Source organism: Grampus griseus, assembly GCF_964374135.1.
Source record: "Grampus griseus genome assembly, chromosome: 1".
NCBI classification, from domain to species: Eukaryota; Metazoa; Chordata; class Mammalia; order Artiodactyla; family Delphinidae; genus Grampus; species Grampus griseus.
In genome coordinates this window covers 152,021,631-152,165,809 of record NC_139017.1, presented here as the reverse complement: position 1 = coordinate 152,165,809, position 144,179 = coordinate 152,021,631, and the positions used below count along the sequence as shown (strand labels likewise).

Genomic DNA, 144,179 nt, shown 5'->3' with positions numbered 1-144,179 from the left:
ACAACAAGGATTTACTGTATAGCACAAGGAATTATATTCGACATCTTGCAATAAACTATAATGCAAAAGAAATCAACTATAGTTCAATGTTTTACAAAAAGGATTGTGCAGAATCCCTAAGCAATTGTTGTTTGCACATTCATCTGGTTGCCTAATCATGTCCCTAATGAAGTCTTTAAAGTTATTTAAATTTGTCACCTTTAAGCCTTAGAGTAGATTTGGGGAGACAAGATGTCTTTCAATTTGTTTATACTCTGCCTTGGGACCAGGCTTTAGTGTCACAGAGCCTGGGCCAGCTCCCAGGCCTGCCACTTTCTAAGTGCAGGGCCCTAGGAAGGTCACTCACCTCTCCTGGCCTGTCTTCCTCAGCTGTGACATGAGACTGAGGCCATGGACCCTGTGAAGATTCCAGAGGGGAGGAATGGTTCAGAGGAGGGCAGAGGAGTCAAGCCAGTCTGTGCCAAGCATGTCTCTGGGCTCTGGCCAGCAAGGTGGGAGAAGACACCCACTCTGTTTTGCTGGATTTGCACCCGGCTGTTTGTGGCGCCGTCTCTGACCATCCATGAGAGTGGGCTCCTCCTACTAATAGCACAGAGGAAGCAGAGAAAGAAACCAGAGCAGAGGACAACGCTCAGCCCCAGTGCCCATCCACGGCGCTTCCTATGACGTGGGGCAAAATGCCATCTTCTTGTTTAAAAATAAAAATTAAGAGAGATTTTCTTTTTTTCCCAAAGCAGTTATCACATTCCACTACACTATGTAAGGTATCCGTTTATTATGTTGACTGTTTGCTGTCTGTCTCTCCTCACTAGAATAAGCTCCACGAGGTAGGGGTTTTGTCTCTTTTGCCTGCTGATACATCCCTAGCACCCAGCACAGTGCCTGGCACACAGTAGGTGCTCAATAAATAGTTGTTGAATGAATGAATGGATGAACAGCCTTTGAAATCTGGAGAATGCTGCCATGTCTATAATAATAACTATCAATGGTTGCTCATAATTTTTTTTTCCATTTGCTGACTGGATTTGCCATTTGGCTGGTAACCTGAGACACGGCCAGATGCTCCTCAGACCTCAGACAATGGTTAGCCTTCAGTGCTTCATCTCAAAGGCAAAAAGCAGCAACAGGCAACAGGGTCTTAGCGTTTGGAGGTTCTTCCCCCGAGAGCCTGTCCCTAAAGTGCCGTGTGTCTCGGGGTCCTCACCTTGACTCTCTTCTCGTCTCAGTCTTCATGGTCTCCCTCAGGAGCCCACCCTCTCCAGGGCTGAAATACCCGTCTCTGTGCTGACACCTCCCAGACCAGTCCTCCAGCCCTGACTTCCGGAACCAGATAACAAGCTGCTTACCTGACTTTTCCACTCGGATAAACTGTACACAGGACCTGTGCGAAGTGAAACTATGAGGGGCCCCTCACAGAAACTCTATGATGAATATCAAGACAGGGACAGCAGATCGTTAAACTAAGCATGGAACCCTTCTGAGCGCAGGGCAACCCCCGAAGCCAGCCTTGACTGCAGACATTTCTAACTCAGCATGTCCAAGATTCAGCCCATCATCTTTCTCTCACCTCAACAGGCTCCTCCTCCAGCCCTCCACCCACCCAGTCACTCAAGTAGAGTGCAGCCCTTCACCCTATCCCATCACCCAAGCCTATCGAATCTACTTCCAAGAGGCCTCTGCCATCTCTCTCTGCCTCTCCTTTCTCTCCTTTGCTCCCCTAACCGAGGCCAAGGTCATCCCTACAACAGCCTCCTAGTCACCCCCTGCCTCCCATCTCCCCCCTCTCCAAATCATTCAGCAGATCACTGCAGGGTCTCCTTAAAGTACCAAACCTTGACATCAAGTCCAGACTCTTCGACATGAAGCTAAGGCCTGAGTGATGTGACTGCCGCTTCCTTCCCCAGTTTACAAGGCCACGCCCCTGAACTTTGTTTAGATCCTCCCCATGAGCCATTCTTGTGGGTTGAAACACCCTCCCTCTCACCCAGCACCCTCTCTCCTTCATTAGGGTTCTTCCAGAATGGCTTCCTTGACCACTGGAGACCCAGGGGCCACCTCTCCTCCAGGCTCCCCGAGACTTCCTCTTCCCCATCACAGCATTAGCCATGAAATAGCATGATTCCTGTTTGCTGGTCCAATCCCTCAATAAGTGGTAAGCTACTGAGGGTGTCTCTCCGCTCCCCACTGCCGTCCTTGGACTGGCAGATACCTGGTTCTTTAAGGCCATGGTAGCTCTAACTGGGGCAGGTTCTAGGTAGCAAAATGGAGGACGGTGACCTTCCAAGTGATGGACCAAAAATAAATAGATAAACAAGTTCCATCAACCCACCTGCTTCAAAGTCTCTCTAGAATACATACAAGAGACATCGACCGCACAAACTCTGATTTATTATAGGACACGCAGGTACGTATTTAACTCCAGGACGGGGAGGCAGGGGTGGCACGTACAATCACACTCACATATTTTCCCTCCAATATCCAGCCCCACCCCCACCCCAGTCCCACTCCGAACCTTTGGGGCAGGACAATTGGGGCTGTCTGGGGCAGCACTCATTCGCCCTAGGGACAGGCTAAGATGCCGCTACCATCCTGTGTCCTAATAAATTTCCTTCTTATAGAAACAGAGAGGAAAACATATCCCTGGATGAGAGGCAGACATTTGTACTCCCTATGACTTCATTTTCTGGTATCCTGATCATTTAAAAACTTGAACAAGAACAGGATGTCTTCTCTTTACCCGCATACCTAATTATCAAGACTACTGAAACTGTTTATATCATTTTAGGGAAATAAGATAAGAAAACATCTTAAGAGGAAACATGACCTATCCTTTAAAAGATGGACATCATATGCGGGAAAACATTCTGAATGAGATCAATATAAACAGGGTTCACTGTATTTTAAATAGCAGGATTTAAGTAGGCTTTTATTCATAACGGGATGGACAGTCCTTTAAATTATGCTGAAGCATCAGGGGGATAAAAGGAGAGTGAGAAGTAAGCGATGGCCCGGAAAGCCTGTCTGTGGGTCCTATATGAAGCAAAATTAAAATGCATTTTTCCAGAAAACCAAACAAATTATAAGTAGGAACAATTAGGTGATGACAATTCTTCTAATAGAAAGTATATATATTTCTGTTTTCCTATTTATAATAGAGCTAGAAGGTGTCAGAGCCCTCCAGTTACATGTGGGCTGGTTTGAAGTTAGGCTTTAATTTAGGATAAAAATACTCAGAAAAGAAATGAGGGCAGGGACTTTGGTCTAGATAGATCTGTAACGCACCAGCTAGTTAGTTCCAGATTTTGACCGTGAAACCACAAGGGAATAAACAGCTCATCCTGAGAAATCTGGGGTTCTGAATTGTGAAGGCATTCTTCTCACCTCTAAAAATGCAAATATCATTTAAGGAGCAATCGTTACAAGTTATGTCATCAAAAGGCATGCTCAGAGACATGTTTATTTCTTAGGGAAAAAAATAGGGAGTTCTGCTCTAGTTTGGACTTCGGAGCCCAAGTTTACCAATTAATGCTCAGCACCATCTTGCAGGGCTTCTGGTTAAAGGTGCCATTTTGATTTTAATGGGAAGATCAGTTAAATCTACAACCCAGGCAAGCTCCTACCTCCTCTCCTCCATCTATCCAGCGAACAAGCCCGTAGTAAGACCAGCATCCGGAAGTAGTCAACAGACGTGGGTATTTCTAATCTACCCATAGAAAACTCTTCAGTTAAACAAACAACAACAAGAACAAAAAAAAACAGGCTGGCTAGTCATCTATTTAAAACAGCGGCTGACATGATAAATGAAACAGAATAAATGTATACAGCGAGCGAGCCTCCTCGGGAACACGGGGGGACCGGAGTGCTTCTGCTGACAGCGACTTTCCCGTCAGTGGCCTGTCTCTCGTGGAGGCAGCTGTCAATCACGGGCCAGCCCGCGCTCCCGGGGGAGTTCATTGTGCCCGCAGACAGTTGTGGAATAACTGCTCCTAGGCGTCGGAGCAGCAGATGGAGTGTATCTGTCAATCATTGTCACTAATTATTAACTTCTGTCACTCAGAGCAAGGCAACATCTCGGCGCCTGATCCGCTGTGATTTGATCTGCTACGCCACCTCGGAGACAGACAGAGCAACCCTTCATTCCGGTCACACTCCCAGCACTTTGCTGGGTCAGCCGCGGTGACTCAGTGTTCGCGCCCCGCAACCGGCTGGCACTCGTGGATGCGCACGCGCACGCGCACTTGGGGGCTTCGGGAGGTGCTGCCACGGTGAGGGGCCTCCTCCAGCTCATTAATTACTGAGGCAGGACGGTTTTATCTTGGCCGCTGGCAGAACCGGGGCCAAAGTGTAGGAGAAGACCAATTTGGAGGGTTTTCTTCTCTTCACAGCACCCTGGGAGCAGCGATTATCAGCCAGGTTCACACTGATTATAGTCCTATGATCTTTTCTCAACCCTCTGATTTTGGAGCTGGAGATGTCAGACTGAATAATTAATTAAGGCATCTGTAGCAAGCTTTGCAAACGGGAGCTGCAACCTAAGGGGATATTTGCTACCTTGGGTTCAGAGAGCATCTTCGTGACAAGACTGGGAAGGAGGCTTCGAGATCTTCAAGGCCAACATGACTTGCCCAAGGTCACACAGCCCACTGCACTGGCACCCCCAAGGTGACCTCTCACCTGAGCATATATCTGGCGCTCAGACGTTCCTGGCTGCTGGGCCAGCTGCCCTCCACCAGTTTGGGAAGATGGGCAAGGCTCCCTTGGAGAGGCTGAATCAGCATGGTGGTCACCCACTCATGCTCTGGAGTCAGACCACTGGATGACCTTGGGTAAGTTGGATAAGTTGCTTTACCTCTCTGAGCCATGACTTCCTCATCTGCAAAACAAGGATAACTCTAGAACCTTCCTCAAAGGCAGGCTGCAAGAGTTAAAATGAGAAGATTCCAGCTTAAAGTACCCAGCACAGTGCCTGCCTGGCACATTAAGCTCTCAATAAATAATAGCAATGATTAGACCAGTGCGGGGGCTGGTCTAATCTCAAAAAGTAAAAATTGGATTTTAAGAACCATTGGGAAATGCTCATCAATTATTTTTTGTTTAAGTGCAAGTGACTAGATTGACATTAGCTCTAAGTCTAACGAACCTAGTTGTAGCTCCCATAACTAGGTCCTTAAGGGCCTGCTTTTGTGGACTGACAAGGCATGTGGTAAGCATACCAAGCGTTTATGTGTAAATAGTAATGCACACCTGGCTGGTTCTCTTCAAAATCAGTTGTCCGGGCTTCCCTGGTGGCGCAGTGGTTGAGAGTCTGCCTGCCAATGCAGGGGACGCGGGTTCGTGCCCCGGTCCGGGAAGATCCCACATGCCGTGGAGCCGCTGGGCCCGTGGGCCATGGCTGCTGGGCCTGCACGTCTGGAGCCTGTGCTCCGTGACGGGAGAGGCCACAACAGTGAGAGGCCCGCGTACCGTCCTCTTAGGTAACTAAAGCACTCCCCCTCACTTGGTTGCCATTCCTATTTGCTTTTGCAAACCTTTCTCAATGGAAGCTGCTCTGGGGAGTTCTAGCCCAACCTTGATTAGAAACCAAACCAAATTCCAAACCCTCAAATCGCAAGGTCTGACTGCATTTGCAAAAGCACCCTACCGCTTCCAGCACCTGCTAGGATGCTCTAGGCCATCCAAGATGCAAAGCTGGTACCTCTCCCAACCTCCAGGGGTCCCACCAGACCCACTGTTCCAGTTACAATGGCTGTGTAACAAATTATCCTAAAACACACATTTATTACCCTTGTGGGTCCTGCCAGTCAGGAATTCAGACAGGGCACAGCAAGGATGGTTTGTCTCTGATCCCTGGGGCCCCACTAGATGCTGAACAAGTCGGGGCTCCTCAAGCATCTTTCTCTTTCTCCATGTAGCCTCTGCACATGATCTCTCCAGCACATGAGCTTGAAGGTAGTCAGATGGCTTACATGGCAGCCCAGGGCTCTCAAGGGGCATGGAGAGAACAGGGAGAGGAGGGGGGGGGGGGGAAGGGAGGCTACCTATCACCTTCTATGACATAACCTCCCAAGTCATGAAGCCTCACTTGCTCCACGCTCTCTTGGTCAAGGCAGTTACAAAGATCCACCCAGGTTCAAGGAGAGGACCAACCTCACGTCGTAAGACGAGTGAGAGTGGGATGCTTTTTAGTGGGGCCATCTTTGGAAATGACAATCTGCCACACCCTCCGTGAACACTCTCCTGGAGGCTGGAAGTCAGACTGACACCATCTCCAGGGAAGGAAGGCTCATGGCTCCAGCTGTGGGCGAGGGTGTGAAACCTGGGGCCTCAATCGAAGGTCATCCATAGACCCTCTGAAACTCTGAGTGGGAAGAAGTCTTGAGGGTGCTACCTTGACATCATGCTCAGCCCCTGCACACAGTGGGTTCAATCACAGCCAATGCCTTTGCCTGGCATTTACCCTGCCAGTTCCTTAGAATGAGTGATGTCTCCGATGCCTAGAATGTGCCATTCTCCTCCTGCCTCGGGGCCTTGGCACATCCTCTGCTGGGAACCCTCAGGTCACCTGGCAGAGTCACATGGGCAGGGTCCCACTTCACCCCAGCCTGTGGCTGCCAGCAGCCTTGCTCAAAAAGAGCCCAAGTTCATTTGTTCTTTCCTGCACGGGCTCTATATGGGCTCCTTCCTGCTCTCTGCCAATAAACAGTAAGCCTTCTATGCATGGTGAGGGATGTTAACTAGATTTACTACAGTGATCCAGTGATCATTTCACAATATATACAAATATCGGATCATTATGTTGTACAACACCTGAAACTAATATAATGTTTTATGTCAATTATACCTCATTAAAAAATTTTTAAAAAAAAAAAACAGTAAGCCTTGCTATCTAAGCAACATCAAATTCTGTGGGCTTTCCAGTTTTATGCCCCGAGTATAATCAAGCCCTCCAGCCTGGGTAACCAGACCCAGGTCTCATGCAGACACTGTCCAAGAGAACTTTCTGTAATGATGGAAATGTTGTGCTCTATCCAGTTCAGTAGCCGTCAGCCACAGATGTCTACTGAGCACTTAAAATGTGACTAGTGCAGCTGAGGGACCAAATCTTCATTTTATTTTTGTTTCATGAATCTGAACTTACTTATATTTAAATAGCCACATGTGACTAGTTGTTACCGTATTGGACAGCACAGATTCCATTCCTGCCTCGGGGCAGGCCTAAATTCTAAGAGAGAGAAGAGATTCAAGGCTCAAGGACAGCCCTACAGGAGACAGGCTCACCTCTATGCCTTTGAATCCCCTGAGTCCTGACTAGCTTGGAGCATCATTTAAAGAAGAGGAAAGGTCTACCCTGGTGGCAGAGTGGTTAAGAATCCGCCTGCCAGTGCAGGGGACATGGGTTCAAGCCCTGGTCCAGGAAGATCCCACGTGCCATGCGCCACAACTACTGAGCCTGTGCTCTAGAGCCCGCGTGCCACAACTACTGAGCCCGGGTGCTGCAACTACTGAAGCCCGCGTGCCCAGAGCCCGTGCTCTGCAACAAGAGGAACCACCACAATGAGAAGTCTGCGCACCTCAACAAAGAGTAGCTCCCGCTCGCCCCAACTAGAGAAAGCCCACGAGCAGCAACGAAGACCCGATGCAGCCAAAAATAAATAAATAAAAATAAATAAATTTATACAAAAAAAAAGAAGAGGAAAGAAGAAATTACAAAAGGTGATCTCGAAACCCTTCTTTACTGATTGCTCCATTCAATCCAGTCTTTTCTGAAAATTATATTCAGACTGCTTTTCTCGCTAAATATTAGAAGGCCGAGGAGCTGGAATTTAGCAGCAGAAAACCAACAGGCTTCTGCCTTGGGCATGCTCTCCATCATCCCGGCACCTGCCCAGAAAGCAGAAAACATCTCAGGCCAATTTTTTGTCTTTTAATTCTGAAAGACCAGAATGCAGGTGGTGAAAGGGTATGCAGAGTGTGCTACCAAAGGTATCTGAGAACACCAGGACCTGCCATCAACCTAATCTGGGGCAGACAGCGGCTTCAAGCAGAACTAATGGCTCAGTTACAGACCTCAGTAGTGGGTGGGACTTTACTCTTTTCCTTACTCTGATAGCGGAGGTTTTTTCCCACTCTGCTATTGAGCGGAAGGAATTTTGTAACAATGTTAAATTATTTGCCATTTCTGAGAGGGGGGAAAAATCAATTTAAAGGGAATCAGGGGGGCTTCCCTGGTGGCGCAGTGGTTGGGAGTCCACCTGCCGATGCAGGGGACGCGGGTTCGTGCCCCGGTCCGGGGGGATCCTGCATACCGTGGAGCGGCTGGGCCCGTGGGCCATGGCTGCTGAGCCTGCGCATCCAGAGCCTGTGCTCCGCAACGGGAGAGGCCACAGCAGTGAGAGGCCCGCGTACCGCCAAAAAAAAAAAAAAAAAAAGGAATCAGGGAGAGGGTAAAAAGGACTTTCCTTATCATTGGTGCTGATCATTGAAGATGGGATTTTCGCCTGCAGAGCGACTGCAGAGAATAACAGTCCTAGGGCATTTGATAGAGAAAAAGTTCTCTCTCGGTGACGATTAATGTTGCCATCTCCCACCCCTTTCCTGCAAAAGGGGCTTGGAATTCTTCAGTTCAACCTCCAGCCTGGTGGAGCCCCCGCAATGTCCCACGTTGTGGTGCTCGGCAAAGGAGATTTTATGTGGAACCAGGTGCCGTGCTCACCACGGACAAATGCATACCGCTTACGAAATACAAATGCATTTTGTGCTCCCTGCAGACCTTTCTGGGGAAAGCCTGGCTGCCCTTCCTTGCGATAGGTCTCTTTCTAGAAAATGGGGAAACGAACTCCCGGACACCAAGCCTCCTTCTCCGCATCCCCACCCAGTATTTAGCCAGGAGCCTCCTGCACCGCAAACAGGTCTCCATCTCTGCTCTTATATCCTCTGACAACTCGAATTGCTAACAATATTTCCGTTTGGAGAAACTTTTATAAAATATTACAATCAATTCAATTTCATTAACACACTTGAACCTCTAAGTTCACCACAGTGGAAAACACAATACTTCTCTATTACATCAAATGTCTGGTCAGATATATATCACAGGAAACTGAAACCAGAGGCACTGGGGGACCCTGTACATCCCAACTTAGCAAAAGGAATTATCTGACAGTTGGAAATGAAAAACTACTAATAAACATTGCGGTTTATTGAAAAGTTTAAACAATAAGATTAAGGAAACTTCTGCAATATTAAGAAATGTATATTATCCTACTTTACCTTGCTTGGGGAATTCCTCAAGGATTTATTATTCTGTTACACCACCAAAAAGCCTGTGTTATGTTAAGGGATTCTGCCTTCTTCCCTGCATTCCACATGAATCTAAAATTAAGAGGCAATCTTTCTTCAGCACGTTGTACTTCCCTAAATTAGGTTTGGTTTCCAGTGCAGAATTTGGAAGTCGGTGTTTTTCCTCCAGGTACCATTGGCCCCTAATAATAAATGCTCTAGAGAAAAGAGTCCCCTTTTCTCTGTGTTTTTGTTGTTCACACTGAAATGTATGCCCGTGAAGCTGGTGAGAATGCTGGGATGGGAAGCTGACCTCCAGGGCTCAGGGCCCAGGGTACAGAGCGGTGGGGAGGAAGCCGGGGCTGCTGCAGGAAGCGGTCGGGCCTTTGACCAGCCAGGAACAAAGAGGTCCTTGGGTGTTTCAGGCTTCTAGAAAGCAGCCTCCAAAATCCTCAGAGATCATAGGTTGAGCGGCCTGACCCATAGCAGGTCCCGCTTCCTAGACTACCTTGTTCCCTGCTTTCCCAGCTCATCTCTCAGTGGGTCTCCATTTGACCCCCAGCAGCAGACCAGTTCTCCCTCCAGGTGTGAGGATTCTGTCAGGATCTAAAGCTCCAGATGGGAAAAGAACTGAGCCCTTGACCAGCCAGCCAACAGACTCTCAAGGTTCAGATGCCTCCACTATAAATAGGGGGTATTAATAATGTCCGCCAGATGTAACCCCTGCCTGGGGGACCTACAGAGGGGCTTTTCAAACCTTCCCAGGATGTGGGTTGAGTCCCCAGACTCACACACCTATGGTCTGGATTCTGCTCCTCCACAGCGTCTCTGTTCTGTCCCACATCACCCCAGGTGCAAAGCTCAGCCCCTTGACTAGTGTCCACTAGAAATCCATTCACTCCCTGCATTTAGTGAGTTTCAGTAGAATCTATGAGGAAGGGAGTGGCAAGGGGAGTGGGGAGAGAGGAGAGAGAGGGGCCTCATCAGACAGTACAAAGCATGCCACCTCCCCACGCCACCCGCATCCTGCACTGCCAGTTCACTGATAATCCCACGGCTTATAAGTAGCAATGATCATTCCACCACCTGAATGACACTCCCTCTAGCAGGCACTCTTGTCTCTGAACTGTCTGTGCAACGGGGTGGGGGATAAGGCACCCAGAGTCATTCACACCCTTAGCCTCCTGGGAGGACCAGCTGCAGGGCTTGGGGAGACGGATACAGCCTTTGGCTAGGATTTGAAGGTTTCACTGCTCCACATTGCTAATTAGCACCTGCAGAAGCTGAATCTATAATCCTGGTGCGGATCATGCCAGCCCAGTCTAACCAACAGGGTATTTAGATCCAGCTGGAGAGGATCCATGTGGAAGACCAGGATAAGGAGATGTGCATTATTGTCTCAAGTATGCCTCACTCCTCAGGTAGCCTCTAGAAATCTGTGTGCCTCTGAACCTCAGTTTACCCCAACGGCAAATGGGCATCATTCTGTATCCATACTGGCAATGAGTGGTTCTTCACCGGTTTGGCGTCTTTTATCATCTGAAACTCCAAACCAAAACTACTTTCCAGTTCCAGAATCACTTTATCTCACCAACCTGCTGCTGCAGCCGTTTAGTCCTTACCCTTCCCCTTACAACTGAATTAGGTAAAGACCTCTCTGTCTCTTGAATGCCCCCCTCAGTTTGAGGTGTGAGGGCAGAGCTTGGCTCACGCAGGTTAGCTCCTTTAGGACTTGCTTTCATCCACTCTGTTCATGTTAAAAATGTCCCCAGATGCATTTTAATCTCCATCTGCCATTATAGGGAAATTATCCCCCAATTTTTTTCATTATTACATCTTGTAGTTCTAGAACGTAATGTTTAACCATCAAACTCAAGACAGGTTTGTCCTTCAAAATTCCAAATCTCTCCTCTCTTGGAAATTTCTGCATATGAATTGTTAGCTGAACACCCAAAAATCTAATGGTTTGCACTGGTATTCAACTGTATTTTTTTTTCAGCACAATAGAATTAACACTCAAATCTGACTTTCCTCGGGACCACAGGAAGTGACCAGGCAGCTGCATTTCTTATCCAAGGAAGGTCATTTTGCCAAATTGGACATCCCAATGTTGCCCTGATATTCCCACAAAATTTGGGAAAAGTTGCCAGTGAAGCCAAATATAACAGAAAACACTCAAACACACTACAGTACCCACTCATTGTGACATTTGGACCTGGTCTAGCCACAGCTTCCACATAATCTAAACCCTCTAATGCAGAAACCTCTAAACCCAAGCACACCCTCCCTGTGCTGTGTGGAAAAGATGGGGGTGAGCTGCAAAGACATGCAGGTGCTAAAAACAATAGAGTTCATCTTCCTGAACATTAGAATCCTCCTCCTTTTTTCACAAAACCTCTGGGTGAAAAGAAAGAGCATTTTCTCCCCATTATCCCATTGCTCTTCACAGCCTTCTGTGAGGTCAGTATTATTGTCCCCATTTCATAGATGGGGAAACTGAGGCTCTGAAAAGCAGTAACTTGCCAGAAATCACACAATGAGGGAGTTGCAGAGGTGGGAACTTGTACTCAGGTGTATCCAGATTTAAAGCTCTTCTCAATGGTTATTCGTAGTCCAATCCACCCCCACCCACTCCCCATACCCACAACCATCATCCAGTGCCTGAATCCCTTCGGTGGCTTCCACATCTAGTGACCATCCTGCCTCTGCTTGAACACCTGCAGAGATAGGGGGCTCACGCCTTTCTGAAGCAGCCTCCGTCCCCCATCAGCACCCTTACTCTTTCTTGCCTCTCCACTGCGGAGAGCCAGGAAGACTTCCACTCCCACTGAGGTAGGATGATAAGAGGGAAGCCTTAGAGCTAGCTTCTAAAACATTAAAATTAGAAACAGTCTTTCAAAACAAAGGGAAACAGACAATACAGCAACAGCCAGGAACCTAGCCTGCTCCAAAGAACTTGTCAATTTCCCTTTTCTGAGGAAAACAGGAGTAAGTGAAGAGAGTAGGTGATGGAGAAGACATCACTCCTGGCACCCAATCTCCATGGGTCTGAGTGAGGCCAGCTGGCCCCATCTGGGAGATAGCTCCTATCATCCACCCAAGTGAATGTCCAGGGAAATGTGGATTGGCTTTTCTCACATCCCTACACTGTGTCTAGGGGGACAAAAAACACTGCCGCAAATTTTGTGGATCAGCAGAGAAATGCAACAGTTTGATGGATTCAACTCAACTAAGGGGCTGGAACCAGCTTTGCCGTAACGTCTCTCACATGCTTATGGTGTACCAGGGTCTCTGCTAGTATCTTTACCTGTCACTGCATCTCTTAACCACCCTGGGAGTCAGATACCATTATTGTCCTTGTTTTATAGACAAGGATTTGAAAGCATTCTTTATCTCTGTGCTCTGACCCAGTCATTTGCAACTGAGCCTCAGTTGTCCCATGCCGCTAGCAAGTGGCAGAGCTGGAATCTGACCCCACTGGGTTTCAGAGCCTATGCTCTTAATCACTAGCTACACTGCCTCAGTATATTGCAGCTACAGTGATGGTGCTTACACAACAGGCAGTAAGTGTCTCCCAGTAATTTTTGTGAGGCCAAAATCAACCAATCAACAAGCTGAAAACATCATACAGAAACCACAAGTCCAAAATCACTGGGTGAGGGCAGAGGTTGCTAAAAAGCTTCAGAATCTATTTTCACAGTTTGTATAATATCAAAACCAAAACCTTACAAAGAAAGAACCCAAAATGAAAATGTCTTATTTATGCATAGTGAATAGTAATCTATATAGATTATTAGCAACCAGAACCCTACCATGTATTAAAAGACTAACATACCAGGACAAAATGGAGTTCACCCCAGGAATGCAAGGCTGGTTCGATTTTAGAAAATCTATTACTATAATTCACTATAATTAACAAATTAAAGAATAGGGACTATATGATCATTTTACAGGTGCTGAAAAAGATTTTATAAATTTCATCATTCATTACAGATTTTAAAAACAGAAAAACTCAATAAAATAGGAATAGGTAGATACTTCATTAACATGATTTATACATCTTAAGCATCAAAACAAAATTTAGGCAACACTGAGTGTTGGCAAGGATACAGAGCAACCAGAACTCTCATACATTGTTGGTGGACATGTAAAACTCTTTGAGAAAGGTCTGGTACTTTTTTATAAAATTAAATACAACCCAGCCATTCTCCTACGTATTTTCCCTAGAGTAATTAATGAAAGAAAAAGTCCCCAAAAAGACTTTTACATAAATGTTCATAACACCTTTATTCATATTAGCCTAAAACTGTAAAGGGTCTAAGGATCAACAGGATAATAGTTAAGCAAACTGTAATATATTCAGATAATGAATGTCTTTCTTAGTCTGCTCGGGCTGCTATAACAAGATACCATAGACTGGGTGGTTTAAACAATCAAAAAGTCTATTTTCTCACAGTACTGGAGGCTGGAACATCCAAGATGAAGGTGCCAGCATGGTCTAGTTCTGGTGAAGTTGCTCTCGTTGGGTTGCAGATGGCTGCCTTTACACTGTGCCTGCACATGGAGGAGAGAGACAGAGAAAGAGAGGGAGAGAGAGAGAGGGCTCTCCAGTGTTTCTTCTTATAAGGGCACTAATCCCATTAGACCAGGGCTCCACCCTAACGGCCTCATCTAACCCTGTCTCCCAAAGGCCCCATCTCCAAATACCACCACATTGGGGGTTCAGGCTTCAACATATGAATTTTGGGAGGAGCACAACATTTAGTTCATAACAATGAAGTAAGACTCAGCAATAAGAAGGATTGCTGATACCTGTAGCAAACGTACATGAATCTCAAAAACATTATGCTTTGTGAAAGAAAACTTACACAAGATATGATTTCTTTTATATGAAATTCTAGAATAGGTCAAACTAATCTATGGTAGGAATAAATCACAACTGTGGTTGCCTGAGGTAGAGGGATGGGAACTGAGCTAAGAATGAATACAATAGAACTTTCTGGAATTATGGTAATATCCTATATCTTGATAGGATTTGGGGTTATGCAAGTGTACGAATTCATCTAACCTCATGGAATGGTATAATTAGGGCCTGTGCATTGAATTGTATTAAATTTTACCCCTCTAAAAAAAGGAACCATATCAAATATTGAACTCTGGTTAATGAGATGTACGCTGACATTTTTAGAAGTAAAGTGTACTGATGTCTTCAACTCACTTTGAAATGCATCCAAAAAAATCAGACAGATTGATGAATGGATGAAGGGAAGGGTAGATGGATAGCTATGTAATAAAACAAGTATAATAAAATGTTAATTGTAGCAACTAGGTTCTGGGTATGTGAGTGTTCGCTATATACAATTCTTTCCACTTTTCTGTATGTTTGAAATTTTTCATAATAAAATGTTAGAGGAAAAAGCCAGCTTCATACTTAACAGTAAAATACTAGAAGCATTTCCATTAAAGTCAGAAATAAGTCAGGGATACCTACTCTCATCAATATTAACTTAATTTCTTTCTGAAAGTACCAGCAAGGTTGCAAACTCAAATGCCTTTAGGGGCCATGCAGGTAATGTAAAAAGGTAAAGAGAGTTAGGTTTAAAAGAATAGGGACTGGCTAAATTCTGGAGTCATGACCCACCTTAGAGCAGCAGCACATGCATTCCAGTGCATTTTCTCCTGCAGGAATACCAGCCCAGTGTGGTCTAATCACCTAAAATTTCATGTGAGGCTAGAATTCCAGCTTTGGTATATGTGCGAAACTCATTTTTTTAAAGATGATTTCATTGTTTTGCAAATACAGAAAATACACCTTGCCCTAGAGCACTTAGTTATTTATCAACCTCCAGACCAGCAACAAATAAGAAAAATGTAAAAAGGAAAGGTCATTTATATGTGGAATCTAAAAAACAATACAAACGAACACATAAGCAAAACAGAAATAGACTCACAGATACAGAAATCAAACTAGTGGTTACTGAAAGGGAGAGAGGGACAAAATAGGGGTATGGGATTAAAAGATACAAACTACTAAAAAAAAAAAAAAGATACAAACTACTATGTATAAAATAGATAAGCAATAAGGACATATTGTATAGCACAGGGAATTATAGCCATTAACCCGTAAAAACTTTTAATAGAGTATAGTCTGTAAAAATACTGAATCACTGTGCTGTACATCTGAAGCTAATATAATATTGTAAATCAACTGTACCCCAATAAAAAAATTAAAAATTAAAAATTTTAAAGGAAAGGTAAATCCAAGATATAAACTGAAAATCTATTAGGAAATCTAGGAGTTTCAGTAAGAGGACTGATTACAGATTTAATATATAAACATTGATAGCTTTCTTATATATAAATCACAAGCCATTAGAAAATATACAGGAAGGAAAAAACTCTCCTTTATGATAGCAACAACAAAAGAAAGAGACCTAGCAAGAAATGCACAGGATCTAAGAGAGTAAAGCTTTAAAACGCTGCTGAAGGTGTATCAGGCAGTATAAGCTAAATGATGTTGCAGAAACAACCGGCACCAAAATCTCAGTGGCTTAATGCAATACAAGCCTATTTTTCTCACCTGAATTCAGTCGTGTATCTGAGCAAGTGTTCGAAGCAGCTGCCCTCCTGTGTGGTTCGGCAATAGGCTTACTTTGATCCTGCAATACCTCATGCTTCCATGATCACCAAAGCAAAGGAAAAAGAGAGAGTCACACATGTGTTTGTCATTGTCTCAGCCCTAAAGTGTCACAGGTCACCTTTACTCATATTTCACTGGCCAGAAACAGTTAGTTGCCCTGCCATGTCTGAGAAGCTGCAAAATGTAGGAGAACAAATTAATACTTGTTGAGCATTTTCTGCCCCAGAGTAAATGAAAGTCATATTATGATCTTGATGTAAAAGACTAAAAAGATATCAATTCTCCCTAAATTATGTCATAAATGTAATATAATCCCAAAGTACCAAAAGAGTATTTCTTGGAACAAGACAAGAAAATCTTAAGTTTATATGTAAAAATAAACATATATGTATAACCAGAAAAATTCTGGGGAAAAAAAGAGTAATGGCATGGTGGCTGATCTTACTAACACATTAAAACAAATTACAAAGCATCAGTAATTAAAACAATTTGGTACTGAAATATGAATAGACCAATCAATGGAGAGAATAAAAGGTCTAGAAATAGACATAAACATATATTGGGATTTGGTATATAAAGATGACATTTAAAAACAATGAGGAAATGTTTGATTATTTAATAAATAGTATTGGAACAACTGGCTAGCCATATGGGGAAGAAAAGCTAAATTCTTACCTCACTTCTTATACTAAAACATATTCTGGGTAGATGAAAGATTTAAACACTAAAAAATAAAATTATAAAAATATGAAAGAAAACATGAAAAATATTTTTGAAAATGTGAAAAATATTTTTAAGATCTTTCTAAGTAAGACACATATCCAATGAATTATTTTAAAATTAACAAATTTAACTACACCAAAATGTGAAAATTTCTGCCAGACAAAACAAAAACCAAATCAAGACAATGGCAAACTGGGAAAAAGATAATTTCCATAATATTATGTAAGAACTCTCAGAAACCAAGAAGAACAAGTCCAACAACCCAATAGAAAAAAAGACCAAAAAAAGAACACAAATGACTTTTAAACATTTAAAAAGATGTTCATCCTCAGTCATTAAAACAATGAATTATTATTTTTTATCTAGCAGATTGGCAAAGATTAAAAATGTAATAGTACCTAGTGTAAGCGAAGATATGAAGATACCAGCATGCTCATGAACTATCAATAGGGTTATAAACGGGCACAACTGCTTTAAAGGGTAAGTTGGCAATAAGTTTCAAATTTTCAATCTACCTGATCTTTGAGCCAGCAATTTTACCTCTAAAATTACCGATATACTCACACACATGTACAAAGAGTATGTTTGCTGCAGCTTTTTTATGTGATCACAAAAAAAAAAAAACCCTAAAACATCTAAACATTCATCAATAGGATAGCTAAACACATAAAAAATATAGTGAATGTTGTATAAAGAGACCTTGGAAAGAGACACTAATAAAAGTAGATGCCCAAGGTGGGAGGGGAACACCCACAAGAGAGACAGGGATAGGAGTAAGACTTCTTAATGTATTCCTGTTTCTATGATTCTGATTTTTGAATCTTTTGAATGTATTACCTATTCCAAAAACAAAATTGAATTGAAAAACAACAACAACGAGAAAAAGAATGAGATCGATCTGTATATGCCAATACAAAATGATCTCCAAATACATTAGTGGGAAAAGAAGCAAGGTTCAGAAGTCTGTCGAGTATGCTACCATTTATGTGGCAAAGTATATGCACTGAAAATGTCTAGAAAGATACATAAGAAACTGCTAACAGCAGTTTCCTCTGATAAGAAAACTAGAAATCTGGAGTGGAAGAATTACCTTTCATTTCATACCCACTAATACTTGTTTTTTAACAGGTAAATACAATACTATTTCAATTATTCGATCCCCACAGCAACATCACTGGGCTAGAATCACCACGATGAAATCAGCTGAATCTCACAGAAACAGATGTAGCGCTTGTGTGTGGGATTAAAAAAAAACTAGCAGGGAAGGGAAAGGGTCCCCCCTACCAATATTCAGTGACCTAAAGGATACATCTGGAGGGGCACTGAGCTTTGGGAGAAGAGCAAGACTTCAGAGTCAAGTCCACCGGTGCTTGAATCATGACTTTGTCACTTACTAGCTGTGTGACCTCATGCAAGTTCCTTCACCTCTCTGTGCCTGTTTCTTTATTCCTTAAAAAAGGAATTGTTACACTTGTCTTCTGTTATGATGATTAAATGACACAATACAGGTAAGGTGCTTAAAGCCCTGTCATGTAGCAAGCATTTAATTAGTAGTAGCAGGAGAAAGGTTAAATTATCGTACCCTGGTGCTCTGGAATATTATTATATGGCTTTTGAAAAGAATTACATAGGGCTACGCCTGATAACGTGGAAAGATCTCCAGGCACATTCTTACGCGAGGAAAGCAGTGAGAGACCAGAATGTATAACAGGACTGCAACTTGCGGGGGGGGCGGGGGGGGTACCTATACTGTTTATGTTTCGATTTTGAATTTTTTTTAAATTCAAATTGCTACGAGTATTCAAAAATCTGGAAGGCTCCATACCAATCCGTAATCGGTGGTTATCTCTGGAGAGGAAGTTTGGGGAAGGAAGATTTGGCGGGACTTTCGCTTTTTACTTTATGTATCGCTATATTGTTTGAGCTTTTCACGACTAGCGTTGATCACTTTTTTGATTTTAAAAGAAGTCTTTTCATTAGAAAATTAATGGGAATTAGGAAACTGGCGCACGCTTCCTCAGCAGCCGGGCCAGGGAAGTGGGGTGGCAAGGCACCCACTCCCAGCTCTCCGCCCCGACCTCCCTAGCCTCCCACCCCAGCGGCCCGGGCCAGCCCGCTCTAGCAGTGGAGGGCCGCGGGGTGCACACGGGGGCACGGGCGCCGCAGGGACGGAGAGGGGGGAATGGATCGAGGGGGGAGGGGCCAACGGGGGTATCGGGGGTGGCGGGGGCGCAGGGCGCGGGCGCCCTGGGCGCGCGGGGGTCGGGGGGACACGGAGCCACGGGGGCCACGGGGGACGCGGGGCCCCGGAGCGCGCAGCCCGGGCAGGCCAGACACACGCTGAGCCCGGGGGCCTCGCTGCCGTGCCATCAGCGCCGCCATCAGCTGCGCCGCGTGCGGCCCCGCGTCCCCCGCTGCTCGCGGCCGCGGGCCCCCGGCAGCAATAATGAGGCAGAGCGCCGTGACCGCGGCCCCGGGCTGCGCCGCCGCCAGCCGCGCGGGCCCCGTATTAGCATTTTCGAGGCCTTCCTGTTTGTTCTTTTGTGCTCATTTTCCATCCCGAATGCTCGGCACATCCCGGGCCGTGTCCTTAGCAGCGGGGCCACCGAGGCAGAACGCGGCTGCCCAGGTTTTGGGAAGCCAAGCCGGCCGCGGGCCCGGCAGTCTCCGGAGCACCCGTGCCTCCTGCCCTGCCCGGCCAGACCACCTTGGGGAGGCCCGCCAGGGAAGGAGAGGCTGGGAAGGGAACCGGGAAGGGGCGCAGGCTTTGCCCCAGAATATGCCCTGAGCTGGGTCTTCTCCCTGGAAATCTCCTTTCCATCGTCTCTGCAACTCCGGCCGGGGTGCACAGGCTCCGGAGCCCGACTGGAGTGGGCTTGGGTCCTGACTCTGCCATGGAATGATATGGAGCCCTGGTCTACAATCTCATCTCTGTGTGCCTCGATTTCCCCACCTTTAAAAATGAAGCTGGGTACCTATCTCATCGGAGTAAATGCTTGTAAAGCACTTATCTTCGTGCTTGACACGTTATCTAATTTATTCTTCCACAATCCTGAGAGGTGGGTATTAATACTGTCAAAGTAAATGGGGCTCAGAGGGGTGAAGTGGCAGAGGTCTTGACAGCTAGGGAGCTACCGCACTGCTGGAGGAAGCAGCCAAGAGCAGAAGTAGTTGTCTCTGAGGTAGACCGAGGCGTGCACTTTGCCACTAAAGTTTTCTGGCCTAGGAAGCAGATCAGGAACAAATGAGTTCAAAGGAGGAGGCTGGAGAAGAAGGCTGTGCTTGGGGTGGCATTTTTTAAGAAGGGGCTAAGAAGCCCTGTGGTTCAGATGTAAATGTGCATGCACCTGCTGCCCCAGCATCAGTCAAAAAGCACTGCTGCCTCTTTCCACCATTCATGCACCAAGTATATGCTGAGCACCCGCAATTAGCCTGGGGAAAGGGATTGGGAGTTGGGGGGGTGCAAAACCTACTACAAAGCTACAGTAATCAAGACAGCATGGCACTGGCATAAGGCTAGACATAGATCAATGGAATAGAATGAGAGTTCAGAAACACATCTTTACATTTATGGTCCATTGATTTTTGACAAAGGTGTCAAGATAATTCAATGGGGAAAGACTAGTCCTTTCAACAAATGGTGCTGGTACAACTGGATAGCCACATCATCATACACAAAAATGAACTGAAAATAGATCATAGGCCTAAATGTAAGAGCTGAAACTATAGTATTCTTAGAAGAAAAATTGGAGTAAATCTTTGTAGCCTCATGTTAAGCCATGGTTTCTTAGATATGACACCAAAAGTGTGTGTGCATGCACACACAAAGAAAAATTGAGCTACATCAAAATTTAAAACATTTGACCTAAAAAAATAAAAAGAAAAGACGATCCCCAAAACAGGAGAAAATATTTGCAAATCATATATCTAGTAAGGGACTTATATCTAGAATATATAAAGAACTCTTACAACTCAATAATAAAAAGACACATACCTGATATTTTTTAATGGGGAAAGATTTGACTAGACATTTCTCCAAAAGAGATATACAAATGGCAAATAAGCACATGAAAAGACGCTCGGCATCATTCGTTAGGGACATGCAAATCAAAAACACAATAAGCGACCACCTCACACCCACTAGAATGGTTATAGCCAAAAAGGCAGGATGTGGAGAAATTGGAGCCCTCATACACTACTGGTGGGAATGCAAAATGGTGCAGGGATTGGAAAAGAGTTCAACATGGAATGACTCAGCAATTCTACTCCTAGGTATATACCCAAGAGAACTGAAAACATATGTCCACACAAAAACTTGTATATGAATGTTCACAGCAGCATTATTCGTAATAGCTAAAATGTATTAAAAGCCAAATGTTCATCAACTGATGAACGGAAAAATAAAATGTGGGTTATCAGTACAATGAAATATTCAGCCAGCACTGTCCCTAGGTGTAGGAAGTGCTCTGTATCTGTATTGAACGAGTGAACAAATGGAAGGTGAAAGAATGACTTCAGCTGAAAGCCGTCCGTCTACATTCCCCTGGGTCCCTGGAAAACATCTCTAGGCACAAGCAAAGCCCTACACTGAAGCATCATAGTCACTGTAGAAGGAACCCCGGTTCCCCCACCTCCTGGCTGCGTGAGCTTGTGCTGCCCTCTTAGAGCACGCTTACTCACCTGTCACAGGGTCGTCAGTGCCTGCCCACTTCCCTCCCAGGGCTGTGCAACTCAGATGAAGTGTGACAGGTGTTAAGTGCAATCTTCAAACTTCAAAAATCCAAAAATCAGGCTCTTGACACCCAACATCAGCCTTTGGGCTCTCTTTGGTTTCTCTGTTGTTCTAGATCAGGGGCAGGATCTTCAGCCCGAGAGCCAGTGCTGACTGCCCCAAATGGGCTGCCACTCAGGAGAAAACATCTTGCTGAGCCATCCTGGGAACACCCACAACCATCCTAACATTGAACTAATGCTTCCAAATGCCAGGCACCCTCCTCCCTTCGAGACGATATTTCACTTAATCTGCAAGAGAGTCCTACTGCACTCCTCTGTTGGCACTGAGAAAGCTAGAGCACAAAGAGGTGGGTTCAACCTGCAACTGTCTGACTCCAGAGGCTGTGTTCCTAACCTCCCTCACACATACTACCTCCAGTTGTTTTTTAAAAGTCTGGAAATGTACCCATGATGGGAGAAGCAAATTCAGCAGCTTCTAGCAGGAGTCTGGGGAGAGGGTCACTCAGCACTGACCCACAGAGCACTGGCCCACAGAGAACCAGTAGGGGCTGAGTCACCACAGCCCCTATGTGTGCGATACTGGTCCTCACGTCTCGACTGCCCTGTGGTTCTGGGGCTCAGAATACAAGACCAAATGCCCAGGTAGTCCAAAGCATGTCATACTTCTGCTCAAACATCTTCAAGGCTTTCCCATCACCCCCGCAACCAGACCCCTCGGCCTTTTCCAATCTGCTGTGGAACAAGCACTGGTCTGGAGTCTGGCGATATGAGCTTTGTTTTCTTCCTGGGATCCTGGCTTCCTCCTCTGTGAAATGAGCATCCGCATCCCTCGGCCCTTCCAGCTCAAACGGCTTGACTCCATGTGTATCTCAGCAGCCTCATCTCCCAGAAAGTCCCTTTGCATTTTAACCAAAGCACTTCCCTTGCCCTGGAATCCTCATGCCTTCTCTCCCCTGGGTCTTTGTCTGTGATGACCCTTCCTGTAAAATCTTCTTCCTTCCCATCTCTGCCCACCCAAACCCTCCTTGTACTCCTAGCTCCAGCCCTAACGTCTCTTCCCCCAAGAAGCCTGCTCCAATCCCCAGGGGAAGCATCCCCTCTGAACTCTCCCAGCACAATGTCTGTGGCTCTCCCTTCTTTTTATGGAGTTTTATGCCATCGCGAGAGGTACACTATTGTTTGGGTCAAGGATGCAGGTTTCGGGACTTCCCTGGCAGTCAGTGGTTAGGACTCCGTGCTTCCGCTGCAGGGGGCCCTGGTTCAGTCCCTGGTGGAGGAACTAAGATCCCAAAAGCTGTGTGGGGCAGCCAAGAAAAAAAAAAAAAAGATGCAGGTCTTGAGTCTAACAGACCTAGGTTCAAATGCCAGTTCCCCAGAGTGTTATAATCTTGGGCAAGTGACTTGATGGTGCTGAATTTTACTTTCCTCGCAAGTAAAATAGCAATAACGCAGCATCTCCCTCAGAGGGTCATGGTGAGGGTTAAATAAAGTGATGCACGTACGAGCTCAATAAATAGCTGGTATTGCTATTGTCTTGTCTTTCTCTTGATGCAAGCTCCTTGAGGGCAGACATAGCATCTTTCTCTTCTCCTTAGAGCTCAGCACAGGGTCCTTCCTGAACGTGGTTAAACATTTTTAGAATAAGTGAAACAATCAGAAGTAGTTTCAGGCTGTACACCTATGTTCATAGTAGCATTATTCACAACAGCCAAAAGGTGGAAGCAACCCAAGTGTCCATCAATAGATAAATGGATAAACAAAATGTGGTATTTACATAAAATAGAATATTATTCAGCCTTAAAATGGTAGGAAATTCTGACATATGGATGGATGAACCTTGAGGCCATCATGCTAAGTGAAATAAGACAGTCACAAAAAAAAATAACTATACGATTCCACTTATACAAGGTACCTAGAGTAGTCAAATTCATAAAAATGAAAGATGGAATGGTGGTATCCAGGGAGGAGGGGAGGGAGGAATGGGAAGTTATTGTTTAATGGATACAGAGTTTCCATTTTGCAAGACAGAGAGCATTCCAGAAACTGGTGGCAAAACATTGTGAATGTACTTAACATTATTGAACTGTACACTTAAAAATGGTTAAGATGCTAAATTTTATGTTATGTGTATTTTATCACAATTAAAACTAAATAAGATAAAATCAATAACTTGTTCAGACCTTTAAAAAATAGTAGGGGCTTCCCTGGTGGCGCAGTGGTTGAGAGTCCGCCTGCCGATGCAGGGGACACGGGTTCCGGTCCGGGAAGATCCCACATGCCGCGGAGCGGCTGGGCCCGTGAGCCATGGCCACTGAGCCCGCGCGTCCGGAGCCTGTACTCCGCAATGGGAGAGGCCACAACAGCGAGAGGCCTGCGTACAGCAAAAAAAAAAAAAAAAAAGTAGATTTAGGCTGAATCCCTCAAGAGTCTCCGTAGGAACAGAGCAGCTGAAAAGATGCGCTTAAAGTTTAAAATGTTTGGGTATAAAATCTGTTTTAATGTCTGTGAGCCACTCATATATACATATGCTCCAAACGAGCTCATTTTTCTTCTCCTTCCTGCTCTGAAGGGTGACATAGAGATCATCAGCACAGGAAGGCTCTGAACGACCTGCTGATTACAGGATAATATTCACGCAATGGGGTTAAAAGCACTGGCTGAAAAGTTCTTTCATAAAACCTGCTACATGAGAAGAGAAAATAATTTATGAGAACATGAACAATTAGCACTTTGTAAAAAAGAAATAATGCACTTAACTTGATCCCTATATTTAACATCTATTAAAGATTATCCTCATGAATGAAACTCGACCTGGAAATTAACAAGGGATTTAAATTGCATTATGCAAGCGAAAGATAGAAACCAAGAAGCCAGTGCACCAGCTCAGGACTTCCAATATGCGGCTAGGATGGCATCTGTACAATGAAGCCTGACCATTTCTTCACATTTCTCTGAGCTGCAAGATGTTGCTGCAACATATAAGAGCATTCGTTTCAGCCCCAAAATCCCATGATAAAAATCCCTAGGTAGCTGCAAACACAAGGTTGGCACCCTTCATTTTAAAAAATAACTTCTAGGTCATTTTTTTACTGATAAAACTAACCAAGAGATTCCCTTTAGAAGGATGTCTGCACTGCTTCTAGATCTGACTCTGGATCATTTCCACAGAACCATTCAAGTGAATCTATAGGGCAAGGCTAGATCAGAAATTGTATTCTGGGTCACCTAGTTTCCTCCAAGTTACAGAGCATTTTATTCCCCAAAATGAGCAGCTCAAAAGGTGTGCAATGGGTCTTAGAAAACAAGTGTGGACTGTAGATATTTATGTGCGCTTTTTTAAAAATAGTTACCATGTACTGAGCCATACTCTGTGCTAAGCAACCCACAACCCACCAGGTCAGTTTTATTATCCCCATTTTACAAATGAGAAGACTGAGGCTCAGAGAGTTCACTTACATTCACATGGGCATATCTGGGATTGGGACCCAGGTTCCTCTGTTTCCAGAGCTCACTGGCAGTCACTACCCTTTACCGTGGGGGGTAGAGATGATGGCAGAAGCATAGAAACCCTCAAAGAAGACAAGCACAAGTCCCCCACCCCCACCCCACCCCCGCCGTCAACCCCTGGAATGCCGCAGAGCCTGTATCTAGAACCAGAGGCTGAGCTCTCTGTCTCCTGATACAAAGCATCCTGCTGCTTCCCAGGGGACATGTCAGGACCATGGGCTCTGACGCTGATTGCTAAGAATTGCCCCACTGGGAGGAAGCAGAGAGCTTCTTGCCATCGTTCAAACCCCCTGCAAGATAGGGTCTTGTTCACAGCCTCATGGGAGATTTGGCTTTGTTTTGTTGTTGTTGTTGTTGTTGTTGTTTTCTATCACTGTCACTCTTGCTACATCCAAGTTTTCTGGTTACCATTCCTAGTGCTGGATCTGGGCGCAATTTACCTCTTTGCTGAGAGAAAAAAAACTCGGCTCTTACAGTCCTGGCTTGGTGTGTGTGCATGCAGAGCCCAGCCTTCCCCATTGTTATCTTGGGAAAGAAAAAGCAGATGTTAACCGTTACCCCTTGAGAATTCACCTTGCTGTGCTGTAAAAGTCTGCATTATTAACATTCCAAAATCCTTCCACTCTTGTACGCATCTTAGACGGGAGTGAATTTTTGAGAATTCAAAAATGTGGAGAGGATGGAGGTGGCAGAATTTGATTAAATTGGCCCAGGGCAGTTTTGAAATTTGTAAGTTTCTCACTCTCCCTGGCTCTGGCCAACTCACAGCCAACTCAGTTGAGCAGCTTGTACGAAGGTTTCTCATTGGGTGGCCCTCTCCATCCTCACAGAGGGTGAAGGGCAAGTACAGTGGGTACCCAGGGAGGACAGATTTGTCCAGCTCCATTTGGGCACACTGGAAAGAGGGCACAGTGGCAAAAGGAAGACACTCCATAAGACTTCACAGCAAGTGCATTAAATATGAGTTAAATTAATGGATCCTTTTTTAAGACAAATAATTCTAAGGCAACTTCTCTTTTATATAAGCCAGCAATGAAACTCAGTGGTTTCTTCCTCCTCTGATCTGGCTGACCCATTGGAAAGTAGGAGATGGGGTTTTTTTGTTTTTGTTTTTCACTCTATTTTGAACAAAAGAGAAACAGCAAAACCAAACAGCCACTCATTGCAAAACTATAAAATAATTTCAAAGGGTATTTCCCAACATACAAATGTGCTTTGCAGCAAAATAACTGCAAGTTTCTGTAACAATAGAGCAGAGTGATTAAGTCCAGGGCTTTAAAATCGGGAGGACCTAGGCTGAGTTCTGTCTCTGTTCCTCTCCAGCTGTGTCACCATAAGCAAGTTAATTAACCTCTCTGAGCCTCAGTTTCCTCCCCTGCCAAGCGGGGAATGACAATAGCACCAACTTTATAGGTCTGCTCTGAAGATTAAATAAGATAAGGGAGATAGAGTACACAGCACCTGGCACATACTAGGTGCCCAAGAAATGTTAGCTGCCTCATATTATTATTTTCACCATCATTATTGTTGGTGAGGTCGGTTTTGAAGTACATTGGCCCCCAGAGGCAGTAGCATCCATACATCCTGCCCTGAAGCCAACAGCTGGGATTTGGTTTTGCATCATGAACTAGACCCAAGCAACTGCAAAATAAAGACCCCTTCCAACAGGAAGAGTTTCTCCTCCTCAGCCCTCACCCCCACCCCCCTGGTTTTGATCTCAGAATTCCCAGCTACTGAAGATTTACTAAGGACATTTGGGGGTAGGGAGCAAAGAAAGACAAAACAGAATCTATTCCTGTAATTAACTGCTTAACTAGAGCTTTCAACAATTAATGGAATATTTTAAAGAAGAGAGGAATGGATACCCACCATCTCTGATCTGTCTTCCCAGAGGTAAGTTGTTCCCTAGCCCAAGCGCAAAGTGCCGCATCAAGGAAACTCAGGTGAGTCCTGGAAGGAAGACCCACGTGGGTTAGTTGTAAATGGCGGGGTTGGGGGGTGTCAGCGGAGCCCGGAGGGGGAGATGGAAGTTTGCGCAAGGCTGCCACAGATCGGGACGAAACCGAAAAGGATGGTCTCATTAACGCGAAGTAATCGGCCAAATTAACTGACCCAGAGTCCATATTCCCCGAGCATTTGGGGAAAGAGTTTGCCAAAAGCCGCAGCGCCCGGTGTGGGAGGCTGAGAGCAGCTCCCTGCAGAGGGAGCTGTGCTGGCGCTCCCCCGCCCGAGTAGACAGCCATCCATCACTCCGGGAGAGGCAGCGTTGGGGACGTGAACTCGGTCACCTCCTCCCCCTCTCTCCTCCCCAGCAGCCTCCGAGGAGCCGAGGCGGTGCCGGCAGCGCGAGGAACAGAACGCGCTGCAAACTGCTTGGCTACCCCTTTGCAAGACTGACGCCGCCGACACAAGTTTTTCCATTTCCTCAAACAGCCTCTCCGGCTGCCAGTAAAGACGGCGGCTCTAAACCCAGGCACGCGGTCAAAGGGGGTCTTATCCAGCGGGTTCGGAGAGGCCCTCTCCGCCCTGGGCGTGCGCTGGGGCCTCCGGGGATACTCACCTTCCCCCTCTGTCTGCTGGCGGCCACGCCGGGGACCCGGGCCGATTGGGCGGCTGTGCGGAATAATTACCGAGTAATTCGATGGCGGGTCTGATAGGTGCCAGGTCCAAGTCCCCTTCGAAATCGAATTCCGCCGCCTTCTGCGTCCGGCGTGGGCAAGGCACGGTTAACGCCCAGGATCCCACTTTCACAAGGGTTCTGGGGCAGGTGTGCTCTGAGCCATTGTGGCCTAAGCCGAGTTGACAGGCTCCATTAGAGAGCGGCTCTGTCATGGAAACTGTGGTCTTAACAGAGGGGTATGTGGTGGATACCAATTATTCGCACCAATCTACATTGCCTGGCAGGCCCCTTTCCCTGCCTGACTGATGCGATCAGGGGATGTTCTCATTACCATTCTCTAACTCCACATCAGACCTGACCTGCAGGGGCTGGATTGGGGAAGGCATGGCCTGGAGACCCACAGCAAGGAAAAACAATGCGCCTTCAATGCCTGACCCAACTCCTAGGACCTAATGACCCATGCATTCTACCCAGAAGCCTCAGATGCCTCTCAAAATCAATGCAAACTGCAGAACTTTGCAAGGACTGTCGGATCTAAAGTAGAAAAACATTTGAACAGGTCTTACGGCAGCAAGAGTCCTGGTGTGGGACACCTGGATGCCTGGGAGTGACCTTGACAAAGACCTTCCCCCTGGATCCTCAGTGTCCCCACCTCAAGTGCCATGATAAGGCCCAATTTCCCGGAATCTGAAGCAGATCACGTCTGTCCCTGACCAGGGCGTAAAGATGGCCGCTAAGTCAAGACAAATTCAGGTGGAGCCCCCTTCCTCCTAGAAAGCAGAGAAGCCACCTGGAGAGAAGGAACTTGACTGCAGAAGGGAGGGGAGAGGGTGTTTGTAAACCTCACCTACCCAGGAGGCAGCTCCCAAAAGAGTAACACAGGACCCTGAGAGGGCAGAGCCCCTAGGACTAGGACTTGGATCCCCAAAGAAAGAGGCCAATGAAACAAATCCATGAATTCGTACCATACACTCCAGAGACACCAGGACTGACCCCAGCCCCCTGGGTCCCACCTCCCCCCTACTCTGGGAAGGACAGTGTTTGTCCCATCACCATCACCACGGCCACCTCCTCTACACAAACAAACCTCTCTATCCAGTGGCTGGGCCCAGGTCCCGAGGTGTGCCAGCCAATCGCTTCTCCCCAGAGGTGCGGCCGTGGGGATGGGGAAAGGAGGGGTGACTCAGCCAGCCACTGTGCGTCTTGGGTGGGGGAGCGTCGCCGTGGCTAAGAGGCCGTCAGTGACTGACCCAGGGTCACTAGTGCGAGGCTCAGAACGCCCGTCTGGGGCCCAGAGAAGGGACAAGGCTTAACCGTGGGCAACTTCTTAAGAGACCGGATTGGGATAGGTCCGGTGGCCCCCGCTGCGGGCCCTGCACGCGCATCCCCGGCTGCCAGAGCTGAAAGCGCCGCCACCCCGCGGAGGTCCTGGAGCCCGGGCCGCCGCGCCCTCGGACCCCGCGCCGGGAGAGCCCGGAACAAGCCCCCGCTCATTCCAGGCAAGGGAGCCTGGACTGCTTCCAGCAACCCTCTTCCTTTGGTCACTTGGACTCTGTCACCCCGGGCTTGCGTGCCCACAGCAGCGCCTCCCACGGAGCAGCCCGCGGGGCCTCCGGCCGGACCCTCCTGAGCTTGGCGGCGGCCTCCGCTGAGCCCCCGCCGGCCGCGGGGCGCGGCGGAGACCAAGGCTGCCATCTAGCGGGCGCGGCGGGTGGGCGCCGTGAGGGACCCGAGCCGGGCCGGGGCGCGGAGGGCTCCCAGGGTCCACTGCAGCCCGGACGGGTTTGGAAGCCAAGCATTCGGAGCAAACTTAAGCACGAGTTGTGTGACCTTGGACAAGTCCCCGACCCTTCCTGAATCAAACCTGCTTTCCTGGTAAAACGGAGAGGGTACGACTTCTCCGCTCAGGGTCGTCGGGAAACACGGGACGGGGAGAGAGGCGCATCCCCCTTCCTCCAGGCCAGTCCTCCGCGCGGCCGCTTCACACCCCACTCCTGCCCAAATGAGTCTTGAGCAAACCCAGTCCCCCAAGACGGTAGAAGAAGGCGGCGCCACGGAAAGCCAGCAAAGCAGGAATCCACACTGAACAGCAGGATCCTTTTCTAGGAATTGTAAACCCAGAATTGTAAATAAAATGCTAATGATTTATTCGTGCTCAAACTCCGGGGGCTGCGTCGCAGCTTTTGAAGACAATTCCAAGGGAAACTTTCCAGGAAGGCGGGCCTCCCCGCGGCGCCTTCCAGGGCTCTCCGGGGGCTTAACCGGCAGTAATTCTCTGCGGAAAGCTCTGAACTGCCCTTGACTGAGAACTGGATGGGGTTAGAGGAGGACTGGTCTTTTTCCTTCAGTCTACAACTGAGTCAGTCCCCGTCAGCACACGCTCATCATTCATTCAACAAATATTCGCCCATCACCAAGTCCCTACCAAGCCCTTAGCTGAATCCTGGTGGTCAAAACAGACGTAGAATTCACATCTGGTTGGGGAAGTCTGACTTAATAAATGATCCCAGAAATAACTCCATGCAAATTACAGTAAGTGCCTCAAAAAAAAAAAAAAGAAAGAAAGAAAGAAAGAAAGAAAGAAAGAAAGAAAGAAAGAAAGGAAGAAAGAAAAAGAAAAGTATAGATTTTTAACTTCCAGGATGGATTCCATAAAAGTTCTGGAAGCTTCCAGGGGCTCTGGGGGGTGGGGCTGGGGGTTGATCCTATAATGCGCCTTGAGGGTCCTAAATATTTTAAGGTATTTCTTCAACGGATGGGCTTTAAAACAAATGAACAAACAAACAAAAATAATTCAGCAAGATGCATATACATCTGCTGCTGCCATGGTAGCCGTCGTGATGCCTGACCTGGCTGGGTAAGGTTGGGGTCACTGAGCCCATCAGACTGCTGTCCAGCCAGCCCAACCCACGAAGCAGCGCAGACAGCCTCACTTTCAGCTGCTTCTCCCACCAAAGCAGGAGGCTCAGAGCCAGCCGGAGAAGCTTCGGTGGCTACAAACCCTACAACTCAGAGCAGGAGACCTGGAGCAGCCCCACTCAGCTCTCCAGAGCTCTCTGCAAAAGCACATCGCAGGCTGTGTTTATTTTTAAGAAGACCTCTCTTCCCCACATTCCCTTTTATGTAATTTCTTGAGAAATGGTGAGTTTCCAGTTAACACTGACCTTTCTAAGGTCTTTTTGAATATAAGACACAAACGTTACTAAGGATGATCAAAATTCCTGCCTCCGTCACTAAGCTGGTTTTTGCATTTGGGAGACCTCCATCAGCCCACCAAGGAAACAGTTCCTTCATGACTGGTCACTGGAGAACATTTTGTAGAGGAGATTCAGGCATCCTGCAGAGGGCTGCTCTAAAGAACCTTTATTCTTCCCTTCAGTGGACAAATGTTATTGATATCCTGCTGTGGACTGACTCTATACTGGATCCTGGAAATGTAAGACAGATAAAACACCTCCTGCCCCTAGGGGGCTCGCAGTCTGTGTCAGGCTCTTCCTTTGCAAAGCAAGGAATTCTGGGATTCCCTTCCCTGGCCTGGCCGTGTGGAGATCGGGCCCCAGCACAAACCTGTGTCCTTTAAATTAGTGTATGTTCACTACCAAACTTAAGGTAGATAGCTAGTGGGAAGCAGCCGCATAGCACAGGGAGATCAGCTCGGTGCTTTGTGACGGCCTGGAGGGGTGGGATAGGGAGGGTGGGAGGGAGGGAGACACAAGAGGGAAGAGATATGGGAACATATGTATATGTATAACTGATTCACTTTGTTATAAAGCAGAAACTAACACACCATTGTAAAACAATTATACTCCAATAAAGATGTAAAAAAATAAATAAATAAAAATAAAACAATCAGGTCCCTAATGCTTTAAAAAAAAAAAATTATGGCATATAATCAGGAGAGCCAGAACCAAAGCCCAAAAGACAACCTCTCTGGGGCATCCTTGTTCCAACTCCCACCCTCTAGGCTGAGCTATATCATGCTTATTTCACAGGGCTGGGTTCTAATAGGTTTCTTTAAGACAATTTCCATGTAAAAAAAAAAGTACAAGCAACGAAAATGAACGAAATTCAAGTACAGGAAACAACATGGATGAATCTCATAATGTTGGAGCCAAGAAACAAGACACAAAAGAACACATACATACAAGATGATTCCATCTATCCAAAGTTTAAGAACAAACAGCAATAAGCTATTTGGGTGGGAACATTATGCAAAAAGGCAAGGAAATGGTCATGGTAGGATTAGTTCTAGGAGGGAGGGGGTTGGGATAAGGAAGGGACATACAGTGGGCTTTGAGGGAGTGGGTAATACTCTAGTTCTTAACCTGGATTGTGGCGGCAATAGTATTTGCTTTATAAATTATTTGTCAAATCGTGTCTGTGTTTTATTCACTTTTCTATATATGTGTGATAGCTCACAATAAAAAACACATTCAAGGAAAAGGAAGAAAAGGAATGTCCAGCCTATTTTTTAAATGTGTTATAATTTTTTCAAACTGAATTCTTCAGTTTGGGTGTCTCTACCCTGCCTGAATTCTCTATAACTGCTGTATCAACCTTCTGTTTGATTCCCTCATGTGACTGCAACAAGGTCTAATCCTGACTCAGCTTGGGGAAGAGCTCAGCCCAGGAGACTTGACTTCTAGTTCTGATGTGTTACTAATTCACCGTGTGACCCTGGGCAAGTCCCTTTCCTCTCTGGGCCTCAGTTTCCTCGAGTGCACAATGAGGGAGTTAGAGGAGATGATTTCCCCAGGCCTGTAGTTATGTGAGAGGTACCTAGTATGTTGGATGAGGTTTTCTTTGTTCTAGAAACCCCCTTCCATCTCCCATGGGACCCGTACCCTGGAGCCAAGCAAATCCCACAGTGACGTCACATTGCAGAGGAAGTGAGTGGTGAGTGTACATCCTAAAAGCAAGGCCATCGAACACCCAAAGTGGCTGTCTGAAACTGCCACAAAGGCTGTGCCTGCGGGGTGGGCACCCCATCTCTCACCACTTCCCTGAGTCCACACCTAGAGAATCACGGCACCGTCAGTTCTCAGATGCCTCCCCTTGGCGGAGGCAAGAGCTGCCTTTGGGCATGATGGCCCTTGGGGACACGAACACCGCTAAAATCCCATTGATTAATCGTGTCCCACCCTTGGATCAATGGCTGGCATTAGGCGAGCTTAGCACAGTTTTATTACTCTGACTGGCCTCTTGCAGATGTTATAGATGAAGAAATAAAACGAGAAGGAGAGGGAAAAAGGACAAAATCATTAGTCTGAAAGGAGCAAAAGAGCATCTTCTCTATTTTGTATTCAGATTTAGAGCGGCACTGGGAGCACACACAGCAATCCATTTTTATGCTGTTTCCAGAAGTTCAGTTCAGCCTCCTGACTTCCCGCTTTACCTGATAGCTAAAATCCCAGGACCATCTGGTCCATAGCAATGGCCAGCCTGGCCTCTGAAGTCATTCCAGGACCCCGCCAAACACTAAGGTCCCATTCATTCATTCGTTCATTCATTTCTCAAAAGGGCAGAAGGCTTTTGCCTGATGTAGGGAAACAGGCGTAACCCTCCACCAGATAATCCATCTTGAAAGGGTCCTATTCGCTCTGAAGGTACTGGTCCTTCCACAGGACTTGTAGAGAAACCTGCCACACACACAGTCTCCACCTTGCCAAAGCTTTGGTTCCGGCGGAGGAAACCCTCGGCCTCTGCTCACTGAAGCTCTACCGAGAGACGCTTTGAATTAAGACCAGAAATGCTTTTAAAAGACTTGGGTCCCTGGCTTCTAATGATGACCTCTTCCTTAATTTTGTGATGGCTTCATCTGCCTCCTTCCATCATCTAGGTAGCTATAAAAAGCTAAACACCTCCTACTAACCCCATTAGGATGAAAGCGGAGGATTTTATTATTCATTTTTAATAGGAAGAGGCTCAAACTCCCTCAGGAAGTGTAAAAGGTAGGGTTTTGATGTATCTGATGTGGAGAGGTTGCAACAAAGCAGAACCCCCGAGAATGGGAAAGCCTTGTTGGGGGACGAACAGGAAAGACTGGGATGACCGGCTCTGCACGGAAGGCAATGATCTCAGGCAGCCCCGACCGACTCCTCCAAGGTGCAGACTGATTTCAGAACCTGCCTGGGAATCCAGGAATAACCCGAATCCCCTAGAACACCGTCTCCTGATAATTGTCTGTTAAACATTTGCAATTCACACACAAAGGTAACTAATCGGAATGGTTCCCTCCAGGACCACGCTGTTCATAACAGTAATAAAGCCCCTGCCACAGACAGCATCAGTATCCAAACACCATTAATGTCAATATTCATATCAAATGCCATCTGGCAAAGGAGCCTGCAAACCTAAACCCCTCCTACTCTAGGACTTTGCAGCCTGGTGGGGTGAGGGCGACCCACAGCCCTCCTCCTCCACGGCCTGATGCTCAGGACGGGCCTGCCTGGGAATCCAGGGCCCGGACAACAAGCTGATCCCAGGAGGGGACTGAGGTATCCAAGGAAGAGCAGGACAGGAAGGGTAAAAACATCTAATTTATTCACTGCCATTGACTTTTCTTCAAGTCTTCATTATGAAGATGCCACCCATTTCTCCTTCACATTGTCATAATAGGAAGCTGACTGAGTATTTATACAAACCTTGAAGGAATCATTGTTTGGAAGACAAACAGAGCTTAACCGCCCGCCAGTCCTCGGGGTGTCCTTGCAAGAGCGTCACATCCAGAACCCCATACTGAAGTTGAAAGAGCTTTCTGCAGGGAGTAATGAGGTGACCCCAGAACACAAGTTCTTCCTGGAGAGGGAGGCTGGGTGCTTCGGGCACCGCTCAGCTCCTCCTCTGGGCTGGATCCTGTTTCCCCAGCCACTGCATCCGTGTCACTGGGTGGCCTTCTGAGAACCAGGGACCAGCGGGCCATGAGGCCATCATCCTTGAGTGTGGGCATGTGAAGGCAAGTGAGAAGGAGGGAGGCTTGTAGGTGTGGGCTTGTCAAAGTGGTGCTGAGCACAGGCAGAAAGAAATATAGGAGCAGGCTTCAAGGAGATCCTCGCAAACCGTGCTGAACCTCATTTTTCCCTCTGTCAACTGTATCTATTATGATTATAAATACCTATAAATGAATCAGTGCACACCTGCTGCACAGGGTTATGGTGAGATTTTGAGTGAAGCAGTAGTAGAAGCTGGTGATGATAGTGATGGTGTTGATGGCTACCATTTATTGAGTTTAGTACGTGCCAGGTACAAGGCTGAGGGCTTCATGTTTTATGTCATTTTATCCTCACCACAATCATGTGAGGTTAAAAAGAACTGATCTCCATTGTATACAAGATGAAACAGAGGTTCAGAGAAGTTAGGTAAGCTACCTAAACTTACTCTAGCTAAATAACCTAGTAAGTAAGAGAGCTGGAGTTTGAGACCAAATCTACCCAGCTCTAGTGTCCAAGCACTTGACCACTATTCTGCCCCCCTCCCAAAAGCATTTTGTAAGCTCTGATATACTGAGCACAGGATCTTGAGTGAGAAGGCCAGGGCTCCAGTCCTGGCTCCACCGATTCCTAGCCATGTGACCTTGGGTTTGTCACTTTGCCTCTCTAGGTCACAGTTTATCTGCCTGCCTCACTGAGTGGCTGTGATGCTCTTAGGAGATGAGGTCTGAGACTTTACCCTAATGGGTAAAGCACTGCACAGATGAAAAGAGCAGCCACGACAAGCCTCGCTCCTAGGACAGCAGCGTGGACCAGCAGGAAACAGCTGGGGAGCAGTGGAGCAGCTGCAAAGAGGAGTGCAAAGGGGAAGCACCAGGGAAGGACGCTCTGTTTGAGCCCAGTGTCTGAGGCAGCCAGAAAGCAGAATGACCGTTTCCAGCCACTGTGGGCTCTCTAAAGAGCAGACAAGGGCCAGGGAGATGTGAATTGGGCCACAGGCGAAGGACAGGCCTTTGGCCCCTCAAAAGCCTATCTGGGGACAATGCACTCCCAGAACCAGGGGCCTGGACAGCGGGAACAGGAACATAATTGCCCTTAGCAGCAGCCGTAGCACCTTCCATACTGAGACATGACTGGCTGGCAGCAGCATTTAGAACTGCTCTGACATGTACTGTCTCAGGGAAAGTGAAAAATGGATCACAAGACAGGAAGCTCTTCTCTAACCCCACTTGTAAATCCTTTTGCAAGAGATACAGGACTCAATAAAATCAAAAGACAAAACAAAAAGAAGTGAGCTTCCCAACATTGGAAGCATCCATGCACAGCCCACCAGGGCTGTCCCAGGGAGGAATTCCTTCATTGAGAGGGAGGTCTTCAGTCCCAGAAATGTAGTTCTATAGCCACCCTTTGTAATCACCCAGCACAAAGTCTTCATATGGGAGACAGGGACAGACTTGGAGAGGAGACACAGCTATTTTCTGGAAGAATCGAAGTCTTTGACACCAACACAGTACTGTTCCCACTCTATGTAGCTCCTGTGATAAAGTCGAATCATCCCATATCCCCTCTCATTCCCTGCATGCCTCTTGGGGCCAGCATGGTGGACTCGTGCCAAGGATGGTGTAAGTTTGGAGGCCAGGACAGGGCTGGGGTTCCCTGGCCTGGGAGAGCAGAAGACACCACTGCCAGAGGCGAGCAAAGTCAGAATGCAACTCAGACGCCGGAGCAAAGAGACACATCCAGCGCGGCAGGTCAGGATCTAATGGGAAATCTGCGTAATTGCACCAAATGCCAGCCAGCATTTAGAGCTCACCTTTACAGCCAATGAGGACGTGACTCGTGGCTTGGTCAGCGCTGTTCAAAAAAGACCTGGGTAGGATGGGTGCTTGGAGTGAATAGGAGCAGTTCCTGCCACCAAGTACCCAGGTGCCAACACCCTGATCTTGACCACTCACTGGACCCTCTGAAAGCCTTGGGCACATCTTCTTTGACTCCAACCTAATACTGCAACCCTGGCAGAGGGAACTTTTTCCTTTTCTACTTTTCCCTAATGCATTCAGGCAGAAAAGTCATTAATACTTCACAAAGAATGAAAAATCAGAGGAGGAAGACAATTTTTTACTGTATCTTTTAAACATTTGGGTAAGAAAAGTCAGATGTCAAAAAAAATCCCCATTTACATCTTTTAAAATACGAGCAATTAATATTTTCCACGGAGGTTCACGCTCCCTCTCTTCATTCTGTTTGCAGGGTATTGTTAAGCCATGCTTTGTAATTTGTTGCATGTTTAAATATTCAGTCTGTATTTCATTTGGGCTCCACATTTAATTCAGCCAACATGTTCATTTTAAGATCAATACTGTCATAACTATGTTGAAAAATTAAATTATTGTAACTTTATTTACATTTCTTAAAAGTACTGTGAAAATTATTCTTAACCAGGATCTAATCAATGTTAGAGTCTAAAAATATGCCACTCTGCATGAAGCTATAAAAAGATTAATGTACATTTTTTTACAAGAAATTAGTAGCTTAATGAAGTGGATAAAAACGCTGTCACAATTTTTATTGGATCTAAATTGCATAGTAGTGGAGGTACAGTAAGTGCCTTCTACATAATGACATAATGAGTCATGACTGGTGCTGGAAGGCTAATTTGCCCTTAACTGACACAAAACCAGGGAATTAACATCCCAGTCGCTCTACGCCAATAGCAGATGCATTATTTCATTGCACAGCAGGGTTTTTAACTAAACTCTTAACTGTAGAAATATTGATCTATTCTTCTGTGAAATGATGAAATTGGAATTTTTTAAAAGGACATCTTAAATTATGGCTGTTGCAGTGACATTTGTTTTCACAGTACCACGTCTGCCGACAGAGCAGATGCAACGAGAGAAGTTTGATGAGGCTCCTACCTGTGTTACAGAGTCTTTAGTCAGAGGAGAGAGGAAGGGGAAATTTTGTCTGAGAGCAAATGCTGGAGTTTGAGAACATGACAGGCCGTCTACAGGAGCCCCAGTTCTGGAGAAAATGTTCTTGGGCATTGTCCCAGCCCGTGAACTGGTTTACTTTGAAGAGTGTTTAGTGCTTGGAAGTTGTTTGGGGTAAAACAGATATTCAACTTAAGTCTGAAATAATAAGTTAGTGGTTCAAGGTAGTCTGGGGGGAGTTGAAGGAGCTAGAGACCCTTGTAAGAGACAAGTATAAAGTTAGAGACACTGTACTACCATGGTTTCAATTTTGTCCTACATTCATTCATTCTGCCTATATTTATTGGGCACCTACCAAGTGCTAGAGATGGAGAAATACAGTCACTTCCCTATGGGGGCTAATGATTGCTTCTGTCAAACAGTGCAATGCAACATATTTGTTTAACCAAGTGAATTAAAATTCATCTTGCTTTGAAAGTTTTGCAATAAACCTGGTACTAACGGCAGATACTTTGAGCTATCGCAACCCAGGAATTTAAAAGAAAAAAGAACAGTGTACCGACTAGCAGATATACATCTGACACCTCTCATGTGTCTCTATTGACACTTTTGGTTAGCATCAAAAAATAATAATAAAGATTGGCAAAATCAGATTCTTTGTGACGGAGGAGCTGGGAGACCAAACCTATTTAACTCGATTCAACAAGCTTATATTATGGTCATGACGTAAGCCTGGCCACCCAAGGTAACTACATGTGGTTGGATCCAGTGGGTCTCAACAACACTAACGGACAGTGAGTCACAAGGGGACAGCCTTACTTAATTGGTTTGGGATGGACCTGGTATCGCTATGTTTTTAAATCAGCCTCAAGTGATTCTAGCGTGCAGCTGGGGTTCAGAACCACTGCTTAAAAGGCATACAACATAACAACAACAGAGACTGCTCAGACCACACTAAGTTGGAGGACTTTATGATCAGGCTCTGACTAGGAGGGAAAAGGAAGAGAGCCACACGTGGGCCAGGTGAGGAAGCACAAAAGAGGAGCAATTTGATGCACTGGAAACTGCAGACAACCAATTTAGTCCCCCTACTCTGAGTCTAGGACCATGCTCTACTGCGTGTTAAAAACCACTAAACCTCTCTTCCTCATCTTCCCTTCAATAATTATAGGATATTTTTAAATGCGTATATTAATATATATGGTTAATTATAATACATATTCATTGTAGAAAAATTGGAAAACACTGTTAAAAAGGTAAAAAAAAGAAGAGACTTTTAAAATCTGTTATTTTAAAGATGTACAAGGATCAATCAATTAATTTTAAACCATCCTAAAATTGACTGCTAAAGCATGTATGGAAGATTCTGTCCTTACACTCTCATCCAGCATCACCCCTTGAAAAAAATGTCCATTTGATAAAGAGAAAGGGAAGCCCCTTGTTTTTTTTAATTTGCATTTCTTCTATTACTTGTGAGGTTTTGTGGTTTGTCATGTTTTGGGCCTCTTCTACTTTGTGTGTGCATGCCACACACTAATATTTTTTCCTTGTTTTATTTTGCAATGTGTTTCTTACTGATTTGTAAAATTATATGAAGAATATTAACTTTGTTGAGAGTTCCCTGGTGGCCTAGTGGTTAGGATTCGGTGCTTTCACTGCCGTGGCCTGGGTTCAATCCCTGGTCATGGAACTGAGATTCCACAAGTTGCTCAGCGAGGCCAAAATCTATATCTATATTATATCTATCTATATATATATATTATATCTATATATATATCTATATATATATATAAAGTTTGTCTATTACACATTGGCAAACATTTTTTCTGGTTTAATCCTGTTTTGTTTATAGTACATTTCGACATAAAGAAGCTTTCCATTCTTATGGGGGGGAAAAAAATAACAGAACTCCTTGTTAATGGAGTTCTCTAATATCTTTCTTTTATTTATTTATTTATTTATTTTTACATCTTTATTGGAGTATAATTGCTTTACAATGGTGTGTTAGTTTCTGTCTAATATCTTTCTTATTTCTCCTCCATACCCTCTTTGAGGTTGACAAGCCCCTGGGACTTGGAATTCGAAGATCAACATTCCCTTACCAGCTGTGCAATTTAGGGCACCTGACTTCACTTCTCTCTGAGGCTCTGTTTTCCTTCACCTGCATCCCAACTTTTGTCAGAATGAAATTCAGCCACCACTCTAATGGCAAGAACTCTGCTATCCCGTTCACTGATACATCCTCAGGACCTAGAACAGAGCCTTGTACTCAGTAGGCACTCAGTAAATATTTGTTAAATGAGCGGAAAGCATCTGGCCTGGACCCTGACCCAGGGCAGGTAGTGGTCACCCACAGCAAGCCCAGACATCACTGTCTTGAACGGGTCAGAATTTGTATCTCCTAGTCCTGCCGTTTACACTTTTTCCATTATTCCCCAGCCCAGTAATGTATGTATTGAGTACATAGTGTAAGGACGGGCCTGTTTTGAGCACCCCTGGTGGATACGAAAGAGGGCTACTGCACAGACTCTGCCCTTAACTTAGTGATGGCTCTTGTAGGATTTCGTTACACATATAGAATAATTAAAAGAGGAGATGAGATGGGCCAGAATGTGGGCCAGGAGTCTTACTGAGAAGTGAGATCAAGAAGGGAAAAGCAGGGCTTCCCTGGTGGCGCAGTGGTTGGGAGTCCACCTGCCGATGCAGGGGACACGGGTTCATGCCCCAGTCTGGGAGGATCCCACATGCCGCGGAGCGGCTGGCCCCGTGAGCCATGGCCGCTGAGCCTGCGCGTCTGGAGCCTGTGCTCCGCAACAGGAGAGGCCGCAACAGTGAGAGGCCCACGTACCGCCAAAAAAAAAAGGGAAAAGCAGGACCAGGGAAATCTTGTTAAAGGAGGAGGTCCCCAGCAAGGGATTTGAAGGATGAAGACACTTCTGACATACAGAGATGAGAAGGCTGGTAAGGCCAGGTGGTAAACCATGATCCAGGCTTGCTTTTTTCCCTAAGACTATTGGCCTAATGTGCTACTTGACCACAAGACAATTACATTTTATATTCATGATTTCACTCACCGGGACTATTTTACTCGCTCATTGGTACTCACACCATCTGCTCACGTACTGGTTTCAAGAAAAGCTCTCCTTTTCCACTTACAATTGGAAACCCAGGGGAAAAATGTGAAATCCAGAACATTCAGCCTAGTCAGGTTTTCATTTCTGTTCTAAATCAGCCTCCTAAGTGGTTTGTGTTCAGACTCACAACTGTTCTTCACCTTTTTGAAGGTGAATGAGAAGAAAAACCAGGTTCCTTCTGTCCCGTTGGTACATGTAATTTTGCACACAAATGCAGGAGCCCTTGAACCCCTGGTAGCCCATCCAATGACTCCTAGAGTCATACAGTGAACTCCTTGCATCAGAAGTTGCCCCTGAAGAGTATCCAGCAAACCCCAGGCTTCAAATTCTGTAATTATTATAATCTCCTTGGCCTGAAGAACATTGTTTTTGGTATATTGCAACTGGCTACAAAATCTGAATCTTTCTGGTTCACTCCTTTCCAGAGATGATTTCCTTTCTCACTCACTACCTGCCTGAGTTCCTAGCTAAGAATCACAACCCACATAGTGTGTAGGTGTATAAGTTAGGATAATATCAACTGCTATAACAAATCAAGTCCATAATCTCAAAGACTTCACATCAGAGACATTTATTCACAGTTTATGTAACATTCCAATGCAACTGTTTCTTGTTAGCAGATAAGCCTTGCACAATGTGTCCGGGGGATCCAGGCTCCTTCCACATCAAGGCTCTGCATTTTCAGCAGTGTTGCTGTGCTCATTGGCAGCCATCTGGTGGAAAGAAAGGATCTTGCATGGAGGATCGTGCATGAGAGGATTTTATGGGCTAGGCTTGGAGTGCTGTACACCACTTGACTCACATTCTTATGGCCAGAATTCAATCATAACAGCCCATAATTGCAAGGGAAGCTGGAAATGTTATTCCTGTGCCCAAGAAGAGAAAGCTTGTTTGGTGAACAGGTATCCTGCCTCTGCCACAATGGATGACTACATCTACTCTCAAATTGCTCTTGGGCAAGCTGTTCAGAGTCCCCATTAGCCATTTTCCTTCCTCCTTTTGTAGACTCAGCCTCTAAGGAGCTCTGTTACTACCAGGAAGGCAGGCCTTTGCTCAGGCATCAGATAGATGGGACTTCAAGTTCACGTTCTGCCAGTAACTAGCAATAGGTTCTTGGAAGTTCCTCTCTGGGCCTCAGTTTTCTTACCTGTAAAATGGACCACAACAACAGCTCCAACCTCACGACATTGGCAGATTGCATGAGAAGGCACAAGTAAAGCTCTAAGTACGATAGCTGGCGAGTTGTAAGCAGTCAAATAGTCTAATACCAATGCTACTGTTAATAATAATTATAACAAAAATAATGCTATTATTATCATAGGCTAGTCTAGATTTTGAAAAGGAAGAATCTAAGAGACAAGCCAAGGCTTCTGTAAGAATTGAGATAAAATGTGATACAGGTCTGGCCTGGGGTAAAATAAAAAAGAATACCAGTGTTCAACAAGTACTTTTATAACCATTATCTTGAATCTGAAAGAAATCAAGAATAAATAATTTCAGGATTTAATAATACATTGGGAGAAGAGAGTAAAGGACCTATAGAGTTGAAAATGGTCCTGCTGTCCAGTTCAGAGGTTTTTCCCAAGTCTCCAATACTCCTAGGCAAAATTAAGGTCTATTTGTTCTCACCCATCAGGTCTCTCACTGCATTTCACATTTCAGTCCACCTGGTTTTCCTCTCACTGCAAGGATCATTCTGACCTCTTCCCCAGCGATCCTCCTTCCACTGATCTACCGTGGCCTTTGCTTAGTCCTGCCCCCACCAGCTCAGTGTCCTCTCTCAACCGTCAGCTCAGCCCCCTTCCCCTCCTTCCAGCCTCATCACTTGAGTTGTCCAGAGAACATTTCCACTAAGATCCTATGACCCCTGACACTTAAATGAGTTCCTTTTTGCCAAATAGCCTGCCTTTCTCAATGATCCCATTTCCATCAATACCCTGCCACAGGGGTCATGTAGTGAGGAAACAGAGCCCAAGGAACCTTCAGTCCTAGAATCTTCTCTTCTAACCAGGAAGAACTACAATGCAGCAATAAAGCATCCTCCAAGCACAGAAACGGCAGGCAGCTCCAATTTCCAAACACAGCTATTGGGAAATGGTTAGGGCTCTAGGTCTACTTCTTAGCTCATCTTGAAAAACTGTAAAGCCAATGCCTTGCTGGGACAAGGCCCCAGTACAGAGAGTTCCACCATTGCTTTTCGGAATAAGATAGGCTCAAATAAATTAACATTCCCTTCTCAGCTGACTCATTACCTGGAACGGGAAGTTTGCATGCCTATTTGAATAGAGACAGGGGAGAGAACAAAGGAAAGAGTATATACAACTTATCAAAATGAGTGTACCAGCTCCTCTCTTAAAAAACAAAACCAAGGGACTTCCCCGGTGGTCCAGTGGTTAATACTTGTGCTCCCACTGCAGGGGGCACAGGTTTGATCCCTGGTTGGGGAACTAAGATCCTGCATGCCATGCAGGCAAAAAAAAAAGAAAAACAGCAAAAAGAACATTGTAGAAGATTAATATTCCATTTTTACAGACCAAGCTTCTGTCTGTTCTGCAGGCTATGTTGTATTAAACCAAATTAATTGTCACATGTCTCCTGATATTTCATCACTTTAGCTCAAAAGATGCTTTTCTTAATTGAAGTATAGTAGATTTACAATGTTGTATTTGTTTAAGGTACACGGTAAAGTGATTCAGTTATATATATATATATATATAACTATATATAACTATATAACTATATATATGTATATATATACACATACATGTATGTTTTTCAGATTCTTTTCCATTATAGGTTATTACAAGATATTGAATATAGTTCCCTGTGCTATACAGTACATCCTTGTTGTTTATTATATATATAGTAGTGTGTATCTGTTAATCCCAAACTCCTAATTTATCCCTCTCCCCCCTTCCCCTTTGTTAACCATAAGATTGTTTTCTATGCCTGTGAGTCTGTTTCTGTTTTGTAAATAAGTTCATTTGTATCATTTTTTCGATTCTACATATAAGTGATATCACACAATTATTTGTCTTTCTCTGACTTACTTCACTTAGTATGATAATATTTAGGTCCATTCATGTTTGCTGCAAATGGCATTATTTCATTCCTTTTTTATGGCTGAGTAATATTCCATTGTATATATGTACCATATCTTTATCCATTCCTCTGTCGAGGGACATTAGGTTGCTTCCATGTCTTGGCTACTGTAAGTAGTGCTGCTATGAACATTGGGGTGCATGCATCTTTTTGAATTAGAGTTTTCATCTTTTCTGAATATATGCCCTGGAGTGGGATTGCTGGATCATATGGTAGCTCTACTTTTAGTTTTTTGTTGTTTTGTGTGTGTGGTATGCGGGCCTCTCACTGTTGTGGCCTCTCCCGTTGCGGAGCACAGGCTCCGGATGCACAGGCTCAGCGGCCATGGCTCACGGGCCCAGCCGCCCCGCGGCATGTGGGATCTTCCCGGACCGGGGCACGAACCCGTGTCCCCTGTATCGGCAGGCGGACTCTCAACCACTGCGCCACCAGGGAAGCCCTGCTTTTAGTTTTTTAAGGAACCTCCTTAAAAAGGTTTTCCACAGTGGCTGCAACAGTGTAAGAGGGTTGCCTTTTCTCCACACCCTCTCCACCATTTAGTATTTGTATACATTTATTATTTGTACATTATTATTATTTGTAGACCATTCTAACCAGCATGAGGTGATACCTCATTGTAGTTTTGATTTGCATTTCTCTAATAATTAGCAATGTTGAACAAAAAGTTGCTTTTTAAAGTATAAGGATCTTACAGTGGAAGTTGCAGCACTTTTCCAGAGACACGTTGGTAGTAACGGGTACTTGGAGGGGTCAGGGGGTTACTAGTTTCCTTCCACTAAGTTCCTCATTATAACTGTCCTTTTGCAATTTTCTCAATTACATTTTAAACAGTTCTGAAGATGCATTGATGTATCTAGTTCTTTTTACATTAAAATTTGTCTTTGTAGAACGAAGTCACAGCTGGGGCTTGTGGAGAGATGATATGCCCGTGGAAGGATAATGTACTAAAGCCTTTCCTTTGCAGTGTTTTAGCTCTCAAGCGTGAAATAATTACAACAAACCTCATCTGAGGCAAAAGAAAGTGATGAAAGCAGATATTATCATTCAAATATGTGGCATTTCCTTCCATGGGAGTCTTTAAGAGCATACACATCTACAGCAGATGGCTTAGGGAACAAGTCGTTCTGCCTGCTATAGGCATGAGGATGGTGTGGTCTTCTTAAAGCCCCTTTGTAACCCGTAATCCATGAAACAAAGAATGTTATGACCTTCATCCTCTCCAACCCCTCGTTAAAAAGCTGATAATGAATAGAAAAAGTGAAAATCACAGACTGCTTCACTTCCAATACAGTGTCTCAGGTCATCACTGAATATGATTTCAGGAGAAATAACTTAAGCAATCCTTTGGATCTCTAAGTTAAGTGTACACTTGGGTGATACAGGTAATTTAAACTTTCAGAACAGAGCCAACGGGCAGGAGCCGGAAAGCTTGAGTTTAAATAATACAACACCGCCACCTAGAGATCAAGCACTAAGGAAATGGACACTGCAGCCAGACCGGGTAAAAAGCTAGACAAGCTACTGCCCACACCAGAAAAGCATCACTGCCTTCACATGAAAGCTGCAATGAGGGGGGGCTTCCCTGGTGGCGCAGTGGTTGAGAGTCCGCCTGCCGATGCAGGGGACACGAGTTCGTGCCCGGGTCCGGGAAGATCCCACATGCCGTGGAGCGGCTGGGCCCGTAAGCCATGGCCGCTGAGCCATGGCCGCTGAGCCTGGGCAGCCGGAGCCTGTGCTCCGCAACAGGAGAGGCCACAACAGTGAGAGGCCCGCGTACCGCAAAAAAAAAGAAAAAAAAAAGCTACAATGAGGGACATTTAAATGAGCACGGGTTTTCTTCAGCATACGGCATACTGGAGAAACTACAGAGTAGAAAATACACTTTCCCCGTCACTACCTATAAGGACAGGTGATGAGCAAGTCACCAAGGAAGCAGAGAACAGACCCACCCACGTCAAGGTGCTGGGGAGGGGGAGTGGTTAGAGGGCTTTTGTAGAAGATATGGCATTTAAGCTGACCCTGGTAGGATGAACAGAATTTCTATAAGCCAAGGGAGACAGATTCCAGGCTGAAGGAGCAGCTTGAGCTACTAATCTCAATTGTGAAAATGCACAAAATTTCCTCTTATTTTACCATCAGTCCACTAAAGGTTGTATTAAGACACTTGGGAAATGGAATAAAAATCCTATTTCCAATCCCACCGAAAATATTCCAGTAAAGTGTCCTTTGGTATATGTATTATATGCTGCTTGAATAGGCATTTCTTAAAACAGTCAAACTTAGGAACGTGGGATATAAACCAAGGTAAACAGATTTCTCTATTGCAGGTCTTTTCAGAGAATATTTGACTGTACATAGTACATCTCCAAGAGTCTACAGAAGGCTGTTTCCAAAGTTTAACTATAGAATTCATGTTCTGCAAAACACCCCATGAGTAAATCCTCCCTCCCTACTAGGGAAGCAAGGTCAAGTGGTGATTTAAGGATGCAGGTTCTAGAATCAAACTGCATGGATTCCAATTCTAGCTCCACCACTATTAGGCCTCTCCAGGCCTGTTTCCCCATCTGCAAATAGAATAGAGGACCTACCTCACCAGGTACTGTGACGATTACATGAGGTAATACCCATAGAAACCACCTGAAATAATCTGTAGTAGGTGCTGTCCCTTCATGTCCCTCCTGCGTGCTCTTTACACGTCCAGACTCCCAACTCTGTAGGAGCAGTTCAAGGAAGATGCTATTAACAGAAATACACTCCAGCTATGCCCAGCTGCCACCTATAGTCCCTTGGAAGACTGTGTTCCTTCAGGGTTTCTGGGGGAAAGAAGGGGAGTGTTTAAAGTTACTTTGCTAGCTTAGGTGAAAAACAATAATGATATCCACTAATTAACCTCTTCTGGATATAACTGGAAGAGCTTTCAGCATTTGCAAAACAAAACAGGACAGCTAGAGAATCTTAACAAAGCCCACGAATCACACACATTAAACTTGTGACAATCATAATTTTATCTTTAAAATTGCTTGTTTCTCTGTGTACACACAGAATTCTAAACGTAGGAGGTAAATTAATACAATTCCAAATACCTTGAGCATTCTGTATTGGGATATCATACGTGTCTGTGTACACACGTGCACGTGTGAATGTGTGTATGTATGAATGTGTGTGAACAGGAAAGGTAGTGGTATGTAGAACAGCTCAAACACCCTGCTGCAAAAGATTTAAAACGTTTTATTTCACCATCTCTCCCAGCTCTCTGAGGTAGCCAGTTGAAGATAAACACCATTGAGATGCAAAACATTTCAGGCAAACCCTCGATAGTTTTCTGATTTTTCCATTTCCTTTTCCTGAGTTGTCCCCTTTCTTCATTCACTTTATTTCTATTCCATCACTTTTCACCTGTTCTCCTTAATCACTCCCTGAATTTATAATTTTCCACAGTAGTACGAAAAAATATTTCTTGGGCACCTATATGCCATGGTACACTCATCTTGAGGCATCATCTCCATTGAGCCAATGGGAGCCTGAGGCTGGAGATGAAGGCAGGCAGCACTGGGCTGCCAGGTCTGCAGCACAGGCCCCCACTTCACTACTAACTAGATCTATGACTGGGTTGCCCCCTGGTTTACCCAGAACAGCGTAGTTTACACCCATTGCTCTGGCATAATTATTAATGGCATCCCTTCCACTCTCAACAGTATCCTGATTTGGAGTTTAACATGTTCATCCCGTCTATTACCCTAGACAATGTTCTTTACTCCTCTGGACCTCAGTTCCCATAATTTGAAAAAGGATACAGGATTAGATAGTATTTTAAGCTTTTTTTTAAATCTATTTTTGTGATTTCCAATTGTTTTAAAATTAAAGTAATCCAGTCATGAAATTAAAGATCTTTCAACCTCTACTTCCCTCCTTTCTATAAACTGATGTATACTTTACTCCAACCAGTTGAGACCCAACCTAACTATGTAAGCAGAACTTAACATTGAAGGGTCAATAATGAGTATCTCAGAAACTGATGAAAAATGAGCTGGAATCAGTGCAAATTTTGTATAGTGTATTCTATTCATCTCATCCCCTGAACCACTTCCTGGTTTGGATATCATACATTAATTATGCCAGGCCCTGGATACTCCCCACCATGAGTGAGATCTGTTGGTATGAAACACCATTTTTACCTAGACCTCCTACCCTAAACAGAAACGGGCCAGGAGGTGGTATCTGGACACAAGGCATGAAATTCCTGCAACAGGACAGAACTTGAAGTCTTGAAATATAAGGCATTTTAACCATATGAGGCAGCAAAAGAAGAAATGGATGACAGAGCGGGACAAGCCAATGTTCCATCACCCCAACCTTCTATTACCTTAGGCAAATAAAAAACTTATTCTGGAGTAAATACATTTATTGATACCCATTTTATATAGTTCAATGAAATAATCTATAAATATAAAAGCATTTTTTTTTTTTGGATATCACCATGGTCCATGTAAATACTCAACAGTCAGAATCGTCTGCAGGAAGCACTCCAAGTCACACTGTTAGGTTTACAGACCTGAATATACATATTTCATTAAACAGTGGCACTTATGTACTCAAGTGGTCCAGTGGCTTTGGAATACATGACTACTGGGCATGTGGAGTAAAAATAATGTGTAAGTTTAAGTCGATGGAAAAGGGTATCAACCTTCAACAAAAAGAAACAATTATGAATTAATATCCTAGGTGAAGAAAGTACCACAGTTGACACTTGGCGTCAGAATACTGAAGACGAAGTATGTTTAACGACACGTCGTGGTGCCAATGTGCTCTCCTCAGTCCCAGTGGACAGTCCACCAGCGCCTGAGGGTCATTCAGGGTCAACAAAACAGCAATTCTTAAAGGATCTCGATAGCTTAGAATAAAAGGAATGTGGGGGCTGGTATCAAGTTGAAAGAAAAGTGAGCTACATAATTCAGTGACATAATGCATTTCCCTCCTAAGAGGAGGAGATTGCGGGGAAAACAAAATTTTTTTTAATTCCCTTTGTTACAGTGATCAGAATCATTTATCTAACGTGGGAGCAAGAACCCAGATATCTGGTACCCAAAACACAGGTGCAAAAATTTTCTTCTGTTTTAAAGTTTGTTCTTCAACACTTCCGAGGGAACTAATGCAGCGGCCACTGTTGAGCCTTGCTCTTGACTTGATGCAGCATAAAATTTTCTCATTTCCTCAGAAACAAATACAGAAATGTCCTTTGCTGCAGTCAGACCATGTGTCTTCTGAGTTAGCAAGCAAATGCATTTAGAAGGTCTGAGGTGTGCAAGGTCCAAAATTGAAATCTGAGAGGCAGTGTTAGAACTTAAGCAAGGCAGGATTTTCAGAGACTACTCAAATGAAAATCTAAGCGAAGCATATAAAAACTCAGTTCTTTCTATTATTTTCAACTGGTAATTGACAGCAACATTCTCTGGTAAGGATGGGTAAGTGATGTTATCTCCAGGTCCAAAATATCCCAACTACTTAAAGTAGGACCCCCAAGAGGAGAAAGACACTTGAGGTCTGTGGTCTATAGAATTCTTTTTTGCCATTTTTTTAAAAAAAAGAAATAGTAGCTTCAGTTGCACACCACTGGTTGAAGGGGTTTTCATCCAAATGAGAAACTCTACCCCTTGTCTCTAGTGCAACAGGCACCAGACTCCCACAAGCGGCAACTTCCATGTCCTGTAGCACATAGCATCTGACCCTGGAGTGAGGAATAAGCTGGCACAGACCCCGACCACCGGCATTCAGGCTAGATGGCATTTCGCGGCGTGCCGTTGTGTGTCAACGCTTTCAGGCTGGGGGCACTGGTCTGGTGACCACAGCTCCTGTGAGAAGTCACACCCACCTCAAAAACCTCATGAATAGCTTTTCGGAAACAATGGAAGTTGTAGTCTATTAAACCTGCAGGAGAGAAAAAGGAGATTAGGCCTCCTGAATGTCAACTGTGAGACTATCTACTAGGAAACATTTGGTGACGGAAAAAAATAATTGATATGTATTTAAAAACATATATCCAATTGAGGAATTCTTCACACTGGAAACATGATGAAGCGTATGCCCAAGTGTTAACACTGGTTACCTCTGGGGCCTGGAAGTGAACAGGGTAAATAAAAAAGCAATCAGGAAGACAAATTTGCTAAGAAAATTTACAATGAAATCTAAAGTCAAAGTAAAATACTTTTTGATTTATCAAGCTTTTCCTTTTACAAGTCTCTGAGGCAGCCAAAGAAAAGATGAAGTGAACAGTTGGAACAGTTTTGCAAACTGCTTAGTAGAGCCATGGGGTTGGGAGGTGTCAGAGAGGCCCATCAGGCAGAGTCTCAGGAAGCCTGCTTCCCCTATACAGGAGGTAAGGCAGCTCCGTCCTCATCTGCTCTATGAACTGGCTTCCAAATAAGATTTCGGTCAAACAAAGGGCTCCCTACAGGTACGTATGGACATATGACCAATTCTGGCCACTGAGATAAATGCAAGTGTGTGAGACTTCTGTGAAGTCTCCTTAAAAGGAAGACTTCCCTATTCCTCCCCATTCCTCCTTAATGTCCAGAATATGGATAAGATTGCTGGAGCTCCAGGAGCCATTCCAGATCACGAGGAGAACTTGAGAATAGAAGCCAGTGCTGAGAAGGGCAGAGCAGAAAGAGAGGACTTACGTCCTCGAGGATACTGGGGCGTAAAGACAGCACACGAGAAAGAAATCACAACAATCTGATGTTAAAATGACTACTGTGAAAGAAGTCCAAAGGTGGGAGAGCCAAGTGCAGGGCAAAAGCAGCAATGAAAGCTCCAGGTGTGAGGCAGAGCTCTGAGGATACCGGCAGGATTTAATCAGGCAGGAAGGGAGAGCAGAATCACAAGACAACAGCAGGGAGCTGGCAATGAGGAAACACAGCACACAGGTGGAAAACAGGAAACAAACTGGTCTGGCTGGAGATAGGGGCAGAGAATTTTGGGGAAAAGTACTGAGAATGGAGTCTGAATAAGCAGGTTAGAGTCAAATTACGGAGGTCCTTCAGATTCAGGAAAAAAATAAAAGTTTTAATAAGTTCAACTACATTAAAACTGACTTCTATGCAAATGGTAAAATTAAACTGACAATCAAGGAAATGTGAACACTGGCTGGATATTTGATGATATTATGAAATCACTGTTTTTTGGGGTTCTTTTTACACAAATACTGATGGTAATACTGCTATGCTTTAAAAAGCGCACTACCTCTTACAGACACCTGCTTAAATCTGTATAGACAAAATGATTTGATGTTAGAGATTTGCTTCAAAATAACCCAGTAGGGGGCTTCCCTGGTGGCGCAGTGGTTGGGAGTCTGCCAGCCGATGCAGGGGACACGGGTTCGTGCCCCGGTCTGGGAGGATCCCACAAGCCGCGGAGCGGCTGGGCCCGTGAGCCATGGCCGCTGAGCCTGCACGTCCGGAGCCTGTGCTCCGCAACGGGAGGGGCCACAGCAGTGAGAGGCCCACGTACCGCAAAACAAAAAAAACAAAAACAAAATAACCCAGTAGGGAAAAAGGTATAGCAAGCAAATAAGAATGGCTATGATTTTGATAACTGTTGAATCTGGGTGATAGATAAAAAGGGGTTCCTCACATTATTTTCTCTACTTTTTTATGTTTGATAGTTTCCACAACAAAAGAGCAAAAGATAGGACTTCCGGGAAGATGGCGGAAGAGTAAGACGCGGAGATCACCTTCCTCCCCACAGATACACCAGAAATACATCTACGCGTGGAACAACTCCTACGGAGCACCTACTGAACGCTGGCAGAAGACCTCAGACCTCCCAAAAGGCAAGGAACCCCCCACGTACCTGGTTAGGGCAAAAGAAAAAACTAAACAGAGACAAAAGGATAGGGACGGGTCCTGCACCAGCGGGAGAGAGCTGTGAAGGAGGAAAAGTGTCCACACACTAGGAAGCCCCTTCGCGGGTGGAGACTTCGGGAGGCGGAGTGGGGGAGCTTGGGAGCCGCGGAGGAGAGCACAGCAACAGGGGTGCGGAGGCAAAGCGGACAGATTCCAGCGCAGAGGATCGGGCCGACCGGAACTCACCAGCCGAGAGGCTTGTCTGCTCGCCCGCCGGGGCGGGCGGGACTGGGAGCTGAGGCTCCGGCTTTTGTCGGAGCGCCGGGAGAGGACTGAGGTTGGCGGCGTGAACACAGCCTGCAGGGCGTTAGTGCACCGCGGCTGGCCGGGAGAGAGTCCGGGGAGAAGTCTGGAACTGCCGAAGAGGCAAGAGACTTTTACGTCCCTCTTTGTTTCCTGGTGCACGAGGAGAGGGGATTAAGAACGCTGCTTGAGAGAGCTCCAGGGACGGGCGCGAGCCGCGGCTAAAAGTGCGGAGCCCAGAGACAGACATGAGACGCTAAGGCCGCTGCTGCCGCCACCAGAAGGCCTGTGTGCGAACACAGGTCACTGGCCACACGCCCTTCCGGGGAGCCTGTGCAGCCCGCCACTGCCAGGGTCCCGGGATCCAGGGACAACTCCCCCGGGAGAACGCACGGCGCGCCTCAGGCTGCAACGTCACCCCGGCCTCTGCTGCTGCAGGCCCGCCCCACACTCCGTGACCCTCCCTACCCCCCGGCCTGAGTGAGCCAGAGCCTCCGAATCAGCGGCTCCTTTAACCCCGTCCTGTCTGAGCAAAGAACAGACGCCCTCCGGCGACCTACACGCACAGGCGGGGCCAAATCCAAAGCTGAGCCCCTGGGAGCTGTGAGAACAAAGAAGAGAAAGGGAAATCTCTCCCAGCAGCCTCAGAAGCAGCGGATTAAAGCTCCACAATCAACTTGATATACCCTGCATCTGTGGAATACCTGAATAGTCAACGAATCATCCCAAATTAAGGAGCCCTGTGGATGAAAGGCTCTTGGTGCTGCAGCCAGGAGTCAGTGCTGTGCCTCTGAGGTGGGAGAGCCAACTTCAGGACACTGGTCCACAAGAGGCCTCCCAGCTGCACATAATATCAAACAGCAAAAATCTCCGAGAGATCTCCATCTCAACGCCAGCACCCAGCTTCACTCAACGACCAGCAAGCTACAGTGCTGGACATCCTATGCCAAACAACTAGCAAGACAGGAACACAACCCCACCCATTAGCAGAGAGGCTGCCCAAAATCATAATAAGTCTACAGACACCCCAAAACACACCACCAGACGTGGACCTGCCCACCAGAAAGACAAGATCCAGCCTCATCCACCAGAACACAGGCACTAGTACCCTCCACCAGGAAGCCGACACAACCCACTGAACCAACCTTAGCCACTGGGGACAGACACAAAAAACAACAGGAACTACGAACCTTCAGCCTGCAAAAAAGGAGACCACAAACACAGTAAGATAAGCAAAATGAAAAGACAGAAAAACACACAGCAGATGAAGGAGCAAGATAAAAACCCACCAGACCTAACAAATGAAGAGGAAATAGGCAGTCTACCGGAAAAAGAATTCAGAATAATGATAGTAAGGTTGATCCGAAATCTTGGAGATAGAATGGACAACAGAATGGACAAAATGCAAGAATCAGTTAACAAGGACCTAGAAGAACTAAAGATGAAACAAGCAACGATGAACAACACAATAAATGAAATTAAAAGTACTCTAGATGGGATCAATAGCAGAATAACTGAGGCAGAAGAACGGATAAGTGACCTGGAAGATAAAATAGTGGAAATAACTACTGCAGAGCAGAATAAAGAAAAAAGAATGAAAAGAACTGAGGACAGTCTCAGAGACCTCTGGGACAACATTAAACGCACCAACATTCGAATTATAGGGGTTCCAGAAGAAGAAGAGAAAAAGAAAGGGACTGAGAAAATATTTGAAGAGATTATAGTTGAAAACTTCCCTAATATGGGAAAGGAAATAGTTAATCAAGTCCAGGAAGCACAGAGAGTCCCATACAGGATAAATCCAAGGAGAAATACGCCAAGACACATATTAATCAAACTGTCAAAAATTAAATACAAAGAAAACATATTAAAAGCAGCAAGGGAAAAACAACAAATAACACACAAGGGAATCCCCATAAGGTTAACAGCTGATCTTTCAGCAGAAACTCTGCAAGCCAGAAGGGAGTGGCAGGACATATTGAAAGTGTTGAAGGAGAAAAACCTGCAACCAAGATTACTCTACCCAGCAAGGATCTCATTCAGATTTGATGGAGAAATTAAAACCTTTACAGACAAGCAAAAGCTGAGAGAGTTCAGCACCACCAAACCAGCTCTACAACAACTGCTAAAGGAACTTCTCTAGGCAAGAAACACAAAAGAAGGAAAAGACCTACAATAACAAACCCAAAACAATTAAGAAAATGGGAATGGGAACACACATATCGATAATTACCTTAAATGTAAATGGACTAAATGCTCCCACCAAAAGACACAGATTGGCTGAATGGATACAAAAACAAGACCCATATATTTGCTGTCTACAAGAGACCCACTTCAGACCTAGAGACACATACAGACTGAAAGTCCTCAGCTTCCATGACTGAGGTTGGAGTGAGCTCTGCTCCCAGTCCTAAGATTCTACGGCTCTAAACATGTACACGCCTAAGTCTATAGAATACGAAGCACTGTCAATACGTTGGGTCGATTTCTCTGATTTGCCAAACTTTCGTTCCAGGAGACTGACAAAGCTTGTATTTGTGGTAACTTTCTTTAAAGCCTGTTTTTCTTGTGGATATCTCCAGAATTCACAGATCCCCTTAATAATTTAATGCTGTGGGTCTCTAGCTAGACAATTAAAGCAATATTCCCCAAACTAGAGAAAAGGTGTTAGGTGAATACGCTTCAATAATTAATAATTACGTATTTATTTTATGGTTACCTTTCACTTATGGCAAGTGATCCTGGCCTACCTTTTATGTCAATGACAGAAGTTTTAAGGCAACTTTAAGATAAAATAGTGACTTGATTAAAAGAATATTAAGTCAATAGTCGTACCAATGGCACATAAACATGGCTAAAATAGTGAAAATGGTAGATGAATGACCAAAGGCAAAGAGACAAAAATGCCACTGCAACATGCATCTGTTTCTCTTTTCCCTGATTATTCATAGCTGGCGCTGGCTGTTTTGGTTAATCACACAAGAGGACTATGCCGGGTGTACAAATCATTACTTGCCATGGCAGTTAACACTTATACTATTGAATCTGGTTCAAGACAAAATCCAGAGAAAGAAGAGGCAGCAAACAAGAACAGAGAGAGAAAAAAATACTGTGGGCTATTAGAAGCTCAACCTGGAAAGCAATGGATTTAGGTAGGAATGCTTTGTGTCATTTGGAAAGCCTGAGTGATCATCAGTGTGACCGGTCTCGCCTGTGACGGCTAGTGACGCCCACTAGCAGGTTCTGATGATGGGCAGGACTGGCTGGCAGGCACCACTGCAAAACCCTGCCTTTGTCACTACTCTTGGGCAGTCTTACCCTGGATACTACAACTGTTCATCTGGAACTGACTAGTGAGTCATCCTTTCAGATTTATAATAATGTACACATAGAAATAAATCTGCAGATATATATGCATCGAAACCTTCATAGCAGTTACTCCTATGGGTAGGAGTTGGCGGACATTCACTGCTTCGTGGTTCAGTTTTTACAATGATCGTGTATTACATGTCTAAACAGAAAAATTAAAAAGTGATGTAATAAAGAAAAATTAGAGTATTAAAAAAAAAAAAAAGAGCAAAAGATAATAATTTAGTTGTGAGGAGGATATACAGCAAATAAGACTGACCATGTCTTGATGACTGTGAAAGCAGGGAGATGGGTACATGGAATCTCTGTGCTAGTCTACTTTTGTGTATATCTGAAAACTTCCACAGCCAAAAGTTTTTTAAATTTTTAAAGATTAGAATGGAGAGGGCTTCCCTGGTGGCGCAGTGGTTGAGAGTCCGCCTGCCGATGCAGGGGACACTGGTTCGTGCCCCGGTCCGGGAAGATCCCACATGCCGCGGAGTGGCTGGGCCTGTGAACCATGGCTGCTGAGCCTGCGCGTCCGGAGCCTGTGCTCCGCAACGGGAGAGGCCGCAACGGTGAGAGGCCCGTGTACCGCAAAAAAAAAAAAAAGATTAGAATGGAGAAAAATAAAGAACTCCTAAGTACAAAAAAGACACAGTACAAAAACGATAAAAGTATATGAACAGATAAATTACCAGAGAAGACACCTGAACAGACATAAAAGGGTACCTGCAGTGAAAAAGATGCTTGCTCTAACCCGTAATTAAAGAAATAAAAACCAGAGCCAAATGAGATACCATTTCACACCTACCAGACGGACAATAACTAAACAGTCTAACAATATCAAACATTATCAAGGACATGAAGTGACAAGAACTCCCACAAAGCACTGTCTGGGGTGAAAATAAAGCCACTTTGGAGAACAATTCAATAATGCCTAATAAAGCTGAAGACATATGTCCTCTATAAATTCCACTCCTAAATACTTATTACTCTTGAGAAATTCTCCATATGTGCAAAGGCAAACTTGTTCATGAGCATTTCTTGCAAAACTATTTGTAATCTTAAAAATCATCTAGATGCCCAGCAAGAAGAATATAAATTGTGGTATATGCAATCCATAGACTACTGTGTGGCAGTGACAACTGAATGGACGAACTGGAGCTACACCTATCGATACGGATAATTCTCAAAAACAATCTTGAATGAAGAGAAACAAGCAACTTGCAGAAGACAACTTACATTTGGACATCATTAACACAAAGATACACAATACCCTATATTGTTTAAGGATAGATATGAAGTGAAAGACTAAATCATGCACAGGAAAAAGAAAACACTACATTCAACAGAGCACAAGAGGGGGTTTCAACTGAGAAACACACAGAAGACAAATATGTATTTGTCATGTTTCAGTTCTTAAGCTCAAAGGTGAATACTCACATTTTTCTTGTACCCAAAACACTTTGTATACCTAAAATATTTCATTAATATCAACATCAGTGAAATAATATTAATTCATTCAATATTAATTAATATCACAAAACCCAAGCAGAAAAGCAGGGACTTGTTACAGTGAATAAGAGTTACTATAGATCCTTGAGTAGTTAAATAACATGACAAAAGGAATTTTCTGAAACCTAGTCTGCCTTTAGAATAAAAGATGATACATGCTGAGCCATTAATATATATGTTGAATGCAGCACCACAGGCTGGAGGAATGAGGACCTGGATTGGAGTCACCAACAGTGTAAATGGAAAGGACACCCGAGAAACAGTTCCAAGAAACAAATGGTAAGACTTGGTGAAAACTGAATGTAAACACAGGAAAAGAATAGAAAAAGGAAAACACAGAATGCTCTCTGTGAGATGATCTGCAAGAGCCTCATGGGCAATTCCACCATACGATTACCTGACTGCACATAGCTAAGCTTGGACACCAGAAAAATGGCGTAACGACTAACAGAAGTAGAGTAGCCGGGATGGTCGTGAAACAAAGGGGAAAATATTCATCAGTTCTTGACACCATGGACAAGATAAAATATTTAAGTGAAGATGTCTTACTAATAGCTCCAAACACAGGATGGAAACACAGGCCCAAGCCAGAGTTGGAGAGGTGAATTTTTCAATCAACTACACAGAGAAGATTAACTGAAGGCATGGATGAGATGCACTGACCAGGAGAATTAAGTGAAGAAGTGAGCAGGAGACCTGGCTCTGAAGAACACTCAGAAAAAGAAAAACAGAAGAAACAGGACAGGTGGTCAGAGAAACACACACATAGAAGAACCCGGAGAGTTCTGCTTTAGGGAAGCAGAGAGAAGAAAGCTTGAGGGAGGAGGGATTGACAGCACATGCTTCAGAAGCCTGAAGAGGCCACAGAATGAGAAAAGGCCACTGAATGCAGCAAGAAAAAGACCTAGTAACCTCTCAAACAGCTTCAGCAGACTGGTTCAGGTGGAAGCCAAACCGTAGGCAGTTAAGACAGGTAATGGAAGGATGTAAAATGAGAGAGGCTGGAATAAAAAACTTGATTTAAAATAAAAGACCAAAAGAAGGCAGGAGAAAGTCTGCACTGTACGTGGACGGGAAGGCACAAAAGGAGTTTGAGCTGGTAAATCCTCTAACACTGCAATATTGTTTTTTCTTGCTTTCAAGAACCTAAGAAATTATGACAAAGAACTTAAAGAAATCTTTTTAAAATGCGTTACCTTTTCGTTCAAAACTTTCTTCCCTAAGGATGCAGACCAGTGCCAAAAATTTAGTCACCTCCTTTAAATACAGGACCGTTGTGTTATTCAGCTTGATGATGGCCATAGATTCTTTGTCGTAAGCACTTCCACTTCCATCTTCCTTTAACCTGTTTTAAAACAAAGTATCATCCATTAGAGGTTTCCCAACTCAGCATTTTGTCACATTTGCACAACAATAAGGGTTTCCACCCAGTTTCCTGAACGTCTTTTGAGAAAGGAGAATGCCCGCTCTCCCTTATTGGAACAGAAGCTGTGTTTAGCTATGGGTGCCCAGCCCATGCTGCAGTATTCATTCCATGCGCTCACATCACCTTCTTCACCTAGGATGCATGGAACACAGCAGGTTTCCAACATTCCCTCACACTAATTGGCGCTGACACCCTCTACAGATAAAGAAGGACCTGAAATATGAAAACTGCCATCAGTGAAAAAGGAGTAAATACAAAAACTAAAATCAATAAATACGGTCCTGTTCAAAAAACATAAATCAAGAGTCAAGTAAGCAGGACTTCCTGGTGGCACAGTGGTTAAGAAACTGCCTGCCAACGCAGGGGACACGGGTTCGATTCCTGGTCCAGAAAGATCCCACATGCCACAGAGCAACTAAGCCTGTGCACCACACTACTGAGCCTGCACTCTAGAGCCCACAAGCCACAACTACTGAGCCCGCGTGCCACAACTACTGAAGCCCGTGTACCTAGAGCCCGTGCTCCGCAATAAGAGAAGCCACTGCAATGAGAAGCCCGCGCACTGCAACAAACAGTAGCCCTGCTCGCCGCAACTAGAGAAAGCCCGTGCGCAATGAAAACCCAATGCAGCCAAAAATTTATATATATATATATATATCAAATAAGCAGCAAACTGAACTTCAATAAAGCATACCGAATTGCACACATGTATTGTGTTAAGAATACGAAGTGATGGCTATTTCTCTTTTTTATAATGCACTTTATCATACATAATGTAGTTTACAGTGTACCTTATACTGAAAATAAACTTTATAACTAAATTTGATTTATGAAAATTTGATTTATTTTAAAGAAAAAGCGAATGTTCTATTCATCCATTTTTAAAATTAGGAATAGGAACATGAAACTCTTCTGCATAACCTACGGACAAAATCTCATTTTCACTGTGGAAAGAATAAAAACAAAGGAGAGCATATAATCACAAAACTGAAAAAGAGACAGGAATGCAAGACAAGAATAGACAAGTAAAGAAGAGGTAACACAAATGCATTCTCCTACCCAGAGGCAGCTGGACAAAGACACTGACAAGGTTAGGCGGAGAGAGCAAGGTAAAGGGTAGGGACAGAGAGATGAAAGAGGAATTTAGACTAGGTGGAGCAGAGAGGAACAACAGATAAAGGACACAGGTATCAGAAAGCAAAGGTAATGTCAGAGCATCGAGAAAGTGCATTGTGAGGACTGACATTAATACATGAGACGAATCAGGCCTATTAGAGGCTGCAGAGGTTACTGGCTTTTGAAACACCAGTAAGTTCACCAAAGTTTTCACCTATCCTCTGGGTTATTCTACAAAATCACTTCTTTGCCAGCTTTTACAAATTTCTGTATAGAGTGTGGTAAATATGCATAAAACAAGAGTTTATATTTTAGAGACTTATTTTGGAAACTTAGATGTATAGGTCAAATGTTTATAAGTTCTTCTGACATCCAGAATTCTGATTTCCTTGTTTCTGAGCTCTCTGAAAGATTAAGGATCCCTCAGTTCCACAAAACCTGAGATTAAATTAGGAACCAGTACATACTTTGTTATTCAGAGTGTTTTAAATAAATTAATCTTATTTATTGATCTAGCTAAGTTGCAGTAGTGAGAAGACACAGTACAAAACCCCCCAAATAATAGCGGGTGAAACTTTCAGTGATAGTGAGTCTGGCACTAGTCACACCGGTCTTCTCCACCTATGCTGAAGGAGTAAGACCCAGCAGCCCACCTACACAGAAATCATGCTCCAAGTTGAAGCACTATGGTCAGAACAATTCTACTTCATACACTACTTGCTAGACGCCTCAGAAATTAATCCCCCTGACAAATCAAGCTGGTAGTCTTCCCCGTATCTGAGATCTTGAAGAAATATATATGTACGACTTACCCATATATACAAGACACATCAATTACAACATCAATCATGTCACAGCAAAGTTCATATGACTGCATATCCACAGGAGAACTGTCTGTTGCAATGTAGATTTTGCTGACAACATCGAAGAGAAAAGCTTTTTCAATACCTGAATTCTTGAAAAAACAAAATTGAGTGTTCATTTTTTAAGAATCACAATTTGTAAACTTATCAAAGATCTTGAATCACTGATTAACATCCAAGAGCATTTTTAATTATACAACCTAAAACCAAAAGAGCAAATAGTACTTGCTTAGGAGACACGTCTCTTATCCAAAGAATAAAAGTGGAATTATTTCTCTGCTCTGATTTACTGACATAATCGCACCAGTCAAATTTGTTTTTTCTTCATCCTCTTTACTTAAATGAATTATTTCCTAAGATGCCACACACACACCCAAAAAAATCTCCAAAAATCAAGCCATGCTACATTTTCAATAATCCTTTTTGGGGCAATAATCAATCTCTGATTCAAATGACCTTGCTACCAGAAAGGCTTGATGTGGCAAAGAATGTTTCACGTCAACATCTAGCATAACCCAAAAAGCCCAAAGAATTGGGGATCACTATACATTGAGTCCTTCAAAGAAATGTTTGGGAAATATAGTGGCTGAATGCTAAATTTATTGGAAGAATATCCTTTTTTATTAAGCTGAATCCTCAAAATAAGTAATGTGAAATATGACACAGATTACAGTTAGCAAGGAAAGGATCAATTTTTCAATGTGACCTCCAATAAGGCAGAGATTAAGTCCAATTCCCAAAACCCAATCTACCCTACTTTCTACTCTTCCTTCAGGAAACAGATACCATGAAGATATTAATTCAGAAAGCATGAGAAAATTTCTCATCAGGGCATTTTAAAACAAGAAAAAGTGAGTATTAAGGAAAAAAATTCAGAAAATAACTCAAGCCCTTTTTTTTTTTTTTTTTTTTTGCGGTATGCAGGCCTCTCACTGTTGTGGCCTCCCCTGCTGCGGAGCACAGGCTCCGGACGCGCAGGCTTAGCAGCCATGGCTCACGGGCCCAGCCGCTCCGCGGCACGTGGGATCTTCCGGGACTGGGGCACGAACCCGTGTCCCCTGCATCGGCAGGCGGACTCTTAACCACTGCGCCACCAGGGAAGCCCTCAAGCCATTTTTTAAATGTTTTTATTACTTACTTTACACTTAATTGTATTATTAGTCCTTAAGCTTGATTCAGACTAATTCCAGCAATTTTTTGGAGAACTTGATAACACAAATATATTCAACAAAAACGGAACCAGAAACTACAGTGAATTAAATAGCTCACTTACTGATATAAAGATATTTAATAGATTTTCCAAGGTCGGTAGTTGTGGGATAAGTTTCTGCACCACCTTACTAAAGGCTTCAAATATTGAATGGTCATAGATACTAGTCAAATAAAAGCTGAAAAACACAACATAGTTTGATTAATTTGAAAAATCTTAAGTCCAGTGACAATTATCATGATACATAGAATTTTAAGTTTCTTAACATTTGATTTCCGTAAGTTCAAATACAGCCTCTTTATCTTGTGTACCATACCCATCATGAAAGATGACAAATGCAGTTTCCCCACCTGGCTTGTAGCTCTCCATCCCTTTATTGCATTTACACAGAGGGCAATTGAGGCAGTACACAGGAAAGCATTTTCAGATGCAGAAACCTGAATATTCACCTAAGTCTTTGCAATCTGATCCAAAAACCTTGGTTTCTTAAGCCCATAACTGACAAAAACCAAGATAAAAACCAAGAGAAAGCTCATAGGAGATAGGTGACATTCATTAAATAAGAATACAATACAGGTCTCTACTAAATTACCGCTTCAGAAAGTTCCCTCCTGACCCCCCTACCTAAAATAGTACCCCTGTACCCATTACTTTCAACCCCTTTCCCCTAATTTGTTTTTCTTCACAGCACTGGTAAGCACTTAAAATTATACTATATACATTTATTTATAAATGCTTCTGAGCTGTCTCATTCATCAGAATATAAGCTCCATGAGGACAGAGACTCTGTCAGCCTTGCTCACAGCTGCAGGCCCACTACCCTGAAGAGTGCTCATGAACATTTGGTGAATAAATTAATGAATAAAACTGGAGCTTAGAATTTATGTAAATAACATGTTATGGAGGATGAGAGCAGGGGCTCTAGAGAGAATGGAACAGCTATCTGGAGGCCTAAGAGGATGCACAGTGAAGTAAATTTGTAGATTTAACAAAACACGTATTTGCGAGAGAGAGACCTTTAACAATAACAGTGTGGTCAATTGTACCTACTTTTTCACTCAGGGAATATACTCTTCGTTATAAAGTTGTATCCATTATATAATTATAAACACAAATTACAAAGTCAGAGACACATAACTGTTTATATCACACTTTGTACCTAATTTAAAGATACTTTCAAAGAGCTCACCTAAGAAGCTAACCTAGATGGGGCTCTAATCTAGATGTCAGAACAATGGCACAGGTGAGACCAAGATGATCCCCCCACAGGCACTAGGGTCAAAGGAATATTTTGGCAACGTGAGAAGGTCCTGCAGGAACTATGAGGCTTGGAGGTGGATGGGGGCAGGGAAGAACCTCCAAGCGACCCACAGGCACTAGGGTCAAAGGAATATTTTGGCAACGTGAGAAGGTCCTGCAGGAACTATGAGGCTTGGAGGTGGATGGGGGCAGGGAAGAACCTCCAAGCCACAGGGCATTTTATAGTAAGCTAAGTTTCTGGAAATTGGAAATCAGATACAGCCTCATCCATAGGCCTGCTAGTTATTAATAAAGCTTAATGCTGTTAACAAGGCCTAGAGCCCCATAGAGAACTGGAAAAAGGGATGGTGCGTACCAATGAGGTGGGATGCCCTGGAAAGGGACACAGACGTGGTGTTAAGAGGACCAGAAGGGTTCCCATGGGCACTGGAGAACACAGGACAATCATGGCTTAAAATCCATCATTCATGGTGGAAGAATAAGATTGAAGAATTTTATGGGAAGATACTTTCACTTTCTCCTACAAATACTGCTGAATTTTTTTAAAGCCTGAATTACTTGCACATATTTTAATCCAGGCTAGAGGTCAATGAGACTTTTCTATGTGGTTTCCTAGGAGAATAACAGAAGGATCTTGGAGCCAGAGGCCCTAGAGAATATTAGGGGTTGAAAAATGGGGGTTGGCTTGAGCCTATAGAGAAGTCATTATAACAGACCAGGGATAAGGAAATAGCTATGGTTTGTCTCTCGCCTGCTTCCCCTTTAAGCTGTTTATATCATCAAAAGAACATTTTCTTGGGTACTTTTTATTAGTCATTTCTACCTAAACCATAAAAAAATAAATAAATAAGATGTAGGAAATATTTCTTATACACTTTCAGAACACAAGTACACAAGTCATCAATCCTATCTAATAGGTGTTCTTTAATAATTTCTTAATATTTAATTATGAATCGGCAGTTCTTTAAACTTGAGAGCTCTTTAAACTTGATAAGATACACTCACTTAACCCAATTTTTAGAGATTCATAAAAGCGTAAGTGTTTTAAAAAACATAAACAAGATACATTACAGTCCAGACATTAAAGTGTACCCTCTTTAAAAAGCTCTTCCTACTGAAACAGACACTGTGAAAGCTCAAGCTACAGACTTTTACAACAAATGCGACAGAGATTCCCTGAACTGAGGCAAGAAGGAAAAAATAATAGTAATAATGAAACCAAGAGAGGGGAGCCCCAAAGCAGATTTATGCCATGAGGAAACAGCCTGACTCCAGTCTCTCGAGATGAATTTGTAAACACACCTACAGAAACACACTTCACATGACTTCCACCTCTGGGAAAATGCAAAAAAGGGCGAAAGCAACGTCTCAATAACATTAGGCTCCCAAACCTGCTTGAATTCAACAACAAAGAGATCAAAAACATTACAGATTTGGGAAGGGTATACCAGTAACAGAGAGCTACGTGTTTGTAATGACAGAGATGGGAATACATTTACACACTTTTCAGGGCTCTCATATCAAACACACAGGTTGTTACCTAAGGTGGAGTTTTTCTAGCCCAGCATCTGCAAGGTCATCATTGGCCCTTTGATGAATGTCCCTCTGTGTTTCTATTTTGTGATCATCAGACAGACCATCAACTTTGTGAATAAAAACCTCAAAATTCATGTCTGGGTTAACTTTGTAGGCTTTAGAAACAGTAATGTGAAGTCTTGTTAAAGCCTCCATGTAGTCATCCTGTAAGTCAGAACAAAATATTTTTTAAAAAGAAATCTTAAGTTAAGAAAGCCTCAAACTACCTCCTTCCCCAACCACAGAAAATATATTATCCTAATTATTCATAAATATTCAAACATCCAAATACATTAACTTATACCACTAAACAGATCTTCAATCGCTCAAGATAAAGAATTCAACTACCAAGTTAATGCTTGTAATTTTTAATACTGATAATATAAGGAAAAGAAATGGGAAATGGACACTTCTTCCCAATAGAATTTTTAAAGTAATCCCAGCTCTGCCATTTATTAGATGTGTGACTTTAAGCAGGTTGCTTAAACTCTGTGATCTCAGTTTACTTATCCATAAAATCGGAATTACAGTACCTACCTCCCAGTTTTGTGAAGACATTAATTAGGTCATGTATATGAAAGCAGCCATTACAGATCCTGTCACTCAGAAAGCATTCCTAACTAATGCTTAAGCGTAGAAAAAGTAAGATTCTTAAGGATGGAGACACATCCCATCATTCTGAGTGCCCGCCACATGCTAGGCCCTCAATAAGTGCTCCTTGGGCTAAACCCTACTTGGGCAACTAAAGAAACTATTCACTTTAATATTTACTGACTCAGTTCTCACATTCCTCCTTATATTATGGGCACTAATGAGACCTTTTCAGTGAGTGACATCACTACTGTAATAGTTAATAGAGTACAGCAATATCTACTATTAACAAAAACGGAACGCTGCTCACTAACTAGAACTCAGGGATATAAACCATATCTCCTAGTCATCTGATATTCTGTACTTGTACAATGGCATGCCTGTTCCCAAAGCACCTCTGCAGGTACATCTCTCGCACTGTTAGGGAATCTACTGGCAAAGAAATAAGCTGCAAGGAGCACATGACAAATAAACAACTTTCCTTTGTTCCTACATCTTCCATCACCAAAGAAGAAAAGTAAACATTATCATTTCTAACTACCTGTGCATCAATGACATATATCAAAGCTCCTGTTCCCCTGAAGATCATCTCGTAGTCAAAAGTAGGGTCGAAAAAGTCCATTTGCCCAGGAAAATCCCATATTTGGAAATTCACAAAGGAGCTATTTGAAATGTCATCTTTGTAAATCTTGTTGGTACTTTCCAAAAAGAGGGTCTCGTTGGGTGACATTTTATGAAACACCACCTGTCAAAAGAAAGAAAACAATTTAATGACTACTCCAATTTTTATTTAAAATACAGAACTCCACCCTGAATTAACATAATTTAAAGAACTTGATCCTATAGCAAAAATTTTAAAAGAGGTAAAAAGTGAATGGTGTATCCACTGGTATCCACTATCCTTTAACTTCTAACAGAAGACACCAAATTATTGAAACCAAATCACCAGAAAAGCTGAAACTTCTCTGCTATTTTCTGTCTGTATTCAATACTAGCAGTAGCAATGTCTCTCATTTCAGTTTGATTTTTTTTTTCTGTAAAACTATCAATTCTGCCAAAATCTGCTTTAAGATTATGAAAACTTATAAAGCAGTTTTGTTCACTGAAAACTTATCAGGCTCTGAGAAATAATCAGAAATGAAACTGACTGGACCCTGCCCTCAATGGGTTTGCAGTCTTGTGGAAGAAATGAAACAAAGGCAAATTACACCAAGCAGAAAGTGACATATTGAGGGAGAAGGAATACATGTGGGGAGGGGAAAGAATGGGAGTTGACAGGGAAAAGACAGCTCCCAAATAAATGGTAAAGGCAATTGTTAAGAATCAAAATTATCACAATCTATACAATTCTAACACAAAACTAATTTGCCTCTCTGTTACTTTCTAGATGAGGAAAATGGATAGTTACTCCCAAGGCTTAGATAGTGAGTAACAAGTGAAAAGAAAATCAGTTTGCTAAAAACCTACCATAAATGTACTCAGATTTTGCTGTAAAGGTAAAAGATAAATAAAACACAGTAATCCATTACACGTGGAAGAAGACTACTTCTTAAAAACATCATGTCTACAGAATATCATGCAGAGATTTATTTTGGAGAGACCTCTGCAACAGAGTGGAAAGGGCAAAAGGCCAGGTATCTAGCATTTTATCGCCAGCTCACTTTGTGTGTAAGAGCCATGGCTGATGAAGGAGGTCAACTCTGCCTCTATTTCCCCCTTATTAAAAAGTGAGGAACCCTCCATCCGTTCCCGACATTCCCCAAGTGAAAGCACATGGACTGACAAAGGTCTGCAAATATTCTCCAGGTCTCAAAATTTTTGTAGCCACTCACAAACGGGGGACAATCACTAGTAATTATACTCACCGGGCCACAAGTACTAAAATAGGTGGAAGAACAGCCCCCAAATCCCACAAATGTCACAGTGAAGTCTCCTTCGTACTAGTAACAAGAGGAGGCATTACAAAGGCCAAAGAGTTAGTCACTACTCTTTCTGATGCTGCTCCCTGGGGCTCACCTGGGAAGCCCTGAAAACTCAGATCACCTGAAGTGAGAGGCACAAACACAACCGGGTCCGGGGAGGGAGTGTGGGAAGTTCTCCAAGTTAGAACCGGGGAGCAAGTCTCAGTTTCGTGAATGGCACAGGGGCTGGGTCCCAGAGGCGAGGTCCCGGGCGGTGCCACGGACACCTGCCTCGCTCCGGCCACTCGGGGAGCGCGGGGACCCAGTCGGCCTCGGCTGACCTGGGCGTGGACTCCAAGATCGGGGTCCCGACGAGGGCCGCGCCCGGGCTCTGCTCACCGGAGGAGAAGAGAAAGTGCACTGGGACAGCCCGGCCGCCGCCCTCCTCGGGGCCTCCCCCCCGGCGGCCACCCGCGCCCCCGGGTAGAGGAGGGAGGGGGAGGGGCAGAGGGGCCGGCGAGGCCCCACTCACCTTCTGGATGGAGGACTTGCCGCTGCGCCTGAGCCCCATGAGCAGAATCCTAGGCTTGGAGCTGTCAGCGCCCCCCGGGCCACAGCCTCCGCCGGCCCCCGCCCCAACCCCGCCGCCCGCCGCTGCCGCCTCCTCTTCTTCCTCCTCCACGCCGTAGCCGAAGTCCTTTGGGAACGAGTCCGCCGGGCCGTAACTGCCGGCGAGGGGCGTCTCCTCCGCCCCGTACTGCAGGGACATGGTGCTGGAGCAGCCGCCGCCCGCGCCCTGACAGGCCACGCCAGGCCGAGCCAGGCCGCCGCCTCCCCAGGCCGCCGCCGCCACCGCCCCCGGCAGCCGCCACCGCCATGCGGCCCGCCCCCCGGAGCCCGGCTCTCATAGGCTCGGCGCCCGGACCCGGACCCTCATTGGCCGCCCGAGCTGCCACTCGGGAGCAGCAAGGTAGGTGGTGCCCGTCACGTGCTCGGAATCACCTGACTCGGAGCCGTGGAGGGGGGAGGAGGAGTCACGAGGAGGGTGGCCCGGCCCGACTGAGCCCTGAGCCCTCTGCCCTCCGCCCCAGCCCGCACTTCGGCCCTGCCCAGCCACGTACCTTGCTCCTCACCGCTCTCCTACTTTCTTCCGGGCTCCGGAGGCCATCGCAATAGGAGATGCTCTCTGGGCACTTGGGAGAATTGACTGTCCTCCTACTACTATTGTGCTCGCCCAACCAGTATTTATTGATGCCCGCGAAGTCCTGGGGCACAAGGGGCACAGAACTGGAACCGCCTTGGACCCTGCCTGCCCTCAAGTTGCTCCAAGATTAATGGGGATCGGACCTCTGCGTAAGTAGCTTCCGTACGAGATATCAAATCGTAAGGTGAAAGGTAGATAAAAATGCTCGAGAGTTGGGTGGACGCATCTCTAAGGAGCTGGCGTCTGAATAGTTCTAGAAGGATGGATATGGTTGGGATGTGCAAAGGTATGGAGGAGGAGCCAGCCAGAGTGAGGGCAAAGCCTCAACCAAGGCAGAGTCATGGGTGAGATAGTTCGTTCTAGCAGGTAACTGGACCCTGATAGGAAAGCAAGTGCAAGCAAGGGAGAATGTCTTATCCTCTTTCTTCAGCAAATCACTGACAGTGAATACTCCTGCCACTTCACACTCATCAGGACCAGATTCCCCCTCTCCTCCCCACCCAAAGTCTACTTCTTCAGTAATCCTGTCCACCCATAGAACAGTGCATCTTCTATGACCTCCTTCAGATCAGAAACCAAAGGAATGAATAAAGAAAGCAAACCAAAGCAAATGCTTATCACCAATGTTTGGGAAAGCTAGAGGAATTTTTACTCTTCAGTCAGGCTTTAGAATTGGAAATTTGACAAAAGAGGATCCTCTTCCTGAAGGGGGCATGGGTGGTGGTACTGATCTTCCAAGGAAACTAACTTCTTGATTGTGAAGAGAAAGCATGTATGCAAATCTGGGACTTGGTTCTGTCTGAACGTCGAAGTTAAAGGTAGGACACATACTTAGAGGTCATCTAGTACAACCTCTCACCTAAAGAGAATCCACTCTACAGTGTCTCTGACTGATAGACATGCAGCATACACTTCAATAGATACCAGGGAAGAGAGCTCACTATCTCAACAGGCATCCAATTCCACTGTGGTAAAACTTTGTTTAAAAGTCTCTTATTCAGGCCAAAAATCACACTCCCTGGAGCTTATATACCAGAGTCTAAAAGCAGTGGTCATCATCTTTTTCACGACAGCACCTCACATATTAGATTACAGTCTTCATTACCCACTGTCTTCTCTGTTCCACATTAAACATACTCAGTTCCTTCAGCCATTCCTTCTACAGTAATGTCCAATAGCACTTCCTGTGATGACAGAAATGTTCTACATCTACACTGCTCAATTGTTGCTAGTGTGACTGAGGAACTGAATTTTTAATTTTGTTTAATTTTAATTGCCAGATGTGGCTAGTGGCTACCGTACTGGACAGCACAGCCTTATAGTTTTAAATGCACTCTCCTTTATATGCAACTGAGCTTGTCAACATCCATCAAATGTCTGACACCTACAATGCAATACTGACCAATACAGCCTTCAGGGTGACTGTTTAGCACCTGGACAATATTTCTATTAATGCTTTCCAGAATGGATTTTTTTTTTTAATATACATGGAGTATAAGTGTTTCACACTGATAGTCACTGGAACTAGTACTTTGTCAGCAATCCTAGTGACTAAACTTGTACAGCTACATTTTTTAACCTAAATATAAGACTTGATATTTCAACTTTTTGGCTTAGGCTGTGAAGTTTAGGTACTTCAAGTTGTTGATCATTTTCGAGCTCATTTCAATATAGTCTACCAACCAGCCCTTCCAACTTTGTGGCGCTTAGAGAATTAGCATTACTACCATCTGACCCATATGTAGTCCTTTACAATTTGCAAGGTACTTTTACATCCATTATGTTTAATTTGATCCTTACAATACCTTGTGAGGTAGGCAAGATAATGAAATCTACATTTTATAGATAAGGCAGCTGAAACAAACAGGAACTAAATAGATTGGATCCTTTTTTACTCCAGTGAGCATCTTCTTGTATACTGTCTTCATTCAGATCCTTGCTAGAAATGTTGAAGAGGACCTCCAGAGGCCAGGCTGACCCTGAATTCATAGCACTCACTGATACAGCAGTTTAAGCAGGTCAGTTCCCCCAAAAGGTCTGATTATCCAACCCACAGGTTGCCATTCTGTTCAAAAGGATGGTACAAGAGACAGTCATTTGACTTACATAAATATTAATACCAGTCCCATTGGGAAAAAAGCAAATGAGGGTTGGCTGCCAGAAAAAATTTCTACTTGCCTGTCCACAAAGGGACTGTCATACCAATTGCTTAAGGAAGCCAAGTCTCCCTCTCTTCCAAAACTCCCATGGGGCCATGTTTTATTATTATTTATGGTTCTTAGCACATCCTGTCCCACATTGTAGTTGGTTATATACGTGGCTTAAAGCTAACTTCAAGTCATTCACCTTTATAACACCTAGCACTCAGCCCACTGCTGTCCATGTAAGAGGCACTCGAACCGGTAAAACATAAACCAATTCAAGTAAATGTTCTTCCAACTGTATCTGACTCCCCTCCAAAAACAAACTTGTGACTAGAAGAGGCACAGACAATTGCCACATTCCTGCCAACATGACTGATTAAAATGCCCTTATGATTGGCTTGGTCACAGTTTCCAGAAGGTGCTGAGGCTTTTGCTAGTTAAACCAGCTTTCATTGGATTTTGTTTTCTATGTGTGTTTTCACCAAAAAATAAAGACATTTCTCTAACAATAGGAGCACAGGCTCCGGACGCACAGGCTCAGCGGCCATGGCTCACGGGCCCAGCCGCTCCGCGGCATGTGGGATCCTCCCAGACCGGGGCACGAACCCGTGTCCCCTGCATCGGCAGGGGGACTCTCAACCACTGCACCACCAGGGAAGCCCAGGACTATTTCTTAATAATGCTAGTCAGTCAATAAGGAAAATAAGGGATCAGTAACACAAAACATCTGACTGTAGGTGTTCCAAGAAAGGAAAAAGGACTAACAAACAAGAATATAGTGCTTTACCATTTACAAATCTTTCACATACATTCCATTTGACCCTCACAACAACCCTGTGAGGTAGGCAGCACAGATATTACTCCCATTTAACAGATGAGGAAAGTGAATCTCAGAGCAATTAACTGATGTGCCCAAGGTTCTACAATTAGTAAATAATTTGTATTTATATCAGTCTTTGGCCTAAAAATTCAGCACCCCACCTCCCCTCATACTTGCCTACCTACTTCACAGGGATAATGAAGATAAAATGAATTCAAGGCTAGAAAAATACTTTGAGGGAAAAAAGCACTATATAATTATACCCGCAAACTATAATTTTCCACGATATATGGCTCATTCCCCTTCTTGTCCCAGCTTGTGCGTGAACCCAGAATTTTATATTGCCTCTGTTCTGTGTTCAGCTAAGCAACAAGTAAGGCAGGGGAACAGTGTGATTCTCTTTAAAGTTATATAAATTACAATCAGGATAACTGCTATTATAGCAAGTTGGAAAACAACACAGAAAGGCCAATGTGCAACTGGGACCCACGGAAGCACACAGTAAAGCAAGGCAACATTATCAAATAGGGCATGATTGCATAGAAGGAAATGTGGTGTCAGAGTTCACACTGGCACACACACAGTTATCTAAGGCAAAGTGGTGGCAAAGAAGAGTCATTTGTTCCACATTATATAAAAAAGAGCAGAAGATTCATGAGACCCCATGCAACAGTATCTTATGTCACACAGATCTCTCCAGCTGCCTACAGAGAATATAAACAACAGTGTCATCTTCATTTTAAAGAATGACTGTACCTGTGTTCATATCCTGAACTAAACCAAGGAATAGCTCCATGCTAAACTTCCTTGGCTAAAATACAACCAGTACCATCATTCCTAGTCAGACTAATAAACAGAATGTCTTTTAAGGTAATGAATTAGATGGCTGTGTTTAGATGTTTTTTCAGGATTCCCTTTTGATTCTCCTGCTTTTAAGACCCAAAGAAAGTTATATTGAGTTTTTATTGGTGATTCTAAGTATATGTGTTTATAACAGTTAAAGTGTGATAGGTGAATTTAACATATTAAAAGAGTACTATAGCATCTGTTCAGAAAAGATTATATACTATACAAACTATTCAAGTCATACAAAACCATTTTTCAGTGTCTTTTCAACTGAGAAGAATCCTATTCAGCACGCTTCTCCTCCTGAGGTGGTTCATACTGAGCAAGCTATGGGGCAAAGACAGAGGAGTTTAGGTGAATTTGATTCTAAATTGGGTAAAAAACTTAATAGTAACAAAACGAGTTAACTATTCAATTTAATTACTGAATCAGTAAGTTTATATTAAAATCCTATCCTTTTTAAACCACTCAGTGATCTTAATATTTAATATAATCAAACCTAGTGAAAGTTCTTTTTAAATAAACCTTTAAAATTACTGGGAAACTAAAACTTAATTCCCATTCATGACTGCACTACACAAATACTTGATATGCAATAATATATATCTTCCCAAAGATGTTGTGGCTTCGAGTAAGGTATAAGCCACCATATTCTTTCTCTCCACCATAAGTTTACTGAACTTTCTCCTAAAAAGCAGAAAAAAAGAATTATGTGACATACATTAATCTAGCCAGTCAATGAGGAGCAGCTAACGCTTTTGACTTAAAAGGTGCCAAAAAGTTGTGTGGCATCTACACACTGTGGGATCTTGGATAATTTCAGACACTGAATTTTTCTGTTATGCCGAGCTGGGGTCTGCTGCAACACTGTGCTAAGATTTGAGTTGTTCCAGTTAGCTGTCAGATTTGAGAAGCTAATTAGACTTCACTGTGCTTTAGTTTCCTCACCTACAAAATGGTCTGTGCACCTGTGTGACTTATCTCACAAGGCTGAGAAGATAAAACACATCATGAGAAATGCCTAGAGTCACGTGAAATGCATTATGTGATTCAGATGTGGTAAAACCTCAAAGACTTAAGAGTTGACTAGTTTGAGCTTTATGAAAATTCTCGGAAGCCTAAACAAAGAAAAAACTTCAGCAATAGACAAAATTAAGGGCAAGCAAATGGACCGAGGTTAAGTGCAAACAAGTTTACAGAGTTAACACGTTACAGGGCCACCACGTGACTATGCAGATTGTGCACTGCACAATCTAAGGGGTTCCATTAGCAAAGCAGTGGCCCTGTATCGACCTATTAAGTCAACTGCCTAAGACTAAGAAATCTCCATTTACTTATAAACCACTAATCATTAACCAATATTTTCATCTTTTTGTCGATGAAGGTTCCCAAGAACCTCTTCTTGACCACACTTTGCTCATCCTAGTTACAGTTTGCTTGTGGTTTTCTAGACAGGGCATCAGCTTGGCCTTGCAGTTAACTGAGATTGATATTCACCTGCCTCCCTCCCCTACTGTCCATTTTAGTGAGGTTTTGGTCATATAATCATTAAAGGTGACATTATTTTTAATATGAATTCTTTCAAAAATTTTACCTTTGTTTTCAGTTTTTTATTTTCTTCTACAATAGCTTCATATTTCTCTTTCATTTCTGCCAATTCTAGGCGAAGCAGCTCTATTTCTGGATTTTCTGGGGTGGCAGCTCCTAAGTGATGCTTTAAAAAACTAATGTAAAAGTTAAGAATTTACTTGAGCTCAGTGAAACTAATGAAATAGCCTTTTGAAATAATTCTCTGATGAGAGTTACCCCACCCTACCACAAATATGTACCCAGAGATCAAAATCCAAATACTCAAAGAAAGTAATTTTTTCAGTAATCAAAAGTATTTTAAAGGTTATTATCTATGTGAAAATATAGGAGTTCAAAAAAATAAAGGCCTTTTTCTGACTTGAAAAATGAAAAGGATACTCCAAAGCACTATTAGGTTTCTCTGGTTCTTCATATAAGGCTACCAAAACTGCAAATCAAAAAGCAGAAAAAACAACAATTAAAGTCTTAAATTAAAAAGGCTGAAATTATATTCCATACCCCAGTAAATACTGAGTGTCTATTATACACCACGCACATTGCTAGGACTGTCCATACCATGGTGAAGAAGACAGACAAGGTCGCTGCTCTCAATGAATTTACAGTCTAGTGCAAAAGATAAACAAGGAACTAGCCAAAAAAAGACTATCAAGCAGCAATATAGGGTAATGGGTTATAGGAGCATATTGGAAGAACACCTAACTCAGCCCAGGGCACCAGGGAAGGCGTCCCCAAGAAAGAGAAATAAGACCTGAGACCTAGGCAGTGGTTTCAGATAAAAAGGGAAGGCCAGGGGCAAAAGAACAACATATTGAGGAACTGAAAATTCAAGTGTGTCTAGATGGAGTTGTGAAAAGGGGGGCAGGAAAGGAAGCTGGAAAGGTGGTTAGCGAGGAGACTAGAGGATCCTGCAAGTTCAGTCAGGCCTTGGTCCTAAGAACAAAATGGCATATAATTAAACAGTTATAAGCAGGGGAGTGACAGGATCACTCTTGACTCCTGTGTGGAAGACAGACAAGTGGGACAAGGATTTAAAGGCAGGAAGAGCAATTAAGAGGCTGATACGGTAATCCAGTTTAAAGAGAGTGACCTGGGAATTCCCTGGCAGTCCAGTGGTTAGGACTCCGGGCTTCCACTGCAGGGGGCACGGGTTCAATCCCTAGTCGGGGAACTAAGATCCCGCGTGCCTCGTGGCGCAGCCAAAAAAAAAAAAGGGAGAGAGTGACCTGCACTAGAGTGATAGAGGGATGAAAACAAGGTAGATATGTTTGAGAAAAACTCTGTAGAGAATCAACAGGGCTATGGTTAACTGTTGGAAGGAAGAAGGTCTGAATTCAAAATGTTCTTCAAGAATGAAGTTTCACACACAACATGCTAAACAACTACCAACCAAAAACTTTACCAGTAATCAACATGCTCAAATCAGTATTAAAATATATACTTTAGTGGTTTCATATCCAATAGTTCACGTCAGCACTATCTTTTCCATCTTATTATTGAACACATTCCTTCTAGGATATACTACTCAAGTAAAAATCTCTCTAAACCAGTGGTTAATTTTTTTGTGCACGGAACTCTTTGAAAAATCTGATCAAAGACAAAAAACTCTATCTACACACAAAAAAATGTGCATATCTAGACCCCAGTTTAAGAACACCTCATAAACCAACTTACATGCTCCCCTTTTATTTTTTTAGAGTTGTAATAACCCTTCAAATATAGACAGTATTAAAAAAATCAAATGGGCAACTAATACTAACAACTTACGTTAAGTTCTGATACTCTTCTAAACGTACTTACAGCACTGTTTTTTGAGAAATTGGCATATTTACATCATCACTACCCTCTCCTCTCCTTCCCTCTTCTTTCAGTGTTACAGTACACTTTAATTCCTCTACTTATTACCTTTTTCTTGAAACTATGTACTCAAGCCTCTGTTTCTTCTTCCATTAATTTCCACTGATCTCTACCAAATTCTAACTTTATAAGACATGAATACTCTTACCCTTTCTTCCCCTACCCTTTCTTTTAGCTTCTAAGTTTCTGTCAGTGGTAGTTACAAGGTTGATAATTACAGAACATAATGTAAATGTCAAGTTTCCTGTGCTTTTCTATAGATGAAATATACTTCCTTTTAAACAGACAAGAACTCTATACCCAGTGTTTCCCTTTTTGCCTTAGCAGCCAGGATTTTTAGAGGCTGATACAGTGCTCAAAATAACTAAAATGCCTCTTCTTCCAAATGACTTATCTTTATCTTTAGCCATCCCTATAGCGTTTGTTTTTTTGTTTTGTTTTGTTTTTTTGCGGTATGCGGGCCTCTCACTGTTGTGGCCTCTCCCGTTGCGGTGCACAGGCTCCAGACGCGCAGGCTCAGCAGCCATGGTTCACGGGCCCAGCCGCTCCGCGGCATGTGGGATCCTCCTGGACCGGGGCACGAACCCGTGTCCCCTGCATCTGCAGGCAGACTCTCAACCACTGCGCCACCAGGGAAGTCCCCTATCGCGTTTTAATGTTAGCGTTTTAACGTGGAAATAAGCTGGATAAAAATTATAAGTTAAATCTGTGTAAAGTACACAAAATCAAACTTTAAATAGATCATATCAGTAGATACTCTGTTGTCTGATGTTACTTAGGAGACTGGAAATCTAGGAAAGTTGAGAGGGAATACCAGTAGATGTCAGTAAGGGAAAAGAAGCCTCTCCTGGTTTCCAGTCTCTCATGAAGGAAAATCCATGTATGGCCACAAGGCTGAATATCTTCATTTACCTCCCACTATCATCACTTCTCTGTCCTTACCAGTGTATGTTTCATTCACTCCATCCAGCCACTCTGGCCTCCTTATACCTCCTGAAACTCAACATCACACTTCACTCATGTCTCTGCTCAAATGTCTTAAGAGAGGCCTTGCCTCACCACCCTATATAAAATGGCACACCCATCCTCCTTATGCCCTTACTTTGCTATGTTTTTTTCATAACACTTACCGCTGGTTGACACTATGGTTTATCTGTCTCCCCCAACTAGGATATAAGTTCATTTAGAGCAGGGACTTTTTTTTTCCCCCATTGTTTTATCCCCGGTGCCTAGAACAGACACCTGAATAAAATGGTTAAATGAAAGAAGTGCGCTTGTGGAGTTTTTTGAGGGTGGGGGAGGTCGATGAAATTCCAAGAGTCTGTGATACCTCCCAGATGACAGCACAAGTGCTTTCATGTAGTCCCTTAAATGTTTACTGAAACTTATTTGCAAAGAGATAGGAAACTGGTACCTGAACCTAAGGTAGCAACTCAAAATTACCAGCCCATGCTTGGGAATTAAAAGCCCTGCATTCTGCTAAGACCCAGAGTTGTTATTCTCCGAGAATTTTCTCCTAACTTTTGCTTCTGGCCAAAGAGCAGTTACCAAATTATTTCCCAGATATTTACTGTACTTGTCGTAGGGACCCAGATCATCACCCCTGCCAACTCCTCTGTTCTGCACCCTAGAAAGTTCCAGCCAGTGAGTTGAATGATACATAACAGGCATTCGCCTTACGGCTTAGCTAATGAAAGCTAAGCTTACGGCTTAGCACACTACCTCTTGGAACCCTCCAGTTTCAAGCACCTTATTCATCTACTTAGATCTTGAACCCGAGAGTAAGAGATACAGTGTAACAGCTTCCATTTTTAAAAGTGAAAACAATATAACCGTTTTGATGTGCCCTCAAGCTCTTTAAACTGTGATTCTACTTTAATTATGAAATCTGCACAAAGTAGCAATTGATATAGACTACGAAACTGGGTTCCGTTGAAAAGCCACAGCCAAACCGCTACTTCGGGGATTAGGTTCACTTAGCTACTTTGTAGCCCGCTTTCAAACCTGGTCATTTCCCCACTTGCCCTTTGTTCAAAGGAAAGTGTTTCTGTACAGGATTTTGAGGGCTCCGAAAAAAGTGTCAGGAGGGAGGAGTTGGGCTCTCAAGGTCTTTAGCAAACATGCTCACTGCGGCTGCTCAAGGCAAAGCAACGGAAGTTGGAGGGACTTCACAACAGCTGCAAGAGTTTCACTCCCTGCGGCGAGAGCGGTAGCGAGTGCGAGGCTACCCAACCCCGGCGGCGGCCGGCAGCCAGGCGTGAGCCGGTCCCCGCTGAAGCCCGAGGCCCACCTCGCTGAACCCGGGACGAGTTCCACCTGTTCCCCTCCTGCCCCACGCCACGGCCCGTCTGGGGCGCTGCGCCGAGGAGCACGACGAGGTCACGAGAAACCCTCTCCTGGCCCATGCTCACCCTTGGTCAGCGTGTCCAGCACCCCCGACTTCTCCAAGTATCTCCGGAACTGCTCGCGCTTCGAGTCGGCGGCCTGAGGAGACACGGCGGGTCAGTGGCCGAAGCCCGGGGGCCGGAGCAGGAAGAAGGCGCTGGGAGTCCGGCAACGCCGCCTCCGCCTCGCCACCTCAAGCCCCCCAGACCTGCGCGCGCGCCCCCACTCCCACCCAAGCCGACCAGCGGCTGGCTACCGCCCGCACGCCCCCAGCCACGCCGCGCCCCCCTCACTTTGTAATGGGCCATAGTGACAGCGGCAGCGGCGTAGCTGGCGCCGGAGACCGTGGCGGGAGGGCTCGGAGCAGCACTGCTCATGCGCGGAAGGGCGCGCGCGCCTGCGCACTTGCGAACCACGGTTCGGGACCGCCGGGGTGTGGCCCGTTTTCATGGCGACCAGGACGCTCTGAATGCCCCATAGTGAGCTTAGCGCAAGGAGGCTGCGTACGCCCGCCCCTCTGTCTAGCAAAGCAGCACTCCTCCTTCCTCTTCCGGTTCTCGCAGAGTTTCGGTTACTTAGTAGGAGGCTGGGTTTTGGTAACTCCGGACAAGTGTCCAGGTGGGGCCAAAGGTGGGCGGGGCTCCAGGGGGCGGGGCCTACTGAACCTGGAGCACTAGAACTCATTCTAGAGACTGGGGTCTCCTGACACCGGGAGTGGGCGGACCTGTCTCAACTAGGACCTCCGGAGCTCTGGCAGCGTGTGTGTGCTGGCTTGTCGACCCCCATCTTGAAAAAGGGCGCACTAACGAGGGCAACCCTTGGATTTCCAATGGCTAGAGGACTGCTTAGAATCGTCTGTTTGGGCTCCAGCTCTTATATTTGGAGTCTCCTTGTTTTGTGACCAACTTGACGTGGGCCTCCGGAGGGTGAGCAGTAATGTGCTAATAATAGCTAGCACTTTTGAGCGCTTACTGTGTGCCTGGCAGTGCATTAAACACATATGTTTCTTATTTTAATTCTCACACCGTCCCTGTAAGGTAGGTACTGTTAGTAAACTGTCAAGTATAGATAACCAGTGAATAGTAGAGCCAAGACTCCGATCCTGGCACTGAATCACGATGCTATCTATAAACTGGTGAAAGAAAGCGACCAGTCTTTTTAGGATTTTATTTACCTAGATAGCAACATTATGATTATATTCAAGACAGATCAGGTTGCAGTCTATAAAGAAACTGCGTTAAGTCCCAGGGGCAAACAAACTATAATCAGTGTCCAGAAGTAAAAGATGAATAACCAAAAGAGGGAATTACATAGATTAAGAACAATCTCTGAAGGCTGTGCTCCCTTCAAGGAAAAACCTGGTTCCATTTAGCTTCGATTCTGACATGTGATTTTCCCAAAATTAGTGTTATTCTGAAGGGAGCCTGTAGAAAAGTAGTCCTGATTTGGTAACTCTATGTGTTTGAACTTGAAACTAGTCCTTCCGAATTCAGAATTAGAGCCATTTTCCCTTTTTTAAATGGGTTTGCAGTTGTCTGTCTAAACAGCTGGTCTGTAGAGCTGCCCTGTTTTTTCTGTGCTCAACCATCATTAAGCTACTTCTTTGATAATATAATACACAGAATGTCTAAAAGCCAACAGCTGTTCAGATCTGAAGGTCTGTGGGAGCCCGCCTACCAATGAGGCTGTTTGTCAGCGACACTAAATGATTTGGAGGACAAGCAGTAGGGTTACTGCAGGTTTTGACCAACTCGGATTCAAAGGACAACCCTCCCAAAGAATCAGGAGTGTCTGGAATGTCAAGTGGATGGAAGTCTCCCTGTGAAGGAGGAAGCGTTCTGATTGTGCTCTCTCTGAGCTGGCCCTTGAGGTTACCTTTAGGAGGTGATGCCTGCTTTTCATTTTCTGCAGAGGGACCCCAAGTAGCACGAAGCCATTTCGGTTTCCAGGTGTAGTTAGCTGGCAGAGAGAAAGCTGTTTGGGGTGACTGCCCCGTGTGCTTGTTCAGATCTATAGCATCACCTGGAAGAGAACAGTGACCTTTAGAGTAGTGGTTCCTTTTGCTGTCTTTGCCATCAATTTCTCTTTTTCCCCTCAACTGGTTACCGTTAACTTCTTTTCCAGATATTTTATGAGTGTCTCCTGTATTACTTGAGTTGATGTTTTGAAGATGACCACAGGTAGTACTAAGCATACACATCTCAGAAAGTAGCGTTTCCTGTTCATCCAAAATGCCTTTGTCATCATTTCCACTGTGATTATCTGGATCTGTCTGAAATGCAGGTGGATTTAAACCAGGGTACGCTGCTGTGTGTGTTTGCTTTTCCACTAACAGACTGTAATCAGGTGCAGAAGAGAATCGTTTCAGTGAATTTGCAGATGTGTTTTGATATCTGGCAAGGTTTTGTTTTGACTTGTTGGTACAGAATTCATTATGTTCATCCTTCAATTTATATTGTCCCCAAAGCCCTCTTTTAATCTTTTTAAAACCTAGATGGAATATTTCTAGAACATTTAAGAAAAGTGAAACAGTAGCTATGGATTGCATAAATAACAGGAATATCGTCTTTTCTGTGGGTCTTGAGACAAAACAATCAATTATATTTGGACACGGGTGGCCGTGGCATTTAAATAGAGGCGCTAAGTGAAATCCATATAAAAGATACTGTCCAATCATGAACCCAACTTCAACCACAGAGCGAGTGAGAATGTGTATCACATAAGTGCAAAGCAAGGTTCCTCTGAGTGGAGCTTTATTTAGTTTCCTTTGCTCAAGCTGACGCAGTTCTTGCTCCAATCTCTTCCGATCCCCAGGCATTTCAAGCTCTACCTCCTCCAGTTCACCCCTCAGTTGAGCTTTCTTCATCTGCCTCTCCTTCTCCAGAACTCTCAGTTGGTACAAAGCATGGCCCATGTAGACCAGGGATGGTGAAGACACAAATATCACCTGCAAAACCCAGTATCTAATGAGGGAGATAGGAAAGGCCTGATCATAGCATACATTTCTGCAGCCGGGTTGTTCTGTATTACAGATGAAGCCAGACTGCTCATCATTCCAGACATCTTCAGCAGCTACACCCAGAACAAGCATTCGAAATATGAACAGGACGGTGAGCCACATCTTCCCAATCATGGTGGAGTGGATGTGAACTTCCTCCAGAATGCCTCCAAGGAAATTCCAGTCCCCCATGTTTATTTAGTCAGCCATCTTAGCTCTGAACCCCATCAAATAGGAGGCAGATAAATTCTTCCATTCTGAGGGGTGCGCTATTTCTTAAGGCAAACCTATGGCCAAAATATGAACAAAGCATCACTCTTTCAGCATGCTGGTCGCTCTACTTTTTTCCCTAGAAAGTTGTAATAATCTGTTACCAAGAATATGTTTAAGATGTCAGGAATATAAAATAATTTATGTTTAGACCTTACAATGCAATGGGGAAAAAAAAGATACCTGGAGGAGGGGTGTATATATTCCCTCCTATGAAGAATAGAATTATAGGAATTCCTGTAAGAAAAGAGTCTTCTTACTCAGCTGAAGTTTGTTGTTTTATTTTTTTTAACTGAGAACTTTTGGAGAGCTTCCTAAAACTACTGACTTGATCTTACAAACCTATTAAGATTATTTTATATAAAAACTATAACCAAAGTCAATGATTTTAAAATCTCATTTATGCACAAAGGAAAAGGCATGTTTCATTTCATAATCCAGTAAGATACAGCATTTAAAGAAACCAAAAGAAACAAATCTGGCTCTCACTATAAGAATGTAGAGTAGTTTTTTAATCCACATTTAAATGTCTAAATTCTAGTTTCTTTCTGGCAGTTTTTGAGCATTTTCAGAAATCATTTCAGTAATATATTTATGAATATTTATGGAATTATTACTAACTTTGCTGTGAAAATTTTCCAAAAATTCTCAACTATTTTGTACTACCAGGATGTTATTAGATATTGCTTGAAATAAATGGATCATTGGTATGGTGGTAGTATTATAGAAATTTTCATTATAACAGTATTTGACCTTTTTAAGACATGTAGCTTGCTTTGTGGAGGGAGCAGTGGGGCGAGTTATAATACAGATGCTTGGATTATGAGCCAGTAGGTTCCATATTAGAGTTGATACCCTAGGATATCTAAGAGAAAGTATATCCCAAAGGAAAGAAAAAAAGAGTGAATGTTTTCATTCACTTTCATTTAACATATAAATGTATGTCCTATATCCCTTATAGAAAGGGAAATGATACACAATCAAACAACATACTGGGATATTATAGCTACAAGATATGTGCATCACAAAAATCCTATGAAGTAGGTATGTTGTTCCCCCATTTTACAGATCAGGAAACTGAGGCACACCTTAAATTACCCAAGATTACACAGCTAGAACTGGTATTCAAACTCAATCACTGTGGCTCTAAAGTCAGCTCTTAACTGTTTTACTAAACTGTTATTTTTCCTCTCTAAGCACACTTGAAATTTTCATGAAAGAGATATTAAGAAATCATCTGTTTTCTCTTACAAGTTTAATTATTTATATTAGGTATGTCAAATAGTGAAAGTTTTGACTTTTTAAATAACAGGTTCTAGAGTCTTTAGTTCCTTTTTGAAAGCTTTATATAGTTCAGAAGACTTGCAGAAGCATCAAACTTCTAAAATTGAGTTGTATTCCTGAGATAGAGAAAATTTCTATTTGACTTTATTATGTTAATAGTACTATACTCTTTGACCCAACAATCCAAAGCATTTTAAAGTGTAAGCAAAGATATTATTCTTGTTGTTTATAATAATCATAACTTGAAAATATCCAAAATAATTATCAATACAAGAAAGACTGTATTGTTCATATAAATAATAGTACATCCACAGTGTGGTACTATGCAACCAATAGAAGTAATAAATATATACTAACATAAAAAGACATTGATATATCGTTTCAGTAACATTCACATTATAAAATATAGAATAATATGGCCCCATTATTGTAAATTTATTTATATGTAGAGATGTGTCCAATAAAGCCTAGGATATTCATCAAAATGTTAACTATGATTATCTCTGGGTAGTGTGATTACAACTGACTTAATTTTTTTATAATTATATATATTTTAATTTTTTCTTTTACCATGAGCACTTTACTGTTAAAATCACCAAAGGAAATTAAAGGTTTTTTTTTTCCTTAAAGGACAAGTGCATGGTATTTCCTGAAAGAAGAAGTACTATTATTTAGCTTCAAATCTTAGGTCCTAAAGCTTTCATAGCAAATGACACAAATACTAATATACACATATACAGTACTATAGAGTTCAAAAGAAAACAAAAAAATTTCAAATGACTCTTAATTAGCTAAGACAGAGAGATTAACACAGACCTTTCTCAGTTTAGGTAAATCTGAAGCAGATCATGCTTAAAAGTTATACCACAGCCATCTTCAGCTTAATCTCTGAATGTGTCCCTTTGCAGATGTAGAGCAGATTCAGTTTGGTTCAGTGCAGTGAGTGAGTCAGGCAGCAGCTAAAATCCATCTCCCTGTCTTCATTCCTGCTTCTAAAATAGCGCTACCCAATGGAACTTTTTTTTTTTAATCCGGTGGAACTTTTTGCAGCAATGTTGGAATAGACTCTATCTGCACTGTCCAATAAGATGGCCACTAGAAACACATAGCTATTGAGCACTTGCAACGTGGCTTGTGTAACAGAGGCACTGAGTTTTAAATTTTATTTAATTTTAATTAAATGTAAATAGCTACATGTGCTTAGTGGCTACCTTATTGGGCAGCACACATAAAGAATATTTCCAACATTTCTAATACTACAGCACAGTTTAGGAGACTAAAATTATGAGCCCTAAATTAAGCTGAATAAATGGCTCCTCTATAATTCAGAGATGTCACATTTAAAACACCAGATGTTTGTGTGCTTTTTTAATGGTAACTTTGCCCCCCGGGGAACCCAGAAAGACATCACAGTTTTTGGTAATGTGAACGATGTTTCTAGTACCAAAATAATCTAACTAGATAATAACTTCTTAGTCATCAGTCTTAATAATCAATGGGTCATGTCCGATTTCATAGTTAGATGAATCCTGTTTCTCTGTCTAGTTTTCTATTATTAACAATTACATTGCACTTTAGGTCATTAACGATCTCTCTTCAGAGCTAGTGACCTAGTGGGTTGGCAATGGCAGATAAATATTTCTTCCCTGGGCTTCTTTGCCAACTATAGCTAATTTTCAAATTAAATGCAACCCTTTCATCAGGAAAATATATATATACATTCATATTTGTATATTATGTATTATATAAATTATATATTATGTGTAATATATAAATTGTTAGTAAACTTAAAAAACACTAAGCTTCATTAGTAGTCAGAGAAATACAAATTGAAATAAAGTATTATTTTTAACTATCAAAATGTAAATTTTTTCAAGTTTTATAATACCTGCTTTTGGCAAAAGTATGAGGAAGCTGTTACTCTCATATGCTATCAGTAAGAATATAAATGTATACAGCTGATTAAAAGGTAATTCAGGGGCTTCCCTGGTGGCGCAGTGGTTAAGAATCCGCCTACCAATGCAGAGGACACGGTTCAAGCCCTGGTCTGGGAAGATCCCACATGCCGCAGAGCAACTAAGCTCGTGCACCACAACTACTGAGCCTGCGCTCTAGAGCCCGTGAGCCACAACTACTGAGCCTGCGTGCCACAACTACTGAAGCCTGCATGCCTAGAGCCCGTGCTCCGCAACAGGAGACGCCACCGCAATGAGAAGCCAGCACACCGCAACGAAGAGTAGCCCCCGCTCGCCACAACTAGAGAAAGCCCCAGCAACAAAGACTCAACTGAGCCAAAAATTAATTAATTAATTTTTAAAAAGGTAATTTAGAGGGCTTCCCTGGTGGCGCAGTGGTTGAGAGTCCGCCTGCCGATGCAGGGGACACGGGTTCGTGCCCCAGTCTGGGAGGATCCCACATGCTGTGGAGCGGCTGGGCCTGTGAGCCATGGCCGTTGGGCCTGCGCGTCCGGAGCCTGTGCTCCGCGATGGGAGAGGCCACAACAGGGAGAGGCCCACATACCGCAAAAAAAAAAAAAAAAAAAAAAAGGTAATTTAGGGAATTCCCTGGTGGTCCAGTGGTTAGGACTTGGAGCTTTCACTGCCATGGCCCGCGTTCAATCCTTGGTCAGGGAACTAAGATCCCACAAGCCACGTGGCACGGCCAAAAAAAAAAAAAAGTTAGTTTAAATCTATCAGAATTAACATAGCATTTCTGCTTCTGGATGCTTGAAATATCCATTCATTCATTCATTCATTCATTCTCAAAGACACACTGCACGTACTAGGATGTTCACATAGCACTGTTGGTAATAGTACAAAATCAGCAACAACTTAAGTGTTCAATAGAGGAATGGTTAAATAAACTATTACATCTTTATCATTAGCAATTCAGAGAATAAAGATCTCTAGGAACTAACAGAAAGATCCCTAAGTCATATTATAAAACAAGCTACAGAACAATACATGTAGTGTGATCTCATTTATCTTGTTAAAAACCTTCATTTCAGGGCTTCCCTGGTGGCGCAGTGGTTGAGAGCCCGCCTGCCGATGCAGGGGACACCGGTTCGTGCCCCGGTCCGGGAGGATCCCACATGCCGCGGAGCAGCTGGGCCTGTGAGCCATGGCTGCTGAGCCTGCGCGTCCGGAGCCTGTGCTCCGCAACGGGAGAGGCCACAGCAGTGAAAGGCCCGTGTACCGCAAAAAAAAAACAAAAACAACAAAAAACAAAAAACACTTCATTTCATATGTACATTTAAATAGCTAAAACAGCGAGATTAACCCAAACCTTTCTTAGTTTAGGTAAATCTGAGAAGCAAATCATGCTTTGAGAAGTTATACCAAAGTCATCTTCAACTTGTTCTCTGAATTTATCCCTTGGGGGGCATAGAGCAGATTCAGTGCAGTTCAATGCAATGAGTGAGTCAGCCATCAACTGAAAGCCATTTCCTTTTCTGCTCATCCTGAGTCGAAAAAGGTCTAGGAGAATATACACCCAACTGTTGACAATGGTCATCACAAGGGAAAAGAGCAGGTTTGGGGTGGAAAGGTAAAAGAGTTTCTAAGTTCTTTGTTTAACCAAGAACATAACTGTATTCTCATACTCAAATTTTAAAGAATTCTGAAACAAATCCCAGATCAGCTTTTCTCAAAATGCTAAAATACTACTTTTCTCACTATAATTAAGCATGTATCCTCCTTTCAGAATACAGCAACATGTTTAGATGGGTTTTAAATAAAACATGCTTATGATAAAAGAAGAAAAAATTGTATTTCCTGCGTTCAGGTGACCTAAAACTACTATTTTGGAAAAAGAATGGCCAGCAATCTGGGTTCCATAGAAGAAAAGGACACAGGCATCCCAGCTTTCAGATATGACATTTTACCTTTTGTAGATACCCACTCATAGAAGAACCACTAGCCACGTAAAGGATGAGAATCTTATCATAGATGAGACTCCAAAAAAAGTCCAGGTACATAGTGTGCACGAGAAAGATAGTTCCAGGTTCCTAGTCCAGGTACATAGTGTGCACGAGAAAGGTAGTTCCAGGTTCCTTGGGATCCTAGACTCACTATTCAAATCTTTTTGTTTTGTTTTGTTTGGCTGCGTTGGGTCTTTGTTGCTGCACATGGGCTTTCTCTAGTTGCAGCGAGTGACACTACTCATTGCAGTGGCTTCTCGTTGCGGAGCACGGGCTCTAGGCAAGTGGGCTTCAGTAGTTGCAGCACGCGGGCTCAGTAGTTGTGGCACACGGGCTTAGTTGCCCACACTATTTGAATCTTAAACTAGCAATCCAGAGAATTCTTCTAAAAGGTATTTCTACCATTCTTGGTACACCCTCAGAAAGGTTTCTTCCCATACTCCCATGATACTATTTTTTTTAATAAATTTATTTATTTATTTATTTGGCTGTGTTGGGTCTTTGTTGCTGTGCGCGGGCTTTCTCTAGTTGCGGGGAGCGGGGGCTACTCTTCATTGCGGTGCGCGGGCTTCTCATTGCGGTGGCTTCTTTTGTTGCAGAGCAAGGGCTCTAGGCGTGCAGGCTTCAGGAGTTGTGGTGCGTGGACTCAGTAGTTGTGGCTCGCAGGCTCTAGAGAGCAGGCTCAGTAGTTGTGGCGCACGGGCTTAGTTGCTCTGCAGCATGTGGGATCTTCCTGGACCAGGGCTCGAACCCATGTCCCCTGCATTGGCAGGCAGGTTCTTAACCACTGCGCCACCAGGGAAACCCTGCCATGATACAATAAACTTTTGGTATTTGGGGAACACAGCACTGATAGACCAGGAGGGCAGGAGAATATGGGCTGTCAAGTCATTACCAACCTTTAAATCCTGCCCCCTCTTAGACAAGTTACTTGATTTTTTGTAAGAGTTCCCATATCCTCCTCTCTAAGACACAGAGTAATAGCTGCCTTTCTGGGTTGTTAAAAAGATGAGCAATAATGCATATAAAGCACCCCAAACAGTGACTTATCTACTCGAACGGTGATGGAAAGTGATAATCAATAGTCTGACAGATGTGAAAAGTTTTTATTTTCAGCATAGAACATTATTTGTGGATTCTATCAAGCAATCTCTGTACTATACCCTCCTGGGAGAGCAAGTCTCTTTTAGAGAATACGTACCCTCATGCAGCACGCCTGGGAAAGAGCCAATCTTTGGTTCTCACTTCCCTTCCCTTTTCTTTCTTCCTCTTCCCCCTTATGCACAGGCGAGCCCCTTCCTTAAACCCTGACTCCTTTTGTAAGCAGTCTTTGAAACTGGCGACTTCAAGGGTGTTTTGTCCTCTTTATAAAATTGTTAGCATTTGCTGGGACTTCTCTTTCTTCATAGAGAGTTCTCCAGTTTTTTCCCAGATGGCTCTTTTTATTAATTGGTTTGTGTTAGGGGTAGGTCAGTTCGCTGGGGACAGGAAAATGTTGAAAAACACAGCAAATAAGACGCAAGCTAAATAAGCTGCAATTGCTATCCAAAACCTTGGATCTTTCAGCAGTGCCTTATCAAAGCAGCTGAACACGGTATAACCAATGGACATCCCAGCAAATCCACCTGCAATGTGAGCTGCAAAAGACACCTTGAGAAAAAAGGGGAAAAAATGGGAATAAGTGAAGAAAATGTTAATTGCATATTTCAGCTGTTTAAGAAACAAATACCATCCCAGTCAAAGAGTCTTAAAAGTCTGAACAGCAAGGTGGTGAGACAAAAGAGACAAAAAAACTCCATGTGCACAGAGAGGAGATATTCCAAATCATGCAAAGCTAAAAAAATATCAGTTCACTGGCTCTGAGTACACAAGACAGAACCATCATTTCTCTTTATTCTTGGTCATCATTGTGTTTAGGATGGTTCTGTATAAGGCCAACCAAGAGAGTAAGAGTTGAGGTGCCACGAGGGATCTCTATAGGAGCATAATCTGATCCCACATAAATGGCATGTCTAAATTAAAAAATACACACAGATAGTCAAACAGAAACTACCAAATTCAAAGACCAATTTCAATAAAACTGGAAATCTTTGTCAGTTTTCTTTTTATTGTAAATTAATCTGGACCCAAATTATTGCTGCTTTCCAATCTGCATTTTATTCTCTGTGAAGTCCCTTCACTCCTGTTTTTTGGAATAGCTACCAGTATAGCAGGTGCAGAGAACTAGAGCCAGTTGTCAGGGCTATGAGAGAGAGAAGTGAAAAGGACAATCTAAAAGGCTGATTTCCTCAGGAATTTTCTTAACTTCCAAGTGTAAAACTGACTGTCCTATATCTCAGAATTGTTGCCCCTATTTGGTGACCCTTTTTAGCTATTGATATGATAGGTAATTTAAAAAATAATAAACTGAACTCACCGGGGACCCATTTGCAGGGACAAAGAACCTTCTGTAGAGAGCAAATCCCATGTCCGACACAACTAGAAGGGAAAACAGCCCAGTGAAGCCCCACGATCTCCAAAATAGTGCACCAGTTATTTTTGGTTCCCCTCTAGCAACGGTAGCAACGTTTATTGAGACTTACTCTGTGCTAGGTACTGTTCTAAGAGTTTTACATGTACTAACCTGCATTATTAATCCTCACAACAACCCCATGAAATAGGTACTATCATTATCCCATTTTGTAGATGTATTGATCCAAGAAGTATTTATTGATTATCTCCCATGTGCCAGGCACTACTCTAGATGGTGGAGATACTGCCGTTAACAGATCAGACTGCCTCATGGAACTGAAAGTCTAGTTGGGGAAAGCAAATGAATAAGTAAAACATACAGTATTGTCAAATGGTGCTTAGTGCTATGGAGAACACACAAAGAGAAGAAGGAGAATTGGGAATGCTGGGAGTAGGGTGTGATTTTTTTTTTTTTTTTTTTTTGCGGTACGCGGGCCTCTCACTGTTGTGGCCTCTCCCATTGCGGAGCACAGGCTCCAGACGTGCAGGCTCAGTGGCCATGGCTCATGGGCCTAGCCGCTCCATGGCATGTGGGATCTTCCCGGACCGGGGCACGAACCCGTGTCCCCTGCATGGGCAGGCGGACTCTCAACCACTGTGCCACCAGGGAAGCCCTAGGGTATGATTTTTAACTGGAGAGTCAGGGAGGATCTCAAGGAGAATATGGCATTTGATAGAGATAAGGGAGCAAGCCATGCTGACCTTTGAAGTAAGAGTCCTCTAGGCAGAGGGAAGTGCAAAGTCCCTAAGGCAGGACCATCCGCCTGGTGTGTTTGAGGAATACCAAAGCAGTTGATCTGGTCGCATAGGTGGTTTTCAAAGGATGGTTCCCTGCCCCACTGGGATCCCAGCATCACTGGGAACTTACTAGAAATGAAAATTCTCAGGCCCACCCCAGACTTACTGAACCAGAAACTCTAAAGGTAGGGCTCGGCAGTCTGTGTTTTTTAACAAGACCTTCGGGTGATTCTGGACTAAAGTTAGGGATAAAGTAGTAGGTGATGAGATCAAACAGAAGCAGATGTAGATCGTGTAGGGCCCTTATGACCACTGTAAGGACTTTGACTTTTACGCTTTGAAGCTTTTGAGCACAGGAGTGACATGTCCGACTTATGTTTTTAAAAGATGATTCTGGCTGCTGTGTAGGAAACATACTCTAAGGAAGCAAAGACAGGAGCAAGCAGACAAGCTACTTACTACGACTGCAGCAACCCAAGTGAGGAATGACGGTGGCGCTTTATACATAAAGAAACCAAAACACAGAGGTTAAGGACTTGCCCAAGGCTGCCCATCTCAGAGGCAGTAGTGGGATTTGGGAGGCTTCACTCTCACCCACCACACTAATCGCCTCTGATTGCCATCAGGAGAACAGAAGATGGGCCCAAAAAGGAAATGAGTCCACATTTTCTAATGGAACACTGAGAGCCAGAACTTAGACATTCCTCAAATAAGTCAGACCTCTGATGCTAAAAGAGCTTCCAGGTTTCTCGGCTTAGAAGAACTCTGCCCTACATGTGCACTTGGAAACATCTCCTACAGCTGTCACATTCCACATCCATCCCCCAATTCCCTGTGCTCTACTTAGTGAATGTCCTAGGAGACAGAAAGACCTAGTCCTTGCCTTTGGGAAAACAGCATCAGGACCATGTGTTCTGGCTAGTTTCCCTTTCAATACAGTATTGACACTGAAGTCACTGGATAGAAATTGAGGTCGAGGAGAAGTACTCAATGTTAATTTAATTGTAAATGACTGTCACACAAAATGCTGGATAAATGTGGCTATATTGTTTTTTCGATCATTTGCAATTCCTGATCCAGGGTAAATAACAGAGATAGGACTAGGAAAGTATAAGAAAACCACGGCTGGAAAACAGGGTTGACTTACTGGAAACAGTTTGGTCCAGTTTTCCACAGTAGGAGACCTCCTTTCAAAAACTCTTTGTAACCCTTAGCATGTCAATTTCTCCGTTCAATTTCTCTCTTGTTTTGGCCACTTCTGACTTACACCTGCCTGGCCCTTTCTGCTTCCCAGGGGAGTTTACTTCTAAGCTGCTGCAGTCTCTAAACTGAGACCTGTCTTCCCACCTGAAAAGAAGCCCTCATTCCAATAAACCAAATCACTGTCTTCAATAAAATTTGACACTCATTTTAAGGGAGCTGCCTTTATACGGATTTTTTTGAAGGATGAAAATGTGAGATTTCCTGAACTTTTTCTGGGGAAGGTCAGTTGCTTTGTTAGAAAACAGATCCAACAAATAATGCTTAATGAAGGAAGGTCCTAGGGCCAATTGTCCTTCACAATTAGGAATAATATTTACCATTAAAAAAAAAACAAAAAACTATACATTTTCCCAAGGAAACATGTTTAAAATTAAAATGTACTTGTATTTCATTAATCCAGAGTTTGTTCTAACTTCTCTCATTTACAATAGTAGGTAAACCAGGCCAAAGAACTTTTAGAAATGGCCTGTGGGGAAGGTTGATATTAGTGTGTCCTACCTATGTTTGTAGGATATAATAGAAGCACATCATTCAGTGATTGTATGACTTACCTCAAGAATGACAAAATGTTTAAAGCAACTATACCCCAATTAAAAAAAGAAAAGAAAGAATGACAGAATGTTACATAAACTATATTTGGAGATAACCCTGTGCATGAGGAAAGGGCTTTTACTCCAACATTAAAGGGTATTAGAGTATTAAAACCTTTTCCTCACTGAGGGTTTGAGGCTTATTTTACAAAAGTCATTCATAATTACCTGAAAGAAACAGATTGACTGATGACCCAGATAACTTGTGTAAGAATATTTTTCTGTCTAAGGACTTGTCCCTTGGTTCTGGTTGTGACTCAGACGGCTCTGCCTGCACAGCAACTCTCCTAACTAACTCCTAGACATCCGTCCTCCTTTCTGTGCTGACTAGTTTCCCTCACTTTCTGGATTTCTTATGGAGAAAAACAGTATATATGGTATGGTATAAACTAGAAACAAGTCACTTCTTTTCTCTCGGGATGAAATATTGTTTTTACAGTTAAACCGTTCATGAACGTAATTTAGTCTCTTTTTTGACCTCTTGATACCAATTTGCAGAATCATTTTTTCCTACTATGTGGACAGCCAAAAGCTTAGCCTGTATCAAGTGTCACTTCTGTCTTGGCCTTCAAGTCTGAGCCAACAGTCTGGCCCCAGGGTCAGCCTTCTCCCTGCACCCTCCACGCAGATACAGCTTCAGCAGGTGCAGATCCAGAAATACAAGTTACCAGCTCTGCCTTCACTCTTGTTTGCTTCTACTCTGTATGGCCTGCCACCCATCCAAAATCCTGACTTTCAGACACGCCGAAAATTCCACCTCTTCTCCAGACTGAACGTACTTCCTAAATTCTTTCAGCATGTAATTCTAGACTATCATTCCTGGAGATTTCCAAAGCCACATCAGTCATGCTCCTACTTCCCTGACCCCTCTCTTCCTTCACCTCTGCTCTCATTTTCAATCCTCAGCCACCACTCCATGCTTATATCCTAGATCAGTTTTTTTTTTAATCTGAAATTGAGGAAGAAAATGGATTATATGAATGGTTTTCAAGCTTTGCCTTTCTGACAAAATCATACGCAGAATCTAATGTATGAACAAGAAAAATCCAGTATATAAAACATAAATGACAGCAGAAAGTAACATAACATTTTAAATCAACTATACTCCAATAAAAAATTTTTTTAAATAAAAACATTTTAAAAATCCAGGGGCTTCCCTGGAGCCGCAGTGGTTAAGAATCTCCCTGCCAATGCAGGGACACGGGTTCGAGCCCTGGTCCGGGAAGATCCCACACGCCGCAGAGCAACTAAGCCTATGCGCCACAACTACTGAAGCCCGCGTGCCTAGAGCTCGTGCTCCACAACAAGAGAAGCCACCGCAATGAGAAGCCCGCACACTGCAACAAAGAGTAGCCCTCGCCGCAACTAGAGAAAAACCTGCGTGCAGCAACGAAGACCCAACGCAGCCAAAGATAAATAAATTAAATAAATATTTTTAAATATATATATATTTTTTAAAAAATCCATAAACGATGGTATTGTGGTTGAAGTGGACGGAGTGCCTCGAGCCCTACTCTCTTGACTCCCCCGCACTCCAGAAAGAAACAGAGCCACCTCTAAGAACCACCCACCAGGGTCTGTGAAAACTCCATTCACAGCTGTCTGCTTAGGGCTATGAAGACAAACCATTCTTTCTGACTCTAGGCTGATGGTCATCCTACTTGTTAGTGTTTGGGAAATGTGAGAAGGTCTTCTGAAGGTTGAACCCATAAAATTGAAGGTGTGAAGTGTTCGCAAAACACACTTACTTATAAGGACGATGATGAGTAGTCTGATAATTCCAAAGGCAGGAATCATTTCTCGAAAATTCTTACAAAGAAATAAATAATAATATAAGCTATCTATTGGCAAACAAAACTTCAACTGTCCTCCCCCTTCATCTGCTTTATCATTTAAAATAAAGTGTGAGTGTCAAATATTTGCAAAACAAAGCATCGGTGTAACAGCCCAGTTTTCAAATGTATTTGGGAAGCACAATGCTGGTGCACTTTGGAGTGAAAATGAAACATGATATTAAATTCCTTGATATAAAGTAGACACAATTTTATTAGCAGGAAATAATCTAAATATAAGTAATAACAAATCAACACTTATTATGTCATAGATAGTTAATGCATGTTGTCAAACTAAATCTGATGAAATATTTCCAAGTTTTTTGGTTAATATTCATTTGATACATCTTTACCCTCTTTCTAAGTAGGAGTTAGCAAAGACAACTAAAATTTGAGTATTACCTTTATTTTTTTAGATAATTTCAAAAAATTTTAAATGTCAGTCGGTCCAAAAACAACCCAGTTGGAGTTTAGCTTTGAAAAATCTCACACCACCAGCTTGCAGTACCCTCGTGTGTTACTAGAGGACAGAGCAGACTCAGAAAGATACTCCCACTTCAGCCCAAGTTACCTCTCCCTTCCCTTTCAAGTTAACTCTCTTCCCAGAGATGCTGAAATAGCTGTGTTTATTCTAAACCAATTATTTTCAAATTGTTGTGACCATGACCTACAGTAACAAATAATTTACATAACACACATAAATAAATAGTACTTATCCTTATTGCACGTGATGTGTACTGAAATTTTTGTTTGTAAAGGGATTTTCACAATCCCTTCAGCTGCGTTCACAACCACTAATGGGTTGCAATCCAAAATTTGAAAAACATTTTTCTAAATGACTTCTGTTTTTTGAACAGTTTTTTAATTGATTCATATTTCTTCCTCCTAGAGTATCTTTAAAGCACACCTATGTGGTTAAAGGGTTAATTTAGTCAGGATTTTAGCCTGTTTTAAAAAGTGGTTGGCATCTCACATACTACATCATGGGCGTGTAAAATGGTATGCAACTTTGGAGGCATTTATCAATGAAAATGTAAAGCCTTCACCCAGTAAATCCGCTTCTAGGAATTTACCTGCAAAAAGAATCACACAAATGCAAAAAGATAGGTGTGAAAGAACATTCCTTACAGCATTATTTTGAAATGTGAAAAGCTGTAATCACCCGAGATTTCTTTTCAATTAAGGATTAAATGTCGGAATACAGCTATATAGAGCGTGATGTGGAGCGCCTGAAAAGACTGAGCTGGATTTCTGTGTATTGCCATGAGTAGATAGGATACTTTATGTTAAGATGCAGAACAATATAAGGGTAGTTCCATTTTTGTAGCATTACTATTGGTAGAATTTTGAATACACATAGAAAATGTCTGAAAGGATGTATATCAAACTGTTAACAGATACTAAATTGGGAACTTTGACTTCCTATTTTTCAATTTTGAATTTTATTTAATATTCATTATTTTTGAGATCGGGAGAAAAAAATAAAGATAAAATATGAAAGGAAAACTCTTGTGGCCAAATGGAAGATGTGTTCTTAGTAAATATTGATAAATGAAGATGCCCTGAACCAAATACCAGTAATTGTTTTAAAAAAACATATATAAGGTCCATAGATTCCACTCCCAAAGTTCTTACCACTAGAACATTCATGAAATAGCCTCCCATCAGAGCATAGACTCCTCCTGAAGCACCCACAAGAGATTTGAGTGGGTCAAAGATGGAGCTGGCTAGAGATCCTAAAGAAATAAAACACAAAGAATTAGATATGACTATAAAAATCATGAAGGATAAATCTTTCTAATCTAAGGTAAAAGTTGGGGAAGCGTGGACAATTATATTAACAAACAACAAATTCACCTTGTCCCTTCCATACTAGAAAAGTATAGCTATGTGGGCTAACTCCCTCAATTTTTATGAAACATTAAATGTTCAATATGAAGACAGTATAATGGTGATAAAAACACAGGCTCTGGAGCCAGAATAACCAACTGTGACTTGAGCAAGTTTCTTAACGTCTCTGTGCCTTAGTTTCCCTGTTTACAAAATGGGGGTATTAATAGAACTTACCTCAATGGGTTGTCAGGAGAAGTAAATGAGTTTATATGTGCATCATGCTTAGAACACTCTGTGACATGTATTTTATACTTGTTAGCCATTGTTTCAAAATATCCTACATGTTCAGCCAAAACTATCAAAACACCTGAGACATTCCGACATTTTATTATCTAAAGGCTAGCTTTCTCATGGAGTCAAGATGTGGTCTCAGAATCCTTCTTAACATACTATTCAGCCACATTCACCAGGCAAGATGAAACCTATTGCTAACCCAATCTTATATTGCCTGAACCAAAACAAGACTTTAGAACCACCTTATGAAACTCTGAGGTGTTCTCTCTGTACTGCTTAGTTCTATTACTCATTCTCTTGCCTTCAAGGCCCTCCTTCATTCCTTAGGATACAACACAATACAATACCTACTTTATGCAAAAAAGACAAAGTGTCTGACCTTAGGAATCTTACAAATGGATGAGCAAACGGTTATCATAAAATGCAGAATATAACAACTACTATGTTTTTTTTAATGTAATAAATTTGCTATGGAAGCATTTAGGGAAGAACGACTTTCTCAGCAGAGAGGTGGAAGCCCTGCTACTCTGAGAGGAGGGAGACAGCATTTTGATTAAACTCTGAAGACCCTTTAAGACTGGACAGGGAAAACAAGGGGGAAGAAGGTCAGGACTTGGGGATCTGGAATAGCAAAGACATAGAAACAAAGTTATATGGATGACTGAAGATCAGTGAGAAGTAGTCCATTAGGATTAAAGCAGTGGTTTTCAAATGTTAACCTACAAACTAGGGCTGAGGTGGTTGTGTCTTAATCATGAGAAATTTATTTTTAAAATACAGATGTCCACTTCTGGCCACAGAGAAGTGCCAAGGATAAAATTTTTCCTCCTGCTTGAAACAGCTGAAAGTAGTGGACAAAATACACGAAACAATGGTCTTCAAGATACTGGACATCAGATAACAAAGGACAGTGAATCCTGAGAAACAAGAAATAAATAAGATGAGTTGACTAATTGCCCAGCTTACTGCCTTGAGAGAGACTGTAGGCTGCAGTACATGAAGGGGGAACCTAGGCAGATCACAGTAAACTTTAAGTTGATGAGATAGAGTCTAGAGTCTAGGTCCATATAGATCCAGGCAGCTATAGAGTTCAGACTGCTTCCAAGTAACTTAACTGAGTTACAGAACAAATCTAAGGAATGTTTATAGGAATATAATAATATCCACCATCCAAAGATAAAATGTCTAGCATCCAGACAAAAATTGTCAGACATGCAAAGAAGCAGGAAAGTATGACCCATAATGAAGTGAAAAAAATCAATTAAAACCTAACAAACCTGGGAATTCCCTAGCGGTCCAGTGGTTAGAACTCCAAGCTCTCACTGCTGAGGGCCTTGGTTCAATCCCTGGTTGGGCAACTAAGATCCCACAAGCCACGTGGCACAGCCAGAAAACAAAAAACAAAAACAGACAAAAAAACCTATCAAAACTAAAAGAAGAGTTACCATATATGATCCAGCAATCCCATTCCTAGGCAAATATCTGGAGAAAACTATAACTTGAAAACATATATGCACGGCAATGTTCACTGCAGTACTAGTTACAATAGCCAAGACATGGAAGCAACCTAAACGTCCATCGACAGATGAACGGATAAAGAAGATGAGGTTAAAAAAAAAAAAAAAAAGAAGTGGTATACATACACAATGGAATAGTACTCAGCCATAAAAAAAGAATGAAAACAATGCCATTTGCAGCAACATGGATGGACATAGAGATTATCATACTACATGAAGTAAGCTAGACAGAAAGACAAATATAATATATCACTTATATGTAGAATCTTTTTTTTAACATCTTTATTGGAGTATAATTGCTTTACAATGGTGTGTTAGTTTCTGCTTTATATGGAATCTTTAAAAAATGATACAAATGAACTTATTTTCAATAGAGAAATAGACGCACGGGCATAGAAAACAAATTTATGGTTATCAAAAGGGAAGGGGGGGAGGGATAAATTAGGAGTTTGAGATTAACATATACACACTATTATATATAAAATAGATAACCAACAAGGACCTACTGTATAGCACAGGGAATTATACTCAATATCTAGTAGTAACCTATAAGGGAAAAGAATCTGGAAAAAAAAAAATATATATATATGTATATATCTGAATCACTTTGCTGTACACCTGAAACTAACACAATATTGTAAATCAACTATACCTCAATTAAAAAAAATAAAAACCTACCAAAACTGACACAGGTGTAAGATTTAGCAAGTAAGGGCAATAAATAATTATTACAACTATATTCTCTATGTTCAAAAGTTAAATAGCACTATATAAGAAATGAAACAGGCTCAAATCAAACTTCTAAAGATGAAAACTACAATGTCTAAAATGAAAACATAAACTTGTTCAGTTGATTGGCTAATTAGACATTGCAGAAGAATAGATTAGTGAACATGAAGACATGGCAATAAAACTATCCAAAATAAAACACACAGAGAAGAATATTTTTTAAAATGCATACAGCATTAATGAGCTATAGGTCAATTTCAAGCAGTCTTCTGATATGTATAATAATAAATACATAATTGGAGTCCCCAGAAAAGAGGAATGAAAGCAGATACAGAAAAAAATACTTGAAGAAATTATGACCAAAGTTTTTCCAAAGTTTTATGAAAACTATAAACCCACAGATCCACGAACCTCAACAAATCCCAAACACAAGAGACGTGAAGAAAAGCACACCAAGGCATAACAAAATCACATTCTCAAAACAGTTAAAATTCTTAAAAGCATCCAGAACAAAAAGACATGCTTCATACTGAGGAACAAAGGTAAGGATGACAACAGATTTCTCATTGGAAACAACGCAAATGAGAAAACAACATTTTAAGGTACTGAAAGAAAAATACTGTCAAGCTATAATTCCAAACCTAATAAAATATATTACAACAATGAAGGCAAAATGAAGATTTTTTTTTCAGACATACAGAGGCTGGAAGAATTGATGACTAACAGACCCATGCTAAAAGAAATGTTAAAGGAAATTCTCAAGAAGACAAAAAAAGATATCAGATAGAAATATGGAGCTACACAAAGGAATGAAGAGCATTAGAAATGGTAAGGATGTGGGCAAATATACAAGATTTTGTTATTATTTAAATCTCTTTAGAAGTTCATTGTTTAACAGTTAAACTATTAGACTAACTACTAGGAATAATAAGTGAACTTATCAAGGTTGGAGGATACAAGATCAATATACGAAAACTCAACTGTATTTCTATGTAATAGCAATGAAAAATCAGACATAGAAATTTTAAAAATAGTACCATTTACAGTACATCAAAAATATGAAATATAGAAATAAATCTGACCCCAAAAATGTGCAAGACCTAAACACTGAAAACTAAAAAAGATGTTGAAAGGAATTTTGAAAGACCTAAATAAATAGAAATCTATACCTTGTTCATGGGTTGGAAGACTCCGATATTGTTAAAATGTCAATTCTCCCCAAGTTGATCTAAAGATTCATTGCAATCCAAATCAAAATCCCAGTAGACTTTTTTGTAGAAATTGACAAACTGATTCTAAAGTTCACATGGAAATGCAAAGGACCTAGAATAACCAAACCAACTTTGAAAAAGAGCAGAGTTGGAGCACTGACACATCCCAATTTCAAGACTTAATAGAAAACTACAGTAATCAAGACAGTATGGTATTGGTGTAAATATATACAAATGTATGAGGGAAACACAACAGAAAGTCCAGAAATAAACCCACATATATATGGACAATTGATTCTGACAAGACGCAAAGGCAATTCAGTAAAGAAAGGATTGTCTTCTCAACCAATGATGCTGGAACAGTTAGACATTTACATTCAAAAAAGTGACACTTCAATCCATACCTTGCACCATGTATAAAAATGGATCGTATACCTAGATGTAAAGCCTAAGATTTTAAAACTTCTAGAACAAAACACAGAGAAAATCTTTGTGACCTTGGGCTAGGCAAAATTTCTTAAATATGACACAAAAAGCATAATTCCTAAAATTTAAAAACTGATAAATTATACTTAATCAAAATTCAAAAATTTGACTCTTCAGAAGATACTGTTAAGAGAATGAAAAGACAAGCAGCAAACTAGAAGGCAATATTTGTAAGTCACATATGTGATAAAGAACTTTTAATAGGGACTTCCCTGGTGGCACAGTGGCTAAGAATCCACCTGACAATGCAGGGGACAAGGGTTCAATCCCTGGTCCGGGAAGATCCCACATGCCGCAAAGCAACTAAGCCCGTGTGCCACAACTACTGAGCCTGTGCTCTAGAGCCCATGAGCCCACGTGCCACAACTACTGAAGCCCATGTACTCTAGGGCCTGCATGCCACAACTACTGAGCCCGCATGCTGCAACTACTGAAGACCAAGTGCCTAGAGTCCATGCTCTGCAAGAAGAGAAGCTACCACAATAAGAAGCCCGTGTACTGCAATGAAGAGAATCCCCCTGCTCGCCACAACTAGAGAAAGCCCACATGCAGCAATGAAGACCCAATGCAGCCAAAAAAAAAAAGAAATTGTAATAATAATATATAATAAGGAATGTAAAGGAATGCAATTCAATTTTTTTTTTATTTGGTTGCGCTGGGTCTTAGTTGCAGCAGGCAGGCTCCTTAGTTGCAGCATGTGGGCTTCCTTAGCTGTGGCAGGCAAACCCTTAGTTGCGGCAGGCATGTGGGACCTAATTCTCTGACCAGGGATCGAACCCAGGCCCCCTGCATTGGGAGTGCAGAGTCTTAATCACTGCACCACCAGGAAGTCCCCGTAATTCAATTTTTAAATGGGCAAAAGATTTAAACAGATACTTTACCGAAGAAGATATATGGATAGCAATTGAGCACATTAAAAGATGTTCACCCTCATTCTCATTAGGAAATGCAAATTTAAACCCAATGAGATACCTTTATATACCCAACAGATTGGCTAAAATTAAAAGACTGACCATACCAAGTGTTGATGAGTATATGGAGGAACTGGAACTTATGGTGGGGATGTAAAATGGTACCACTTTGTTACCATGTGACCTAGTAATTCCACTCATAGGTATATACACAAGAGATCCACACAAAAACTTGTACACAAGTGTTTATAGCAGTATTATTCATAATAGCCAAAAAGTGAAAACAACCCAAATGTCCAGCAAATGGTGAATGGATAAAGAAAATGTGGTATATCCATACAATGGAATGTATCCAGCAATAAAAAGGAATGAAGTACTTATACATGTTCCAACATGGATGAAGGATGAAAACATTATGCTAAGTGGAAAAAAGAGTCAAAAAAGATCAAACTTTATGATTCCATTTCTATGAAATGTGCAGAATGGGTAAACCTAAAGAGACAGAAAGTAGATTAGTGGTTGTCTAAGGCTGGGGAAGGGATCTGGGGTGAGGAGTGGGGAGTGACTGCTAATGGGCACAGGGTTTCTTTGGGGCACAAAAATATTCTACATTTAGATTGTGATAAAGAGTGCATAACCCTGTAAATTAATTTTAAAACATTGAATTATACAGTTTAAATGGGTGAACTGTATGGTATATGAATTATATCAGAGTAAAGCTATTTTAAAAGTTTGGTAGTTTCTTAAAAGTTAAATGTAACCCCATGATAGAATCCAGCCATTCTATTCCTAGGTATTTACCCAAGAGAACTGAAAACATTTGTCCACACGAAGACTGTACACCAGTGTTCATAGTAGCTTCATCTGTAATAGCCCCAAACTGGAAACAACCCAAATGTCCATCAACAGGAGAATGGATAAACAAATTGCTGTATATTCCCACCATGAAATACTACTCAGCAACAAAAAGGAATCAACTATTCATACACACAACAACATAGACAAACCTCAGAACAATTATGCTGAATAACAGAAGTGACAAAAAAAAAAAAGAATACTCCATGATTCCATTTATATAAAATTCTAGAAAATACAGCTGAACCTATGATAATCAGTGGTTGCCCGGGGAAGGTGAGGGAAGGAAAGGGAGAGGCAGGAAGGTGAGATTCCAACAGGTTACCGGAAAATGTGGCAGAGAGTAACAATCACTACCTTGACTGTGGTGATAGTTTCATGGTTATATACACATATCAAAACATCAGCAGTTATTATATGTCAATTATACCTCACTAAACAGAAAAACAAAAGAACACAGATCCTAGGGCCATGTTCTCAGAGATTCGGATTCAGTAGATCTGGGTGGAATCTGAATAACTTTAGTTGTAACAAGCTCTCCAGGTGCTTCTGACCGTCAGTCAGGTTGGGGGACCCTGAGCGGAGTGCAGGCCAGCGCTCCTCAATCTTTACTAATCACGTGTGGATTTGTTCAAATGCAAGTTAGTAGGTCTGGCCTGGGGCTCAAAATTCTGCATTTTAACAAGGTCCCAGTTGATACCAATACTGCTAATTCAAGACCACACTTTGCCAGGAGCAAGGGCAGGGAAACTAAAATGATGTTACATATGAAGGAATCTGGGAAAAAAGCAAAGCAATGGGAGAAATGGATGATAGGGGTCAAAAGGTAAAAATAAAGTATTACTGCTTCCCTCATTTAAAAAAAAAAAAAAGCAAAGCAAGAAAGACACTGAGCAGGAAGAAACTTCCAGAGGTGATAGATATGTTTGCAGCATAGAATGTGGTGATGAGTTCACGGGTGTATACTTATGTCCAAATGCATCAAGTTGTATACATTAAATACGTACAAAATTTTGTATGTCAATCACACCTCAAAAGTGATTTTAAAAACATTTTACCTCGTCTCCCTCTAACCTCTTCATATATAATTTCTTTTTTTAAAACATAATAAAGAAGTTTATTCTTCCTTAAAAAAGAAGGAGAAGGAGGAGAAGAAGAAAAGAATGAAAGGCAGTGGGGCCAGACAGTGGAGGGTAACGCAGAGCAATCTTGGACATTTCAGCTTTCTATCGGCCACTGTAAATGTTTTCGCAAGGGTGTAATATGATCTAATCTGTGTTTGAGGAAGGTGACAAGCAGCAGCGTGAAGGAGAGACTCGCATGGCAAAGAGATGCCTGCCAAAAGTTATTGCAAAAATGGGCCGAGGATGTGAACAGGTTATTCACGTTCTCTCCTCTCTCTCTACTCTGAAACTGGGGCAGAGCTGATTCCACAGGCTGAAATCAAGCTGTGGGAGAAGCAGGTATAGGAGCTGGAGCCAGGAAATACGGGTGTGTGCAGGGACAGAAGGAGGAGGTGGGAGAACAGGATCCACAGAGGTAGGAGGGAGGTAGAATGGGGAGCTGCATCACTAAGCCTGGCCAAGCCCATCTCTTTACCATGTCTCATGATGGTTTCCTGCTCTCTGTCCCCCCTGCTCTGGGAAGCAGGCACAGTTGTGATGGGCAAAATTTTGAGCACCACCATGGGTCAGATGGTGTGTCCCACCCACCCACCCCCGCCAAATATGTTGAACTCCTAACCCCCCAGCACCTCGGACTGTGACCTTATGTAGAAATAGGATTGTTGCAGATGTGACTGGTTAAGACGAGGTCATATTGGAGTATGGTGGGCCCCTAAACCAACATGACTGTGTCCTTATAAGCGGAGGAGACAGGGACACATGAAGGGAGAACGCCATATGACAATGGAGGCAGAGGTTGAAATGCTGCAGCTGCAAGGCAAGGAACCCCAAAGACTGATGGCCACCACCAGAAGCCGGGCAGAGGCAAGGACACGTTCTCCCACATAGGTTCCGGAGGGAGCATGGCCCTTGACACCTGGATTCAGGCTTCTAGCCTCCAGAACTGGGAGACAATGCAGTTCTACCGTTTTAAGCCATCCAGTCTGTGGCAGCCCTAGGAAACTAATACAACTACCCACTGCAGTATAGGTAAATTCACTTACAAATGACATGTATAGGTACCGCTGCAGTATAGGTATATTCACTTATAAATTACATGTATATGTACCACTACATGTATATGTGTTTAAAAACACAAAAACAGAATTTTAAAGGATGGGCTATATTGGTTACACAACATTTTTAAATTATTTTTACTTCATTAATGATATAAAAAATTCTTATCAAGCAATAAGAAGACATGGAGGAAGCTTAAATGCATATTACTAAGTGAAACCAATCTGAAAAGGCTACATGCTGTATGATTCCAATTATATGACATTCCAATTGTATGACATTCTGGAAAAGGAAAACGATGGAGACAGTAAAAAGATCAGTGGTTGCCAGGGGTTGGGGGATGGGGAAGGATGAATGGGTGGATCATAGAGGATTTTTAGGACAGTGAAGTTACTCTGTATGATACTGTGATGATGGATACATGTCAGTATACATTTGTCCAAAACCATAGACTGTACAATACCAAGGGTGAACCCTAGTTTTCATGGACTTTGGTTAATTGTGATACATCAATGCAGGTTAATCAGTTGTAACGAGTGTACCATTCTGTCGATAATGGAGGAGGCTGTGCCTGTGTGGGGGCAGGGGATGAATGGGAAATCTCGGTAGCATCCTCTCAGTTTTGCTGTGAACCCCAAACTGCTCTAAAAAATATTCTTTAAAAAGAAAATCTTTCAATGAGCAGTGTTATTAAATAAGCTTCATTATTTTTAAAAATCCTGGTTAAATATCATGACACAGAAATGCAAAGACATACTTCTAAGTTCAATTATTTTCCACGGAAGTTTTCTCTTAATCACTGTCATTACCAAAATATAAAATTTAAAAACAATGTCCAGTTTCAAATGGAAGAACTGCATCATTACCTACACTTATTCCAATTATGCAAAAATTTTGTTGTCACGTGGCTATTAATTCCCACCTTCCCTAACATCAGTCATGTGTTCTTGCAAACTAATCAGAAAGTGTTACAGTCAATAAGTTTAAAACCCGCTAAAACTCTTCACTGAGAAATTGTAAATCAGTTGAGAAAATTGTTTCCTGGCTTTTTAAGTGTGAACTTGTGAGAGTTATTGCATCTTCTTCAGGAGCAAAGTCACATAATTATGGAATGATTCCCATTGACCAGTTTTCAAAATGCCCCTTTCATAGCATGAGTATCTTTGGAAAAGTAGTTACATTATCACTCCTTAAGAGAAATATACTATTATGTCTTTGAAGAGACATATTTTGTGTTTGTCTTTTCAGCAACATCTGTTAAGTAGCTTACTACTGAAAGCTTTTTGTTATCACAGAAAAAAAGAAAATTAGACACCCATCTTTATGTAAAAGAAAAATGCGTAAAGTAATCTTTAAAATGAGCAAAAAATCAGAGGAATCCCTCTCACTGATTCCAGGACTTAAAATATAGCTACAGTGGTACTGACTATGTGGTATTGGTGGAGGGGTAGACACATTGATCAATGAAACAAAAAGGAGAACCCAGAAATTGTTCCACAAAACTACAGCCAGGGCTTCCCTGGTGGCGCAGTGGTTAAGAATCCGCCTGCCAATGCAGGGGACACAGGTTCGAGCCCTGGTCCGGGAAGATCCCACGTGCCACGGAGCATCTAAGCCCGTGCGCCACAACTACTGAGCCTGCACTCTAGAGCCCGTGCTCCGCAACAAGAGAAGTCACCACAATGAGAAGCCCATGCAACGCAACGAAGAGTAGCCCCCTGCTCGCCACGACTAAAGAAAGCCTGCGCACAGCAATGAGGACCCAACACAGCCAAAAATAAATAAATACATTTATTTAAAAAAAAACAAAAAAAACTACAGCCAACTGATTTTTGACAAAGGTATAAAAGCAACTCGGTGAAGGAAGAATAGTCTTTTCAACAGATTATTCCAGAGTATTTGGATATCCATAGGCAAATAAACAAACAAAAAGAAAATCTAAACATCACACTTTATACAAAAACTAACCAACTCAAACGGATCACATACTTAAATGTAAAGTGCAAAACATAACTTTAGAAGATAACATAGGAGAAAATATTCAAAACAGGGCTCGGTGAAGGGTTCTTAGACATGACACCAAAAGCTCGATTCATAAAAGGAAAAATTGATAAACTGGAATTCATCAAAATTAAAAACATTTGCTCTGTGAAAGACCCTGTTAAGACAATGAAAACACAAGCTACAGATTAAAGAGAATATCTGTAAACTACATATTTGATAAAGGACTGGGATCTGGAATATATGAAGAACTCTCAAAATTCAACAGTTAAAAAAAATCTAATTATTTAGAAAGTGGGCAAAAGACATGAACAGACATTTCACTGAAGAGGATACACAGATGGCGAATAAGCCCATGAAGAGATGTTCAACATCATTAGCCATTAGAGAAATGCAAATTAAGACCATGATGAGATCACACATGTGTGAGCACAGCTAAAATTAAAAATAGTGACTGGGACTTCCCTGGTGGTGCAGTGGTTAAGAATCTGCCTGCCAATGCAGGAGACATGGGTTCGAGCTATGGTCTGGGAAGATCCCACATGCTGCAGAACATCTAAGCCCATGCACCACAACTACTGAGTCCGTGTGCCACAACTACTGAAGCCCACGTGCCTAGAGCCCGTGCTCCGCAACAAGACAAGCCAATGCAATGAGAAGCCTGCACACCACAACAAAGAGTAGCCCCTGCTCACGGCAACTAGAGAAAGCCCACGAGCAGCAACGAAGACCCAACATAGCCAAAAATATTAATTAATTAATTAATTAAGAATAGTCACAAATGCTGGTGAGGATGCAGAAAACTGAATCACTTATACAAACCTGGGAGGAAAGTAAAATGAAACAGCCATTCTGAAAAACACTTTGGCTGGTTCTTAAAAAACTGAATATACAACTACCATACAACCCAACCAACTTGCTCTTGGACATTTATCCTAGAGAAATGAAAACTCATGTTCACAAAACTGTACTTATGTTTGCAAAAACCTGTACACAAATGTTTATAGCAACTTTATTTGTAATAGCCCAAAACTGGAATGTCCTCCAATGAGTGAAGGATTAAACTTGTGGTGCTTTTCCATCCACACCATGGAATACTACTCAGCAATAAAAATGAACTATTGAAACATGCAACAACCTACATGAATTTCCAGAGACTTATGCTGAGTGAAGAAGGCTAATCCTGAATGGCTATATACTGTATTATTCTATTTATATAACATTCTTGAAGTGAGAAAATGACAGACACAACAGATTAGTGGTTGCTAGGGGTAAAGGAACATGTAAGGGGTGGGAGAGAAGAGGGTATGGCTGTAAAAATGCAACTGTGAGGAATCTTTATGGTGTTGGAAATATTTTACTTTGTATCAGTGTAGATGTCCTGATTAGGATACTGTACTATAGTTTTGCAAGCTGTTACCATTGTGGGTAACTGGTTAAAGGGTACATGGAACCTCTAGGTACTTAATTTCTTACAGTGTAAATCTATAATTATCTCAAAATAAAAAGTTTAATTTTTTAAAGTTTCTAAGAAATAAATGGATAGATAGGAGTTCTAATATTTTCTGCCCACACCCTAATGAATCATCTTTGGCACACCCAGTATGAGAGATCATTGGCATATGCCGCTAGTCCCAGGGTGATAGTCCCTACCCAGTCTTTGGGTCCCTTTAGCTATTCTCAACATTCTCTTGAAGTTATCTTCCTTAAATGCAATCTTGATCACCTTATTTCCCCAAATCATTAGTCTTGACAAATAAGGACCTTCTGGCTTTAGTCCTTTATCCAATATATACACCTGAACACCAAACTACTCAGTTTCCAATGGCACAAAACCCTGTCTGACTGTGAGGTACCTGAGAATGAGCACAAAGATCTCTCTATACGCTTATCTTATCTCTAATTAACGTATTTCTAAACTTATCAAGTACCCTAGCACATATGAGGAATGCAATAAATCTTGATTTAAATGTTTATTACTGGGCTTCCCCGGTGGCGCAGTGGTTAAGAATCTGCCTGCCAATGCAGGGGACATGGGTTCAAGCCCTGATCCGGGAAGATCCCACATACCACGGAGCAACTAAGCCCGTGAGAAACAACTACTGAGCCGGCGTGCCTAGAGCCCGTGCTCCACAACAAGAGAAGCCACCGCGGTGAGGAGCCCCTGCTCCCGCAACTATAGAAAGCCCGTGGGCAGCAACGAAGATCCAACGCAGCCAAAATAAATAAATAAAATTTATTTTTAAAAAAATGTTTATTACCTTTGTTTATTACCTCCTAAGAGTCCAGAGGTGTTGATTCTGTGTTGCATTCAGAACACTAACCTGCAATCACTCCTGCCAGGTACACCAGCCCCACGCGGAGGCCTTTGTGGACCATTTCCAAGGGGATACCCAAAACGAGCTGCATAACAAGATTCCCCAGGATGTGCTGAACTCTGCAGAGACAAACACAGTTGTCAAATATTATGACTAGCCCAGGCAGTTATTTCCTTGGGAGATTAACAGGCATTGATGTGTTGTTTCTAGTTAAGAACTTGCTTAACTTGAATTCCACTTTCCAATTTTTTTAGGCGACTTTTTAACAAAATAAAATCTTACACGAAGCCTCAATATGTAAAGCAGATAAAAGGACATTTTAGAAGTACGCTTATTTTTTGTTATGGCTGCACTGTGAGGCATGTGGGATCTTAGTTTCCGGATTAGGGATCGAACCCGTGCCCCCTGCAGTGCAAGTGTGGAGTCTCAACCACTGCACCGCCAGGGAAGTCCCAGAAGTATACATTTATTTTATAAGCTCTGTTTTACAACAATTACTGATAATGTCAAACAAAGAGCAATGAGGCTTCTTTAAGGAAAATAAGCTTGCAGTTACGGGGTTTAGATGACAACTGCCATGATATGTCAGCTTCGGCATATGCTTTTGTTTTGGTTGCATAGTAGTACTGAGAAAATACTAATTCACTCATGTTGAGTCTATTTTAATAGATTTTTTTTTTTTTGGCTGCATTGGGTCTTTGTTGCTGAGCGCGGGCTTCCTCTAGTTGCGGGGAGCAGGGGCTACTCTTCCTTGCAGTGCGTGAACTTCTCACTGTGGTGGCTTCTCTTGTTGTGGAGCACGGGCTCTAGGTGTGCGGGCTTCAGTAGTTGTGGCACGCGGGCTCAGTAATTGTGGCTCACAGGCTCAGTAGTTGTGGTGCATGGCCTTAGTTGCTCCGCGGCATCTTCCTGGACCAGGGCTCGAACCCGTGTCCCCTGCGTTTGCAAGCGGATTCTTAACCACTGCGCCACCAGGGAAGCCCCAAAATTTCAATAGATTTTTAAACAACCTGTCTTGCAAGTTCAGGATAGTCTTTAATGAAACAGAGATGGGAAGAGAAACTTCATTCCCAATTCTACATTAAAAAGGTTTTTTCTTTTTAAATTTACCAGAATAAAAAAAAAAGAAGTTACCTAGTAACAATAGCTAAAGTTCGTATCTCCCATGTACCATAATTTGGCATATAACATTTTTGAGTACAGATGCTTTTTATTATACTTTTTAAATAGGGAAAAATATTTTTAAGTGAAATTCACATTATTTTACTTGTCAAACCCCACAAGCATCTCTGGAGAATCTCTGAATGTAATTTAGCAAATTACCACATTACAGTAATCCTTAATTTACTTGCCATGTAGCACAATGCTTTATTTTTTTTAAGAGATTTTGGGTTAAACCAAAAAGTTAAAAAATAACACAGGTGTTGAATCTTCCACAAAGTGCAGCCGCTTTCATATTAGTTTTAGGGATTGTGTTTTTGAATTCTAATTTACTTAAAAGATATCCAGCAGACCACTGAAAAGGTTCTCTGGGCAAACCCTACAGAACAGATTACTTACATTTAGGCCACATGTGCATCCAGCCACAACTATCACTGTACAAGCCATCTTCAAAGACGTGAGACGTAACACATAATTCAGCACAGAACAGCCTAGCCAGGACAGTTACACCAACCTTATGGAGACCTCAGACATAAACAGGTTTTTGAAATATGTGCACCTTGTGAATTAGAACAAGAAGTTCAAAGAAAGCTATCCCGTCCTGTCCTCTGGGAACAGTGTGAGGACAAAGTGACTAATAGCACAAAACCCCAAAGAATCACCCCAAGCACTCTTTCCGCTGCTCAACAGCTAGAGTAGAAGTGGCATAATGCTGAGATCCTGTCATATACCCAGAAGAGAAATACTAATTTTTTTCATCCAAATTCTATGCACCATTCAAGGTCCAGCTTGAATCCATGTCATCTGTGAAGCCATCCCCATCCTGATCATCCCCTTTTTCTGTTTATATTTATGTAGTTAATCCAACATCCATTTCTTTATCCCTTGTCTACCTCCTCTAGTGAGGGTAGAAGAGCTGGTATTGATTTTCCCAATCTCTCTTAGCTAGGGGTAGCCAGGTCATGTAGTCCTGGCCAATGAGACGCAGGTAAGAACACTGCTAGGAGACTTTTAAGAGAACCTCTATCTAAACAAAAGGGATGGATGTCACCAGTACCTGGTACTACCTCTTCCCCCTTCCTGCTTTGAATGCAGAGCTACAGCAGCCAACTTGCAACCATGACAGAAAGACGAAGGGAAAAGCAGAGATGTCAGCACAGGATCAAGAGTCCTGGCTTCATTAAACAGATGAACCAACCAGCTACCGCTGGGCTTCTTATATGGGCAAAAGATTTACCTACATTTGTTTAGGCCCCTGTTACATTTTCTTGTCACTTGCATCCAAAAGCATCCCTAATTTATACAACCCCATATGTGACATGTCCTACACAGCCTTGCGAATTCTTTTTGAGCACCTTACTATATGTGTCAGACGCTGTAAAAATTGTTAAAACCGTTGTCTCATTTAATCACAGCAACCTTATGAGGTAGGTACTATTACCCCATTTTAGAGATGTGGAAACTGAGGCACAAAGAGGTTAAATAACTACAGTATACTGTAATACTATACTGCCTTGCATTACTATTTAACTGACTGCTCCCCCTTATAATTTTAAAGTCTTTGAGTGCAGAAGCCACATTCGCTTCAAACATACTTGTTAAATGGAAAACTAAAGTGTGGAAGTATCCACAGAAATGGGGCAATTGGTGATTTTGTCCCTAACTTGTCATGCCTCTGAGCCCTGTGTCCTGCCATGGATCCCTATTTAGCCACTGGCCAGAGTTATCTTTCAAGGTCCAGGGCTGGGTAGGTTGCATACATGAAGTTGGCCTCATCTGAAACCCCAGGAGCCCACCAGAGAGGAGGGGCCAGCAGCGAGCTGCTCACTGTCTGCAGTGCGCATGGTGAATCACGGATTCTGAGCAAGGTCAGAAGGCTATTAGCATTTAAGAAACTGTAAGCAGGGACTTCTCTGGTGGTGCAGTGGTTAAGAATCTGTCTGCCAATGCAGGGGATACGGGTTCGAGCCCTGGTCCGCGAAGATCCCACATGCCACGGAGCAACTAAGCCCATGCACCACAACTACTGAGCCTGCGCTCTAGAGCCCGCAAGCCACAACTACTGAGCCTGTGAGCCACAACTACTGAAGCCTGAGCACCTAGAGCCTGTGCTCCTCAACAAGAGAAGCCACAGCAATGAGAAGCCCACACACCACAACGAAGAGTAGCCCCTGCTCACCGCAACTAGAGAAAGCCCGCACGCAGCAACAAAGACCCAACGCAGCCAAAAACAAATAAATAATTTTTTTTTAAAAACTGTACCTGCCAAAAATGGCAGGCTCCACATCACCTATTGCTTGTATTATTCTAAATGAACATTATTATACACTCATCGAAAGGCTCAGGAATTAATTTTTTAAGTGTTTGGCAGAGGTGTGGAGGATGGCACTGATGATTCACATTTTCAAAGGAACATTTAACAACATCACACAGCTTGAGGGACACACTTCTGGTTTGGTAACGATTTCTCTTTTCATTAATATTCCTACGTACATACCAATATTAGGCAGTTACAATGCAATACAAAGTACACTGGACCTAGAGTTAGCACTAATGGGTTGAGATCCTCACTCTACAACTTAGCTGTGGGACACGGAGCAAGAGTCTACATCCCATAAGCCTCAGACACGAAACAGCAGGAGTAATACATGCCTCCTAGGGTTGCCATGAGGCTCAAACAAGATTATGGACGTGAAAGTGCCTGATCAATAATAAAGCACCGGGCTTCCCTGGTGGCGCAGTGGTTGAGAGTCCGCCTGCCGATGCAGGGGACACGGGTTCGTGCCCCGGTCCGGGAAGATCTCACATGCCGCGGAGCGGCTGGGCCTGTGAGCCATGGCCGCTGAGCCTGTGCTCCGCGGCGGGAGAGGCCACAACAGTGAGAGGGCCGCATACCGCAAAAGAAAAAAAATAATAATAAATAAAAAATTTAAAAAATAATAATAATAAAGCACCGAACAAATGCTCGGGGTTACAATGACTTATAGTCACCTCTGATATCAGTGACTTAACTGTCAGTCCTTACCCAGCATGCACCAGCATGTATGAGATAAACCTCCAGGCTTCCTCCCTCTTCTCAGGACTGTAGATAAAGGGACTCTCCAAGATGCCTGAGTCCAAGGTGATCCACTGTTTCTGCGGCTTCCACACAGCATAGTAAATAAACACTGCCAGCTGACAGGGAGGGGCAGACACAGACGTTAACCACACCTTCTGCAGAGAGAGGCCCCGTTAAAGCGCACGGGCACTACCTCTGTTTCAAACAATTAGCTCTCAAGAGGGCCACTCTCTAGCATGTGCTCAGAAGATGACAGGAATTCAATTCCCTGCCATATATCTGACCCTACAACTGTGGGCGCTTCCTCCAGCGATCAGGAGCAGTTGTAGACCAAACTGCAAAGAAGAATCTTTCGAACCCACTTTCCCCTCTTAAATACCCACTGCCCTCATCTTCCCACACTCACTATTTGGTCGTTCATTTACAACTTAATGTGAAATTAAGTCACTGCTGGCTTTTGAAGAATAGAGGAGGGAAAGGGAAAAATAGTAACTTTGCAGTGGAGAAGCCTGGCAAACATGACCTTAGCCAAGTGATGAAGGTGAACGTCACAGGGATGTCGTGTGGATGTCCCCTGTCCTCTGCTACCTGACGTGATCTGATGAGAAGGGTACTTCACTTCTGTGGTCTTCCTCCCTCAAACCCATAACTTCAGTCTAATCACGAGAAAAACATCAGACATCCCACACTGGGGGACATTCTACAGGATACCCGGCCAGTACTCCTCAAGACTATCAAAGCCATGGAAAGCAAAGACTGAAACTGGGAAGTGGACTTCGCCTCCCCAGGAGTGGTGCGTCCGTGCACGAGCCTCGCGGGTCTGCGGCGGCAGACCTCGTAAGGTCTGCCCTTACGAGGGGTGAGGGGTAAGGGCAGGGGCAGGGGCAGGGGCGAGACGGCTGCCGCCACGGTCAGGAGTCAGGACGCATTCGACGCCATCGTGATGGCGGATGAGAGGTTTCACGGGGAAGGGTATCAGGAAGGCTATGAAAAAGGAAGTAGTTTGGGTATGATTGAAGGAAGGCAGCATGGCACGTTTCATGGAGCTAAAATCGGATCTGAGATCAGGTGCTACCAAGGTTTCGCTTTTGCTTGGAGATGTCTCCTGCACGGTTGCTCCACTGAGAAAGACAGCAAATAGATGAAGGTCTTAGAATCGTTGATTGCAATGATTCAGAAATTCCCTTATGATGACCCTACTTATGATAAACTTCACGAAGACTTAGACAAAACTAGAGGGAAATTTAAGCAGCTTTGTTCATTATTAAACGTTCAGCCCAACTTTAAAATTAGCACAGAAGGTTCTGAACTTTCATTTTGATGACAGACGAACAGACAAAACATCAAGGAACAGATGTTCGTATGTTAAGTGTTTAAAATATGATTAAAGGCAAAACAATGATGGGGGATTCATTGTTTTGCAGGGAGGGTTCCAGCTTGGCCAGTGAAAGGGCTTCCTTCCCCTGAGGTCTGCCTGCATCACCTCGGTGCCCCCCACAGGGCCCCTCCACACAAGCCTATCCTTTGTTGGGTCCTGTCTGCTCTCCAGTCTGAACGCAGCCCTGGCAGAGCCCTCGCCGGGCTGCTGTCTCTGATCCAGGATCCAGGCCGTTGGCTCATGGGTTCTCGCCACCTGGCAGGCCTGGCTGGATATAGACTCAGGTTGGCTCTGGATAGGATAAACCTCCCATTTAACCCCCCCCCCCAGGCTTTGGTCACTGCTCAGAGGGACAGTTTTTTAAAAAATGAGAGCCACAGGGTTGACACGAAGCAGGTTAATGGGAAAGAGTGATGGGTACTGTGACATTTATTGACCCTTGAGATGGGCCAGTGCTGTGACCTGCTTCTCATGCTTTATTTAGTCCCTTCAGTAGCCCATGAGGTGGGCGTTATTCCTGTTTTACAGTCGAGGAAACGGAGGCCCAAGAGACTGCCTGGTCCCAGGGCAGTGGGCGGCAGAGTTGGGAATCCAACCCCCATCTCCTGGTGCCCGCTCTGGAACCCGCGGTCGCACCCACAGGCTCGGGGTCCCTGCCCGCAGATCCCCGCTGTGCCCCGTGGAGCCCTGGGGCGTCGCCTGTGGCCATGGACGTGGGCGTCTGGCTGAGAGGAGGAAAGGCCAGCCCTGTCCCCAGGGAGCCGGGACGTGCTCTTCCTGTGTCCCCGGGTGGATGGGGCTCTGCAGCATCAAAAATGGCCAAGGGGAGGGGATTTTAAGGCCACCGCTCTACGTGCAGAAACTTTGGAGCCTTACTGCAGCCTTCCTTTTAGTGTGAGTTCTCTGTCTTCTGCCCGGACTTAAAGGCATCGTCTATACGTGGTGAGGTCCTGGCAGGCCAGTCCCCCATGAGATGCGTGGCTCCCGGGCATTTCTCTGCAAGTGATGGCCCGTGTCCAGGCCCCTCGGGCACCCCGGCCAGAGCCCTCTCCCCACCCGCTACTGGCCCAGGGAGCAGATTTGGAAGCCGTGAGTGAAATTAGCACGCGGGTAGCCGTGAATCTGCTCCAGATTTCAAAATCATTCCAGAGCGTCTGGGTAGACTGTGCTCCCCTGGCAGCTGCTGGGGGGCCTCTGCGGGGCCTGGGACGCTGGCCCTCACCATGTGCCGAGGAGGAAGAAACGGCTTCTAGTTGTTGGAGGACAAGACTCCGCCTTTATCCTGCTTGGCTTTCTTATGTGTGTCTCGCTGTAAGTTCATGGCCTGCAGTCCCAACCTCAGTTCTGCGGAGCCCAGGACCGGGCACATGGCCTCAGATGTGCCTTTGTACAGACACCAGCAGCGCTCATCTCTGGCTGGTGGAATGAAAGGGCTTTTGTTGTCATTTTCCTGGGTGGATTTTTGTGTTTTCTAAACTATCTGTTTGGACAATGTATTATTTTTATAATTGGAGAAAAAATAAACAGTATATTTTAAAGCAAAAAAAAAACAAAAAAAGGACTGAGACACTGTCACAGATCAGAGTAAACTGGGGGGAATGTGAAAATTAAATGCAGCATGATACCCTGGGTTCGAGGGTACAAGAGGGACAGAAAGAGGACACTAATGGAAAAATTGGAAAAGGCCAAATTAAGCCTGTGTTTAGTTAATACTAATATACTAATATGAGTTTCTTAGTTTTGACAAATGTACTATGGAAATATAAGATATTAGCAATGGGAGAAATTGTGTCGGGGTATACAGGAACTCTCTGTACTATCTCTGCAAATTTTCTGTAAAGCTAAAATTATTCCAAAATAAAAAATTTGTTTTAAAAAAGATTTTTTCTTTTTTTTTGGCCATGCCACATGGCTTGTCAGATCTTAGTTCCCCAACCAGGGAGCAAACCCGGGCCCCTGGCAGTGAAAGCGTTGAGTCCTAACCACTGGACTGCGAGGGAATTCCCAAATGTGTTTAAAATTTTTTAATTAGGAAATTCTCTGGTGGTCCAGTGGTAAAGAATCCACCTTCCAATGCAGGGGACGTGGGTTTGATCCCTGGTTGGGGAACTAAGATCCCACATGCCGTGGAGCAACTAAGCCTGTGCGCCACAACTAGAGAGAAGCCCGCAAGGTGCAACAAAAAAAAAGACCTTGCATGCCGCAACTAAGACCCAATGCAACCAAAAAAATTAACTAAATAAATAAAATTATTTTTTTTAAAAAATGGCCTTTGGCCTTCAACTATAAGTCTTACCCCCAGGTCTCCAGTCCTGGCCTACTCTGTAGATTTTTTTTTTTTTTTTTTTTTTTTTCTGCGGCACGCGGGCCTCTCACTGTTGCGGCCTCTCCCATTGTGGAGCACAGGCTCCGGACGCTCAGGCTCAGCGGCCATGGCTCACGGGCCCAGCCGCTCCGCGGCATGTGGGATCTTCCTGGACCGGGGCACGAACCTGTGTCCCCTGCATCGGCAGGCGGACTCTCAACCACTGCGCCACCAGGGAAGCCCCTACCCTGTAGATTTTAAACATGCCAAGCCTCCACAATTACATGAGCCAATTCCTTAAAATAAATCAATCTCTCTCTCTCCATATACATGTGTAGGTAGATAGATGATAGATACATAGATAGATAATGTGTGTGTGTGTGCGGGTGTATACATCCTATTGGTTCTGCTTCTTTAAAGAATCCTGACTAATACAGTCCCTGATAAGGAAGTTGAGGCATCAGTGGGAATTAAGAGGATGACTTCCTAATGGCCCTAAAGTCACACCCCACAGGCAGCCATCCTCTGTCAATTCCTTTATGAGGCATCATGGTGTGGGAGAAAAAGCTGGGTGAGATAAGGCTCAGGAGAAGCCCAGTCCTGGCCAAATAACTAAGTATGTGGCCTTGAGCAAATCGCCCCATGTCTCTGGGCCTTGCACTCTTTTCTGGAAAACAAAAGGGCTCACTAGACCAGAGTCTGAAACCCACTACATGCTGCCCATAGTAGACATCATTACAGGATCCCATTTTTTTCCTACTGAAATCTGGAGGCAACTTATAATTCTTCTAAACATATGGCTCCTGATAGACCTTACCAATCAATCAAAGTTGGTTCATGAGATCAAACCAATTTGCAACCCCAAAATCATTTGATTTCTAAAGTCCCCACAGACTAAAATGAAACGAAACCACTAAAACTGTGGTCACTGCTGGGCAGGGGAGTTGTTTGAAAAATAAAACTCAACCCTTGCCTAAAAGTGACTGGGAACATAAGAAAAACCTGGGAAGGGAACTCTGGAGAGGGTGAGGTCGAGTTCTGTGTGTGCTGTACTTGCCATCGCCAAGCTCTCCTCTTACGTTTTTCAGTCTTTATCTAGACCTGATCTAAAGCCGCAGTGTGTGTGCAACCCCCCAGAGGTCCTTGCACCAGTGCCCACCACCCCGAATGCTTACCTCAGCAATGCTGATGGAGATGATGAACACAGGGGGTGGGAGGCAGTTAGCTCTTTCCAGGTATGTTCTTCGCACCGGTTCAGGAAGCATCCATTTTGAGACAATCCTGTGGACCTTTTTAAGCCTGAAGGGATCTTTACCTGCCCTGTCCGCTCTCAGTTTCTCCTCTTCCAGCATTTCTTTCATCTCTCTATCCCTATTTAGATTCACGTCTTCTTCCATTTCCAAATTATGAGCAGCAGCCATTATCCTGGGTCCACCCTCCACCTGAAAGGGACATGAATGTCAGGGAAAAACAGATGACCCTATAGTGTTTGGGCCATGGCTCTTTCCTCGGCTCTCTGGCACAACCATTGGTTTCCAATGCCTTTCCTGTGTGTTAATAGAAGGCAGCTGAAGATCTGGTGCCCAAATGTACATAATATCCATACCCTTGTCACCAGTGTGTAATGGTGAGAAAGCACTAGAGTCTCCCCAGTGGAGGGAGAGGACTCCCCAGAAGTCATTTATGGATTCATCTATTGACACCACCCAAAGGATGGACTGGAAATTTGGGATGGCAACTCTACCTCATATACCAATTCCTTCCCCTCTGCCACTGACTCTCAAAGCAACCACTAGTGTAAGAAGTAGCTTTGCCACGAGGTGAAGTATCTCAGAGCCCAAACCACGCTCACTGCATAACTGAACTCAGTTTTGTCCAGCTTAAGTAAATAATCTCCTTTCCCTTCTTAGTTTCATCTTGCTTCTGCTCCCAGGCCAAACACAGATCTCTAGTTTCTGATTCAGAATCAAAAATGATTTACTGAGCATTGACTATATATCAGGTACTATGCTAGGGGCCCCATTATAGGTTAAAATTTTCGCTTCCCATTCCCCCCTCAAAAATGATTTAAACCCACATCTTCTCCTTCTAAATTATCAGAATTTATTTATTTATTTATCTCCTTCTAAAATGCCACCTTGCCCATTCTGTAGCACTTGGGAATTAAGTAGACCCTTCCTTACTGGTTCTCCAGATACAACATTAACACCCTCGCTAAAACACATCCTTCCAACAATTCTCTGACATCTGACACTCTTGGCTGAGTTCCTACTAATTTCCACATCCAGTATTCCCTTGAACTCAATCCTCAACATCCAAACACTCAAGGATTTATTCAACAGATACCTGTTGAACACCTACTCTGTATCAGGCCACCATCCCTATCCCAAATTGTTTAAAATGTCATGCAGGAGGCTGAGGTCAATAAAAATTACACAAATAATTGTACAGTTACAGCTGTGCTAGGTGATACCAAGCAGATACATAGGTTACTGAGGCAGCATGTCTGTAACAGTGAGGCCTGCTCTCCATACTCTTTCCTCTCCCTGTGCCATGGTGCTAGCTGTACTGTCTTTCTCCTTTTGGTTTACTTCTGTTATATTTCACTTCTGCTTGAACTATTTAAATCTTTCAATCAAATGTTTTCAGGTCAAAAAAAGGGGTGGGGGAGGCTCAAATATATTAAGGGGAAAAAATAATGTTGCCAGATACTACATAGAGTACAATCCAATTTTTGTAAAAAGTAATATATTGTTACACAGGAAAACATCTGGAGAATTAACCATGATTATATCTGCATGATAGGATTTCACTACATTTTTGCCCTCTATGCAGGAGTAGGTACAGATTTTGTGTACCCTGAAGCTTAAACAATTAGGGAGGGGGGTTCTTTGGAAAAAATAATATAAAATTAAAATTACAAAATAAAAAAATTATAAATGTACATACACTGCTTTAGAAGGAGCCCATGCAAGTAGAAGTCTGAAGCTTATGCTTTATTAGTTTCACAAGTAATCCAGCCAAAACAATCCTAAAAAAGAAAAACAAAACAGGAGGTATCACACTCTCTGATTTCAAACTATATAAAAAGCCACATTAATCAAAACAGTATGGTACAGGCACAGAAACAGACACATAGATCAATGGAACTGAATAGAGAGCCCAGAAATGAACTCATACTTAAACAGGCAATTAATCTACAACAAAGGAGGCAAGAATATACAATGGGGAAAAGATGTCCTCACACCACATACAAAAATAAACTCAAAATGGACTAAAGACTAAAATGTAAGACCTGAAACCATAAAACTTCTAGAAGAAAACACAGGCAGTCTGATATTTAATATCAGTCTTCGCAATATTTTTTTGGATATGTCTCCTCAGGCAAGGTAAACAAAAGCAAAAATAAACAAACGAGACTACATCGAACTAAAAAGCTTTTGCACAGCAAAGAAAACTATCAACAAAGGAAAAGGCCACCTACTGAATGGAAAAAGATGTTTTCAAATGATATATCCAACAAGGGGTTGATATCCAAAATATATGAAGAACTCATACAATTCAACATCAAGAAAACAAACAAGCCAATTGAAAAACGGCCATAGGGAGAGACTGGTTCAAGATGGCAGAGTAGAAGGACATGCTCTCACTCCCTCTTGCGAGAGCACGGGAATCAAAACTGACTGCTGAACAATCATTGACAGGAAGACACTGGAACTCACCAAAAAAGATACCCCACATCCAAAGACAAAGGAGAAGCCACAATGAGATGGTAGGAGGGGCACAATCACAATAAAATCAAATTCCATAACTGCTGGGTGGGTGACTTACAAACTGGAGAACACTTACACAACAGAAGTCCACCCAATGGAGTGAAGGTTCTGAGCCCCACATCAGGCTTCCAACCTGGGGGTCCAGCAACGGGAGGAGGAATTCCTATAGAATCAGACTATGAAGCCTAGCAGGATTTGATTACAGGACTTCGACAGGATGGGGGAAACAGAGATTCCACTCTTGGAGGGCACACACAAAGTAGTGTGCATATCGGGACCCAGGGGAAGGAGCAGTGACCCCATAGGAGACTGAACCAGACCTACCTGCTAGTGTTGGAGGGTCTCCTGCAGAGGCAGCGGCTGGCTATGTCTCACCGTGAGGACAAGGACACTGGCATCAGAAGTTCTGGGAAGTACTCCTTGGCGTGAGCCCTCCCAGAGTCCGCCATTAGCCCAACAAAAGAGTCTGGTGTGATCCAGTGCTGGGTTGCCTCAGGCCAAACAACCAACAGGGAGGGAACCCTGCCCCACCCATCAGCAGACAAGCAGATTAAAGTTTTACTGAGTTCTGCCCACCAGAGTAACACCCAGCTATACCCACCACCAGTCCCTCCCATCAGGAAGCTTTCACAAGCCTCTTAGATAGCCTCAACCACCAGAGGGCAGACAGCAGAAGCAAGAAGAAGGACAGTCCTGCAGCCTGTGGAACAAAAACCACATTCACAGAAAGACAGACAAGATGAAAAGGCACAGGACTATGTACCAGATGAAGGAACAAGATAAAACCCCAGAAAAACAACTAAATGAAGTGGAGATAGGCAACCTTCCAGAAAAAGAATTTAGAATAATGATAGTGAAGATGATCCAGGACCTCAGAAAAAGAATAGAGGCAAAGATCGAGAAGATGCAAGAAATGTGTAACAAAGACCTAGAAGAATTAAAGAACAAACACCTAGAAGAATTAAAGATCAAACAAACAGAGATGAACAATACAATAACTGAAATGAAAAATACACTAGAAGGAATCAATAGCAGAATAACTGAGGCAGAAGAACGGATAAGTGACCTGGAAGACAGAATGGTGGAATTCACTGCTGTGGAACAGAATAAAGAAAAAAGAATGAAAAAAAATGAAGACAGCCTAGGAGACCTCTGGGACAACATTAAACTAAACAACATTTGCATTATAGGGGTCCCAGAAGGAGAGGAAAGAGAGAAAGGACCAAGAAAATACTTGAAGAGATTATAGTCGAAAACTTCTCTAACATGGGAAAGGAAATAGCCACCCAAGTCCAGGAAGTGCAGAGAGTCCCATACAGGATAAACCTAAGGAGAAACACACCGAGACACATAGTAATCAAACTGGCAAAAATTAAAGACAAAGAAAACTTATTGAAAGCAGCAAGGGAAAAATGACAAATAACATACAAGGGAACTCCCATAAGGTTAACAGCTGATTTCTCAGCAGAAACTCTACAAGCCAGAAGGGAGTGGCATGATATACTTAAAGTGATGAAAAGGAGGAATCTACAACCAAGATTACTCTACCCAGCGAGGATCTCATTCAGATTTGATGGAGAAATCAAAAGCTTTACAGACAAGCAAAAGCTAAGAGAATTCAGCACCACCAAACCAGCTCTACAACAAATGCTAAAGGAACTTCTCTAAGTGGGAAACACAAGAGAAGAAAAGGACCTACAAAAACAAACCCAAAACAATTAAGAAAATGGTAATAGGAACATACATATTGACAATTACCTTAAACGTGAATGGATTAAATGCACCAACCAAAAGACACAGGCTCACTGAATGGATACAAAAACAAGACCCATATATATGCTGCCTACAAGAGACCCACTTCAGACCTAGGGACACATACAGACTGAAAATGAGGGGATGGAAAAAGATATTCCATGCAAATGGAAATCAAAAGAAAGCTGGAGTAGCAATATTCATGTCAGATAAAATGGACTTTAAAATAAAGAATGTTACAAGAGACAAGGAAGGACACTACGTAATGATCAAGGGACCAATCCAAGAAGAAGATATAACAATTATAAATATATAAGCATCCAACATAGGAGCACCTCAATACATAAGTCAACTGCTAACAGCTATAAAAGAGGAAATTGACAGTAACACAATAATAGTGAGGGGCTTTAACACCTCACTTACACCAGTGGACAGATCATCCAAACAGAAAATTAATAAGGAAACACAAGCTTTAAATGACACAATAGGCCAGATAGATTTAATTGATATTTATAGGACATTCCATCCAAAAACAGCAGATTACACTTTCTTCTCAAGTGCAGATGGAACATTCTCCAGGATAGATCACATCCTGGGTCAAAAATCAAGCCTCAGTAAGTTTAAGAGACTTGAAATCATATCAACCATCTTTTCTGACCACAACACTATGAGATTAGAAATCAATTACAGGGGAAAAAAATGTAAAAAACACAAATATGTGGAGGCTAAACAATATGTTACTAAATAACCAAGAGATCACTGAAGAAATCAAAGAGGAAATCAAAAATATCTAGAGACAAATGACAATAAAAACACGATGATCCAAAACCTAAGGGATGCAACAAAAGCAGTTCTAAGAGGGAAGTCTACAGCAATACAAGCCTACCTCAAGAAACAAGAAAAATCTCAAAAAAACAATCTAACCCTACACCTAAAGTAACTAGAGAAAGAAGAACAAACAAAACCCAAAGTTAGCAGAAGGAAAGAAATCATAAAGATCAGAGCAGAAAGAAATGAAATAAAAACAAAGAAAACAATAACAAAGATCAATAAAACTAAAAGCTGTTTCTTTGAGAAGATAAACAAAATTGATAAACCATTAGCCAAACTCATCAAGAAAAGCAGGGAGCGGACTCAAATCAATAAAATTAGAGGGCTTCCCTGGTGGCACGGTGGTTGGGAGTCCACCTGCCGATGTGGGGGACGTGGGTTCATGCCCCGGTCCGGGAGGATCCCGCGTGCCGCGGAGCAGCTGGGCCCATGAGCCATGGCCGCTGGGCCTACGCGGCTGGAGCCTGTGCTCCGCAGCGGAAGGGGCCACAGCAGTGAGAGGCCCGCATACTGCAAAATAAATAAATAAATAAATAAATAAAAATAAAATTAGAAATGAAAATGGAGAAGTTACAACAGACACCGCAGAAAAACAAAGCATCCTAAGAGACTACTACAAATAACTCTATGCCACTAAATTGGACAACCTGGAAGAAATGGACAAATTCTTAGCAAGGTATAAACTTCCAAGACTGAACCAGGAAGCAACAGAAAATATGAACAGACCAATCACAAGTAATGAAATTGAAACTGTGATGAAAAAAATCTTCCAACAAACAGAAGCCCAGGATGAGATGGCTTCACAGGCAAATTCTATCAAACATTTAGAGAAGAGCTAACACCATCCTTCTCAAACTCTTCCAAAAAATTGCAGAGGAAGGAGCACTCCCAAACTCATTCTATGAGGCCACAATCACCCTGATACCAAAACCAGACAAAGATACTACAAAAAAAGAAAATTACAGACCAATATCACTGATGAATATAGCTGCAAAAATCCTCAACAAATACTAGCAAACAGAATCCAACAACACATTAAAAGGAGCATACACCATGATCAAGTGGGATTTATCCCAGGGATGCAAGGATTCTTCAATATATATACACAAATCAAACAATGTGATACACCATATTAGCAAATTGAAGAAGAAAAACCATATGATCATCTCAATAGATGCAGAAAAAGCTTTTGACAAAATTCAACAGCCATTTATGATAAAAATTCTCCAGAAAGTGGGCATAGAGGGAACCTACCTCAACATAATAAAGGCCATAAACAACAAACCCACAGCAAACATCATTCTCAATGGTGAAAAACGGAAAGCATTTCCTCTAAAATCAGGAACAAGACAAGGATGTCCACTCTCACCACTATTATTCAACATAGTTTTGGAAGTCCTAGCCATGGAAATCAGAGAATAAAAAGAAATAAAAGGAATACAAATTGGAAAAGAAGAAGTAAAACTGTCACTGTTTGCAGATGACATGATACTATATATAGAGAATCCTAAAGATGCTACCAGAAAACTACTAGAGCTAATCAATGAATTTGGTAAAGTAGCAGGATACAAAATTAATGCAAATAAATCTCTTGCATTCTAATACACTAATGATGAAAAATTTGAAAGAGAAATTAAGGAACCATTCCCATTTACTACTGCAACAAAAAGAATAAAATACCTAGGAATAAACCTACCTAGGGAGACAAAAGACCTGTATGCAGAAAACTATAAGACACTGAAGAAAGAAAGTAAAGATGATACAAACAGATGGAGAGATATACCATTTTCTTGGATTAGAAGAATCAATATTGTGAAAATGACTATACTACCCAAAGAAATCTACAGATTCAATGCAATCTCTGTCAAATTACCAATGGCAGTTTTTACAGAACTAGAACAAAAAACCTTAAAATTTGTATGGGGACACAAAAGACCCCGAATAGCCAAAGCAGTCTTGAGGGAAAAAAATGGAGCTGGAGGAATCAGACTCCCTGACTTCAGACTATACTACAAAGCTACAGTAATCAAGATAATATGGTACTGGCATAAAAACAGAAATATAGATCAATGTAACAGGATAGAAAGCCCAGAGATAAACCCATGCACCTATGATCAACTAATCTGTGACAAAGGAGGCAAGGATATACAATGGAGAAAAGACAATCTCTTCAATAAGTGGTGCTGGGAAAACTGGACAGTTACATGTAAAAGAATGAAATTAGAACACTACCTAACACCATATACAAAAATAAACTCAATATGGATTAGAGACCTAAATGTAAGACCGGACACTATAAAAGTCTTAGAGGAAAACATAGGAAGAACACTCTATAACATAAATCACAGCAAGATTCTTTTTGATCCACCTCCTAGAGAAATGGAAATATAAACAAATGGGACCTAATGAAAATTAAAAGCTTTTGCACAGCAAAGGAAACCATAAACAAGATGAAAAGACAACCCTCAAATGGGAGAAAATATTTGCAAACAAAATCAACAAAGGATTAATCTCCAAAACATATAAACAGCTCATGCAGCTCAATATTACAAAAACAAAAACCCAATCCAAAAATGGGCAGAAGACCTAAATAGACATTTCTCCAAAGAAGACATACAGATGGCCAACAAACACATGAAGAGATGCTCAACATCACTAATCATTAGAGAAATGCAAATCAAAACTATGATGAGGTATCACCTCACACCAGTTAGAATGGGCATCATAAGAAAATCTACAAACAACAAATGATGGAGAGGGTGTGGAGAAAAGGGAACCCTCTTGCGCTGTTGGTGGGAATGTAAATTGATACAGCCACTATGGAGAACAGTATGGAGGATCCTTAAACTAAAAACAGAATTACCATATGACCCAGCAATCCCACTACTGGGCATATACCCAGGTAAAACCATAATTCAAAAAGACACATGCACCCCAATGTTCATTTCAGCACTATTTACAATAGCCAGGTCATGGAAACAACCTAAATGCCCATCAACAGATGAATGGATAAAGAAGATGTGGTACATATATGCAATGGAATATTACTCAGCCATAAAAAGGAATGAAATTGGGTCATTTGTAGAGACGTGGATGGATCTAGAGACTGTCATACAGCGTGAAGTAAGTCAGAAAGAGAAAAACAAATATCGTATATTAACTCATATACATGGAACCTAGAAAAATGGTACAGATGAACTGGTTTGCAGGGCAGAAATAGAAACACAGATGTAGAGAACAAACATATGGACACCAAGGGGGTAAAGCGGGGCTGGGGGTGGTGGTGGTGGGATGAATTGGGAGACTGGGATTGACGTATATAAACTAATGTGTATAAAATGGATGACTAATAAGAATGTGCTGTATAAAAAAATAAATAAAATAAAATTCAAAAAAGAAAAGAAAAGAAAAGATAAATGGCCAGAGGACCTGAATAGACATTTTTCCAAAGAAGACATACAGATGGTCAACAGGCACATGAAAAATGCTCAACACCACTAATCACCAGGGAAAGGCAATCAAAACCACAATGAGGAAAATTTCCTGGCAGTCCAGTGGTTAGGACTCCACACTTTCACTGACGTGGCCGAGGGTTCAATCCCTGGTATGGGAACTAAGATCCCACAAACCGTGAGGTGCGCCCCCCCACCCACCAAGAAAACCACAATTGCAAATCACTTCATACCTTTCAGAATGGCTGTTATCAAAAAGTCAGCATAACAAGTGTTGGCCAGAATGTGGAGAAGAGAACCCTCATGCACTGTTGGTAGCAATGTAAATTGGTGCAGCCACTATGGAAAACAGTTTGGAGGTTCCTCAAAAAATTAAACATAGAACTACCATATGAACCAGCAATTCCACTTCTGGGCATTTATCCAGAGAGAACGAAAACACTAGAACAGATATATGCCCCCCTATGTTTGTTGCAGCATCATATACAACAGCCAAGATATGGAAGCAACCTAAGTGCCCATCAATAGATGAATGGATAGAGAAGATGTGGTGTGTGTGTGTGCATACACACACACAGAGGAATATTTCTCAGCCATGAAAAAGAATGAAATCTTGCCATTTGCAGCAACATGGATGGACCTAGAGGGTATTATGCTAAAAGAAATGAATCAGACAGAGAAAGACAAATACTGTATGATCTCACTTATATGTGTAATCTAAAAATCAAAACAGGGACTTCCCTGGTGGTCCAGTGGGTAAGACTGCAAGCTCCCAGTGCAGCAGACCCAGGTTCAGTCCCTGGTTGGGGAACTAGATCCCACATGCATGCCACAGCTAAGAGTCCACATGCCGCAACTAAAGATCCCTCATGCCACAACTAAGACCCAGCACAAGCAAAATAAATAAATAAAAATTAAAAAGTAAAATAAAAAACAAAACAAATGAACAACACAACCAAACAGAAACAGAGTCATAGATACAGAGAACAAACAGGTGGTTGCCAGAGTGGTGGTGGTGGGAGGAGGTGAGAAAAAGGTGGGAGATTAAGAGGTACAAACTTTCCGTTACAAAATAAATGTCACAGATATGAAATGTACAGTGTGGGGAATACAGTCAATAATTATGTAATAGCTTTGTATGGTGACAGATGACAACTAGACTTTTCATGGTGATCATTTTGAAATGTACAGAAATAACGAATCACTGTGTTGTACACCAGGAACTAACAGTGTTGTAGGTCAATTATGCTTCGAAAACAAACTCATAAAAAAAGAGATCAGATTTGTGGCTACCAAAGGGGTGAGTGGGAGGGGGAATTAGATGAAGGTAGTCAAAGGGTACAAACTCCTAGTTATAAGATAACAGTACTAGAGGTGTAATGTACAACATGATAAAGATAATGAACACTGCTGTACATTATAAATGAAAGTTGTTAAGATGGTAAATCCCAAGAGTTCTCATCACAAGGAAAAACGATTCTTTCTATTTCTTTGAAGTTTTGTCTATATGAGATGATAGATGTTCACTAAACCTACTGTGGTAATCATTTCGTGATGTATGTAAGTCAAATCATTATGCTGTACACCTTAAACTTAAAAAAAATAAGATATAATAAAAACAAAGTCATATCTGTGAGACCTTTGCTGGACCCTAAAGTCTCAAGCACTGTACTATTTCTTCCCTCCCCTTGTGGCCTAGTGTCTTGAAGGAGGAGTTTGTATCCACTAAACATCTTATCATCTGCATCCCCCACTAAAACTGCTCTGCTGAGTTATGCCCTTAAAACAAGTCCACTTCAGTCATGACGTGAGTCCTAAGGAAGTGTGCAGAGCACCCCAGTCTCTTCAAAGCACATCCTCATGCAAATTCTCACGTACTCCTCCGAACAATCCGGGAAGAAAGAAGACAAGCAGTATCTTCCCAATTCTTATCTTCACCCTTCCTAACAGAGCTTCCTGTTGCAATTCCTTCATCCCTGCCTTTCATCCCAACCATATTCCATCGCCTGGCTTCCTTCTCCCGCTCCCCAGCCACAGGCCACAGAGGATCCTGTGCACACTTCAACGACTCTGTCGTCCTGCAACTGGACTTCTCTAACGTGGTGGAGAAAGACACAGTGTCAAGGTCACTAGAGGGCAGGTACACAGGCTAGACAGACCTGGAAAGTGGTCATGTCTTATTTTTATGTGCAACCCCAGACAATAGCCCTGGACCTGGGACCATGAGCCATAGAATGGCGGGGGGACAGGGGGAATGGGGAGTTATATGTTTCATCGGTACTATACAGAGTTTCAGTTTGGGAAGATGAAAAATTTCTGGAGATGGATAACAGTGTAAATGCAGTGAATGCCATGAATTGTACACTTAAAAACGGTAAAAAGGGTAAATTTTATGTCATGTATATTTTACCACACACACAAACACACACAAACTAAATAATATTAACTTTTCAAGGTCACTGTGAAGACTAGATAGAACATACTGTTTGTCACCAGCATGGGCTTAATCAACGGTATCCAATGCTACTGATATTTTCAGCTCAGTCCAGTGTATCTAAACTTCCTACATGGCCCAAAATAAAGTTTTTCACTGGAATTTTTTTTTTTAAGTCATGAGCCATAGAGCCAGATGACTGGGATTAAAACACAGCTCTACAACCTATCGGCTGTAAAGTAACCTTAAGTAAGTCACTTAAATTCTCTGAGCCTCAAATTACATTTTTTAAGAATTGTGGTAAAATAAACGTAAAATTAACCATCTAAAAGTGTACAATCCGGTAACGTTAAATACATTTGCAGTGTTGTGCAACCATCACGACTATGTAGTTCCAGAACTTTTTCATCACCCCAGACAAAACCCCCATACCCATTGAGCAGTCACTCCCCATTGCCCCCTCCCTCCAGCCACCGGCACCCACTAATGTACTTTCTGTCTCTATGGATTTACCTATTTTAGATATTTCATATAAATGGAATCATAAACTACGTGGCCTTTTGAGTCTGGCTTCTTTTACTTAGAAAAGTCTTCAAGGTTCATCTGTGTGTGTTGTAGCATGTATCAGTACGTCATTCCTTTTTATGGCTGAATAATACTGCATTGTATAGACAGATATACAAACAAAACCATATTGTTTATCCATTCATCTGTTGAAGGGCATTTGGATCGTTTCCACCTTTTGGCTACTGTGAATAGAGCTGCTATGAACATTCCCATACAAGTTTTTATTTGAATACCTGTTTTCAATTCTTTTGCGTATATACCTAAGAGTGGAATCGCTGGGTCATATGGTAATTCTATGTTTAATTTATTGGAAGATCTTCAGATCCCATTTTAAAGTCGGGATCATGATAGCACTTACCTCATAGCGTTATGGGGGAAATTATTTGAGACAATGCATGTAAAGCACTTAGAACAGTTTCTGGCACATGGTAAACACTCCATAATTACTAGTTATTACTGGTTATGGATGGATGGATGAGTGGGTATGTGGATGGATGGATGGACAGATGGAAGGGATGGGGCCGAGTCTGGGGTCTATTTTCACACTGCAAGTTACTAGGAATCAGGTCACAATTCATTTTCAAATGTATTCCATTAGGCAAGGTCCCACATTACAATAGGTTATATCCAATAAATTTAGGGAAGAAGAGAATTCCCCTTTTATTTATTTTTCCCCAGTAACTTTGCTGAAAATAAAGGCTTCTTACCTCCCATTCACCCAGCCTCCCAGGGTCAGACATTAAGTCTGTAGAGATAACTATTTTATTAATTTTCGTTGCATATTGATGATTATTTATAGTTTCTTTCATGTCTCATAAATGGCAAAACGAGTATGGATTTAAGATCAGCAGCTCTTAAACACAAATATTAAGGCATTTTAAAAAATAAGTTCAGGGCTCCCCTGGTGGCGCAGTGGTTGAGAGTCCGCCTGCCGATTCAGGGGACACAGGTTCGTGCCCCGGTCCGGGAAGATCCCATATGCCGTGGAGCGGCTGGGCCCGTGAGCCATGGCCGCTGAGCCTGCGCGTCCAGAACCTGTGCTCCGCAACGGGAGAGGCCACAACAGTGAGAGGCCCGCGCACAGCAAAAAAAAAAAAAAAAAAAAAAAGTTCAATTAGGAGTGATTAACATTGTGTTAATAAGCCCTATTGTAAATTTAAATATCATACATGATCATTTCATGAGGAAAGTTCCACATTGTGAATAACACAACTTTATATCTATAAAAGGAGCTAGAGAAACAAGGATTACATTTCCCCGCAATTTTTCTTTTTTCCAGATTTCAAAATTTCCAGAAATGTTACAACTTCAAGGCCATCATTTTAGATATTTTAGTGAAATACGTTTCCTGTGCTGCAAAGGTATCTGACCCATTCAGTTTAGCTAAGACGCACTGTGTGTCTGCTTTCTTCCTTGGCACATGCAGTAAAGGGATCCGACATCTAGTCCTACCTACTGTAGATTCCAGAAACAGATGAACATGTTGGTAGTGATGGTGGCATTTTGTTTTGACCTCTCTTCTCGGTCAGACACTGTCACACTCTGACTTCTGTACCTGTCTGGGTGCCTGTTCCTTGAGGACAGAGGCCCCTCTCTGGTTCATCTCATCTCCAGCATCTTGCTTGATGCTCACGGGTGCTGCTTCTAGTCTGACAGTCCCCGTCCCTGCCATTCCTGTTTATCTTCTGCATCCACACCTGAGTTTCTGAGCACAGTTCACCACATTGGAAACATTACTGACCAGATTGGCAACAATGAAATAGACTGATTCATACTTACAAGGCTGTGTGGAAATGGGTGCAGTTTAAGAGGTATAAATTGATGCAGCCTTTTCACGAGGCAATTGGGCAGTATCTATAAAATATGAAACGCATATACCTTTCAACAGAACCTTTCTACTCCTAGAAATCTATGCTACAAATGTATTTGAGCGAGTACTCAAGGCTATCTTTCAAAGATGTCCAGTGCAGAACTATTCAGAGTAGTGAAAAATTACGAAGAACCTGAATGTACTTTAATTGGCTTGTTGTATTTTCTGGTAGTTCTACTTCTTAGGTAGTTCATCCTTATACTGTGCTGAAATCTGCTCACCAGCCCTTCTGCTCCTGGGTCCAAGGTTTCCCTCCCTAGGGCCTCACAAAGCAAGTCTAATCTAAGATCATGTCATTAATTGTGTAGGTGTGGCCTGTATACTCCATGGGTTCTATAGGTCATAGTTGGGATAGAATATCTGAATTTTCTAGATTACCAGAATTTTCAGAGGCTCAGTCTGACAGCACAAGAGCCTCCAAAACAAGCCAGCAATGATTACAACACATTACAGTCTCACAGAGATATAAAAACCTCCACAGCTATCAAATTATTTACTTGGTCACTCTCATCACAGTGTTACTCATTGAGTGAAATTGTTTCCTACACTGACTGTGCTTTCCTACTCATTAAGCAAAGATCATGCAGGTTTCTTGAGCTTTCTTTAATGTTGACTTGATATTATGCCTCACCTCCTACCTCTTATCTGCAGCAAGTGCCTGCCAACTCTTTGTTGAAATACACACGTACACACACACACACACACACACACACACACACACACACACATTCAGATCAAAAGTGGGTGGCCCTGCTGTGAAATGTTCTCATCTTACCCTTAGGGAACAACTGGGGGTGGATTGTTAAAAAGAGTGTTGGAAGAGTAGAAAAGACTCATAGCCTTCTGGTTAAAAATGGAGATGTTCAGGAACCAAAGACCTTCCCTTCAAGTTACCAATTATTCTTAAGAAGAGGAAAAGTGGAAAGAACTTTCCTACTTCCTGACCCTACCTGGTATAAGCATTGCTCGTGTTACGAGTCATGTAGCCAGTGTGTTGGCCAAGGATTGGAAAGAGCAGGCTGTGCTCATTTATCCAGAACAATCATCTGCCTTTAAAAAAGAAAAATCTGAAAAAAAAAAAAAAAAAGAAAAATCTGTAGAAGAAGAGATTTCCATAAGAAGATTTAGGACTCCCCTGGCAGTCCAATGGTTAAGACTCTGCTCTTCCACCGCAGGGGGTGTGGGTTCGGTCCCTCGTGGGGGAACTAAGATCCTGCATGCCACGTGGTGTGGCCAAAAAAAAAGATTTACCCAGGAGACTCGACATTGCCAAGGGATTTTTCCAAAGACCTTTTAGGTGCCCTCATTCACTATATACTGATATGGACAGAGAAAAGGGACAAAGTAGATAAATAGTTATTTCCACCAGAGGATTGTAAGTAAAGAAAAAATTATGGGAGACCCCTGTAAGTTAATGATCACTCAAGAAAGCAGGTTTGCTTAACCATAAAACCAAGCAGGCTTGCTTAGCAGCGAAACCATGCTGCAGAAGCATGAGACATGCCCCAAAACAATAACACAATGGTGGCATGAGACCCACATCCTGTCCAGTGAGCTCAGTAAGTTAACGACCCTTAGGACATGCTCTCTGCACACATAAAAAAAACAATAATTTATGGAAGGGTGACATTTCAAAGTGAAAGACCCTCATTGTACTGAGACCTGAAATAATTTTTCCATAGTGCCATGACAGTCCTGGCTTGACCACGCAGGGACAAGAAAAGTCCCCGCCCCAACATAGAGGAGGAGCTGATGATGGAAGTGTGACGTCTACTCAAAAATGAGGAAGGTGGTCTTTTCCCCCTCCCCACTTTTCCTTTGATTATGAAACTGTAGCTCACTAAGTTCTTCCGGCACCTTCTCACCCGCCCGATGGTAAGCATCGCAAGCGTCCTATTTTAATAAATCACTTCTTATCTATCACTTTGCCTCTCGCTGAATTCTTAATGCGCTGAGACATAAAGGATTGGAGGTCCTCAGAGCCCCCTGAAATGCCTCCTAGCAGTTTCAATACCACATAGTGTCTCCCAAAATTGTTATAAATTATAGCCAGAAAATTTTAAGTCAATGACTTCCATAACCAAGCAGGACCCTATGGGCTATGGGGCCTTCCCGGGACAGACCTCTCCCTCATATCCTCTGCTTTAGCTCCTCTCTGAAGTACCTAGATAATAGTATCTGATGCACATTTCCTGAGTTGTTTTGCAGATGCTAAACCACCCACCAAATGGAAGACGTTAACTACCTGATGATCGTGACCACGTAGTCCCCAGGCCTACTGGAGCCTAAGGATTGATAATGTTAACTCCTGTGATACCACCCTGTTACCTCACCATCAGAGAATTGTAGACCAGCTGATCACATACCTTGGGTCACGCCTCCCTCACCTTGCCTTTAAAAAATGCTTTGCTGGGCTTCCCTGGTGGCGCAGTGGTTGGGAGACCGCCTGCCGATGCACGAGTTCGTGCCCCGGTCTGGGAAGATCCCACATGCCGCGGAGCGGCTGGGCCCGTGAGCCATGGCCGCTGAGCCTGTGCGTCCGGAGCCTGTGCTCCGCAACGGGAGAGGCCACAACAGTGAGAGGCCCGCGTACCGCAAAAAAATAAAAAATAAAATAAAAATGCTTTGCTGAAACTCATCGGGGAATTCAGGTGTTTTGAGCACTTGCTGCCCTGGACTCCTTGCTTGGTGCCCTGCAGTAAACACTGCACTTTCCTTCACCAAAACCTGGTGTCAGTAGATTGACTTTAGCATATAGGCGAGTCAACCCAGGTTTGGTTCTATAACGCTTCCACTGTATTCTTTTGATAACACATGTAATGGTCATTTGTCGGTTTTTCTCGGCGAATTCCTCATCTCATGAATCTGGGTGGGCAGCAGGGACCACTTCCCAGTACAAAAGCTAAAAATGCTCAGTACTCACTTTTCCAGGTCCTTAGGTGGCTAGAGCTCAGGTATGTGACCTAGGCTTGAACAATCAGCTGCATTTGCTTAGAATTTGGGGGACTGGAGCTGGGGATGGGGAAGATTCTTACAGCAGTGTACGTTAAAGCGGTGGCAGCGGTATCTGGTGTCCATCCAGCCTTGCCATTGGAGTCAGTGTGGCACCCAGAATCCAATGCCATCTGGGTCTTTGATGTAGGCTGAAGTGAAGAGCATGCAGCAGCGACAAGGGGGCTGTCTTTGCCTACCTGGCTCTGTGATTTTGGTGTACTTGTAGGTGCCTGGTCTCCGTGTGTTTCTGCTTATTTCCCAAACTTTGCTTCCTTCCAGTGATTTTGTAATCTACCATGATATTATGATATACTAAGAAATACATATTCGGTCTTCATCCCCGGTTCCAGGCACCGATCTAAAACCCTTGGAATTTCCTGAGTGATAGAGGTGAGAGGAGTATCTTTTGTTATTCATAGTAAGTTTTTTTCAACTGTACCTGAGTTTATGCTAATGAAGTGATTCTTAGAGGGTGGGACCTGGTTACCAGAGGAAACAACCATGTGATTAGAGGGTTGGAACTTTCAGTCCCCACTTGTGGGATAGGGAAAAGGGCTCGAGATTGAGTTTAATGACCAGTGGTCAATAATTTAATCAATCATCCCTATGTGATGGAACCTCCATAAAAATCCTAAACAAATGGGTTTGGAGAGCTTCCAGGTTGGAGGACAGATCAAGGTGCTGCACCCAGAGAGGGTGCGGAAGCTTTGCATCCCTTCCCCTTGCCCTACGCCCCTCTTCCATTTGGCTGCTCCTGCGTTGTAATCTTTCTACTAAACTGATAATAGTAGGTAATGCCCTCTCCTGAGTTCTGTGAGCTATTCTGGCAAATTATAGAACACAAGCGGGGGGAGGTCACAGAAACCCCCAATTTATAGCCATTTGGTCGGAAGCATTGGAAGCCCAGGCTTGCAGTTGGCATCTGAAGTAGGGAGCAGTCTTATGGGACTGAGCCCTTAATCTGTGGGGTAGCCAGTGTCAGAATTGCATGGTGTGGAAAACCCACACATTTGGTGCCAGAAGTGTGAGTACGATGAGCGAAATAGATTTTTTTAATTTTACTACCCAATGGGCATTCAATAAAATTCATTTACTGGTCAGAATCAGAATCAGAATCCCTTGCAACCAAGACCCTAACTACTACACCTGAAGAGCCAAGGAACTCTTCTAAACTCTATCTGGGGTCTTCCTGTTGCAAGCTAAACTCATTTCTTGTTCTGTGTCTGGGAGACACAGAACTAGGGGATCTGTTTTTCAGTCTCACTCTGCCACTTCCTGGCTGTGTGACCTGGAGCAAGTCCCTTCCCAACTCTGAGCCACAGTCCTCTCACCTGCACAGGGAACACTCTGGACTAGACCAGCGGTTCCCCACACTGGCTATGCCTTGGAATCCCCTCAGGCATTTGTTTTTCAATATTTGCTTTTATACAGATTCCTGGGCCCCAGTCCTGAAGAAACTAATTTAATAGATTTAGTAAATTTCTGACACTTATACCAGTGAAGGGGAGGCCTCAGCACCTTTGAGAACCACAGACAAGGCTCTCCAAGGTCCACTCCATCTCACAATCTCTGTGATCTTTGGAAGGTAGACACAGTTTTATTGCTGTATTCCTCATGCCCAGAAAGTTCCTGGTGCACAGGTGTTCAGAAAAGTATCTGAGTAAAAGGGAAACAAACTCTCTGCAACTTTTATGTAAATCTAAAATTGTTACAAAATTTGAAGTTTATTTAAAAGAATACTGGAAGGAAGAAGGGAAGGAGAGAGGAATTCCACGTACACCACGTTAACTAAGAGTTTTGTGTTACTTTAAACTGAAAAGTACTTTCCCTCACACTTTTCCTCTGCACATGCCCCCCCCTCCGCCATCATCATTCTGCCATCCCTGAGTTGTCAGAGGAGACCTGCAGAGCCACCATGCCGTAGGGGTTAAAAAAGGGACTGTCACCTGTCTTTGAGGAGCACCAGTCCTTGTGCTTGGCACTGTGAAGACCCGAGTTCTACTTTGCTCAATATCTTACAGAATTATTGTAAGAATCAAATGAAAGAGTTGCCATAATAGTGAGCACCTACTGTGTGCCAGGTTCTATGCTAAACACTTTACGAGCACTCTCTTCATTGCTGCTTACAACAACCTTGTAAGGTGGGATAATAACATCCCCATTTTATGGATAAGGAAACTCAGGCTTCCAGAGTAACTTGCTCAAGGTCATACAGCTAGTGAGGAGAAGGCTAGGACAGGAGCCTTTGAAGGTGTCTTGACTCCAAAGACCCCGTGTGTTGCTCTGCCCTGTGATCTCTAGGTAACAAGTGTTCAAGAAGTGTGCACATTTATTTTGATTATTTTCATCCCATCCTTCCCTCTTCCCTAACCTCCCTCTTCTTCTTCCATCTCCCCAAACAGGCCCAGACTAGACGCTGAGAGTTCCCAGATGGGAGCTACAGAAGAACTGGCAGGCAGGGCTGGGAATCCCCACCACTCCCATTCCTGCCACAGGGAATCAAGATGGAGACAGGCGTCCAGGAAAGGAAAAGGATTTGATTCTCTGAGAACCCGAGGACTAAGTTAGGCTCAACTTCCCTTCTTCACCTCACCCAGGAGAGCGCTGCCAAGGGCACCAATCTTAGGACAACTCCTCTTTGGCAGAAGACGCTTTTGATCATTCACTTGTGCTGTTTCCCAGCTGCATTCAAACAAGTAGGGTTCAAACATCTGAATTGTGTTTTTTTTAAACAGCTGGCCACCCACTCATCGGTACCAGGAAGGCCCTTGCAGAGGACAAGTCCAGCCTTGATGTGGCCAGGGTGCCCAGGAGGCTGGGCGACAGACTAGGCTGGGTGTACCCAATTGCTGCCCAGCTGGGCCTAATGGGGAGACTTTTGGTGGTGTTGCTAGGCAACCTGGAAATTGGAGAGGCCACTTTGGCCTAGGGACCACAGAAACTAACAGCCTCCTTCATCACACTGCAAACCATTATTATGCCCCATCCCAGAGGCCTGCAGCAATCGCTCTGTGGTTATAGCCTGAAAAAGTGCTTTTTTAGCTCCAGAAATTAAGAACCAGCTTTTCAAACTTATAGGTTTGTGGTTGTGGTTGTTTTCTTTTTGCTACATCTCTGAGGATACACTTGAAACAAATAGGCAAAGGATTTTAAAACAAAAAAAGAAAAAAAATGCCTTCACAAACCACCTTTTCCAGAAGTTTTCCTTCTTCCTGAAGCAAAGCACACTTGCCCTCAATTGTGAGGGCAGCTGAGGTAGGCAGTCCAACAGCTGTGGCTGCGGCTGCGCGCAGCAGGGCACCAGGACCTTGGTCACGTACAAGGCCTCTCAGTGGAATAACTTCTTTGTGCCTCTCCCATTCAAAGACAATCACGATACCTCCCCTTCCCAACCCACAGAACCACTTTCACTTATGGGGATTTGTTTGTTGGTTGGTTTGTTTTTTGTTTGTTTTTTTAATTTTCGGCCATACCATGCAGCTTGCGGGATCTTAGTTCCCCGACCAGGGATGGAACTTGGGCCTACGGCAGTGAAAGTGCTGAGTCCTAACCACTGGACTGCCAGGGAATTCCCATCACTTGTTTGTTTGTTTGTTTTTTAAGATTTTTCTTTTTGATATGGACCATTTTTAAAGTCTTTATCGAATTTGTTACAATATTGCTTCTGTTTTATGTTTTGGTTTTTTTGGCCACGAGGCATGTGGGATCCTAGCTCTCTGACCAGGGATCGAACCCGTACCTCCTGCGTTGGAAAGTGAAGTCTTAACCACTGGACCGCCAGGGAAGTCCCACTCATGTTTTTTTGTCTGTTTGTTTTTGGTTTTTTTCTGTACGCGGGCCTCTCACTGTTGTGGCCTCTCCCGTTGCGGAGCACAGGCTCCGGACGCACAGGCTCAGCGGCCATGGCTCACGGGCCTAGCCACTCCGCGGCATGTGGGATCCTCCCGGACCGGGGCACGAACACGCGTCCCCTGCATCGGCAGGCGGACGCCCAACCACTGCGCCACCACGGAAGCCCCCACTCATGTTATTTTGATGAAGCCTCCCAGCTGCCTTGTGAAGAAGACGCCATTTTATTCCCATTTTACAGATGAACGACTAAAGCAAAAAGAGGAACCCATGATTGCACACCTAGTCATAGCAAAGCCAGAGCAAAATCCCATTCTTCTGAGGCTAGATCCTGATCTGCTCTACTATACCCCACTGCCACCCCACAGAGCTATTTAAGATATTACATATATTTGTGTACTCTATTATAATATGAATAATAGTAATAATAACATGTACTGGTGTAGAGACAAAAACTTCATCTTGTATCTCATACTATCCTCAACACATCATCCTTATTGATTGTGGTCAGGCTTTCAAAGCTGCCTCATGTACACTAAGGAATAGAGTCTGGAAGAATTCCCAAAGACAGACACACTATTTAACTAGGTTAATGTCCTAGCCCACCAGAGCGCAGTGCTCTGCAACAACCCTCCTTAATTCAAGGAGTTGGCTCTGTTTGATAACATTATGATACTATTTCAGTGCCTTAAGTAAGGAGGCAGAATCATTGCTTTCATTAGATATTTCCAGGTATTTTTCAAAAAGGCTTTCACTGCCTCATCTACAACGGTCCACTGATAATGACCAACTGTGCTGATCTGCACAGGACTAGGGATTTCTTGGGATATGGACTTAGGGTGCTAAAATCAGGATAATCCTGGGCACACCAAGGACAGCTGGTCACCATCTACCTCAGAATCATCTGGAGAAGTCAGGTGAAGATGGCTGGTTCTAATCCTAGGGCAGTAGTTCTTAACCCTGGATACACATCAGAACTGTCTGAGGAGACTGTAAAACAGTGTTGATATCTGAGCTCACCCCGATTAGTGGAATTAGGGCCTCTGGAGCTAGGGCCTGGGCACTGGGAGTTTTTAATGTGAAGCCAAGACTCAAACCCCCTGCCCTAGAGATTTGGATTCTGGGCTGGGGTCTTGCCCAGGAATCTGCCTGTCTCTTTAACAGCTTCCCAAGGGATTCTCATATACACTATGGTTTGATAACCAATGAATCTTATGTGATGTGTGACTTCATCGGACAACATACCCTGAATGCCTTGTATAGGTTAGGCTCTGGAAACACAAAGAAAAAAACAAAAACAAAACCACTTCCTGTTCCCCAGGCCCTCCCTATCCAGTGGGGAATAAAGACTGTAAATTGTTCCAACACAGTATACAGTAGTCCCCCCTTATCCACAGAGATACATTCCAAGACCCTCAGTGGATGCCTGAAACTGCGGATAGCACCAAATCCTAGACATACAATGTTTTTTTTCCTATAGGTACATACCTATGATAAAGTTTAATTTATAAATTAGACATTAACAATAATAACTAATAATAAAATAGAATAATTAAAACAATATACTCTAATAAAAGTTATGTGAATGCAGTCTCTCTCCAAATACCTTATTGTACAAGTTTAATGCCTTTTCCATCTTAATTAAGCCCTTTTCATGCTCTGTGGCCATAACTTTTGCGGTTTGAGGTGAGACAGCAAAACTAGCACGAAGTTCTTTTTCCTTCTTCACAATTTCACAGACAGAAGATTCATTTTTACCATAGATGTTAGCAACCTCAGCATATGATTTTTTTTCTTTCCTTATTTACTTTTTTGGCCACTCCACGCAGCTTGTGGGACCTTAGCTCCCCTACCAGGGATCGAACTCGTGCCCCTGCAATGGAAGCACAGAGTCCTAACCACTGGACTGCCAAGGAAGTCCCCATTTTTCTTTCCTCATTAAGTCGAGAACTTTCACCTTTTCACTTAAGGGAAGCACTTTATGGCTTCTCTGTGGCATATCCAAATTGTCAGCATTACTACTCTTGCGCTTTGGGGCCATTATTAAGTAAATAAGGGTGACTTCAGCATAAGCACTGCGATACCTCAACTGATAACCGAGACTGCTACTAGGTGAACAGGCAGGAGACACTGGACAAAGAGATGATTCACGTCCTGGGCCAGATGGAGCAGGACAGCTCGAGATTTCATCAAGCTATTCAGAACAATGCACAATTTAAAACTTTTGAATTGTTCATTTCTGGAATTTTCCATTTAATATTTTCAAACCAAGGTTACCTCAGATAAGTGAAACCAGGGGAAAGCAAAACCGCAGGTAAGAGGGCGAGACTACTAAACTGTGGTTTAGACTTAAAAGTGGGTCAACATCATCAGGGTAGTTGTGGTTATTCAGTTTCCAGAAGCCCAGTGTGGCAGATTAGAGATGGAGCATATTACTTGCCATTCCTCCACTCAAAGGTGGGTTTGTTTCCCCACTTTGAATCTGGGCCAGTCCTGTGACTGGTTTTGACTGATATTGCACAGCAGAGGTAGTGCTGGGTCCCTCCCAAGGCCAGGCCTAAAGAGATCTGCAGTCCCACTTTTGTTCTTCTTAGAATACTCCCTCTTTGAAGCCTGACACCATATAAGAAGGTCAACCTACACTGAGGCCACCATGCTTGAGGAAGCCCAAGCTACTCACATGGAGAGAGAGGCCACATAGAAGAGCACCAAGGTGCCAGACCTATGAGTGAAGCCTTCTTGGACCTTCCAGCCCAGCTCAGCCGCCAAGGGAATGACCCCAGCTGACACCACATGCAGCAGAACTGCTCAGCTGAACTCAAATTCCAGACCCACAGAATCATGACAAAATCAAATGGTTGTTGTTGGAAGCTGCTACGTTTCATGGTGATTTGTTATACAGCAATAGCTACCAGCACTCCTCAGGAGAACTAGAAGACGACATGACATCCCAGACCATTCTGCCTTCCCGTTAACACTGTTCATCTTCATACCCCTCAGCAGAGTAGACTGCAGGTGTCTCACCTGCAAGAGCCTCCCAGTTAGTCTCCATCTCTGCTCCTGCCCCCCTTCCAAAACAAAACCAAACCATAAATCAGAGTACATCAACTCTCTGCTTAAAAATCCTTCAGTGGGGGCTTCCCTGGTGGCGCAGTGGTTGAGAGTCCGCCTGCCGATGCAGGGGACGCGGGTTCGTGCCCCAGTCCGGGAAGATCCTACATGCCACGGAGCGGCTGGGCCCGTGAGCCATGGCCGCTGAGCCTGCGCGTCCGGAGCCTGTGCTCCGCAACGGGAGAGGCCGCAACAGTGAGAGGCCCGCGTACCGAGAAAAAAAAAAAAAAAATCCTTCAGCTGTTTCCCATTGTCTTCAAGATAAATACAGGATCCTTACTATGGCTGATAAATGCTGCGTGACCTAGCTCCTGTCTTCTTTGTAGCCTTCTACCACTCCCCCAACATCTCTGTGCTGCAGCCATGGGGCGTCTTCCTGTCTCAGGCACACACCAAGCTCTCTCCTGCCTCAAGGCTAGCTCCTTTTCGGGCCTCTCTGAAGTGGCAGGCCAACCTCCGCCCACCCCACATTCGCTATCATATCCCCCTGCTAACTCACTTCTAGTACTTACCACTATCTAAAAATATCTGGTTTGTTTATTTGTTGTCTGTAAGCTCCAGGAAGGTAGGAAATGTTTCTTTTTTTCACTCCATCTAAAGGTGCTTACTAAGTGTTTGCTGAATAAACCATCAAGTAAGTGGAAGAAGGAAGGAAGGAGGAAGTTTGGGGTCATAGAAAGAGCACTACAATTACCGCACTCAGAAAACCCTGGTTCTTGCTCCACTTCTGCCCCCCACCCCACCCCACCCCCGCTTACCTCCAGGCAAGCCACTCACCTCACCTGATCAGGATCCCCACCATGATGTGCCTGGCCCGGTGATGTTATTTATGCCATACACGTGTAGTCTTCATGTTTTTTGCTCATGAATCCCCATAAGAATTTTGGACAAGCTATGTTACTCTCATACATTTTTAAGTCAACAACTAAAATTATTTCTCACAAATTAAAATTGGTTCCAAGACAGAATTTTCTGGCATAGTCTTTATTAGAGACATGCTTTAGATATACCTTCATCCAAGCCTTGGAGCTACAGAATTAGCCTGTTCAGTTTATGGAAAATGTCTACCATACAATCCAATTGTCAAAACCAGTCCTCACTGTCAAGCCAGTGAGTCAAACCAGAATAATTTTCTGTCTATGAGAGAATCCACCTTCATTTTTTTTCTTGTTGCCTTTAATTAATTAATTTTTTATTCAGGTATAGCTGACTTACAATATTATGTTAGTTTCAGGTGTACAACATAGTGATTCAAAATTTTTATAGATTATATCCATTTAAAGTTATTATAAAATATTGGCTATATTCCCTGTGCTATACAATATATCCTTGCAGCTTATTTTCAGAGTAGCCTGAACCTCTCAATCTCCTACCCCTATCTTGCCCTTCCCCTCCCCCTCCCCCTCCCCCTCCCCACTGGTAACCACTAGTTTCAGCCTTACTAAGCCCCTTGCAATTCCAGCTCCCACCCTCCACTAGGCCTTTTCAGGAGCATCTCCCTCTGCTAGAATATCTTCTCTCTCTAATTTGTTCTGGCAAAGTCCTAACGCTCTCTCCAAGACTGTCCTAAACCTCCTCTGCAAAGCCTTATTAAGCATCTACCATGCGCATGCCGTGGTGGTGCTAGGCACTGAATGCAGTAGCGAACAAAGCAGACATGGTAAAATTAAATGCCCCTCCTTGTCCCCTCAGCAACCTCTGCTCCTGTCTAAGTTACGGTTGTCTTCTTTGCATTATCACTGTCTCCTCCACAAGGCTGTGAAAGCCCTGAAGATAGATTCTTAATAGGGATTCTTCATCTTTGAATCCCCATTATGGAGCCCACAGAATGCATCAATTAACGTTTGTTGAATTCATTTACTCACAAAGGATTCATTGACCATTTCTCTATCAGGGACACATAGGGTGCTTGTTATAAACTGTGAACACAGACATGGCCCCTGCCCTCTTGGGACTAACAGAGCACTTGACTAAATGAATGAAATATGAATGAGTGAATTAATAAACGAATCAGGGAAGGAGTGTGCTCTTTCCCACTTGGATGAAGCAGCCCAGAGCAGGAGATGTAGAGGAAGTGAGAAGCCAGTGTCTAGGAAGTTGGGGGAATGCTGATGCCCTTTTGTTCTTTCTGGTACACGGAAGCTTGAAGGACAGCAAGGAGTTAAACAAAGCCCATGGAGTCTGGAGTCTGAGCCAGATTTGAATTCTGGTTGCACTACTTATTAGCCATGTGACCTTAGGCAAATCCCTTCGTCTGTTTGTATCTCCATTTACTCCTCTGTAAAATGGGGCTGTTAATAATGTAACAGGGTTATGATTCAACGAGATTACGCATTTAAAAGCCTGTTACTTGAGGCCAGGCAGAGTTGGTTTTAGGAACTGGTAGTTCCTATCTTTGGCTCGGTGTGAGTATGCAAATTCAGAAACACAGCAGGAGAGCCTTCCTTTCCTTCCAACTAGAGGTTCCAGCCCTGGTCGGTGTTCTTACCTCAAACCCCGCAGGAGGTGCTTTCCCTATTCAGCCCCTCCCTTCACCACCTCCTTCACTCCCAGCTCAGTGTTTCCAGGTCTGCCCAAGTGCCTTCAAGGCCATGGGTGTCGACACATCTTTACAAGATAGAGAAGGTGGCAGTTAGGGAGGGGCATGGCAGGCAGGGGGCCAAAGAAGAAGGAAAGAGTAGAGCTGTTTCTTGAGGCCCCACTGTGTGCCTGGCACTCGGCTTGGTGCTTGACATGTCTGTCTCATGTCATCTTCATAACAATACTATTTAGAGATACGGAAACTGAGGCTCAGGAAGAGGTGGGATATAAATCCAAGTGTGTCTATGACTCCAAAATAGCTTCCACTCTGCCACGCTGGCCACCAGATTATAAATGATCACTACACATTTGTGAAATAAATTTCAGTTTTCTTATTCCCAGGAAGAGCGGAAATTGTGTGTCCCACCTCAAACTAACCCCACCCCTACCCAACCCCAGCCTTACACACCAGAGAGAATCCAGCCACTTGCTCAAAGAACGATGAATAAACAAATGAATAGTAACAGATGAACGAGTGAACAGAATCGCTCAGACACCTGTACCAGAAAGGAGGAAACAAATAACCTTGGAGACTTGCTGTGCAGGAAGAAGCCAGAGATGTCTCCCCTGGCTGTGGTCTCTGGGGCAGAGGTCGGGCAGCACAGGACTAGGATCTGGCTCAGCTGGAGGGAGGAAAAAACTGGGAGGCAAGTCACTGAGGAGAATGGGATGAAGGAAGAGAAAGAAGGCCAGTGATTGACCAGCGCTGGGAGGGGCAATGGCATTACCTGGCCCTCCGGCCATGGGGGAGGGGGATGAGTCAGAGCCAGCCCCCTGACTGCTGGACCAACACGCTGCCAACTTTTTTTTTTTTTTTTTTTTGCGGTACGCGGGCCTCTCACTGCTGTGGCCTCTCCCGTTGCGGAGCACAGGCTCCGGAAGCGCAGGCTCAGCGGCCATGGCTCACGGGCCCAGCCGCTCCGCGGCATGTGGGATCCTCCCGGACCGGGGCACGAACCCGTGTCCGCTGCATCGGCAGGCGGACTCTCAACCACTCCGCCACCAGGGAAGCCCCATGCTGCCAACTTTTAAAATGAAAGTAGCAGGATCCCAAGCGGCCACTCATGGAGGCTACTGCGGAAGGAGGCTGCCAAGGGAGCACCCCACGTTTGGCTCTGGGCCTCGGGCTCTCCCCCCACCCGCCAGACAGAGGGACCCGGTCCACCAGCTACCAGCTCTCGCAGCTTACCTCGGGGAGGCCAAGGGCCGTTCCAGGCAGGACAGACTGCTCCCCCCGTGTTCCAGGACAAGGGACTGCCTTAGCTGCCCTGAAGTTCCCGCCCTGCCAGGCACTCCTAGGTCCCTCCCCAAATTAAAATCCTCCGCACAGGTTCCCTCCGGCCCAGCCCCCGGGGGAGTGAGCCCGAGGAAATCCCCTCCCAGCCCTGAGACGGCCTGGGCCGGTCCAGCCAGCTCGGCAGTCTCAGCCCTGGGCTGGCCCTGGATGAATGAGTCCTCTCGCTCCGCCTGCCTGGGTCTGAGCCAGAGAGCCTGTGACCGCCCCTTAGCTCTTTCTCGTTGGCCGAGGCCCTGAACCCAATCCTCTTCCAAGTCCTACCCTCCTGGGTCTCCTGCCCGGCGTTCTTAGTTCTCTGGGGAAAGAGCTCAGCAGGAGGGCTTCTTTCTTTTCCCCGCATTCCTATTTCCTAATTCTTCTCACTGGCTCAACTCGACAAGAAGCCGGAGGGCAAGAGAGCTTATTGATGCCATCCACAGGGGTCAGCGTCCCAAGACACAGAGCAAGGCAGAGCCGGGTAGAGAGAATGGAGGGTGGAAGGGCAACTAAGGAGAAAAAAAACAGTCTTCCCTCCTGCGTTTCTCCGTTACTCACATACGACTACCACACAACACTTCTGACACCAGATGTGTGGGTTTTCCCCACACCAAACAATTCTGCGACAGCAGCTGGGTGTCCTACAATTTATCTC

At 43.2% G+C, this 144,179-nt stretch overlaps 4 protein-coding genes and 1 pseudogene across 5 annotated transcripts; 1 reads left to right on the top strand and 4 right to left on the bottom strand.

The window, feature by feature from the left end:
* Window positions 1–47,982: 47,982 nt before the first annotated feature.
* Window positions 47,983–67,405, bottom strand: RRAGC (Ras related GTP binding C). The gene is made up of 7 exons (XM_082675459.1): window positions 67,086–67,405; window positions 65,194–65,397; window positions 64,027–64,226; window positions 61,290–61,404; window positions 59,966–60,108; window positions 57,808–57,956; window positions 47,983–49,526 (listed from the first exon to the last, which is right to left on the bottom strand). Exons 1-7 carry the CDS (start codon window positions 67,320–67,322, stop codon window positions 49,375–49,377), a joined length of 1,200 nt encoding a protein of 399 aa, XP_082531585.1. The 5' UTR covers window positions 67,323–67,405; the 3' UTR covers window positions 47,983–49,374.
* Window positions 67,406–70,662: 3,257 nt separating this feature from the next.
* On the bottom strand, window positions 70,663–77,773 carry MYCBP (MYC binding protein; the record flags this gene model as incomplete). Its single annotated transcript, XM_082672345.1, has 5 exons — window positions 70,663–71,894; window positions 73,162–73,291; window positions 73,536–73,584; window positions 77,423–77,495; window positions 77,690–77,773. 5 exons carry the CDS (start codon window positions 77,771–77,773, stop codon window positions 71,850–71,852), a joined length of 381 nt encoding a protein of 126 aa, XP_082528471.1. The 3' UTR covers window positions 70,663–71,849.
* Window positions 77,774–79,041: 1,268 nt separating this feature from the next.
* On the bottom strand, window positions 79,042–80,586 carry GJA9 (gap junction protein alpha 9; the record flags this gene model as incomplete). Its single annotated transcript, XM_082647951.1, has 1 exon — window positions 79,042–80,586. The coding sequence occupies one exon, from the start codon at window positions 80,584–80,586 to the stop codon at window positions 79,042–79,044; it is 1,545 nt and encodes a 514-aa protein (XP_082504077.1).
* Window positions 80,587–87,337: 6,751 nt separating this feature from the next.
* On the bottom strand, window positions 87,338–143,524 carry RHBDL2 (rhomboid like 2; the record flags this gene model as incomplete). Its single annotated transcript, XM_082657743.1, has 8 exons — window positions 143,441–143,524; window positions 116,214–116,480; window positions 111,323–111,471; window positions 107,143–107,255; window positions 94,437–94,537; window positions 92,718–92,778; window positions 88,284–88,345; window positions 87,338–87,517 (listed from the first exon to the last, which is right to left on the bottom strand). Exons 2-8 carry the CDS (start codon window positions 116,457–116,459, stop codon window positions 87,338–87,340), a joined length of 912 nt encoding a protein of 303 aa, XP_082513869.1. The 5' UTR covers window positions 116,460–116,480; window positions 143,441–143,524.
* Window positions 111,874–112,676, top strand: LOC309829677 (protein LTO1 homolog; annotated as a pseudogene). The gene is made up of 2 exons: window positions 111,874–111,887; window positions 112,232–112,676. The product of its transcript is annotated as a protein LTO1 homolog (transcript).
* Window positions 143,525–144,179: the final 655 nt, after the last annotated feature.

Coding starts and splice junctions, on each gene's coding strand:
- RRAGC (XM_082675459.1), bottom strand. CDS start 67,322: ATGTCCCTGCAGTACGGGGCGGAGGAGACGCCCCTCGCCGGCAGTTAC. Junction 65,398..67,085: donor GCAAGTCCTCCATCCAGAAG/GTGAGTGGGGCC, acceptor TTCTTTTGACAG/GTGGTGTTTCATAAAATGTC. Junction 61,405..64,026: donor CTAGAAAAACTCCACCTTAG/GTAACAACCTGT, acceptor TGTGTTTTTCAG/CTTTTATTTGACTAGTATCT.